Source organism: Pelobates fuscus, chromosome 6 (genome assembly GCF_036172605.1).
Source record: "Pelobates fuscus isolate aPelFus1 chromosome 6, aPelFus1.pri, whole genome shotgun sequence".
In the NCBI taxonomy this organism is placed as follows: Eukaryota; Metazoa; Chordata; class Amphibia; order Anura; family Pelobatidae; genus Pelobates; species Pelobates fuscus.
The window spans coordinates 196,549,322-196,693,500 of NC_086322.1; positions in this window are offsets into that span (position 1 = coordinate 196,549,322).

The window sequence follows — 144,179 nt, forward strand, 5'->3', positions numbered from 1 at the left end:
GTGAGACTAGAGACAGGTTTTACTGAACAGGTAGAGCACAGTATCAAACCAGTGTCCCTAATGTCTGGTGTTGGTGGTTGTGATGAATCTGATTATGATTTTGCTCTTTACCCCACCACTGCAGAAAATATACTCAGTATATCTCTGGCCCTGGATGAACAACATTATGAGCAGGAGGAATATCCTGAGATGTATATCATACAAAAGAACAATCACTTTTTGCCCTTAAAACAAAAAGATGAATATACAACACTTATCTTAGTAGACAGAGGTGACAGCTTCCTCCAGGGATATCCCAGCAATAATCCCTCCAATATAGAATAAATATATGCAAAATGAGGATACAGTTGTAGATCTACAAAGAATAAAATAAAACAATAGTGAAACACTGTATGATAAACTATGAGTGCGATAGAATTCTATAAACTATGAGTAGAATAGAACTCACAAGACTGATGAATGGTTTGCGCCCAAGGGTGCCTCCCCTGATATCATTGGGGGGCGTAAACACTGCTCCTGCTCCAAGGAAGGTGAAGTAAGACTCAGGAAATGGAGTAAGAAAGTATTTCTTCTTTATTTAAAAGTATTAAAAGTATAAGTATACAAAATAAGCTGTTATAGTACCAGGTCCTACGTGTTTCGTCCAAATGGACTTCCTCAGTGACCTCCTGGTATATAGGTAGGTAACAGCAATAAAACAAATACAAATGAACAAATGGGTTCATGGTGAGCAATGGAGTAGCCAAAATGGTAAAGGTGGTTATTTTATCAGTGTGAGCTGTTCTGCACACATCTTACATTTAGTGGTGAAGGGTGCAATTCCAGAAGGTAACAACAAGGTGGCAATTGTACTGGATCGTTGCAGGAGGATTGCTGGCCATTTCCACCATAGCGTAAGATCTAGCGAAATCTTGAGACACGAGCAAGAAAAAAACAGGGTTACCGACACATCGTCTGTGACAGGATGTTAGCACAAGGTGGAACTCCACTCTAGAAATGCTAGATGTAACATTAGCCATTTTAATATTTATTTTTAACAAAGCCATTTTAACAAATTCTATAACAAAATGCCTAAAATTCCTGTCCCCTTTTTTCTTTTGCAAAAAAAATATATATATTCAGTAGTCAAAAAAATCTTCTAGTATGAGTGTTGTATGAGAGTGGAGAGTCTAGAAATATGACTGAATGGTGTGTGAATGTGTAGATTAGAAATATGAATGCATGATGTGTGAATGGACAGTAACCGGTTTGAAGCCTTGACATGGCGTTTCTGCTCACATGGGCTTGTGTATTTGTATGCGTCATGTATTTCAAATTATAACAACTTGTGTGCTAATTCAAACATATTGTATGATTGTACCTTGGCCTAGATTAGGAGGTATTAAAAGATCTACCTTCCTATTTAGGAGTAACTGACTTGTCACAAACACACAATTGCAGATTCAAAATAAAATAACTCATTGCTTAGTTTTTCTTTTAAATAAACTCTAATCATTCATTTTTACTGGAAATGTATTAACATAAGTATAGTACTAGACTAGTAGTATAACTCTCTCCCTAGAAGAAAAAAAAGGCCAGAACATTAGTCTCAAACTTTGTATACAAGTAAACAATAAATTAACCAGTGTAATATAACCACATCAAAGAGACACATCACAGGGAGACCATGTGGCAGCAATAAAGGAAAAGGCCGATATATTACATAATATTAATGTAAAAGTTAAAACAATATAAAAGGTCAGAGCAGAAAAAGCACCAAGGATAATGAAGACAAATAATAAAATAACACATTTATTAGTATAATTGTATTTACATATAAAAGTGAGACAACTGTCTCATTCAGTTATAATGCTACTGAATTAGACAGATGTCCTAAATTGATGGGGGAAGGATGAATATCCTTTTAACCTGTTCATTTTCTCCTGATTTCAATAGTTTCAACAACGACACAGATGTTAGTGGCTGTTTTTAACCCCTTAAGACCGCAGGACGTTCTATGCCGTCCTTATTTTGGTGGCTCTAAACGCCGCAGGACGGCATAGAACGTCCTGCGATCGTTTGTACTTAATCAGTCGCCGGCGATCCCATGCCGGCGATCGTGGTATGGGGGACTTACCTGGGATCCCAGGGAGTCCCCCTCTGTCCTCTTCGGCCCCGCAGGGCCATGTGATCGCGAGGTCCTTAAGAGGACTCCGCGATCACATGGACGGCATAGCCGTCCATGTCAATGCCAGCAGGGGGAGTGCCTGTAATGGAAAAAAAAAAAGTTAAAACAGTGTAAAAATAAGATTATATATATTTACTATATACATATGATCTATGTATATATATACAAATATACACATATACACATAAATATACATGCACTGTCTACGTGTATTTTAATATTAATATATACTTATATATATATATATATATATATATGAATATCAAAATACACGTACAATTATATTGATTAAATATATATATATATATATATAATTTTCATTATATATATATATATATATATAATAAAAAATAAATAAATATATAAATACGTTAAAAAATAAAATTAAAGAAATAATGAAAAATAGCTAAGAAATATATAAAAATCCGGAATTTCGTTCTTACTGTATTTTAAAATTAATATATATATATTGATATCAAAATACATGTAGAACGAAATAATATATATATATCTATATACATAAGTATATACGTATATATCACTATATATATACCTATATATAAATAAAAAAATATACACATATATATATATACACACATATATAATAATTCTACGTATATATTTAAGTAATAATTTTACATAATTAGGTCATTTTATTAATTACAATTTGCAGGACCTGCCTGACAACCCAGGCCGAAAGTTCAGGGAATTACATTTTCTAGCACTGTATTTAATCCTGTAACTTTCCAAGACACCATAATACCTGTACATGGGGGTACTGTTTTACTCTGAAGACTTCGCTGAACACAAATATTAGTGTTTCAAAACAGTAAAATATATTACAACGACGATATTGTCAGTGACATTTTTTGCATTTTTTCACACACAAATGGCACTTACACTGACGATATAATTGTTGTGATACCTTTTTACTGATTTGAAACACTAATATTTGTGTTCAGCGAAGTCTCCTGAGTATAACAGTACCCCTCATGTACAGGTTTTATGGTTATTTCAAAAGTTACAGAGTCAAATATAAGGTTTGCGTTTCAGTTTTTTCACATTACATTTATGGTAGCCCAGGAATGAAAATTATCCCCATGATGGCATACCATTTGCAATAGTAGACAACCCAGGGTATTGCAAATAGGGTATGTTTTTTTTTTAGTAGCCACTTAGTCACAAACACTGGCCAGAATATGCGTTCAAATTAGTTTTTTGCATTTTCAAATATTAACACTAACGTTGGCCAGTGTTTGTGACCAAGTGGCTACTAAAAAAGACTGGACATACTCCATTTGCAATACCTTGGATTGTCTACTTTTGCAAATGGTATGCCATCATGTGGCTAATTCTTATTCCTGGGCTACCATATGGTCTCAAAGGCAACGTAACCAATCTGGCGAATTTCAATGTGAAAAAACTGAAATATGTAACACACTATATTTGACCCTGTAACTTCCCAAAACACCATAAAACCTGTACATAGGGGGTACTGTTTTACACGTGAGACATCGCTGAATACAAATGTGTATTGTATTGCAGTAAAATCAAACAGTATTTTGACATTCACTGTTAAAATGTCATGTAGAACTAAAACAATTTTAACAATTCTTATTTTCTCCCATTTTTTTAATATTTTTTTCATATTAAATTATGTTCCATACCTAAATATTTGATGTTAAACGAAAGCCCTGTTTCCCCTGAATAAAATGTTATATAATAAGTGTGGGTGCATTTAATATGAAAGGTGAATTACGGTTGGACAGACATATAGCGCAAATGCCAGGTTTTGTTTACGTTTATTTTGGATCACAACTTGTACATTTGGCTGCGGTCTTAAGGGGTTAAAGACCCCCGTGAACATTTATAAATATTTTTCTTTTTAGCCATGAATGTCTGGAGATCTGCAGAGATAACAAACAAAAAAAAGCTGCTCAACTAGCATCAGCCTAGAGATAAGAAGGAGAAGCAAGTAATAGCAAGAAGACTGAGTCAGTTAATATTTCTTAAAGGAAGAAGAAAAAACTTTTTTCCCCTTTAGAATGAAGTTAATACAAATATAACAAAAACACTATGGGGTCAATAAGAAAGGTTTTTAACCCTCTCTATGCCCCTACCTGTCATGCGGCAGGTGGGGGCATTTCTAACAAGAAGTTAAACCTAGCAACTGGGCAGCCATTTCTGCCCAGTCGCCATTAAAGGCCCAATACCATGGGGATGGGGCCTGGTAAATAACAGGCAGGGGGGCATACACCCCCCCCACTGTGCCCCAACCATGCCCCAACCGGGTGGGGGAATAAAAAAAAATGCTGTAGGGGCCATTCTTAATTAAATGAAGGGGGGGCCTTAAATAATTACTGGGGGGGACCTAATGTCCCCCCCAGGTTCCCACCCATGAGCGGCAGATGGGGACCACACATAATAAAGTGACTACGGGTCCCCAAGCCCCTAGTCACTCCCTCCCCAATACAAATAACCTATCTACCCCACTTTCCCTAATAATAGTGAGGGGGCAATAAACTAACCCTGTAAAATAAAATGTCATACTTACCATTAGATGTATTTTATCTTCTTTCTTCTGTTCTTTTTTCAGCCCCAAAAAAGGCCAAATAAAAACCATAAATCCTGTTGCAACTGTTAAAAGTGAGCGAAAAAAAATAAATAAAAAAATCCTGACGCTAAAAAATTTATAAATCTTCACCCATGAAGGGCAACTCTCAGACTGAGCTCTGCAGGGCAGGGGAAGGCTTAGAAAGCCTTCCTACGCCTGTCAATTAGGCTTAGAGCACTCTGGTTGATTCCAAGCCAACCAAAGTGCTCAGACAGATTGGTTGCCTTGGAATCCAACAAATCAGAATGCTCTGAGTCATTTTACACAGCATGGGAAAGTTCTTTGGAATTTTCTAAAACATCATTGAATTGTTTCTTTACATCTCTCCCATTATATCCTTTTTCCTATAGTTGTTGTTGTTTTAAAAAAGAAGATTACTTATATAATGTGGTATATTCCAATTCAGTGTCCCATATATATTATCAATCAAATGCAGAGAGCTGTAGATTAATTTATTCACCAGAATAAAAAGATGTGAATTAAAAGATTGGACATGTTTAATACATTTTGTAGAGGAAGAATAGCGTACCCAGATATTGAGAAATATAATTAAATACAAACTTAACATGTTCACATGTATGTTCCTCTGTTTTTTTTATATACCTTAAATGATCTTCCCTAGGTTTTTCCCTAGGTTTTTTCTAAAATGATATTGAATTGTTTCTTTGAATCTCTCCCATTATATCCTTTTTCCTATAGTTGTTGTTGTTTTAAAAAAGGTGATTGTTCTAAAAATGTGTTATCGTCTGTGCAATTCAGTTTTAACCTAATAAACTGACTCTTTGGCATATTAGTAAGCCATGGAGAGAAATGACAGCCATTGGTGTTAATGTAGCTGTTCACATCTACTGTTTTAAAAAAGGTAAATTTTTTAAAATGTTATTTTCTATTAAAAAATGTAATCGAAAAAGTTAACTTGATCAATGCTAGCTTCCTGGGTGAGTTTACTACTAACAATGTATCTATTGAGCCATGGCCCCCTTTCCATATAAAAACAGATAAAACCTATGTATCTCTTATAGAGGACCAAGTTTGTCACCCAGTCATGACCAAAAAAAACCCAAAAAATCTCTCCCAGTAAGACATGAAGAGATTGGTTTAACTGGGTGTAAACTTGGTCCCCATAGCCGTGCCTCTAATTTGCAGATAAAAATTGCAATAGGAAACGGAACCTGGCAAGGATGTCCTCTGTCACCCTTACATTTCGTATTGGTTATTGAGCCCGTTTTGAATGCATTAAGAATTAATCCATTAATAAAAGGGTTTCAAGCAGTGGGAGTAGAGACGAAGGTCACTGCTTCTGCAGATGACATTCTTCTCTCCCTTACCAACCAGAGTAGATCTTTAATGGAGGCCACTTATGAAATAGAAAAATTCAGTTCAATTTTGAATTTTAAAATCAATATAGATAAATGTGAAATCTTAGGTCTTTCCATAACATCCAAATTGAAACAAGAGCTACAGCAACATTTTGGGTATAGGTAGGGCGAATGGGAAAATAAAATCTTTGGAAGTACAATTGACAGAGGAGATGGGTAATCTCTTTAAATCGAATTACTCCCCCTTATTAGAAGAAATCAAAACCTGATTTAAAAATTGGAATATACCATGTTTTTCATTTTTGGAAGGATAAACATCTTAAAAATGATGATTCTGCCAAAACTACTATTTATGTTTCAGGCGGTTCCCATATTAATTCCCAACAAATTATTTTATAAAGTTAAACATCTGTTCCTTTCCTTTACTTGGAGTAATAAGAAAGCATGCTTATCATACGATATAATGACGAATAGGGATATGGAGGAGTGGGTAAGCCACATATTTATAGATAATACATAGCGGTGTTGTTTAATAGAGTGCGAGTGAACAGATATTAAAAATATGAAATCATGGACAACGGTGGAACAGAAATTTGTTTACGTCCCGCTGCATACGTTGCCAATGCAAACATGTAAAATAAAAAAAAATACTGCCCAATCCTCATCCTTTGATTAGTAATATAGTAAAAAAATTAGCTACTATCTAAAAATATATGGGAACTATCAACTGGAATATCCCTTTTACATCCCTTGGAAGATAAGCCGGATTTACAGGGAGAGCTGGGAGCAGATATATTTTAAAATCTTTTAGATGACAGAACCCCTCCATAATAATAGGAAAAGATTTACCAACTGTAACAGGATTAATGGAGGCTAAAAAACGCCACTCAATTTTTAGACACTATCAGATGAGTACAATAAATAGGAGATTTGAAGAAAAATGTCATGCCGCAATTAGAATATAGAGATTTAACCCCTTCGAAAACATATGTGTTTAAAACAAAACAAAAAAACAGAAAAGAGGTTTTCGTTCTACTATATATTATTTCATTCAGAAAGTAAATGGAGGAGAAATAGCAACTTTTCAGTGGAAGTGGAAGAGTATGTTACATCTGCAATTATCAGAGAGAGATTGGTCAATCATTTTCTGTAAAGCAATGGAGGCCTCAATAAACTTGGCAAAAATAGAGACCTTCTATAAGCATATAACACTGTAAATATTAATACCTTTAAGCCATCCTATAATGATCAGTGTTGGAGATGTGGGGAGGAAAAGGGTGATATTGAACATATATGATGGTTTTGGAAGGAATACATTTTTGGGTTAGGAAGTTAGGAACTTAATTAAACTTAATTAAACAGATACTTCCTTTTAAGTTTTCATTAACTCCATCACAGGTGCTTCCTGAATGGCCCCTTTCCTTTACATGTATATATATAAAAAAAATAATAATAATCTAGCTACTATTAGGGGAAGCCAATGCACTAATCCCAATTTATTGGAAGCAAACTAATGTTCCTACAATAGATCATTGGATAGCTAAAGTTGAAATAACACAAGATATGGAAGATATACACTGGTCTATCCGGGGCAAGAGAGAGAAATATCTGGAAATATGGATTCCTTGGATTAAATACTGGAGAAATTATTAATTTATATAAAAGATAGGGAGAGGAGAAGATTGGATCGAACAGTTAATTTAATCTTCATTATCAATTATAAAAAATAGATCATTGAATGTTTATGAATTAAGGAATTTTCTTTCCACACATGGTAGAATACATTTAGTTTGGATCTAATATTAAATAGAACATATTTAAGATAAACAGGTTATCATAACATATAATATGTATTTCATTGCAGATTTATTTATTTTATTCTGTTATTTTATTTTTTCTTTGTTGCTGTTGATCTGCAAGATATGGGAAAATATAGGTATATATAACAATATGTAATGTACGTTAACAACTGATCATTATGTCCTGTTATGTAATTTTGAAAATATGAATAAAAATCTAATTTAAAAAAATAATAATAATTATCCTCAAACCAAACAAAATTTTGGTTTAACCTCTTAAGGACACATGACATGTGTGACATGTAATGATCCCCTTTTATTCCAGAAGTTTGGTCCTTAAGGGGTTAAAATCAATCGAATTACTTCCACAATAAAATTGATCTGCTCCTCACTGAATTGACTAAATAATTTTTAAAATAATTGAACTGCTTCACATCCCCTGTCATGTTCAATTATAGTATAAAAACTACTAACATCACATGTTAATAGTATGTAGTCTTTATTCCACATTAAATATTTAAAAAAATTTAGTAAATTTGTTGTATCCTTTAGGGATGAAGGATTAGATATAACAAGGGGCTGAAGTTGAAGATCTATATATTGGGATAGGGGAGATAAAAGAGAATCCACCCCGGCCACAGGAAGCCTACCAGGAGGGTGAATAGGATCATTATGTATTTTAGGTAAGATGTAAATAACTAGTATTTTAGAATGATCACAATTTAAAAACATATTATTTTTTAGTTAAAATGCCCTTTTTATATCCTTCATCTAAAAATTGGGTTCATTTATTTTTAATCTCTGGTTACAATCTCTAAAATACTTAAAAGATCCCATTCACCCTCCTGGAGGGTTAAACATAGACTTTGAGATACATAATTATATCTGATATCAGTATTAATGTCTATCTCCTTATTTCGCCTTTGTGCAATTCGAGTTATATTTCCTTATATAAGTGTTTATTTAATAATATAATTGTTTTTACATTTTCCATTATTTGAATTGTTTTATTTAGCAATTAATATAAGGTTTTATTATATATTACATGCTACTGTATAAGCACAGATCTGCTGTTATTTTCTCTTTTTTTCCCTTGGACTACTTGCTTGCCCTCACTGTATATATAAATATACCCTCTTCTAAAATGGCCGCTGGCGCATATCCAGCGGCACCGTTATACATAATGTACTATGTGACTGCCAACTCCAATTTGGCAGATTGAGTACTTTCGGCGGGACCGGAGTACTCGATCGGAGAAGGTATCTATTCCAGGTGTAGCAAGAGGGTTTCCAAGCCACATCTTCCGAACGAGTGGAAGTTATCATTGCAGTGCCGGAAATGACATGTTGCGTCTAAAGTGACTGAGTACAAGCCAATTTTCTTGCCAAATATTTTGTATTTATAACAGATATTAGAGATACCTGTATTATTCATCTTAGGAAGGCTGAATAGCTGAAACCTGTTGTGCTTGGAATCAGAAGGACCTGTTTCTGCATAAAGTGTTTTTATATGTAAGAATTTTTATGTCTTTTTGTGCAATAAATTTGTAGATTTACTTTAACTTGGTGCTTCTCTATTTTCATCTCTTCTTGTGAGGATATCAGATCAGGATGCTGACTATTGTAATCATCACATCCTCAGCATGCTGTATTACCTCAGCTAGAATTGCACAGGCTCATAAAAATGTGAGTGGGATGTGAATCAGTGTATGTGTATACAATATTATTTGTCACTGCTTTATGCTGTTATGTTGCACTATTTTGAGCATTATCTTTTCCAGAAACCTGGGATTACCATTATAGGGTATTTTTGTTTTTATTTGATTAAGAGTGTGTTCACTATTATTGGGTTTACACTGTATTACACAAGTGCTCTTTCCACCATTGTTTTTTGTGTGACTTGTATTATTGTGAAAATCAGTGATTGTTTTCATGGTGGAGTGTAGCATCACTGCTTGTTGTGTATACACAGCACCGTTCTACCAAACATTTGCTCTCTTATAATTAGTAAACTATCACAATGCTTCTCAAAACCAACAGAACAACATTTGATCATATCTAAACATATGATGAGGTACTTGAAACATACCACTAACTGTAAGTTATGCTACAAGACCGAGACCTGAAACCCAAAGCATACAGTGATGCGGATAGGACCTCTAATGTGAATGATAAGATGATGGAATGATAGTATGATCAGATACTTCTTAAGCCGAATACTCCACACTTACACTGACCTAAAACTTAATAGTTAAAGTAAAATCCTATAACTAGGAATAAACCTCTGATGTAGGGTTTGCAGGTCTGATATCTGCCAAATATGTGCCCGGTCTGCTAGAATTTGGTAATAATAGCAATAGCAACAATAGCAAATAGCAAATCTTATATAGGAACTCAAGAGAATGTGTGCTGCAATGACTCATTTCAATTCCCTTAGGACAGAGTGTGTCAGACTCCCCTCCTAAAATGGGTTCAACAGATGAGCTGTCTTAAAATAACTATACATTGTCAGGGTCTTCAGTAATAGCGAGGTTTATCTTTCATGGCTGGGCCTTTTCAAAATGGCCTGGTGAGCATAAAATAAAAATTGGCCTCATTTTTCTGCTGTGGAACTGCTGAGTGAGGAGGAGCTAACCTTTATGTATAAGCTGCTATGATAAGCCAGGAAAATTATTTATACTAGCATTACTAATGCACCAACATGGAAAAAAATTATATATTTACTGCGAGTGAATTTTGTTTGGAACATTTCCCTGGAGCATGTTTTGTCATTATATTTTTTGAATTCATTTATTGAGTCACCTAAGAAAAATTGTTTTAAAAAAAGACATCCTGTTTTTTTTCCAATGGCAATATCATAGGTTTCAATTCAATTTTAGATGATACATAATCAATGATAATTCATTATGTAGATAAGGACTGTGGAGCAGGTAGCTGATGTCTCACACCGTGACTCAGAAATTTAACCCTTACAGCAATCATGCAAAACAAAAATATTAACCAAACATTTTAAAAATGTTAATGCATTAATTTATTTTTTCATCTCTAATGAAATTATGTTCACTTATATTATTTTAAATTGCATAACTATATATTATTTACAAAAGGAAAGTTGCTGTGAGATATAAGAGTACACCTTGATTGAAATTAATAAAAACGAGTAACCTGCCTTATTTTCACAAAGATAGAAATGAATTTCTTTAGTACTTAGAATTTAGTTCATACCAATGCTCAGCTCGGATGAAGTTCAATAATTAAAAAGGTTTGTGAAGGCCATTAAAATAGCTAAAAAAGTAGAAAAAATGGTGCCTGTTACTGTGATGACATACAAAAATATATACAATATTGTCTGGCTTAATGGCTATGCAATACCAGCCATTTTTTACTAATTCTGAGTTATCCAGATGTGGATCCCGTGTTTACTGTGTCTAGAGAAATAATTATATCTTCAGTCAGTATGATATGCAAATTGTATAGGTTTAATCTATAATGGCAAAAGTGAGCAAAAAACTATTTTGAGACCAAAGTGGGGATTTTTCTTCAAGTCAAAATTAGAATATTATAAACCTGGATTTAAAAAACAAAAAATAGAGAACTTTATAAGCCTTCCCCCGCCCTGTAGAGCTCAGTCTGCGCAGAGCCCTCGCCGGGTGAACATGAATACGTGTTTTTTTTTTTTGTTTTTTTTTTTATTGCGTCGGTTATTATGGTTTTTTATTTGGCCTTTTTGGGGCTGAAAAAAGATTTTAGAAGAAAGAAAACATCGAATGGTAAGTTTTATTTTTTTCTTTACAGGTACTTAGTTAAAGGTCCCCCTCATTATTTTTAGGGTGAGGAGAGTAGGTAGGGGGTTAATTTTTTTTGGGGGGGAGGGGGTGACTAGGATTTTGGGGACCCATAGTCACCTGGGGGGACATTTTTTTAGGGCCCCCACCCGCCGCTCAGGGGTGGGGGCCGGTGGGGGAGGACATTAGGTTCCCCCCCTTTTTATTAATTAGGGCCCCCACCCGCCGTTCAGGGGTGGGGGCCAGGGGGGAGGACCTTAGGTCCCCCCCTTATTAGTATTTAGGGCCCCCACCCGCCGCTCAGGGGTGGGGGCCAAGTGGGAGGACCTTAGGTTACCCGCCTTTTTAGTATTTAGGGCCACCACCCGCCGCTCAGGGGGGAGGACCTTAGGTCCCCCCTCTTTTTAGTATTTAGGGCCCCCACCCGCCGTTCAGGGGTGGGGGCCAGGGGGGAGGACCTTAGGTCCCCCCCTTATTAGTATTTAGGGCCCCCACCCGCCGCTCAGGGGTGGGGGCCAAGGGGGAGGACCTTAGGTCCCCCCTTATTAATATTTAGGGCCGCCACCCACCGCTCAGGGGTGGGGGGCAGGGGGGAGAACATTAGGTCCCCCCATTGTGATTTATGGCCCCCACCCACCGCGCAGGGGTGGGGGCCGGGGGGAGGACAGTAGGTCCCCCCTCATTATTTTTATGGCCCCCACCCGCCGCGCAGGGGTGAGGGCGGGGTGAGGACAGTAGGTCCCCCCCCTATTATCTTTATGGCCCCCTCACGCCGCCCAGGGGTGGGGGCCGGGGGGGAGGACAGTAGGTCCTCCCCCCATTGTAATTTATGGCCCCCACTTCCACCCAGGGGTGGGGGCCGGGGGGTGGACAGTAGGTCCCCCCTCAATATCTTTATGGCCCCCACCCACCGCTCAAGGGTGGGGGCCAGGGGGAGGGCAGTAGGTCCCCTCCCCCATTGTAATTTTTGGCCCCCACCCGTCGCACAGGGGTGGGGGCCAATAGTTTTTTTAGGGGGGGGGTTTACAGTGAGCAGCCACTGGCTGCTCAATGCTTACTAGACATGCCCCTACTCGCGGTATAGCGAGTAGGGGCAGAATTTACTAATACTAAGTAATCTTTACTTAGTATTAGTAAATGTGGCTGAAAGACCAATTTAGGTCTCTCAGCCTTTTAGTAGATAGCTCCCTGATTCCGTTGGAGTTATCTACTGAGCAGCTGCAAGATGCAGCCACTGATCGGAGTTTGCATGCCACAGTCCAGGTGTTAGTCCCCTTGAAACAACTTGTGGGTTTTAAAATTCGCCTGCCTATTGAAGTCTGTGGCGGTTCGCCCGGTTTGCGGGTTCGCGAACATTTGCCGAAATTCGCGTTCGCCATTCACGAACCGAAAAATTTAAGTTCGCGACATCACTATTTATATGTTATGTGTGTATTAAATGTATATTATATAAATATATAAATTTAGATTTTGTACATGGCTCCTCCTTTTTTAACCTCTGTTTCCGACTTCTTACTTGATCAATTAATAAAATTTATATTTAGTGATAGTCCACTAGCCATCAATTATCTTTTTCTTTTTTTTAAACTGTGGATGAAAATTAGAATCATGAATCAAAAAAAGATATGCTCTGCTGTTGAGCATTTCATCTGGTTAATGAATCAGGTACTTATACAGTCAGAGAGTTCGGGAATTAAAAAAATCACTTGATTTGCACCAAATTTGGATGAATTGCCATCGAGACCAAAACAAATTTCCAAGTCTACACAATATAAAGCAAAGTGCTTGAAATAAGGAATTGTGCTCTTATTTGCAACTTCTTCTAACTGAAAAAAATAAAAATAAAATGCAATAATATGTTTTTAGAGCATTCAATACTTCTTAACTTAAACACTTAAATTCTACACATACATTTAGAACATATTGTAACACTAGGAAGCTTTGTCCTTTGATGAGCCATTTAAAAAACAACATTATTTCTAATCTAAAGGTTGAAACTGTTACTTTATTCTTTGAAATGACATTGCTACTATAATTGAATGTAGTTCTTTCTTCCCTTTTCTTACCAGTCATATTCAAGAAATACTTAACATTATGACAGATTACCTTAAAAAAGGATTTTTACACTAATGTTCGTATCTAAGTTATGGATATAACACAGCCCGCAACCTGCGGCACAAAAGGCAGTTGTGTCTCTTAAGTAAGACAGTTACTCTTGTATTAATACATATGAGAATGAAATCATGGCATTTTTATTGTACTTTTTTTTCATAGTCACTAAAGGACAATGTCACAGCCAATAAATTACAAAACAACCGATTGTACTTTCTTGTGACTAATGTACTACTTACAACAGAATGTTTGTTTTTAATGTTTTCCAAAACATCAGGTAACTTCTACAAAGCAGATAAATATTTGAAATAATTACATATTTATAAACAATTTTAAATGTCAAATTATTTATTGAATCCAGTAAAAAAAAAAAAAAATGGTCATTAGTAGAGTTGAGCGGACACCTGGATGTTCGGGTCCGGCGGGTTCGGCCGAGCTTGGAAAAAAAGTCTGGGTTTGGGCTCGAACTTGACCCAGAACCTGAACCCCATTGAAGTCAGTGGGGACCCAAACTTTTGGCCACAAAAATGCCTCTAAAAAAACTACTGGAAAGAGCTAGAGAGCTGCAAAAGCAAGTGAAATGGGGGAAGAGTAGGACAAGTGCCCTGCAAACAAATGTGGATAGGGAAATCACTTAAAATAACATAAAGACTTAACTGGAGAAGTGTGGGAAGCAAGGGGGCGTGTCTGACTTCCATCCATCTGTGTGAGGTCGGGTGCGGTCGCATGGAGTAGGAGCTTGCAATCCAGCTCCAACTCAGCGAGGCTGAGGTTGAAAAGAAGCAGGAACTTTGCACAGAAAACGGTACAGACGTGGAGCAGTGTGGAGATATGGAGATATAATAGTGGTATTAATCATCAAAGAGAGGCTTGAGTTGGAGCTTGTGAAGCCATGTAAAAAAACACTTGCATAATTGAGAACGGAGAAAAGTGAGCAGCAGACAGGAAGCACACTGAGCAGCAGTCGGGCTGTGAAGCTGAGCTGTGCACCTGTGTGTAACAGGCTGAGAGGAAGACGAGCGGTAGCTGTGAAAATCAAAAAACGTTTTCTGCAAGTTATATGTCAGAAGTTATATGCCTATATGCTTTAAGCTCTAAGAAAAGCTCTGAGAAAAACTTAAAAAAAAACGAACAGGAGCAGTGAGGCAGCAGCTTTCAATTGGAACAGTGAAATTGCGAGCAGTGCTGGATGGTGTCAGCAGCAGGTGAGGCATAATAAACCTCTGATATTCATTAAGCTTTTGATAAAGTCCTGTGCACTCAGTGTATTCAGCAAAAAACGGCAGTGTATCAGAAGGCATAACAGGAATGTTACAAACTGTGTTGTTACAAGTACTGATTGTTACAAGTTGTCACAAAGTGTATAACAGCATTTAACAGTGGGTAAAAGCAGTCATTGAAAAGTAACTGTTACAACTGTTACAAGTGTTCAGGCTGTACTGAGGCTGTTAAAAGTAATTAACCCAGTGAGATCTGGAAGGCAAGTTAAGCTGGTAAAGTTGGAAAAAATCTAAAATCTAAAAGCTGCATACCAGGAGGTATAAATGGCACCAGCTAAACAAATGAAATTAACAGATACTGTCAGACTAAGCAAGAGAGACCGTAATAAGCAGGACCAAGATGGTGCAACCGCCTGCTCACATGAGGAGGAAACTATAGAAGCAATTATAGTGGAAGAAGAGCTATTGGAACAACCGGTCTCTGAAAGGAAGCTACACAAGATGCTACAAAACTTAAGAATTACATTACAAGAAGATTTTAAAAAAATTATTTCAGACTTACATAAAGAAGTGGTGGAATTGGGTGAGCGCACAGGGCAATTGGAGGTTAAAACAGAAAATTTATGTACCTCTCATAATGCACTGATTGACAAAATACAAAACATGGAGGATGAACATAAGCAGTTAAAATATAAAATGGCTGTGATTGAAGATCAGTCACGTCGCAGCAATGTACGTTTAAGAGGAATAGCGGAGTCAGTCAGTGTGGAGGAACTGTCAGAATATATTAAAGGCCTATGTGGGAAAATTGTAAAAAACTGTGAGGAATCTGCATGGGAGCTGGATCGAGTGCATCGCCTACCAAGACCTCAGTTCCTTTCAGTAGATAAACCACGGGATGTAATAGCAAAATTCCATTATCCAAAATCTAAAGAGTTGCTGCTGCAGTCAGCAAGAAAGGAGCCTAGCCTCCCTGCTCCTTACAAAGATGTACTGATTTTTGCTGATTTGTCTGTATTAACTATAGCAAGGAGAAGATAATTTGCGGAGTTCACAAAAGTACTGCGAGACCAAAAAATATCATACCGTTGGGGCTACCCGACTAAACTGTTGATTTGGCGGAACGGTGCATTACATGCAATAAAAGAACCAGAAGAAGCGAGGAATAAATTAAAAGAATGGGGAATGTTAACAACACAGAATGGAAATTCAAATAAAGCAGAAAAGAAAATACAAGCAGAATGGACGGTTGCTGGCACACCTGGTTATAAAAGCTTAGATGTTGCAGAAACTGTAAAGTGAGGTTCAGGGCTTTAAAAAATTATTATTATTATTTTTTTTTAATAGATATCTATGTTCTCATGTTGCTTTAATTAAAGTTGACTATAGCAAATTAAGTAGTATGCCAACACCAGTTTAATGTGTATAAAATTAGTGGCCTTTTGCTCCTTTAAGTGGCGGTGGTGGGTCTTTAAGGGTTTCAACAAAATACTAGTGCTTGAAAAGAATAATAAGAAATAATAGTCTGCAATATATTATAGTACACGAATTAGGGTTGTGCTTAGCGTAAATGTAGTAGTCGGATGCCCAGGGTAAGAGGGATAGCACAATAACTATTCATGTTTTTGTTTTTTGTTTTTCTCTCTCCTTCCCGTCTTTTTTTTTTTCTTCTTTCTCTCCGTTATTAAGATTGATGTAAATAAATGTAACAGTTACAAATGTAGATTTATAGTAAACCTTGGGTAACCGTTACAAATACAAATCTAAAACAATAGCTTGGGTAAAACAAAATGGAAAAAATAAAAATTAGGTATATTTAGTAATAGATTAATTATAATTAAAAAAGTGAGAGAGGGAAGGGGGGGAGAGGGGAATGAGTATGATAGCTTGTTTTTGGTTTTGCCATTTGCTATTAGCTTGGCCTCGCATTGAGTGGGTCGTTTTACTCACGCCCCCTGGCCGTTACAGGAAATATGGGTATTCCTGAACAGGCCATTAATTTATCCTTTTCAATAAGGGTGTTGTAACGGACCGTTTCAGCATATGAGGGGTTAAAATCCGTTTAGGCGATAATCCCCTTTAGATGGACCAGCAGCTACCATAAGCACCAACTTCCCGAACTCCCAAACTGCACGAATTCACCAACTCTCGAACAGCAGACACACTAACCCTGGAAGCAGCCGAACAGGAAAAGCAATATGAACAGCTTACACTCCTGGCAGTCGGCATACAGTCCCCTTTCCCCCCAAGAAAGAGACACACTCCAGCTTCAGGGTTAAACAGCAACAACACTGATTTATTCACACACAGGCTTATATGAGATTCTCCCATGCAAGGGAGGGGTTTACAGTACACCAATCCAGTTTAAGGTACAACCCACACATCTCCTCCCTCCAACATATCTGTTAACACAATTAACAGGGACATAGTTTTACCCAAGTTTTGGATGTACCCTAAATACTTGGGGTACATCCACAAATCCAATATCTCCAGATAGCCGTAGTCTGGAGGAACAACATATGTTAAAATCAGCCCATTCGGATAAACGGTTCGGGAGTTATGGGACTTTAAAGTATTGACCGACCGCATGGGTAAAGTATCCGAAAACAGTTCCATGCATTTTGGCCCTGCGGTCGGTCACAAACAGGTGAATGAAACATACGAATTTCTGGTGTTATAGAGACTAAGGGGAGTTCGTATGAATCCCCTAGTTCGTACGTTTCTTTCTACCGAACGGCGGGCCGTTCGGTAGTTTCCCCACGAAATCCTGGAAGTCTGGAGGTCTCAGCGGTGTTTGCCTAGTCGAGTGTCCGATTTCAGTTCCAGACACTCGACGGCAAAACACCGCTGTTCGGTAGTTAAAGATGGCCGCCGCCACGTGTTAGTTTCCTGAATGGCGGCCACCCAGAGGACAAAGACCACACTGCACTGATTGCCAATTACCCGTTTGCAACATTGTTGCAAACGGTAATTGGAGGCACACTTAGTCCTGGGTGGTCTGGTTGTTCGGTAGTTTCCTCAATACAAGGAATGGAGTGATTCTACCGAACAATCAGATGAAGGCTGCATGTATATATAACCCAGGTTAACTGCATACATAAATACATATACAATATACAGGCAGTACAATAGAACATGCTTCACAGTCTTAAAGGGACAGTAGTCCCAAAAGTCCCAATCTGTTCCTAGATGCTTTTAAATGGCCGGTAGCAGCAATACACATTATTACATGCCCAAATATAGTTTGTACAGTACCATATGTACAGGGCCATAGTCAGCGGGCAGGAGGCTAGCAACCAGGCTTCTCCAGTTCACAGTGGCGAAGTTGGTTTCGCCACAGGTGTATATGTATTTGATGTTTTTTTTTTGGTGGTTTTTCTTTCTTGGTTGTGATTCTTTTTATTTTTTTATTTATTGTGTTTTATTTTTCATTTTTTTTTATTATTTGAAATTAGAGAGTATTGCTGGTTATTTTAGTTTTCTTTCTCTCAAACGGAAGCACAGCATAAATATTAGGAATACACAGGTAATTAATAGTGACTTAGGCCCAAATATGGCGACATTTTTAAGGGTTATAAAGATGTAATTGAAAAATAAAAACACATAAAAAGTAACTATGGATACAAGATTTAGAATATTTACCATGAATGTTAATGGATTAAATAGTCCACATAAGAGACGGTTGGTGCATCAGGAATTGAGGAAATCTAAGGCAGCTGTAATATGTTTACAGGAAACACACTTCAGATCTCAAGAGGCCTTTAGATTAAAAATAAGACAATACCCACAGGAATTTCATGCATATTCAGCCAATAAAACTAAAGGAGTAGCAATTTTAGTTCATGCAGATTGGGGTTTTCAAGTGAATATACAATATACAGATGAGGCGGGACGGTTATTAATATTAGTAGGCTCCTTGAACGGGATTGAAATTACATTGGTTTCTTTATATGCCCCAAATACTTTCCAGATAAAATTTATAAAGGCAGCACTAAAAAAAATTTTGGAGTTGCGTGTGGGCCATTTGATAATATGTGGCGATTATAACACAACCCTTGATCCAACACTGGATATCTCTAGAGCAGAAGAAAAAAGCCCTCATCCCTTGGCCGTTAGTAATAGTGAGAAATTAAGGAAATTGATCAATAATTACGACCTATATGACACCTGGCGATGTCTGTATCCATCGGGTAAAGATTATACGTTTTATTCTTCTGCACATATGACATACTCAAGGTTAGATATGTGCATAGTAGATAAACCTACTTTGAATAATATATTAGAAGTGCACATCGGCCTTAGAACTTGGTCAGACCATTCACCGGTTATAGTTACATTTCAAGCTAAATACCCGGGACGGGGAATGGGGTCGTGGAGAATGAATGAGGCAGTGTTGGACGATGAAAACATTTTTTTAGAAGCTAAGGAGGCTCTCATTAAATATTTTCAGGAAAATGACAAGGATGATATAGCAGCCTCCTCGTTATGGTTGGCACAAAAGGCTGTAATGAGGGGCTTTTTTATAAAATCAGGGGCTAGTAGTAAAAAGAAAATGGATGCTGAACGTTTAAGATTACTTCAGGTACTATCCAAATTGGAAGAGGAAAATAAAATTAAACCAAATAGATTGTATGGTAGTCAAATAGCTAAAGTAAGAAAGGAACTCGATGTACTGGCATTAGCAGAAACAGAAAAATATATGAGAGCATTAAAATTGAAATTTTATATTCATGGCAATAAAGCAGGAAAAATGTTAGCTAATATGCTAAAAACAAAGTATCTTCAAACAAAAATCCCCTATATGATCTCGACGAATAATTGTAAATTATTTAACCCAAAAGATATTGTAGCTGAATTAGCAGGTTATTATAGGAAACTGTATAATTTAACGGAAGACTCAAATATATTACAGCCTTCTGGCTCTGAAATAGAGAAATTTTTGGAGGAAATAGATCTTCCTAAAATTTCAGTGAGTCAACAACAGATGTTGGTGGAGCCATTTATAGAAGATGAAATAAGCAAAGCTATATTGGCTCTTCCCAAACATAAAGCACCAGGGCCAGATGGTTTTTCTAACTATTATTATATCAAAATGGAACCGATCTTGACACCATTTCTTACGAAGCTTTTTAATAGCTTTAAAACACCAAATGCGATACCGCCGGAAATGTTAGAGGCATTTATAGTAACCCTTCCTAAGCCTGGTAAACCACCAACAGAATGCGCCAACCTCAGGCCCATTTCACTCTTAAATGTAGATATAAAAATATATGCTAAAGTATTGGCATCTAGAATAAAACCGATCCTATTGGGGCTTATTTCAGAGGAGCAAGCTGGTTTTGTTTCAGGTAGACAAGTAGAGGACAATACAAGACATTATATTAATCTTATAGAATGGGCAAGTATTAATAATTATCAGGGGATTTTGCTTGCTTTGGACGCTGAAAAAGCGTTTGATCATTTGAATTGGGGTTATATGGAGCATGTCCTCCAGAAATACAATTTTCCACAATCCTTTGTGAACAATATTATGGCATTATACTCAAAACCATCAGCGAAGGTTATGAATACTGGCTTTATATCCTCTAAATTTGAGATCTCAAATGGAACACGCCAGGGGTGCCCACTTTCCCCAATAATTTTTATAATAACCTTAGAGCCCTTTATTAGACACATAAAACAACATGCTGGTATATGTGGGTTAAATACCCCGGTTGGGGAACAAAAATTAGCTCTTTTTGCTGATGATGCACTTTTATTTGTATCAAAACCTAAAGAATCATTACCGTATTTAGTTAAACTGTTGGAAAGATTTAGTATGATCTCCTATTATAAAAATAATGTTAAAAAAACCCAGGTGTTACCGTTGGGTGTACCTAAAACGGAGATAAATCAATTAGCAGGTACTTACTCGTTCGATTGGCGCAAAGATTTTCTAACATACCTGGGCATAAAACTTACTAAAACGAGCTCTCTTTTAATTAAGCATAATCATATTCCTGTATTACATAAATTAAAAGATCAGTTAGAAAATTGGGGGACTTTGGGGACATCTTGGTTAGGGCGTGTACACACAATTAAAATTATGGCCTTACCCCATATATTGTATCTTTTTCGAACTATTCCTATGGCTGTGCCAAAAAATGTATTAAAAAAATTTCAACTTATGTTTAACTCATACATATGGAAAAAAAAACCGCCAAGGGTGGCAGCTAGGCTTACAGAGCTTCCATATCTACAAGGCGGATTGGGTATTCCTAACATTATTAAATATTATCAGGCATCTATGTTGTCCTATGCTTTGGCAGTACTTTTCCGTTTAAATTCACCAGTATGGTTAAAACTGGAACAAGCTTGTGCTAAACCCTATTTAATAGAAAAGCTTTTATGGGAGACCTTAATGAATGGGTCAATAGGCAAAAACATGCTTTCTACGACAAAATTAATGCTCTATCATTGGTCAAAATGGACTCCTAAATTGCTAAAAGGTGTAAAGCTATTAGTCTTAGCACCATTATATGTAATAAAGTACTTTATACAAGATTTAAATTTGAATACTTGGGAAACTAATGGCATTAGTAAAGTGCATATGTTATATAATGAGGCAGGGCTCAAATCATATCCTAGTTTGCAGGCAGAGTTTGCCCTTCCGAATAAAGAGGTATTTTCGTATTTAAGGATCAAGAATTTTTTGTTAGAAAATAAGCTGTTAAAATTAGATATGGCCTTAGTGACTTGGTTGGGTAAATTCTGTTTGAACCCTAATATGGAGAGTAAACCTCTTTCAATATGCTACAAAAGCCTTTTATATGTAAATGGGGAAGAAAAGTTGCCTTATATGATATTATGGGAACGAGACCTATCAAAAACCTTTGATCTATCCCATTGGTATCAAACTATAAAAATTACTAAAAAAATATCTCACAGCCTTACATATTGGGAAGCTTATAGCAAAATATTAATGCGTTGGTACTTAGTTCCCGCAAAAGTGTCTCGAATGTATGAAGCTGCCTCTGACAGGTGCTGGAGGTGTCAAAGGGAGAAGGGAACTTTATTACATATTTTTTGGGGATGCTCTCGTCTTGTACAGTTTTGGAACGATGTTAAATTAGTAATTCAAATTTTAATGGATACAGTGATACCAAATTTCCCTGAGTTCTATCTTTTACATATATACCAAGAGTGGAGTCGAATAAAAAATAAGGTAGTTATTATTCATATATTAATCGCTGCAAAAATAAGCATTGCTCAAAATTGGAAAAAAACAATCCCACCATATATTTTGGAAGTGCAGGAAAGAGTAGACAAGACGTATGAATATGAGAGAATAGTAAATAAAATAGAAGGAAGAGAAGGTGGCCATGAAAAAGCATGGCAAGATTGGTTAGCATATAGGTGTAAGGTATAAATAGAGGTTATAGCAAAAGGAGGAATAGCCTAAAACAGATATGAGGTTAAAGCATGTACATTATTACATATTAATGAATAATTGATAGGGTATGACTGCAAAGCTGAAAGATTTAGGTAAAATAGTGTTAAAACTGTTAAAACAGGACGAATATGCTGAGCATTCCGCTTGTGAGTAAGAACTAATTGTCAATGTCAATTATTTTTACTTTGCATACTGGTATAAGTTGAATATAAGGATTATAAATTAAATCAATGTAATAGCAAAGAAAAGTAAAATTGAATTTATTTTGTTTATGTATTTTTATTTTTATTTTATTTAGTTTTATGTTATTGTGTTTTGTGTTGTTTATGGCTTGTGTTGTTTTTTCTGTGTGTGTAAGAAATAAAAAATTAACAATGAAAAAATAAAATAACATAAACATTAAAAATACAGATGAGCCATAAAATACCACTAGATGGAATCTTTGATTTTAGCTTTGGAAGAACATAAATTAAAATCTAAAGCATGGCTGTCAGGAGGATCAACAGAATTATCCATTTGAGAGACGGTTGGAGTGCAGGGTATTCTCTTCCATTGTTCAAACTAAGCTCAACTCCTGATGCATGGAGAAAAGACCTTCACAAGCCTCTGCTAATGTGTACCTAGTTTTTTACTAAGTGACCCATAGGTTGTGGAGGTGGTGACCGTGGCAGTGTAGGAGGAGGATGAGGTAGCCAACACTGTTTATATATATTAATTAATTGGGATAGCCCCCAAAATATTGGGACATATAAAAAAAGACAACTCTGTTCCGCAGAGTAACTGTTGACATTATAGTTGCGCAGGAACTTTGTTGACTCTAGAGAACCTCGTGCAAATCGCACATCCCTGTGGCGGCGACTTTTGCATGCGGATGTCATCCATATCAACTTTCAATGCCAGTTTCTGTGCCTACCATGGTGATTCTCGAGCTAATGCATGCCGACGAGCGCTAGGGGACGGCCGCTCCGCTTTTGCACCCTGCTACCTCTTATGCTGTGCTGGTGCCTCTTCCTCCAAACTGCACACGTCACTCGCATGACCTTTATTCCATGTGGGGTCTAGGACCTCATCATCCTCCACATCATCTTCCACCCACTCCTCAACCCTTCCCTCCTTGCCGGTAAGCACACTGCAGAAAGCCACAGCAGTTGGCACCTGTGTTTTTCCAGCATGTAAAGTAGGCAAAGGACATATGGAAATTGTTTTAGAATTGTATCCAGGCAACAGTTTTCCCTGTTAACTGACCTTTCAGTTTGACTTGTGAGGGTATTGCCCCAGAATTACAATATTGTTGAAGTACCTCTCAGCTATTGATCACTGGTTTAAATATAGTAGCTGGTTATCTGGTAGTTTCTAGTGTAGAAAATATCAATCTGTTTTCTATCACTTAGATCTGTGTAACAAGTGTTGTAGGTGTGAAACAATTTTACAAGTGACCGATGTAGTAAATTTGAATCAAAGTTACGCTTCGATTTGACTCTCAGATATGAAGTGAACACCCCAAATATACTATTTAGCGCCCCCCCAAAAAAACCTCCAATGTAAGCAGCAGATTAGCAGCAAAACAATTAGAATGTTTACCACTGCGCAGTAAGCGCACTATTTGACGCTTCTATTTGACTCTCAGATATGAAGAACAGGCCCCAAAATTGACTATTTAGCAGATTAGCAGCAAAACAATTAGAATGTTAACAAGTGTGCAGTAAGCACACTACTAGATGCTTCTATTTGACTCTCAGATATGAAGTGCACCCCACTAATGTACTAGTTTGCAGAATTCTTTCCTAAGCTGTCCCTATCAGCATGTGCGTGCAGCGCTACGTGACTTCAGCTTATATATAGAGGCTGGGTCACATGCTGCACTGGCTAAATCACAGCCTTGCCATTAGTAGGCATGGCTGTGATGGGCACACGAGTCAAACGCTTGTTGATTGGCTGCCCTGCAGCCTTTCAAAACGTGCCATTAAATCGCTGAACACCGAACTCCAAACCGAACATACAGTGATATGTCAGTGTTCGGGTCCGGGTCCAAAAAAACCTAATGTTCGGTACGAACCCAAACTCTTCAGTTCGGGCTCACTCAACTCTAGTCATTAGGAATGAATAGAATACTCTGTAAGTTTCATTTCATAATTTATCAGCTGTGAGAATATCCTTGAGTTTCCTTTGCAATCTTATTCTTCTGAGGAGGCTGCTTAATTTGAGAAAACAACTGGCCAAGACAAAAAGAGCTGTTCAGCATTTAGCAAATCACTTTTTTAAAATTATCTTTCAAGAGATCCTTATCATTAAAAAGAGTTGTACACTATTTTCACTGAAGAAAACTCATTGCTTAAATCAAAATATTTAGCGTACAGATACCCAAAACTTGAAGCAAAGTAGGGAATATATGTGAAGTTTGGGGGCTTCAAGGGCTTCAAGGGCTTCAAGGCCCCATGTCTGAAAATAGAGATGGAAAAAAAAAGTAATTTTCTTGTTTTGCTGATCATCGTCACTGGGTCTCAGGGACCCATTGACACCTATAAAGTGTCAAGTAGTTATTGGAATATATTCCAGGAAATTAAAATGAATCACAGACAGACATTGGCATACATTCACATTAAAAAAAAAAAAAAACAATATGTGCTGGCACTCAATTATGTGTTAGGTGCCGGTATTCGAGGTATAACCCCACAATAGACCTCCTAATCTATATCATAAACAAAATATGAATACCGCACTCAACCAATGGCAATAAATCTGATAGTTAAACCTGTGTTCAATTTCATAGTATTTATTGTGATGTTTTTAGAATAATTCATAAAGATAGTGGTATTTCATCAAAGTAACACAAAATTCATCCTATATACACCAGCTGTATACATATATCTAGACACAGAATCCTCCTTTGTTCGATGAACAGTTCAAAGTCTGTATATCTGTACACGTTAATTGGTGATCTTAAGCGCAAAGAAAATAGAAAAACAAATGAGGAAAAAATCATGTGGAAAAATAAAAAAGTAAAATAATGGAAAAATAAGAAAAAAATAGGAAAAAATAGGAAAAATGAAAAAATGAAAAAATGGAAACAATGCAAAGTACTACAGTCCTGATTAATTGCAGTCCAGTATATAGTGCACTATATCTACCCCACTATCTGTGGGTTGATCTCACCAATGTCGTCTATTTCTTTATGCTGTATCATGTAGGAAGATCCTGTAGTCTGTGAGAGATGGTGTGATTGGAGGGGATGAAAACAGTTCCTGATGATTGTAGAGATGATCACCACACTGTATCAGCAGGTAGCTGGTCAATCCTTGTGTAGTAAGAGAAGTCAATCCTAAGGCTCTCCTATAATTGGGCTGCGCGCTCGGGACATGTGTGTCCCTTCGATGGCCCCAGTATACTCCGTGCTGCCAAAAGAAAAACGTCAGGGTTTAAATATCCTAAATGTTGGCGTCTAATCCGTGATCCTACTTCCGCATTCCGACGTCAGCGTGCGTCATTACGTCATGCGTGTTTCACCAAACTTTATTGTTTATAGACATTCTGGTTACACACCGCTAGAGCTATTGAACTAGCGAGAAAGAACTTATTATAGTAACACTAATACACATGCAAATGAGAACCTGTGGTAGGAACATGGATGCAAATACAAGTGAAGATAAGATAAGCATGTAAATTAAATGTTAATGGTGGATTAGTATGCAATCAAACATTAGTACACAGGTACTGCATCAATTGATATATAGGAAACAGTCTTGCATAAACCTAAGTCTCAGAGTAGTGTACTGTACAGTTATCATAATGCTCACCTGTAACAGAAGATCAAGAGGAAAAAGAGAAGTCTTGATGTAAGAAAGCTAGTTGGGTAACCAGCTGTATAAAAAGGAGAGGACATATATTATCTTTAATTATATTCTACAAAAAAAGGGGGGGGGAAACAACGTATTAATAAAAATAAATATTACAAAAAAAGGGGAGAAAAAACTTTATCATGAGGAACAAGTGAAATTTTTGAAGGTGCAACTCACCTGTCTCACATGGCCCCATTGTGTCCCTGGGCCCTGTCTGTGAGGGACCCTGAACTGTCGACAGGTAGCGGACCCAGAGGGGTCAAAGTGTTGGCAGGAAAGAACCACGGACCAAAGTTGGTCACGGGGAGCCTCTGTAAGGAGCACAAAATCATAGAGCAGACAATGGTGAGGATACAGAAAAATATATATTGTAAAAAGTGTTTGAGATCATAGTCCTCATTAAGTCCTAGTGGTGACAGAGTCTCCAAGGTACTTATCCATTTTGTTTCTCTCTGGAGTAAGAGCTTCTGTCTATCTCCCCCCCTGCGTAGGGGTGGGATTCTGTCTAAGATTTTAAACCTCAGTTGGTTCACATTATGGCCATGTATTTTAAAATGCCTGGGTACCGGAGCTTCCACTTTATTGTGCAATAATGCCGCCCTAATGCTCCTTTTGTGCTCCCCTATCCGCTCTTTCACTGGCCTGATGGTCTCCCCCACATATAGGAGCCCACAGGGACACTTTAGAGCATACACGACAAAATCTGATACAGAAGGGGCTACATCCTCCTCCTCAGCCTCCTCATCCTCCGGAATGACTTTTTTAGAGAGAAGTACACGACAGGAAGAAACATCAGGCGGGGGGGTTACAACAAGAGGCACACGGGAGAAAAAACAAAACCGACTGCCCCAATCCAGAAGCAATCTCTGATACACAATATCTCAGGTAGGCCTTTAACTCCCACGGAGGAGGGGACCCTGAATAAGGGATTCTCTTTCATCCCTACACCTCATGTAGAGTGGCACCAATATGATGTCAGCCTGTATAAGTTCTTTCGCCAACTCAAGTTACGTGCGTTCTTTTCAACAGGTCAGCATACCGTGGACACAACAACCGCATTCACTGACAGTAATACTCAGACTACACAAGGAAATCGACATGAGGAAGGAAACAGGGAGGATGTGAGGGATACCGTTTCAGAATCTGGTCCATGTACCGTTCTTCCCTTAGACACAGGTTTGAAACCTAAAAGTTCCTTTACACCACAGAACACTAATGCATCTATTGATATATTCACCAATCTTGTGAAAAAAGATATTTACAAGCTTAGGAAAAAATACCAACATACATATAGCCACCATAGGCAAGATATCAATTTTACCAAACAAGACTGGTTAAATATCAATAATTTAAGGAAGGATAGTTCTATAATTATCAAACCGGCAGACAAGGGGGGAGCACTGGTAATCATGGACCGCACATACTACATAAAAGAAATAGAATCACAATTAACGGATAACACAAACTACCTACCTATAGGCCAAGATCCTACACATAACCTGAAACACACATTAGATAGACTTAACCAATGGGCCCTCTCTAAAAATATTATTTCACATGGAGAATACAAATACATGAATGTGAAATACCCAAGAATCCCAGTATTCTATACCTTGCCCAAGATTCACAAAAATCCTCTCTTCCCACCAGGCAGACCGATTGTTAGTGGTACTGGGTCCATATTTCAACATCCAGCAGAGATACTAGATAAATTTCTCATCAAATATGTCCCATCACAGAAATCGTACCTCAAGGACACAACCACGTTCCTTACGCTCTTAGCAGATATACAGATTCCATCAGGTGACTTCTGGTTAGTGACCATAGATGTTCAATCTTTATATACATCCATTGATCATGATAGAGGGATTGAGGCAGTAGACTGGACACTAGACAAAGACCCGCGATTGACCCAGCAAAGGGAGACAAGACAATATATCAGGGAACTACTGACCTTTATCCTAACAGAGAACTACTTTCTATTTGGCGACAGGTACTACAAGCAGATTAAAGGGAATGCCATGGGCTCGAATGTCGCTCCAACATATGCTAATATTTACATGAATCGTATGGAGGAAACATGTATTTATCCGCATCCTTTATTCTCTAAATGTCTAGTCTGGAAAAGATACATAGACGACGTATTCATATGTTGGAGCGGCACTAGGGCCCAACTACAGGAGATTTTTTACTCATTAAACACACTTGATGCTAACATTAAATTCACCATGTACTGTGATACTACGACTGTTCCCTTCTTAGATGTCCAGGTTCAGAGGGCACAAAATTGCCTCCATAGTGACCTGTATATAAAACCAACTGACCGCAATAATCTACTGACCTACTCCAGCTTCCATCCGACTCATTTAAAAAATGGGTTACCATATAGCCAACTGCTAAGGGTAAAAAGGATAGTCTCACAGGAGGATAAGGTGATCACAGGCTTAGACTTTATGGCCAAAAAATTCATAGAGAGGGGCTATCCCGCACATGTAGTTGACAACCAGCGACAGAAGGTTGATACCCTTTCCCGACAAGATACTCTCTCGGGAACTGGGACAACAGAGAAAGTAGAAAGGCTCACACTTGTGACACCCTATACCCCACTCAATAGGGACATAAGACAGGTTATATTAAAGCACTGGCATCTTTTTGAGGGAGATACCCAACTACCCCCGATATTTCAACAATCCCCGCTCTTTGCATATCAGAGGGCCTCTAATCTGAGGGACATGGTAGTGAAGTCTGATATTGGTAGCTCAAAGAAACAAACTAGGTTTTTCTCAGAACCCAAGAAAGGCACCTTTCCATGTCTTAATTGCTCACACTGTAACAGTGTGATCAAGGGGGAATATTTTGTTCATCCCAGATCAGGTAAAAAATTTTATGTTAAAGATTATTACACATGCAACTCAGATTTTGTCGTGTATGCTCTAAAGTGTCCCTGTGGGCTCCTATATGTGGGGGAGACCATCAGGCCAGTGAAAGAGCGGATAGGGGAGCACAAAAGGAGCATTAGGGCGGCATTATTGCACAATAAAGTGGAAGCTCCGGTACCCAGGCATTTTAAAATACATGGCCATAATGTGAACCAACTGAGGTTTCAAATCTTAGACAGAATCCCACCCCTACGCAGGGGGGGAGATAGACAGAAGCTCTTACTCCAGAGATAAACAAAATGGATAAGTACCTTGGAGACTCTGTCACCACTAGGACTTAATGAGGACTATGATCTCAAACACTTTTTATAATATATATTTTTCTGTATCCTCACCATTGTCTGCTCTATGATTTTGTGCTCCTTACAGAGGCTCCCCGTGACCAACTTTGGTCCGTGGTTCTTTCCTGCCAACACTTTGACCCCTCTGGGTCCGCTACCTGTCGACAGTTCAGGGTCCCTCACAGACAGGGCCCAGGGACACAATGGGGCCATGTGAGACAGGTGAGTTGCACCTTCAAAAATTTCACTTGTTCCTCATGATAAAGTTTTTTCTCCCTTTTTTTTGTAATATTTATTTTTATTAATACGTTGTTTCCCCCCCCCCCCTTTTTTGTAGAATATAATTAAAGATAATATATGTTCTCTCCTTTTTATACAGCTGGTTACCCAACTAGCTTTCTTACATCAAGACTTCTCTTTTTCCTCTTGATCTTCTGTTACAGGTGAGCATTATGATAACTGTACAGTACACTACTCTGAGACTTAGGTTTATGCAAGACTGTTTCCTATATATCAATTGATGCAGTACCTGTGTACTAATGTTTGATTGCATACTAATCCACCATTAACATTTAATTTACATGCTTATCTTATCTTCACTTGTATTTGCATCCATGTTCCTACCACAGGTTCTCATTTGCATGTGTATTAGTGTTACTACAATAAGTTCTTTCTCGCTAGTTCAATAGCTCTAGCGGTGTGTAACCAGAATGTCTATAAACAATAAAGTTTGGTGAAACACGCATGACGTAATGACGCACGCTGACGTCGGAATGCAGAAGTAGGATCACGGATTAGACGCGGCAGAGTTTAGCCGCCAACATTTAGGATATTTAAATCCTGACGTTTTTCTTTTGGCAGCACGGAGTATACTGGGGCCATCGAAGGGACACACATGTCCCGAGCGCGCAGCCCAATTATAGGAGAGCCTTAGGATTGACTTCTCTTACTACACAAGGATTGACCAGCTACCTGCTGATACAGTGTGGTGATCATCTCTACAGTCATCAGGAACTGTTTTCATCCCCTCCAATCACACCATCTCTCACAGACTACAGGATCTTCCTACATGATACAGCATAAAGAAATAGACGACATTGGTGAGATCAACCCACAGATAGTGGGGTAGATATAGTGCACTATATACTGGACTGCAATTAATCAGGACTGTAGTACTTTGCATTGTTTCCATTTTTTCATTTTTTCATTTTTCCTATTTTTTCCTATTTTTTTTCTTATTTTTCCATTATTTTACTTTTTTATTTTTCCACATGATTTTTTCCTCATTTGTTTTTCTATTTTCTTTGCGCTTAAGATCACCAATTAACGTGTACAGATATACAGACTTTGAACTGTTCATCGAACAAAGGAGGATTCTGTGTCTAGATATATGTATATAGCTGGTGTATATAGGATGAATTTTGTGTTACTTTGATGAAATACCACTATCTTTATGAATTATTCTAAAAACATCACAATAAATACTATGAAATTGAACACAGGTTTAACTATCAGATTTATTGCCATTGGTTGAGTGCGGTATTCATACATTCACATTAAGCTTTTTATTTTTGAGGTTTTAATTAATCTTATGCTGACATTACCACAGCAGAACAGCCAGTAATTAACCATGGTGACTTTTTCTGGCCATTGCTTCCTATAACATAGAGCTCTCAGTAATATGCAGCCACCAACAGCAAGTGGTCAATTGTGGCTCAAAAAAGAGATGTTTCTTTGAAAAAAAAAAGTGTCTGCAAGTTACTCACATATATCAACCTCTTTTTAGCACTTACTTGTGCCTTAGTTAAACATTAAGAACATCACTTGCTTTCTAATGCATTGCCAAATAAAGTTCAGTATGACACTATAAAAGTTTAACTCAGATAAAAGCAAGTTGCACCTCCCTCTTCTAAACAACAATCTCTACCTTAGAAGAATAGATACAAGGTGTATTAAATAACGAATATCAAGGGCTGGCAGCTACATACATTCACAAGCGTCTAAAATTGAGTGGTAGCTCAAAAGGATATAGAAAAGTATGTGCGCTCAGAAACAAATATATGGAAAAATATGATAGCTATATTTATTGAGATATAACTCCTATACATTAAATATACTTAAAATAAATCAAGACAAACACTAAATGAATAGAAATCACAATGTCTGCATGGACCCACTATAATAATTGATGTACCAATGAACTCTCTATTGCAGATACATAATATAAAGTGAAGTGTAGATAATTAATCAATTGACTCTATATTATAAATACAAAGTATCAAATAGAGTATCCAAACAGCTGCCCAAAGGGTAAAACTGTGTCACAAAACACAGTATTATAAACTATTAAAGATAGACAAATATGTAAAAATATATACACAATAATAAAAGTACCTGCCTCGGTGTGGGCCCCCCACCGAGGTAATCGAAGAAAAAAACAAAAAAAGGGGAGAGAGGGAGTTCTATGCGGCAAGCTTCCGACCCACTTCAAAGGGGATCCGTCGTGAAACGATGATATACACCGCGGTCGGAATCTTCAAAAAAGACCGCGGTGTAGTTGTAGCAAACCACTCACAGCTACAGCTGATTAATCACTCACGAGTTGGAAACATATACCGCGGTCGGTGTCTTCGCAAAAGACCGCGGTATAGTTAGATGAAATATACACGCAAGTCCTCAATTTCCCAGTGTCAGGAGTATATTGGCACAGCAACCCTCACTCACCACAAGTAAAGGATATGTAATAAAAGGTACAAAGCAATAGGGAAAAAAAAATATATAAACAATGAGTAAATAAACAATAAAAAGCAGCCGAAAAGGATCAAGTGGGACCAGCAACAAAATGCAGCCACGTCTACGCGTTTCATCTCGCCCACGGGACTTTCTCAAGACTAAGTAGCTGCAAAAAAGACCTGGTTTAAATACCTCCAAGGTAATGGAGCAATTAGACCTGTGAGGGAAAAAAACCCTACGCTAGAACAATTAATCCAGTAAACTTGACACAATAACACAAAATACTAATAACATAAGTGAGTGAGAGGTAGAAATACACTTTCCTCAGACACAGACTGATAATAAATAACAGTTAGGCTATAAAATATAAATAACTGCACAAGATATTGATCAAAACACACAAAATGTATACATGTGTATAAATGATCTAACATATCACCATTTAAAGGGACAGACTTAATTTTTAAAAAAAAAATATTTTAAAGGGATAGACTTAATTTTCCCCCCAAATTATATTTTGAAAACCGAAGTGAAATAGTAGCACCAATAAAGATGAAGCAGTTGGGCGTCTATTTCACCAAAAGATATCTCTAAATTTGAATATAGGTAAAAATAATTATGGGATATACCCTTTATTTAGCCGCTTACGGACAAAACAAATAAACAGTGTAACAATAGTGCAACACTCGTGTATAGTGAAAGTGAAATTAAAAGCTGGGTGGATGCAATTTGGATAGACCCCAATGGTGGTAGGGGTGTTAAAGAGAGATATCTGTGATAAAGTATTAAGTATAAAGTACGGTATATAGTATATTCTTTATTTTAGTCAGATATTTTTTTCTCTCTTTATTTTTAGACCTTTATAGATAAAGGGCTTGAGTATATATCCTGGCTATTAAACGTAGAGTTTTAGTTCCTAACTAGAGATTCTAGAAATAAATATATATAATCAGGACCAGACGTATATAGTGTCCCTGTATAATTATATAGTGTCCGTCAAAGGTTCAATTCGTTATCTAGAATCTATAGTGAGCTGAAAAGGAGTGTTCACTAAAAAGTGTCACTCTAAGTTCACAGCAAAGTGGTACAACGTGTGGAACTGCTCAATTGATAAGGGCTGAAGTCGATATCCATTAGTCTATAGGTATCTCTAATGGATAGGAGATAGAGACATATACACCAAATGTCACAAAGGCAGGCTTAATCCTAATATAGTGTGGAGGTAACCTGGTCCCAGGTAACCTTTGTACTTATTAAGGTCGGGATGCAGTTCTGAGGTCCTGCTGAACAGTTGATAGTGCAGGGTAGGTCTGTGGGATTTATATATAACGCACCTATATCGAGGTTCCCCCAAGGGGATCAACAGAAAGTATTGGGTAAATTATAAATTAAATACATGTGTATATATATATACACCTCAGTAGGGAGTGTGAAAGTCGGTTCTTATATACAGTTCTTATATACACTGAATTAAACTGCTGCTTCGAGGCAGCCTACCGCTAATTTGTGCACAAAACCAGTCCAACTGACCATAGTAGTACTCCCCCTCCCCTCCGATCTGCCTCATAGGCGAATTCAGTAGCATAAGGTCAACTACTGTTCTAAAGACGCCCTGCGTTCAAATACGTCCCACCAACTGTCTAGCTGACTAAAGAGGTAAAAGCTGCCTCAAAAAACAGTCTTATTCATAGTTCCTAATGGTTAACTGCAGAGCCTCCTATTTCTAAGAACTGCCTGGACTTGGTGTAACTGCGGCTGCTGTTAGAGAGATAGCTAAGCATATTCTGATCAAAGCGCCATCACCTAATCACCCAATCCATAACAATCCATAGCCAGAAACGACTTCCCCCCTCATAAAGTTAGCCAAAAAAGCATCCCCCAGTATTAAAAAGAAATCCGGCAAAACGCTCGACGCGCGTTTCGGCGTGCTCACACGCCTTTGTCAAGAGCTACTGGCACAGCTGAGAGGAGGTGAATATAAACCGAGGTGAGTCCCGCCCACCTCACGGTGTCCACCAATCAGTGTGGTTGTGGACTAGCCGGGGGCGGGGTCACACCTCGATATGCATATTCATTACTCATAGACTCCTTCCTTGGAGAATCACATGTCTCCAGCATATCGGTTCCATTAGCGGTCACCATGGTGATGTGACTAGCTTCATAGTGTGCGCGCGCAATATCATATAGCCGCACACAGTCCTAAAGTTTGCGACCACAGTCCCTATAGTAGTCGGTCACCATCCCATTTGTCATACATCAGGAAAAATAGTTGAACTACTTTTCAATCGTTATGGGAAAATAACCTCATAATGTCTACCACTCAGTGTGGCTGTAGACTAGCCGGGAACGGGGTCGCATCTTGATTTGCATATTCATTACTCATAGACTCCTTCATTGGAGAATCATATGTCTCCAGCATATCAGTTCCATTAGCGGTCACCATGGTGACGTGACTAACTTCGTAGTGTGCGCGCGCAATATCTCATAGCCGCACACAGACCTAAAGTTTACAATCACAGTCCCTATAATAGTCGATCTCCATTCTATTTGCCAAAAAACTATCTTTCAATCGTTATGGAAAATTTGGCCTCATAGTAGATCTCCTTATTTAGTAGGGGAATCTCAGCTGTAATTATCTCGAAATACAGTAAGAGGTCTGTTCTTAATAGGATTCATCAGAGAGCTTCCCCACGGGAAGTCATTCACTAGAGTGGATTACTGATATGTATAGTGTGTCTTGAAGCTATGGCTCACCTTTAATATTATGCCGACTGAGTTTCATTGAGTATAAAGTCCGAGATGACCTTACAAATTTTGACGTTTATTTACATGTGTAAACTAGTATAGTAGGTTGATACCCATACTTTTTCATTCGCCCAATTATTGGACTCAATTGTACATAAAGCTACCTACATGTTCTATAGTCATCATCTGGTATTTTGGACCTGTGCCAAGTATAGGGTATATATAATATACAGAATTATTATATGTGGATCAAAAAAATTATAATTGTAAAAAGACAATATATACAGGTAACAGTTTGTTCTAAACAGGATAGTGTCATACACTTATCTATTTGTATTGGTTAGGAGTTTGATATTTTACATGAGTGTGTTACACGGTCAGGGGGATATGGGTCGCAGAGGTAGGAGTGGGTCCTGGGCTACTACTTATATGTAGGGGGAGAACGAAAACCCTTCATTTAGGCCTTTTGGGCTCAGGGTCTTGAGTTTATATATCCACCTACACTCCTTTTGGCGTAGAAGCTTATCAAAATCCCCTCGTCTCTGATCACGTTTTACCCATTCCAACCCGCAGAACCTAATCTCACACGAGGCACTCTCATGGAAATTCTTCAGATGTCTGGAGATTGGGGTCTCCATACGATTTTTTGGGGACCTCACGTGCTCTTTGATCCGTTCCTTAAATGGTCTAAAGGTTTTACCCACATATAACATACTGCAGCTACAGACTAGAAGGTACACCAACCCAGCTGTGTTGCAGTTGAAAAATTGGGTAATCTCAAAACTTTGTTCTCCATCACTGTCTCTGACTCTCTTTGAGTCGCGTAGAATATACTTGCACGCGACACATCTGCCGCAACCGAAGGAGCCACATGGGGGGTTTCGTCCTAACCATGTCACTCTATTCTGTTTTTTTGAGAAGTGACTTGGTACTAGCATATCGCGTAGGTTTTTACCTCTACGAGCTGTGATGGTTGCTTTAGGGCTAAGGACGTCTTTCAGGTGGACATCCTTCAAGAGGATGGGCCAGAATTTCTCAATGGAGTGCCTCACTGTGTGCCATCCTGTGTCGAAAGTTCCAATCATACGGATGGACTTGTTTGATGGTATTTGTTTCGGTTGATCCAGGATTAGATCATCTCTATCAGTTTCTAAGGCTCGTCTATATGCCTTTTTCAGACATTTATTCGGGTAGCCTTTTTCCCGGAATTGTTGCCTTAGTAGGGCTGCTTTAATTTTAAAATCTGATAAATCTGTACAATTCCTGCGTACCCTTAGGTATTGTCCGACTGGTATACCTTGTTTCAGGGGCCTAGGGTGATAACTGTCCCATCTCAGGAGTGCATTGGATGCAGTTGGCTTCTTATAAAGGGTTGTTTCCAGGGAGCCATTTGTGTTAATGGAGATGGTTATGTCTAGAAAGTTCAGTGATTGTCCCCCAAATTCTGCTGTAAATTTTAGATTCTCTTCGTTAATGTTCAGAAGGGAGACAAACTCATTGAATTCATCATCTAGACCTAGCCAGACAATAAAGATGTCGTCTATATATCTGAGCCATGTGTGTATTTTCGGTATGAATGTTAGGAGGGTATCCGATTTCATAATTTGTGACTCCCACCAGCCAAGATGGAGATTGGCGTAGGAGGGTGCACATGCCGTGCCCATCGCTGTCCCCCTTATTTGATGAAAGAATTTGTCGTGAAACAAAAAATAATTGTGGGATAGGATGTACCCTAATAGTTTCAGTACAAAACTTGTATGGGGGGTATGGATAGGGCCTCTTTGGTCTAAGAAATACTTTGTGTGCTCAATACCCCGTTCATGGGGGATTGAAGAATACAATGCCTCAACATCAAGGCTGCATAATCTTGCTGAGCTAGGTAATTGCAGATTCGAGAGTAGTGACAGTGCCTGTTTTGTATCCCTAATGTACGACGGGAGCTGTTCCACTAAGGCAACAATTCCTAAGGCAAGCTGTTCCTACTAAGGCAACAATTCCGGGAAAAAGGCTACCCGAATAAATGTCTGAAAAAGGCATATAGACGAGCCTTAGAAACTGATAGAGATGATCTAATCCTGGATCAACCGAAACAAATACCATCAAACAAGTCCATCCGTATGATTGGAACTTTCGACACAGGATGGCACACAGTGAGGCACTCCATTGAGAAATTCTGGCCCATCCTCTTGAAGGATGTCCACCTGAAAGACGTCCTTAGCCCTAAAGCAACCATCACAGCTCGTAGAGGTAAAAACCTACGCGATATGCTAGTACCAAGTCACTTCTCAAAAAAACAGAATAGAGTGACATGGTTAGGACGAAACCCCCCATGTGGCTCCTTCGGTTGCGGCAGATGTGTCGCGTGCAAGTATATTCTACGCGACTCAAAGAGAGTCAGAGACAGTGATGGAGAACAAAGTTTTGAGATTACCCAATTTTTCAACTGCAACACAGCTGGGTTGGTGTACCTTCTAGTCTGTAGCTGCAGTATGTTATATGTGGGTAAAACCTTTAGACCATTTAAGGAACGGATCAAAGAGCACGTGAGGTCCCCAAAAAATCGTATGGAGACCCCAATCTCCAGACATCTGAAGAATTTCCATGAGAGTGCCTCGTGTGAGATTAGGTTCTGCGGGTTGGAATGGGTAAAACGTGATCAGAGACGAGGGGATTTTGATAAGCTTCTACGCCAAAAGGAGTGTAGGTGGATATATAAACTCAAGACCCTGAGCCCAAAAGGCCTAAATGAAGGGTTTTCGTTCTCCCCCTACATATAAGTAGTAGCCCAGGACCCACTCCTACCTCTGCGACCCATATCCCCCTGACCGTGTAACACACTCATGTAAAATATCAAACTCCTAACCAATACAAATAGATAAGTGTATGACACTATCCTGTTTAGAACAAACTGTTACCTGTATATATTGTCTTTTTACAATTATAATTTTTTTGATCCACATATAATAATTCTGTATATTATATATACCCTATACTTGGCACAGGTCCAAAATACCAGATGATGACTATAGAACATGTAGGTAGCTTTATGTACAATTGAGTCCAATAATTGGGCGAATGAAAAAGTATGGGTATCAACCTACTATACTAGTTTACACATGTAAATAAACGTCAAAATTTGTAAGGTCATCTCGGACTTTATACTCAATGAAACTCAGTCGGCATAATATTAAAGGTGAGCCATAGCTTCAAGACACACTATACATATCAGTAATCCACTCTAGTGAATGACTTCCCGTGGGGAAGCTCTCTGATGAATCCTATTAAGAACAGACCTCTTACTGTATTTCGAGATAATTACAGCTGAGATTCCCCTACTAAATAAGGAGATCTACTATGAGGCCAAATTTTCCATAACGATTGAAAGATAGTTTTTTGGCAAATAGAATGGAGATCGACTATTATAGGGACTGTGATTGTAAACTTTAGGTCTGTGTGCGGCTATGAGATATTGCGCGCGCACACTACGAAGTTAGTCACGTCACCATGGTGACCGCTAATGGAACTGATATGCTGGAGACATATGATTCTCCAATGAAGGAGTCTATGAGTAATGAATATGCAAATCAAGATGCGACCCCGTTCCCGGCTAGTCTACAGCCACACTGAGTGGTAGACATTATGAGGTTATTTTCCCATAACGATTGAAAAGTAGTTCAACTATTTTTCCTGATGTATGACAAATGGGATGGTGACCGACTACTATAGGGACTGTGGTCGCAAACTTTAGGACTGTGTGCGGCTATATGATATTGCGCGCGCACACTATGAAGCTAGTCACATCACCATGGTGACCGCTAATGGAACCGATATGCTGGAGACATGTGATTCTCCAAGGAAGGAGTCTATGAGTAATGAATATGCATATCGAGGTGTGACCCCGCCCCCGGCTAGTCCACAACCACACTGATTGGTGGACACCGTGAGGTGGGCGGGACTCACCTCGGTTTATATTCACCTCCTCTCAGCTGTGCCAGTAGCTCTTGACAAAGGCGTGTGAGCACGCCGAAACGCGCGTCGAGCGTTTTGCCGGATTTCTTTTTAATACTGGGGGATGCTTTTTTGGCTAACTTTATGAGGGGGGAAGTCGTTTCTGGCTATGGATTGTTATGGATTGGGTGATTAGGTGATGGCGCTTTGATCAGAATATGCTTAGCTATCTCTCTAACAGCAGCCGCAGTTACACCAAGTCCAGGCAGTTCTTAGAAATAGGAGGCTCTGCAGTTAACCATTAGGAACTATGAATAAGACTGTTTTTTGAGGCAGCTTTTACCTCTTTAGTCAGCTAGACAGTTGGTGGGACGTATTTGAACGCAGGGCGTCTTTAGAACAGTAGTTGACCTTATGCTACTGAATTCGCCTATGAGGCAGATCGGAGGGGAGGGGGAGTACTACTATGGTCAGTTGGACTGGTTTTGTGCACAAATTAGCGGTAGGCTGCCTCGAAGCAGCAGTTTAATTCAGTGTATATAAGAACTGTATATAAGAACCGACTTTCACACTCCCTACTGAGGTGTATATATATATACACATGTATTTAATTTATAATTTACCCAATACTTTCTGTTGATCCCCTTGGGGGAACCTCGATATAGGTGCGTTATATATAAATCCCACAGACCTACCCTGCACTATCAACTGTTCAGCAGGACCTCAGAACTGCATCCCGACCTTAATAAGTACAAAGGTTACCTGGGACCAGGTTACCTCCACACTATATTAGGATTAAGCCTGCCTTTGTGACATTTGGTGTATATGTCTCTATCTCCTATCCATTAGAGATACCTATAGACTAATGGATATCGACTTCAGCCCTTATCAATTGAGCAGTTCCACACGTTGTACCACTTTGCTGTGAACTTAGAGTGACACTTTTTAGTGAACACTCCTTTTCAGCTCACTATAGATTCTAGATAACGAATTGAACCTTTGACGGACACTATATAATTATACAGGGACACTATATACGTCTGGTCCTGATTATATATATTTATTTCTAGAATCTCTAGTTAGGAACTAAAACTCTACGTTTAATAGCCAGGATATATACTCAAGCCCTTTATCTATAAAGGTCTAAAAATAAAGAGAGAAAAAAATATCTGACTAAAATAAAGAATATACTATATACCGTACTTTATACTTAATACTTTATCACAGATATCTCTCTTTAACACCCCTACCACCATTGGGGTCTATCCAAATTGCATCCACCCAGCTTTTAATTTCACTTTCACTATACACGAGTGTTGCACTATTGTTACACTGTTTATTTGTTTTGTCCGTAAGCGGCTAAATAAAGGGTATATCCCATAATTATTTTTACCTATATTCAAATTTAGAGATATCTTTTGGTGAAATAGACGCCCAACTGCTTCATCTTTATTGGTGCTACTATTTCACTTCAGTCTTTTTCCTTTACAAATACCTGGGGTTCATGCCCCTTGATATCTCTGTAACCCTCCAGGAATCTAGGTTTGGACTTGATCCACTCCATAGTGTTCCTTTCTTTTTTTGTATATTGACTTTTAGGTTTTAGTACCTGGGTTACAAATCAAATCAAAAAATTCTATTTTGACAATGACAGGTTTCCTGTCGAATAAACAGGACTTTAACATTTGGTGTAAGGACGCGGATAATGTGTTCTCTAACGAAAATTTAGAAAAAGGCCAGACATCGACTGATATCTATTATTCATTTAATTCAGTTACCAAGTTATATAAACAACAAATAAAAACTTGCTGGGAGATTTCTTCACTCGATAACTATATAAAAAAGGAAATGATCCCTAGGGGTCTAAGAGTACGTAATATTCCGACAACTTATAATGAGAATCCTGAGTTTACTAAACAGTGGGAACTAGCAGCCGGAACGTGCTCTATGAAGTTTATGGAGATAATCTGTACTTTCGAAAAAGAAAAATTAGGTAACGTGAACCAAAAACTAGACGAGGAAATTGATAAACTCAATCAGTTTAAAAGCGAATCAAATTTCGTAGTTCTAGAAAGTAAACTTAAGAATAATCTTGATAGATATCAAGAATCCATCAAAACTAGAAAACACCACAAATTTATGAGGGATCTTAAGGACTATCAGTTGGGTAACGTGTATAGATTTCCAAATCGACGTTTGAGAACCAACTCTGAAAATAATCTCACGTCAGACTACGACTCTTCGGACACAGACTCTAGTACACAACAGGCGTCTATAGATTCACAACAAACCCCTTCAACCTCCAACCCCAATAACCCTCGAGGTATCCTTAAAAAAGGCGTTAATTTTTTAGAGTTGGGTCAACAAGAGGATATCCCCAACTATCAAACACGCTACCAATTCAGGAACCAGAGCAGGGGAGGAGGAGGGAGGGGAAGAGGGAGGACACGCAGGAGACGCTACTAACCAAAGATATGAAGACCCCACCAACCCCACTTCAAAAACAACATGTGGTTAATCTGTCCACATATGAGCTGAATGTACACCATATTAGAGTTCTGGAGAGAGGACTGTCTTTCGTACCAACGCCCGTTTTTGACAAGTTCACTTGGATCAAGGATCTACATTTATTTGTACGAAAACTGGCTTTACATAAATATCATACCATTAATGAAGAGAAAAGAGCAAGAGCCCACGGCCTGTCCTGCAAAGATTTAGCACTGGTAAATACACTCGTATCCCTCTTAGATGAGAATGATGTCCAGCTACATACTGACTATACCAAACTGAAACCTAAGAGCCGATTCACTCCAAATTTCTCTAGCTTCAGGAACCTGGATCTATTCCTAGAAGCAGTTAAAAGTGAAATCGAGGGTATAGATAGCGGTACGTTTGAATCTTTTCCTAATGACAATCTCTCCAGAACTGAACAAACAGCTTTGAAGTCATTGAAAGAGAATGACCAACTGGTTATTAAACCAGCCGACAAGGGGGGTAATGTGGTGGTCATGAACACATCTGATTATGAAACCATGGTACAAAGGGTACTGGGAAACGATGACACATATAGCCTATTGAAAACTGATCCCACAAATCTCTTTCTATCAAAATACAAAGAGATATTGGATGAGGGCCGCAGTGGGGGGTTGCTATCCGGGGACGAATACGAATTCATTTTGAATCGTTGTCCCAGGATAGCAACCTTCTACTGCCTGCCCAAAATCCATAAAGACACTCAACATCCACCGGGCCGCCCCATTGTCTCTGGGGTTGATAACCTAACACAAAATGGAAGCCTTTACATTGAGAAAATACTGAGACCTTTTGTGGAACAGCTCCCGTCGTACATTAGGGATACAAAACAGGCACTGTCACTACTCTCGAATCTGCAATTACCTAGCTCAGCAAGATTATGCAGCCTTGATGTTGAGGCATTGTATTCTTCAATCCCCCATGAACGGGGTATTGAGCACACAAAGTATTTCTTAGACCAAAGAGGCCCTATCCATACCCCCCATACAAGTTTTGTACTGAAACTATTAGGGTACATCCTATCCCACAATTATTTTTTGTTTCACGACAAATTCTTTCATCAAATAAGGGGGACAGCGATGGGCACGGCATGTGCACCCTCCTACGCCAATCTCCATCTTGGCTGGTGGGAGTCACAAATTATGAAATCGGATACCCTCCTAACATTCATACCGAAAATACACACATGGCTCAGATATATAGACGACATCTTTATTGTCTGGCTAGGTCTAGATGATGAATTCAATGAGTTTGTCTCCCTTCTGAACATTAACGAAGAGAATCTAAAATTTACAGCAGAATTTGGGGGACAATCACTGAACTTTCTAGACATAACCATCTCCATTAACACAAATGGCTCCCTGGAAACAACCCTTTATAAGAAGCCAACTGCATCCAATGCACTCCTGAGATGGGACAGTTATCACCCTAGGCCCCTGAAACAAGGTATACCAGTCGGACAATACCTAAGGGTACGCAGGAATTGTACAGATTTATCAGATTTTAAAATTAAAGCAGCCCTACTAAGGCAACAATTCCGGGAAAAAGGCTACCCGAATAAATGTCTGAAAAAGGCATATAGACGAGCCTTAGAAACTGATAGAGATGATCTAATCCTGGATCAACCGAAACAAATACCATCAAACAAGTCCATCCGTATGATTGGAACTTTCGACACAGGATGGCACACAGTGAGGCACTCCATTGAGAAATTCTGGCCCATCCTCTTGAAGGATGTCCACCTGAAAGACGTCCTTAGCCCTAAAGCAACCATCACAGCTCGTAGAGGTAAAAACCTACGCGATATGCTAGTACCAAGTCACTTCTCAAAAAAACAGAATAGAGTGACATGGTTAGGACGAAACCCCCCATGTGGCTCCTTCGGTTGCGGCAGATGTGTCGCGTGCAAGTATATTCTACGCGACTCAAAGAGAGTCAGAGACAGTGATGGAGAACAAAGTTTTGAGATTACCCAATTTTTCAACTGCAACACAGCTGGGTTGGTGTACCTTCTAGTCTGTAGCTGCAGTATGTTATATGTGGGTAAAACCTTTAGACCATTTAAGGAACGGATCAAAGAGCACGTGAGGTCGCCAAAAAATCGTATGGAGACCCCAATCTCCAGACATCTGAAGAATTTCCATGAGAGTGCCTCGTGTGAGATTAGGTTCTGCGGGTTGGAATGGGTAAAACGTGATCAGAGACGAGGGGATTTTGATAAGCTTCTACGCCAAAAGGAGTGTAGGTGGATATATAAACTCAAGACCCTGAGCCCAAAAGGCCTAAATGAAGGGTTTTCGTTCTCCCCCTACATATAAGTAGTAGCCCAGGACCCACTCCTACCTCTGCGACCCATATCCCCCTGACCGTGTAACACACTCATGTAAAATATCAAACTCCTAACCAATACAAATAGATAAGTGTATGACACTATCCTGTTTAGAACAAACTGTTACCTGTATATATTGTCTTTTTACAATTATAATTTTTTTGATCCACATATAATAATTCTGTATATTATATATACCCTATACTTGGCACAGGTCCAAAATACCAGATGATGACTATAGAACATGTAGGTAGCTTTATGTACAATTGAGTCCAATAATTGGGCGAATGAAAAAGTATGGGTATCAACCTACTATACTAGTTTACACATGTAAATAAACGTCAAAATTTGTAAGGTCATCTCGGACTTTATACTCAATGAAACTCAGTCGGCATAATATTAAAGGTGAGCCATAGCTTCAAGACACACTATACATATCAGTAATCCACTCTAGTGAATGACTTCCCGTGGGGAAGCTCTCTGATGAATCCTATTAAGAACAGACCTCTTACTGTATTTCGAGATAATTACAGCTGAGATTCCCCTACTAAATAAGGAGATCTACTATGAGGCCAAATTTTCCATAACGATTGAAAGATAGTTTTTTGGCAAATAGAATGGAGATCGACTATTATAGGGACTGTGATTGTAAACTTTAGGTCTGTGTGCGGCTATGAGATATTGCGCGCGCACACTACGAAGTTAGTCACGTCACCATGGTGACCGCTAATGGAACTGATATGCTGGAGACATATGATTCTCCAATGAAGGAGTCTATGAGTAATGAATATGCAAATCAAGATGCGACCCCGTTCCCGGCTAGTCTACAGCCACACTGAGTGGTAGACATTATGAGGTTATTTTCCCATAACGATTGAAAAGTAGTTCAACTATTTTTCCTGATGTATGACAAATGGGATGGTGACCGACTACTATAGGGACTGTGGTCGCAAACTTTAGGACTGTGTGCGGCTATATGATATTGCGCGCGCACACTATGAAGCTAGTCACATCACCATGGTGACCGCTAATGGAACCGATATGCTGGAGACATGTGATTCTCCAAGGAAGGAGTCTATGAGTAATGAATATGCATATCGAGGTGTGACCCCGCCCCCGGCTAGTCCACAACCACACTGATTGGTGGACACCGTGAGGTGGGCGGGACTCACCTCGGTTTATATTCACCTCCTCTCAGCTGTGCCAGTAGCTCTTGACAAAGGCGTGTGAGCACGCCGAAACGCGCGTCGAGCGTTTTGCCGGATTTCTTTTTAATACTGGGGGATGCTTTTTTGGCTAACTTTATGAGGGGGGAAGTCGTTTCTGGCTATGGATTGTTATGGATTGGGTGATTAGGTGATGGCGCTTTGATCAGAATATGCTTAGCTATCTCTCTAACAGCAGCCGCAGTTACACCAAGTCCAGGCAGTTCTTAGAAATAGGAGGCTCTGCAGTTAACCATTAGGAACTATGAATAAGACTGTTTTTTGAGGCAGCTTTTACCTCTTTAGTCAGCTAGACAGTTGGTGGGACGTATTTGAACGCAGGGCGTCTTTAGAACAGTAGTTGACCTTATGCTACTGAATTCGCCTATGAGGCAGATCGGAGGGGAGGGGGAGTACTACTATGGTCAGTTGGACTGGTTTTGTGCACAAATTAGCGGTAGGCTGCCTCGAAGCAGCAGTTTAATTCAGTGTATATAAGAACTGTATATAAGAACCGACTTTCACACTCCCTACTGAGGTGTATATATATATACACATGTATTTAATTTATAATTTACCCAATACTTTCTGTTGATCCCCTTGGGGGAACCTCGATATAGGTGCGTTATATATAAATCCCACAGACCTACCCTGCACTATCAACTGTTCAGCAGGACCTCAGAACTGCATCCCGACCTTAATAAGTACAAAGGTTACCTGGGACCAGGTTACCTCCACACTATATTAGGATTAAGCCTGCCTTTGTGACATTTGGTGTATATGTCTCTATCTCCTATCCATTAGAGATACCTATAGACTAATGGATATCGACTTCAGCCCTTATCAATTGAGCAGTTCCACACGTTGTACCACTTTGCTGTGAACTTAGAGTGACACTTTTTAGTGAACACTCCTTTTCAGCTCACTATAGATTCTAGATAACGAATTGAACCTTTGACGGACACTATATAATTATACAGGGACACTATATACGTCTGGTCCTGATTATATATATTTATTTCTAGAATCTCTAGTTAGGAACTAAAACTCTACGTTTAATAGCCAGGATATATACTCAAGCCCTTTATCTATAAAGGTCTAAAAATAAAGAGAGAAAAAAATATCTGACTAAAATAAAGAATATACTATATACCGTACTTTATACTTAATACTTTATCACAGATATCTCTCTTTAACACCCCTACCACCATTGGGGTCTATCCAAATTGCATCCACCCAGCTTTTAATTTCACTTTCACTATACACGAGTGTTGCACTATTGTTACACTGTTTATTTGTTTTGTCCGTAAGCGGCTAAATAAAGGGTATATCCCATAATTATTTTTACCTATATTCAAATTTAGAGATATCTTTTGGTGAAATAGACGCCCAACTGCTTCATCTTTATTGGTGCTACTATTTCACTTCAGTCTTTTTCCTTTACAAATACCTGGGGTTCATGCCCCTTGATATCTCTGTAACCCTCCAGGAATCTAGGTTTGGACTTGATCCACTCCATAGTGTTCCTTTCTTTTTTTGTATATTTTGAAAACCTTTAATATAGATATTAATCAAAACACATAAAATTTAAACACACAAAATGTATACGAGTGCATAGGTGATCGAACACAACACCATTTCAGGGGACAGACTTAATATTTCCAAATTATGATTTAAACCCTTGATGGAACTTGGGGGGACACTGCCAGTGACCCAAGAACGATACATACATTGGTATTATAAGTAAAGGGATAACTATACCCCCTCTAGGTATAAATATGCGCACAACTCAAGATAAAACGGGGTATTACATCCCCCTAAAACGAAAAAATAATAAAGGAAAAGAGCACAGGTGATCTTAAAGCGTCACTGCCAATGAGCAAAAAAAAACCATATATCCACATTGATGAACTAGACGAGAATATGATTAGCTCCACAAAACTTAAATCTGAAGGGAACCCAAAATGAATAAGGGTACAACTCACCCATGAGGCAAAAGAGAAAAGTGAACCTGGAGGTTTCAGAAGAGCTCCAGCTCTTCATTCAAACCATTGGGTGTCATGGTGTTGAGCTTGAAAATCCAAACTGACTCGGACTTAATCAATTCTCTTTTCCTTCTTGCCTCATCTTGGTAAGGGGGAATATGGGCTATCCCCATGAGCTGTATACCCGATGGATTATTTTCATGGAAGATAGAAAAATGACGGGCTACTGAAGACCTGGTGTCATTACGAAGGATGGCTGTTCTATGCTCACGAAATCTACATTTTAGGGTTCTTGTGGTTTGACCTACATATTGACGCCCACACGGGCAAGTGAGTAAATACACCACGAACGAGGTGTTACAAGTGATTTCAGATCGAATTGAAAAACTTACATCAGAGTAGTTAAAGGGGCTAAAAGTGGAGCTCTGATGGCAGATGAAATTACATGTAAGACATATAGTACGACCACAGCACTTATTCGGTACCCCCTCTTTATAGGCCGCTCTATTTGTCTCCTTGGTATAGTGTGACCCATCTTTCTGAACCCCTTTACATTTTTCACTGGGATGTTGTAACTTAGAGGGGGCTAAGATATTCTTTAAATTTGGGGTCTTTCTGAATGTGACCTTCGGGACTTCAGAGATGCAAAAAGATAACCATGGGTCCTTGGTTAGAATAGGCCAGTACGTGTAGAAAATGTTTATGATATCATCGAAACCTTTGTTGAACGTGGTAGAAAAAATTGGTGTAGAATCTTTTCCCACCTCTTTGGTACTGATATTGTACTTGGCTCTTTTTAATGTGGAGGCATGGGATTTTCCCAATAATTCAAGGATTATATAGTGCTCATTTGTGTGAACTATATGTTCGGGAGGGCTTGTAACTTGAGACCTAGGCCCAAATCTATGATTGGAACTGAGCCCTTTCATATAGGCCTTCAAAATCTTGTTTGGTGAATAAGATTTTTCTATAAAACGCTGGCAAAGCTTCAGAGACTCTCTCTCATAATCAGACGCATATGTACAATTTTGCTTGATTCTGGTGAACTGCCCCAAAGGATTGTTCTGGATCCACGTAGGGTCATGGCCACTGTTGGCATGTAGGTAACCATTCACATCTACACTCTTTAGGTATGTTGTGGTAGTGATACGCCCTTCAGACCCCGTAAGGGACAAATCCAGAAAGTCTATAGTAGACATATGTTTCTTATATGTGAAAGAGAGGCCCCAACGGTTATTATTAATGTAGGACATGAACTCTTCCACCTCATTCCAATCACCCCTCCAGACAATGAGGATATCGTCAATAAACCTACGATAGAGGGTGAGTCGCTCCATCCAATACGGATCACTGAGTATCATCGACTGTTCCCAGTGACCCATGAACAAGTTGGCATAGGATGGAGCAAAACTCGCCCCCCATCGCGCTGCCTCTGGTTTGGACAAAAAACTTGCCATTAAACTCGAAATAATTATGTGTTAACATAAATTCGGTAAATCTGATGATATATTCAGACTGATTGACTGGAAGTAGGGGGTCTGATCTTAAGTATGATGAAATGGCTTTTAGACCCAAAGTGTGGTCAATATTGGAATAGAGTGCTGCCACGTCAATAGTTAGCCAGCAATAGTGTTCTTGCCATTCAATTTCCTTGAAGGCAAATGTGGAACGTATCTTTGCAGGTGGAAGTCTACCCATTTGGAAATGGGTGATATCAGTGAGCCCAAGCCCGATATAATGGGGCGCCCCGGTGGGTTAGTGAGAGATTTGTGCACCTTGGGGAGATAATAAAAAATAGGAATCTCCTCTTTGGCCGAGATGAAGTAACTCCTCTCCTTTTTATCAATAGCCCCGTTCAAATATGCCTGTTCTATAAGTTCTCTCAAATCTTTCTTATAGCATGGGGTGGGATCACCTGTTAAAACCTCATAGTAGTCTGTGTTGCCTAGGATCCGATCCGCTTCCTCTAGATAATCCACTTTATCCAACAGGACAATGCCCCCTCCCTTGTCCGCTTCTTTAATGATTAGGTTTTCATTATTTTTCAAGGTGGACATAGCTATTAATTCCGATTTCTCCAAATTATTACAAACTTTTGACTTTTTCCTATTGAAATTATTGCAGAGAACTCTCAACTCTTTTAAGACCGTAGAACATTTGGATGTATGGACCTTTGTCCGCCTGGGGGTAGAAAGCGGAAGGTGGTTTCAATCTAACAATCTCTACCTTTATATACAAAAAACAGGTTCAACAATAAGTCTTTCGGAACAATGCTTTTAATGTTTAGACAGTCTAACATCCAGGTCAGTCTATATGTTGCTATTTTGAAATCCATCTGATACAGTCTTGGAACATTTCTATTCTGGTTCTTTTAGAATGTATTTCTTAAAATGATCCTTTGATCATGTTTTTGAGTCATGTTAGATCTTGGTTTCACTTTTCTTGTTCATGTTATTTGACCTGTATTGACCTTGCAGTTGTCCTTGTCTCCAATATGCAATTTAGGTAGAGGTTTAGCCCTTGCGTCAAAGTATACCTTCTGTCCCTCATTCTGATTGTCACTAAAGGGACACACAGACCACTTCATGAAGTAATCTGGGTGCAATGTCCCTGTCTGTTTAACCCTGCATATGAAAAAAGTGTTGTTTTGCAGGAATGGCAATGTTTTAATTGCAAGTTTAACATACCTCTATTGGCTGTCACTTCCTGATCTATAACGGAGTTAAACTTGGTCATATTTTAAATGACTCTCATTGAGATACATAGGACTAGGAAACATCATGTTTCAAAACGCTTGGCAGAGAGTAAAGTGGGTTATAGTTGACAAGTTCTTTAACCCCTTAAGGACCAAACTTCTGGAATAAAAGGGAATCATGACATGTCATGTGTCCTTAAGGGGTTAAGATGGTTATCAGTCACCACTAGCTGTAAACACTCCGTGTAACTATGACATTAATTCTACTCTTATTAAAAAAAGCCTACAAAACATTAAATTAGCTATTACACTCCCTATTATTATGGTAAATATAAATTATTACTAGACTTGTGTAAAGCAAAAAAATACAGTTTTTATGGAACCTTTAATAACAAAGAAATATTCAATAAGGCCATTTGGACAGCCAGAACAGCAGGAAACATTAAGTTATGACTGTTCTCAAATGCAGAAATTGCTATATTTCCAGATCTAATGGATACTCACTATTACCTATTGTTGCAATGCCAAATCTGAGTTGACAACATTAAATGTATATTATATATCTGCATAAAAAATATGAAATAACTTTTAGAATGATTGGTTGGAATCTTTTTCCTTTTTATCAAAAAATTAAAGGAACAAGTCTGTAGTGGTTATGATGCTTGGACTTCAAAACCCATCACTTAATAATAGCCTATGCCACCCTCATCAATTTGCTACTTCCCAAGATTTTGCTTGGTTGCTATACTGCTCTTTCCATTGTGTTTTTATATACCACCTTATCTAAACTGTGAGCTCTTTTGAGCAGGGTCCTCATCAACCTATTGCTCCTGTAGCATTTTATAATTGTTTCTTCCTTCTTCCACAAGGAAAATTGTTTAATACTTACCGTAATTTTCTTTTCCTGATAATTATTCATGGCAGCATTTACTCATGGTTAGCTCCTCCCCTTACAGCAGAAAGGACAGGAAATAGAACTTTGAAACTGGTATAAATAGATCCTCCCCCTTCCCATCAGGCAGTCTTTGTAACTAGCTTCATCACTCCTACGGTATATGGGTGGGAACGTAATGCTGCCATGAATAATTATCAGGAAAATAAAATTACGATAAGTATGAAACAATTTTCCTTTTTCCTGACCATTATTCATGGCAGCATTTACTCATGGGGAATACCCAAGCAGTATATATAGAGGGACAGAGTTCAAAAAACAGCTAATAGCTATAAAACCATTTTTGAGCTGCATAAATCTTAGAAGACTTTACAAAGTCAAACAAGAATCAATAGGATATTGTCATAAAATCTGCTCAGACAAGTTAATTTTCCTTAGAGGCTGCAAGGTCAGCAACCTCCTGGTCTTCAAATATCTGAAATATCCTGATAGATATAGAGTCATATAGGAATTAAGGCCATGATAGCATACGCTAGAGAAGGATAATGACATTCTGGTATAAAATTTAAAACCAAATTGATGATATCATACATCAGAACCTTGAGAAAGGCATAACTTCCAGAGATCATACTGGAACAAGCAGATAATGTTGGATGAGAACTGACACACCATGCTACTAAACACAGGAAGAATTACACTGAAATTCCTACTACTTACTGGATGTATTTATTAAATACGATTCACACTGCTTCCTCTTGCCTAGTAAACTACTTACCTGAAGATGGAGGAACAAATCAATACCTGCCTGTCAGAAAGAGGCAGAGCCTAGTAGAGAAATGAGAGTCTTATTAAAACACTGCAACAATGACCCTATATTGCAAAAATCGGACTCACAACAATACCTCACACCGTGGATGAATTGATACAGTAATGATCAGTCACAGGAGAGGAATAAACCAATAACATTACTAGTCAAAGGCAAGAAGAATCATATACAGATTAGTTGAGGAAAAATTAAGCATAGGTATGAACCGTAGACTTTGCGGCAACTACTAAATTATAAGGAGGCCAACCACGTCAGTACCTACCTTTGTAAAAGTACATATTATGCCAAACAGTATAATCAAAATTATAAGAGACTGTTTGGGCAACATAAGTAAGAGATATGTAATAGGCAGTATACTGATGGGAAGGTGGTAACCAGAGGCACATTATACATTGTGGCAATAGACACATAATAAGCAGGATAGTAGAAGATATTCGGTTATCCTTATGAGAGCAACAACCGCATACTTACTCTTACCTTATCTTCAGATAGTGATGAAATACTTATGGCAGAGCCTATGGTGATAATAAGCAGTCTGTTCCATCTGCAAGATATCAACACCAAACCAAGCATATAATCCACAAGAATTAAATCAATGCAATGTTAGGAGTGACCATAATTTATACAGATCTAGGTACAGAGACCATGTAAAATAGATCAGACAAATGTTTATCATCAACCAGCTGCATTACATTATATTATGCAGGATGAATCAACCATTTAAAGCCACACATTGATTGCAAATTCCAGATATAAGGACCCCTAGAAGAATCCCCATGAATATCAGAAGAGAGGTCCGTAATGTAACTACCTGTTCAGGTATTTCCTCTATTGTTCTGGTAGCAGGAGATTTTTACCTGAAATAGTAAACCTAGTAGAATGGTGTGGGGACTGGAAAGACCTTAAATTACTTGCAATACACAGCATCAAGGTTACCTGGAGCATATGAGCCTAAAAGAATACATTTATTGCAGAAAGGAAATTATAATGTTCCCCTTCACAACAGAGGAATCTGTCAGAAGTTCTAATCATTAACTCCTTAAGAACCAAAAGCATGCCACCCCTGACATATACTAGAGGAATTGCCAAACTTTCAGGTCCCCAAGGGACAAAAGAGAATACTGAATATCAAAATTATAAAGATTATGCTTTAAGTAGATGTACTCAGCTCCAAAGAATAAGTTAAACCAATTCCAGAGAATTAAGCTAAAACCTTAGTAAAAAGTTATGACCAGAATAAATAAAAAGAATGCCGGAGGCGGCGGGGTGATGACGTGACACGTGATTGCGCACGCTCCCGCAGCTGAGAGACTCTGGTGTGAGGAGGAGAAGCTGCGTCCAGCACATAAGAGCAGCAAAATGCCGAGATTTAATGCTGCAGTATGATGAAGACGCAAGCGGTATGTAAATATTTGTTCTATTTTAGCACTGTTTATACACATTTTGTCACTTATTATCCTTACTGATCCTTATTTATTTTCTCCCTAAGTGGGATTACTAAAAATTTATTATTTTTCTTATATTTCATGTTAGTTCTATACGGGCATTTTTTTTGCCATTCTACTATGAACAAGTGTCTCTTTGGGGTATAGGGACTGTGAATTGGGAGGATTCCACTCTAATCCCTATCCAGTCTCTTTCTCTTTTCATATTCATATTTTTTAGGGTTATGCCCTCATACCCTGCAACCGAACCAACTCTAGTGAAAGGTCCCTTGGCCCCTCACTGGATGTTGAGTCTCTTTTGGTATGCCGTCTGTTGTTGCTGTTTGTTGAACACTGATTGCCGAACTGCCTACGGTTTAATGTATAGGGGAGCTCTTAAACGATACATTTGTGCTGCAAATATTTCAAAAGCCATAAAGACTTTGGACTATTGGGGACATTTTTGTCTAATGTTTAAATGCTGCAAATGGAGTTCTGATTGCAGAGGGGATACTAATTGAGAGGACTGCTGGAAATTGGGACGAAAATATAGCAAGAGAGTTGGAGGAAGGAAACTGTCTGCAATTAAATAGCAAAGATTTTGATATTGTATATTATATGCTGAACTTAGCATCCTGTTGCTGTGAGAGAGCCTCAATTCTAACTGTTCTCAATAGTGAGACAGATTGATACAAATTTTGTGAGAGAGCCATAATTGCAACAGTTTCAATGGTGAGACAGATCGACAGATTGATTTAAATTGCTTTATTTATTTTTTTATTATTTTTTTTATTTTATTTTTTTGGGAAGGCAGAAATTTATATCTAAATAAGGCTCCATTTATCTGAGGGGTTTGAAATTGGGATAGTAATCAAACACTCTCTGGGCGCTGCCTTAAAGGAGAACAGGATTGCAATTAAATACTCTCGCTAGTCAAAACTGCTGTCACTATTATTTACCTCTAGGCGTTGCCTTAAAGGAAAACAGAAGGGAAAGAAAAGCAGTAATGTCTCCCAAAAGAGATAAAGATAAAGTAACAACGGCTAATATGGAGAAAAATAAAAATATAAATTCTTTCTATTCACCTAAATCTCAAGAGCGATCACTAACCAAAAGATCATCTCTGGGAGATCGCAGAGAATCAGCTCCATTAATCCCAGATTCCTTTTCGGCAAATCTCCAATATACCACACAGCAAACATTTAATGAAGCTTTGGAAGCTCTATATTTGAAATTAAAACAAGATCTGGAATATAATTCAAATGTGTTAAGGCTGGAAATAGCTAATATATCCTCTATATTGCAAAATCAGGCAGACACCCTCCAGGAAATTCAAAAATCTAATGAAGATTTAACTTTAAAGTATAATCAACTGGATGAGAAGATTAAAGCACTAGAGACAAAGGTTACCGATTTGGAAGACAGATCTCGTAGGAATAATATAAAATTGAGAGGAGTTTCTGAAACTACTAATTACGATCGTTTAGACCAATTTTTAAAATCCTTTTTTCAAAAACTAATTCCTGATCTGCCACTTGGAGAATTCCCATTTGAACGACACTACAGACTACATAGACCAAAGAATTTGTCGGCAGATATACCTAGGGACACCATTGTCTGTTTTTCTAACAACTATATTAAGAATTTAATCATACAGTCGGCACAAAAAAATGTCATAACAGATCCCCAATATAAACATATTAAGTTATATTCAGATCTATCTTTGGCGACCCGGCTGGCAAGGAAAAAATTTGCCGCTCAGACGAGCATTTTGAGGAAACATGGAATTAAATATAGATGGAGTTTCCCTACAGCATTATCAGTATATTTTCAAAATCAACTATTTCTTTTTGAAGCAGCCTCGGCGGCCCAAGAAAAAATTCAATTTTGGAATCTACAATAATTATCTTCTTAAATCGACCAATTAATGACCACCTACCTGGAACAAAATAATGACTTTCTACTAAGTTGTCCAAGTTATTGATCACCCACCTGGAACAAGACAATGACTATTTACTAAGTTGATCAAATAATGATCACCTATCTGGAACAAGATAAGGACTTTTTTTTTTTCTTTTTTTTTTTTCTTGCCTCTGAAGCCTACAATAATTAATTGTGAAGACAGTGAGCAGAGTTATGTCTAAAGATAAGAATGCTATATATATGGATAAGGGTATCTGGTAATATTTGCAACTTAAATAATCTAGATGTCATAAAGTTGTTAGTTATGTAAATACGCTACAATATACAGCCATTTATATTATTTTTTGTTAAGATGCCTTTTTTCTCCCCTATTTTCCTCCATTCCTGATATATTTAATTATATAGGAGATCGGTAAATTCCATACTATATCTATGTTGGGTATTTGAAGGTGGTATACTGATTATATATAAGAATGACACAAAGCACATTTAATGGATTTACATATATTTCTTTTTTTTCTCACTTAGTTTGTATTAAAACTGTTTTGATCACAATAAGTATAGCGTGATATCATCAGTACACTTCTCCAACTATGGAGTTCGACACAGAGGAATTTTTCAAGAGATTTTATATTTGTATCTTGTGGTAACACAAGTTTTGATTATAATAGTTATGATTTAATATTATTAGTATTAATAAGAACGGAAGTAAGTTATCCATACACGAGTGACAATAAGCACAGTTCCATAGTAAGGGTTTATTCACTTATGACAAACTATGATTAGTCAGAGATTATGGCTACTACGTGGGCATCAATGGGGTGGATGAGGTTAGAGATTCTGGCAATAGTAAGATAATACACAAGAGGTAAAATTAAATTTTGATCGCAATAGGTAGGGGGAGTCGGGCTCTGGGTACATTAGGGAAACAAGGAGATAGAATGATCAAGGGAGTGGAAGGAGAGGGAGGACTTGCACTATCATACTTTAGAGTTAGAGAGGCATGTTGAACAAATCTAGAATAACAATTTAATGTAACATGGTCTTTTAGATTAATGTGATCCAATATCCTAGACAAAACTAACTGACTTATTGATTGTTATAGCGATTAATATAGGCCGGATATTTGGAATATTGTTGTTTTTTTATGAGGTTTGGAGATTCTCCCCTCTTCTCAGTGTTCCCAGTTTGGTCATTATAGGTAGGCTTTGTTCAGGAGGCTATAAATACATAGGTCCCCTCATTTTGCCTCTTTCTTGGAATATGTTCCACCCTTTTACAGTATATTTTGGAACCATAATGACTGAGGGAGGAGAGAAGAGAGTGAGATTTGCAATATTATTATTGATAGTTGTAACATATATTAAGTAGAGTTAGATCAGTAACTTGAGGTGATAAGGCCTTAGGGGCTAGTGTGGTTATATATTCTAGACAATGTCGATAGCTTTATGGATTGATATGATGGACTTTAGGTTGGATACTCAGAATGCCGCTTTGTTTCTGGAGAGTTTGGAGGCCTTCCTCCTCTCGCTAGGGTCTCTATTCCTGCAACCATAGGCAGGTCTTGTTCAGGGGGTCATATATATATATATATATATATATATATATATATATATATTTACATATATGTATATGTCTCGCCACTGGATTACCAAGAGCGGGTCTGTTCCCCATCTTGGAATACTTTTTATGTTTTATGTATTTTATAATGTAAATGTTTACTATTTTTTCTTTGTTTTTTTCTTTTTAATTTCTTTGAGACTCGACCTGTAGGAAACTTCTGCCTTAAGCATAGAATATGACATACATGGGCACCATCCCTTGGGGGCCTATTCCACTAGAACCAGGCCAACATATATTATACATAATGTGATTGGTCCATGTTTATACGAAAATCAAACAGATTTTTTAGCCTATCTTCCTACCAGAGGAACAATCTAGTGGGTAGCAGAATATAACATAATTATGCCGCAGCCCCATTAACATCGAGCTACAACTAAATACAGGCACCCATCAGGATGTCTGCCCCATGTACTGGTAATTCCAGCATATTCACCACTGTTAGAATCCCATGTTCCTAGCATCTAATTCAGCGCTGAAGGGGTTAAGCGATTCCGCGAATAAGCCCCGCCCACTCACTCCGTCACTAATGACAGAATGAGAATTCACCTATCAGATGATGGTCCTTTTCACCCAATAGGAATCCTTACCTCCAGATTTAAACCAGACGCAGTGTACCGGCCGGTTCCCCTCTGACGAGCCAGGTCGGGCAAAACGCGCGCGTCAGGGTGTCCTTCAGTGCTTCTCCTATGATTTAGTGTTAAGCACTGCAACCAGCGACCACGCTACTCTCTAACTATATTGAATTTCTCCTATATTCGAAGGCTTGTGTGCCCATTCGAGCCATCAGGCAGCGCACTACTAGTTAGAAGTTCTTATCAGATCCTCGCCACACTGAGGATAGACATCTCTTCCAGGGGTGTTAGCATTTAGGTGCCCTCGAAGGCACAGCTATCCAGGGCGATGGCAGAATAACTTGACTACACAGGCAGACCAGCCTTCTCACCTAGCAATAATGACTTTTGAAATTAATTATCTACTTTGATTAACTAAGACAATCTTAAACGACTTAGTGGGATTACTGTTAGGTGCCCATGAAGGCACGGGGACTAGCAAATTTCTCTCCTCATAAGACGATTGACCAAACTCTGCTCTAGTAACTATACTAAGCTAATTTATATACTCAGTCTACTTTGCTTGTTCGAGCGGGTTGGGTGTTAGGGGCCCTCGAAGGCACGGGGAGTGGCGGTTCTTTTCATTAGACCGCTTATTGATTGTGCTTGGTCTCCGCACTTAGTCATTATACCTTTGGATATTCTGTCTGTCAAGTGACTGTATCGCCGATTGTTTGTGTAGGCACGGGAAGGAAGCTTTCCTCTTCCTTATAATCACTGTACCGTGTTCAGCACCTTACTAGTGTTCATGCGAGGAGTCCGTTAATTATAATAACAGCCAACAATCGATGTAATATTTGACTATCAAAGTCTTTAGGCTGCAGATTCCATATGGACACTCCTACGGCCACTAAGTATCTCATAACGAGATCGCTAATAAATTACTAATTTAGCTACACAGCAGTGTGTATACAAATTGTGACCGCAACTATTTGTTCGCGGGCAAGGTGCAAAAGTGCCTGTTCCCTCGGTCTATCTTTACCTATATAGTCCCAATTCAGGACGAAACCTTATTATATGGACCTACAATATAAGTGTTGCCCGGGAGCTACCGCAAGTAGGGTTTGAGGTATTTTTCACACCTACCCAGTGGCCTGGAATAAACTCAATAAGTCCTGAGATTCCTCACTATATATGAATAAGATAGAGGTCCTGGAAGAGATTGTTCTCTCTTTTAATATTTTTTCACTTACTACACCTATGTTGGGTTTTTGGTTAACACTAACTTAGGTTTACAGTTTTGTACACTAGCACGTTGTGGTTTTATATTTATTAATAAAATTTATTTATTTTTCTTTTTCTTTTTTCTTTTTCTGCTGAGCATCGTACCTAAGGTAGACGTTGTCCCACAGTTGAATACTCTGTGTATAGCTCACCTTAGCTCTCTCCGCATTAACGTATTTTTGAGCAATCACTCAATATACATAGGTACACTTTTGCCTTTCCTTGTCGCTATGTTACCTTTGGGGTTACCCCCCGTTCTCTAAAAAGTGTACTTCCCCTTTGGCTCTTTCTCACTCCCTGCTGTCCTTTTAGAGATGTTTTCGAAGGTATCCGCAGATACCCCCTTCCCCAATGAGATGTTGTTGGCTTAAATTATTTCTATACATAAAGTAGGGAAAGATCTAACACGTATTACTAATTATAGACCCACATCTCTTATTAATTTAGATATGAAAATATTCTCTCAAATATTGTCCAATCGCTTTAGAGAGGTAATTGGAGAACTGATTGATGTTGATCAGTCTGGATTTGTGAGAGGGAGAGGTACTACTGATAACACACATAGGATATTTAACTTAATACACAGAATAAATGAGCATAAATAGGGATCCGTCATTATGGCCCTCGATGCTGAGAAGGCCTTTGACAGAGTCAATTCCTATTTTCTATCAGAGGCTCAGAAAGATCTTCTGACTGCACATTTCCAACTTTTATGGGCAAAAGATACTATTGGCTACTTAGGGATCAAAATATCCTTTGATATAGAGACGATGATACAAACAAACTATGATAATCTATTAAAAGATTTGCAACAACAGGCAGATAAATGGAGGAAGATTGAGTCCTCATGGATAGGAAGATTATACATGATCAAGGCATTTTTGTTACCTAAATTTATATATTATCTCAGGGCGATTCCTTATAGATTGGGGAAAAGTACTCTTGTCACGGTTCTCGCCGTGATATCCAGTCTGCCAGACGTGGTTGCTCCAGAAGTGCCCGATATGGGATTTGAACTGTGGTTCTTCTGGACCGTATCCTGCTGTTTTTCCTCTGAGCCATTTCAGGACTTTGGATAACTCCCTGTTTATTCTTGTATTGCCTGCAGCACTAGGGGGCTGGACTTCACAAAAGGCTCAGATCTGTCAGTAACTCTCCAGCTGAATCTGATACCTAATTAACAAGATATAAAAGCCTGCCTCACCCTGGGAGGGGAGTCAGTTAATTGACTTTGCAAGGGTGAGTGTATAACTCTGCGAGCTGGACTACCTATCAGGTAAGTCTTCTTACAACTCTTAACCACTTTCAAATCCTGATTTCCAAATGTATTTGGGCAAATAAACCACCTAGGATAGCGTTTGATACTCTTCGAAGAAGCTACCAGAAGGGAGGAATAGCATTTCCAGATGTTGATAAAATTCATGAAGCATGTATGGCGACTCACCTTTTACAGTGGTTAGATAAGGACCAGGGAAATAAATCATGGCTTACTCTAGAACAGGAGGATAGCCCCAGACACAAATTGTCTGTTCTTTTTTTGGATGGGTATGTTAAATTTAGGTGAATTGGATACCAAACATATTTCAAATAGAATTTTGATGGATATGATTAATACCTCAAAATGCCTAAATAAAAAGTTGAAGTTGGAAGACAAATTATTATATAGAGTTCCATTAGTGGTCCTACAACATGCAATGGACAATATAAATGTTCAGTCTTGGATACCCCTAGGCATATTGAAGATCTGATTTATGGGATGGATTTAAACCCATCCCATTTACACAAATGCAAGAAAAATATAATCTTTCCCCTAGAGATCTTTTTCAATATTTAAGGATTAATTTTTTTTTACTATCTCGGACTATACTTAAAGATCACAATGTTAATCCTCTTATTGTATTATATAAAAAGAAGGGGGGATTTCTAGATTTATTAAATTGTTGGAATCAATGGAACAAGATTTTCATGTTACCTCCTTTATGAAATGGGAACAAGATATGTGGGAATCCTTTTCACTTTTGGAATGGACTAAAGCTACACTCCTAGAGAAGCGTTGTATACACAGCATCTCTCTCTATGAAACACATCTAAAGATAATATATAGATGGTATATGGTACCGGCTAGACTCTATAAAATATCATATGTATATTCTAGAAATTGTTGTAGGTGTGGAACTGAGGAGGGCACTATTTACCATATATGGTGGGAGTGTCAGGGTCTTAACAACATAAAAACCCAAATGCTTGGTCTCGTTAACTCTATTTTCAAGGAGATAAAAGAAATTAGCCCCCAACTTTTCCTCTTCAATATTGGTTTTCCTTCACAAAATAAATATCAAAAATACCTTTTGACCCACATATTTTTTGCCATTAAAATATGTATAGCTAGGGCTTGGAAATCCTCAATCCCATTAATATGGCATAATATTATGGAGCACATAGAATATCAGTATAGGATGGAATCAAACCCCTTCTTTGGTACTAGACATATGGTTACCCTGGACAAATAGACAGTATACATGACAATAAAGACTGTGATCCCTTTTGAAGCCCCATGTCGAGTCTCAGAAATGTAATCTATTTTTATTATAATTCTTTTTCTGTGTTTTTTTTTTTTTTTCTCCTTTCTCTCGTGATTATGTCTATCAATGTAACATCTATAATTTGGGAATCCTTGGCATGAATTATTTTGATAGCGGCTAGCATTAGATGAATATAGCGTGATTGAAGGACACACCGCGTGTAGGATGTTTTTTACTATACAAGAGTTTCCACATAGAGTGTTGTACTCTATGTGGAAACTCTTGGTGTTTAACGCTATACAATGCCTATATTAGAATATATTGCCAGTACGCTTTTGCTTAAAGTAGTTATATTGATGTGTATTTCTTTTTTTTCCCCTCTTCGGTATATATTATTTATTTATTTAATTTATTTATTTATTTATGTTTTCCTTCTGATATAAATTGGAAAAATGTGTATGTTCTAACTTGTGTTTAATGGTTTCAACATGTTGAAGAATTGCCTTTGGGGTATCTCACACATGAATGTTACAAATTTCCACATAATAAAACAAATATAAAAAAAAAAGTTATGACCAGGTGAAAGAAAAAAGCCAATATTAACAGCTTTTAAATCAAGAATGGCTTCAGAGTTTTCTACTTATGAGATCAATTAATACCCCAATCTGTGCTCCTGCAACCAGCACAATCTGCTAAACTGTATATCAGTAAACAGCATATATCTGAAGGTTAAACCCTGCCAGCAAATTTAAAAAAAACATTACCATGCTCCATTTTGGAAAATCAGGTCTCCTATCTTGGGAGAGGCACTCAGACAGGTTCAGCAACAGCTGCAATCTATCTGAAGTGGTAAAATGTGTTAATTGCTTATCCTAAAACACTTGTGGGAGAAGGAATTGAATGCAAAGCCAAAGCTGTATGTTTCCTTATCTACTTCATTCCAAAACTGAAATAGAAATTCCACAGTAGGCAATAGTTACTTACCCAGTACAACAGTGCCTTTGTTTTTGAATTGGGCTGTATTACATTTCAGCGCAAAACAGACTCTGAGAGGCGGGTGGGGGCCCTAAAAAAATGTCCCCCAAGGTGAATAGGGGTCCCCAAACACCTAGTCACCCCCTCCCCCCCAAAAAAAACAAATAACCCCCTACCTACCCCCTCACCCTAAAAAGTAAGTAACCAATCAGAGAGTTATGAGTCAAATTACACAGCGTGGAAAAATTCCAAAGAACTTTCCCACGCTGTGTAAAATGACACAGAGCACTCTGATTGGTGGAGTGCTGTGACAGGTAAATGTAAAGACTTACCTGTCAGTCTCTTCATTTACCTGTCAGAGCACTCTGATTGGATGGCTTAAACCCACCAATCAGAGTGTTCTGAGCCTAATTGCAGGGCGGGGCAAGGCTTTATAAGCCTTCCCCCGCCCTGCAGAGCTCAGTCTGCGCGGAGCCCTCGCCGGGTGAACATGGATTATTTTTTTTGCGCTCATTTTTTTTTTATTGCGTCGGTTATTATGGTTTTTTATTTGGCCTTTTTTGGGGCTGAAAAAAAGATTTAGAAGAAAGAAAACATTGAATGGTAAGTTTTATTTTTTTTTACAGGTACTTAGTTAAAGGTCCCCCCCTTTTTAGTATTTAGGGCCCCCACCCGCTGCTCAGGGGTGGGGGCCAGGGAGGAGGACCTTAGGTCCCCCACCTTTTTAGTATTTAGGGCCCCCACCCGCTGCTCAGGGGTGGGGGCCAGGGGGGTGGACCTTAGGTCCCCCCCTTTTTAGTATTTATGGCCCCCACCTGCCGCTCAGTGGTGGGGGCCAGGGGGAGGACCTTAGGAACCCCCCCTTCTTAGTATTTAGGGCCCCCACCCACCACTCAGAGGTGGGGGCCAGGGGGAGGACCTTAGGTCCCCCCCTTCTTAGTATTTAGGGCCCCCACCCACCACTCAGGGGTGGGGGCTGGGGGGGACAGAAGTTCCCCCCTATTGTTTTTTTAGGGCCCCCGCAGACCGCTCAGGGGTGGGGACCGGGGGGAGGACAGTTGGTCCCCCCCCATATCATTGAGTGAACTTTGACAACCCGAGCGGCGGTTGGGGGGTTGTCAAAGTTTACTCAATGATATGGAATAGGGGGCGGACCGAACATCGCATATGTTCGCCCGCTGTGGCGAATGCGAACAAGTGATGTTTGCCAGGAACTATTCGCCAGCGAACTGTTCGGGACATCTCTACAGCTCAATTTAATGATTGTAGTTTCAGACTAAAACAAGAGTAAAACAAGAGTAAAACAAGTGGGCACAGTCACTGCTTAACAGTTTGAGGCTAACTACGTTATTGTCAGCTTAATATGAATAAAAATAGCATCAAGGCTTGCCCTGCCGTAACGGCTGTATGCAACCACTCGTGTTAAGGGAGATAACCTAACCTACATGTTGTTCATTAGACCTACAATTAAGAATTGTTGACTTGCATAAAGCTGGAAAGGGTTATAAAAGTTTTCAAAAGCCTTGCTGTTCATCAGTCCATGGTAAGACAAATTGTCTATAAATGGAGAAAGTTCAGCACTGCTGCTACTCTCCCAAGAAGTGGCCGTCCTGTAAAGATGACTGCAAGAGCACAGCGCAGACTGCTCAAAGAGGTGAAGAAGAATCCTAGAGTGTAAGTCACTGGCAAATGCTAACATCCCTGTCAGCGAATCTACAATACATAAAACACTAAACAAGAATGGATTTAATGGGAGGATACCACAGAGGAAGCCACTGCTGTCCAAACAAAACATTGCTGCACGTTTAAAGTTTGCACAAGAGCACCTGGATGTTCCACAGCAGTACTGGCAAAATATTCTGTGGACAGATGAAACAAAAGTTGAGCTGTTTGGAAGAAACACACAACACTATAAAAAGAGGCACAGCACACCAACATCAAAACCTCATCCCAACTGTGAAGTATGATGGTGGGGCCATCATGGTTTGGGGCTGCTTTGCTGCATCAGGGCCTGGATGGATTGCTATCATCGAAGGAAAAATTAATTCCCAAGTTTATCAAGACATTTTGCAGGAGAACTTAAGGCCATCTGTCTACCAGTTGAAGCTCAACAGAAGATGGGTGTTGCAACAGGACAATGACCCAAAGTATAGAAGTAAATCAACAACAGAATGGCTTAAACAGAAGAAAATATGCCTTCTGAAGTGGCCCAGTCAGAGTCCTGACCTCAACCCGATTGAGATGCTGTGGCATGACCTCAAGAAAGTGATTCGCACCAGACATCCCAAGAATATTGCTGAACTGAAACAGTTCTGTAAAGAGGAATGGTCAAGAATTACTCCTGACTGTTGTGCACGTCTGATCTGCAACTACAGGAAATGTTTGGTTGAAGTTATTGCTGCCAAAGGAGGTTCAACCAGTTATTAAATCCAAGGGTTCACATACTTTTTCTACCTGCACTGTGAATGTTTACATGGTGTATTCAATAAAAACATGGCAACATTTCGAGGGGGCGTGGCCTGACAGCTCAACTGAACGGTCGCATGAGCTGTTAGCTCCTCCGTGATCCGACCCTCAACAGCGATTAAACTAGCAAGTCTGCATCATACTCACCGCAAAATACCATATGAGACCGGTACTACAGACATGGCATCAAAATCCGCCAAGAAACCTAGGCATAAACAAACTCTGCTGCATGTCCAGGAGCTCTCCTCGCCGCACCTACAGGCGCAAGATGGCACCGGAACGCCGAGATCCCCAGCAGCATGCTCGGACAACAGCGACCTCACCTCGGTCTCTGAGCCGGCGGCTGCCCCAGCCACGGATCTCTCGATACACAAAATGTTGCAGGCCATGCAGGCCTCCCTGCAAGCCGAAATGTCCAAAATGGCGCGGGAGATTAGATCAGACATCCATGCCCTGGGGGACAGAACGTCCCGCCTAGAAGAAAAGTCAGAAGAAATTATATCTGCCCACAACACCCTGGCTGATGCGTACACTGCAATGAAAGAGCAGCTACACCACCTGACAGAGAAGGTAGCGGATCATGAGGATAGGGACAGGCGCAGCAACATACGCCTCCGCGGCATTCCGGAGGAAATCTTACCTCAAGATCTCCAGGCCTACGCCAAGAGTCTCTTTCAACACCTAGTCCCAGACCTTACACAGAGGGACTTCCTCATTGACCGCATCCACAGGCTGCCTAAGCCGAAATCTCTGCCAGCAGCAATCCCGAGGGACACTATTGCAAAGCTGCACTATTATACGACCAAAGACAGCATTATGAAAGCTTCCAGGCACACACAAGACCTACCTGAGAAATTCACGGCAATCCAGCTCTTCACGGACCTCTCCGCATCCACGCTATCCAAACGAAGGGAGCTCACCACTATCACCAGGGCCCTGCGAGACGCAAACATCATATACCGGTGGGGATTCCCGGCACGCTTAATTGTCCGTCGCAATGGTGTGGACCGCCATATCACTAGCACTGCAGAGGGGGAGAGGTCCCTAGCGGAATGGGGAGTTGCACTACCATCTCAACCTGACAGAAGCACCCCACCCAACCGCCGGCGGCCCACATGGAAGGTGCCGCACGACTGGAACGCAGCAGCTTCAGCTAAGTGACTTTACCACGGACATACACGCTGCTTCCTCTTTTCTATGCAAGGGCACACCGGCCCGACACCGGTACCAACAGGAGACTTTACTTGTTATATCTTATTTTGCTTTTCTGTACCTTCTCCGCCACTGTTTTCTCTGTTTTTCCTTCTCTTTTACTTTTCTTAAGGGCAACCAACGGCTTACTGCAGAGCTTTCTCTATCTGGGACTCTAGCTTGGTTGTCGAGCAGAGAATAGATGACAGTTAGACCTGTTCATCGGGCCTCGCAGCTATGGCGGGACCCTGTATATCGGGTCCCCCCATGGCGGCGATGCCAGAGGTCTGGAACGTGTCCCACACCACGCACCTAAAGCTGCTCATGCAGGAAGCCCCACGCTGCAGGGAATATTAGCCTGCTGGTACCGCAGACATAGCAAGACCCTGCAGCGCCAAACCACCTGCTCAAAGACCAAAGCTCAGGGAACCAATACCTCAGAGCAGACACAAACTCACGATAACTCAGAGGGCTGACCACTGTATGGTTAACCATATTTCCCCCCCCCCCCGGCTCCAAAGAGCCATGCTCCTACCGTCCCAGCCGCAAGGCGCTCTCTCTGACGTTTTTTTGTACAAAATTTTTAACACCCAGTTACTCTACCGAAAGGGGGCCTTACCCCCCATGTCCCCTACCCCACTATTGTACCAACTATGGCGCACAACACCCAACGACAAGCTACTAAAGACCTATTGCACGGGCCGCACAAACCTGACATCCACCAATTCACCGTTACCACAGGAGCTTAACCTCCCATTGCATCACCCCTATGACCCACATAGCGATACACCACCGACAACCACGCGACAAACAACACATTGCAACCACTGCACCGCTTCTATCCCCTCAAACTCTGCAGAAAAATTGCTACATACTGAACTCACCACAGCTGTCCTCCTCCGTACGCACAAATGACACTCACGATACTGTCTTTAAATGCTAAAGGCCTAAACTCACCTCACAAAAGACGACTAGCACTGGAAGAGGCAAAAAAACATAAAGCCCAAATAGCGTTCTTCCAAGAAACACATTTCAAATGGGGCCATCGCCCCAAATTCGGTTCCAAATTGTTCCCCCATGACTACCACTCATGCTTCAAGAAAAAAAAGAGAGGGGTATCTATACTGATAAGTAAATCGGTAGCATTTTCCTTAATTAAAAAAATAAGCAACAGACAGAGACGATACCTCATGCTCCAGTGCCTCATTAATAATGAGCCGTATACGTTTTTAAATATATACGGCCCCCACACGAACCAGACAGAATTTCTGGACACAGTGTTCGCCTTGACAAACTTGCACAAATTCGGGGAACTTATCATAGGGGGAGACACCAATTTTCTCCTAGACTGGACACAACCTCAGCCCATAAACTTACCACACCATCTGCACGTAGACTCAATAAAACTACCTCCTCACACTGCCACCAAATTCTAAACAATAACTTCCTAGATCCGTGGAGAATTCTCCATCCCTCAGAAAGAGACTACACGTTCCACTCTCCTGTGCACAACACCTATACGAGGATAGACAGGTTCCTCATTCCTTCTACGACAATACATAAAGTAGTAAAGACCCACATAGGCCTGATCACTTGGTCAGACCATTCCCCTATAACACTGACCATGGCGGAACAGTTCCCTGCAGCGGGCAAAGGGTCCTGGAGACTGAACGACTCCCTATTAATGGACACAACGCTCACAGAATAGACATAGCCTCCTATTTCCACACGAATTAGACCCCCGACATAGACATAACCACCATATTGCAAGCACACAAGGCAGTCATACGCGGACTCCTAATTAGAGCAGGTAGTTACGCCAAGAAACAACGCCTTAAAGACTACACTACACTAATTTCGGAGATCACGGACCTCACGCACAAAAATAAACTGGCCCCCACACAACCCCTACGACTCCAACTTTTAACGTTGCAATCTAAACTTCGAGACATCAAACTAAAGAAAACGACCCATATGCTTAAGCGCTTTAAATATAATTTCTTTGCGCAAGGTAACAAAGCAGGGGCGTTGCTGGCAGCAAAGCTCAAAGCCCGCACCGCCAACTCAAATATAGCCTATATCACAGATGACTCGAAACGAAAACTCACGAACCCACAGAACATAGTGGATGCGTTCGCATCATACTATGGCAGGCTTTATAACCTTAAGGATAACTCCGAAACTACGCCACCCCCTGCATCTGCCATCGAAGATTTCTTGGCTAAGACAAACCTTCCCAAACTGACACCTGATGATATAACCGCCCTATCGGAACCATTTACTGTAGAGGAGATAATAAAAACAATTAGGCAACTACCTAAACACAAATCACCCGGCCCTGACGGCTACACTAATTTCTACTATCAAACTTTTGCATTCACCCTAGCCCCCCACCTATCCACGCTATTCAACCACTGCTTTGACAAAGGCTCACTACCCCCTGAGATGCTGAAGGCCCACATTTCCACCCTCCCGAAACCAGGGAAACCCCCAACACAATGCCCCAACTTCAGGCCCATCTCCTTACTCGATGGAGACGTCAAATTATATGCTAAGCTCCTAGCAAACCGCCTAGCCACAGTACTCCCAAAGCTCACGCATAATGACCAATCTGGCTTTGTGAAAACAAGACAAGGCTCGGACAACACCAGGAAAATCCTTAATATCCTTGCACACATACATACCACTCATGGAGAGGGCCTCCTCTTAGCGCTAGACGCGGAGAAGGCCTTCGACCGACTTAATTGGGATTATATGAGAGGGGTCCTCCGGGCCTTCGGCTTTACCCCACCATTGCTTTCTGGAATTATGGCCTTATACAACAAACCCTCGGCGCAAGTGGGGAATGCTGGTTTCCTGTCTACCCCCTTTAATATCACCAATGGGAGCAGGCAAGGTTGCCCCCTCTCACCACTGTTATTTGTTCTCTGCTTGGAACCACTGGCATATGTCATCAGACACCACGCCAACATTAAAGGTATGTCAATAGGCCCATATGAGTAAAAACTATCTATGTTCGCTGATGACATCTTCCTGACGTTAAGCGACGCAGAAACATCCCTGCCAACCCTATTGAAACTGTTAAATGAGTATGGTAAATTGTCATACTATAAATTAAACCAAGCCAAAACCCAGGCCCTACCTGTAGGCCTACAGCGAACCACAACCGCAGGCCTTGTTAAGGAATATAGATTCGACTGGAGAAAAGACCACATCACATATTTAGGGGTTAAGATAGCACCCACAGCAGACCAATTATTTCACTATAACTATAAACCACTAATCCAACTATGCAAATTGGAATGTCACAGATTGAAACCAGTGCAATTGTCCTGGTTAGGCAGGATCAACACCATCAAAATGGTCCTACTCCCAAAGCTATTGTACACATTCCGCCTACTACACATACAAGCCCCGCCTTCCTTCTTTAAAACGCTCCAACAGATAATATCCCAATATATTTGGGACTCCAGAAAACCCAGGCTATCACATCGCACTCTACAACAAGCCACAGCACAAGGCGGAGTCGGTCTACCAGACGTACACGCATACTATAAAGCAGCTATACTAGAGGCAGCGGTAAAACTACACAATCACAAAGGGACGTACCAATGGGTAGACATGGAGGTAACCCACTCTGGCCCGACGCCCCTGCTTGATCTCCTGTGGACCCCCAAAATCTATCGGCCCAAGGACAAATCCCTCTTACCGACCACATTACTGACTTTACACCACTGGGACAATCTACGTCACAAATACAACCATAACCACAAATTTCATCCCCGCACGCCATTGACAGCACTGAAAGCAATCTCGCCCTGGCTCTCACTACACTAATGGGTCAAACTGGGAATTGCCCACATAGAACAAGTTATGCAAGGTGACCTCATTAAACCCTTCCCAGACCTACAGAAGGAATTCAAACTCACCAATTCTTCAGTGTTTCCCTATCTACAACTCAAGAGCATAATCCCATTACATGTAACACATGACCATGAGTCCCCCGACCCAGGCTCAAAGGCCGTAACAACACTGTATGACAGATGCTGGCAAACCCCCTGTTATCAGTTGACCCTGGGAGCCACACCCATAGGCACTCCAAAATTTGTGACCCAATGGCTTACAGAGGGCGCTGGCTCGATAGGTGAAAATGAAGTGCTGGCAGCACCGCGGGCCCTCACAGGTATCACACAGTGCTACTCCCATGTAGAGGCCCACAAAAAGCTGGTATATAGGTGGTACCTAACACCCCACAGACTCCACTCGATGTACAAGACAGCACTACCACACTGCTGGAGGTGCGGGACCGAACGAGGCACAATGCTCCACATTTGGTGGACGTGCCAATGAATACGACCTCTATGGGCAGAGGCACAGACCATCTTGCAGTCCCTGGGCATCCCATCGCCACCCTTAGATATCCACACAGGTTTATTCCTCTCATATCCGCGTTCAACCCCAAAATACGTGAGACGTATAATGGCCATTGTTATCCTTGCAACACGTAATCTGATAGCAATCCAGTGGAAACAACCCCTTTGTCCCTCCCGAACCCAACTACTAGATACAATCCATCAGTATTACATGTATGAGAGCGTGTCCAACACGACTGTCGCTCAACAAAAAGTGTTAGACTGGGCATCATGGGTGGCTCTAAGAGACAAAACGACCAATGGTAACAATATTCTATGCCAATAAGGCTCTAAACAGGAGAGAGGATAGTGTTACCCCATGGCTCGCTAACCTCCCCCACCACACGCAATAATCTCCAGAATTCTATTCACCAGCACTAACTCAAAGAGCCGGATTGACCTATTCATAGACATTAGCATGGCCAAGTCGCAAACCCCAGAACGCCCTATGGCCCATATATGGTGGTCTCCATTCGCCATGGTTATGTGTTGTCGTGCACCACGTTGTGCTGCGCTATACATCTCCCCCCTCCTCCCCACCCCAATCTCCTCCTCCCCTTTGTTTCTTCCCAGTTGGAAGATCCTATAGGTCCGAGCATATCATACAACCCATTTAGGCACTAGGGGTAGGTGGTGTCAGGGTACCTGGAGTCTCTACCTCAGAGGAGGTTAGACATTCAGACGGCCGTCCTCTCAGGGGGGCTGACTCACCCGATCCTCGCAGCTCTCCCGGCCGTTTACACGCCGGCCGCGATAGCTCCGCCTCCTTTTATGACGCGGCGCTCTGTAGCCGACGTCATGACGGCAATCACGTCCCGACCTGTCAATCAAATCCCGAGCAATGAATCAGGGCTCGTCAGGGGCGGAGTCATCAAGTAAAGAGCCAAGGTATAAAATAGGGTTGTGTGTAATGGTTCATTGCCCTGTCGTGGTTCTAGCTAGTCTGGTCACTCAGTGCTCTTATTTCTGTTTGTCTTTTTGGTTCTGACTCTGCTTTGTGTTTTCGACCCTGCTTACCTCTCTTATCCTTTGACCTCGGCTTGTCTCTTGCTTACCTGCTCTCTCGTTCCCTCGACCTCGGCTTGTCTCTGACCATTCTTTGCTTACTCCTTACGTTAGTCCGGACATTCTAAGGTCCGGTATACGTACTTAGCTCCTGTTTGTATTCTGCGTGTTGGATCCCTGTCCCGATCCTGACAGGTGGTCACCGAATCAAGACAGCAGATAGAACACTTAGGTGTGATAAACGAATCCTTGCCATGCTATATGAAATAACTATAAGCGCACATACGCGACGCAACCAAGAGAGCTTCTGAAGTCACCCTCTTGCCTCCTGCTACTCAGACCCCAAGATGAGACCACAAAACATGACCCCCATGGTACATTGTGATAGTATTGCTTGTTACGTAAACTGTGATCCCCCCTTTTCTTTCTGTACCCCATTTACCATATGAAAATAAAAATTGTCAATTGAAAAAAAAAACACTTTAAGATAATTTTTTTAATAAACTGGTTAAGATCAATAAAAAAATCAAATGTATTAAAAACAAAACAAAAAAAAAACATGGCAACATTTCATTCTTTGTGTGTTATTAGTTTAAGCAGACTGTGATTGTCTATTGTTGTGACTTAGATGATGATCAGATCACATTTTATGACCAATTTGTCCATATCATTCCAAAGGGTTCACATACTTTTTCTTGCAACTGTACATAGCCTACATCTGGTATATACAGTGACACTATGCCTGCACACATATTAAGATCATACGAGTGAGATAAATTGAGGCTGTGTCTTAACAGAACTTTATGCACATATTATACCATTCACATATACTGAGGCTGTGACTAACAACCCACCCATAAAACCTGTATTCGATTGGACTCATAGAGGATGTGTCATATATCATTCACATGTATTGTGTTTCCATTAACACATCAAGCATATAGTGAGCAGATACACTGAAGCAATGTCTCCACACCAACTCACATAAAGAGCATGTAGAGGACATATACTGAGGCTGTGTACCCACAACAACTCAGAGCATATAAAGAACACATACTGAGGCTGTCTTCGGATCACCTGATACATAGACAATATCTCCTCAGGGAGATACATATACTGAGGCTGTGTCCTCCTAATAATCCATACACAGATTATATAGTGCATACATATACTGAGACAGCGTCTTCATTGTAACTCAGACATGGAGCCTATAGTGGATACATGTACTGAGGCTGTGCCCTCATTGTAACTCATACATATAGCCTATAGTGGATGTCACGGCAAGGGTACATAATTTATTATTACACTATGAAATATTATCCTTTAATGTAATTTGTGTAGAAAATGGCACAAATTACAGAGATGCTATTGCTGAGGTCAACAGGGGTTATATCTTTTGCAGCTGGAACCCCCACAGAGGTCAGATGACAGAAGGGGTAGTATGAATGGCATAGGAATGTGAAAAGGATTTTACTATATGGATGGGAAGTAATCAAGGCTCTGCAAGGTGTGAGGTTCTACACTTGGAAAAAAGTCTGAATGTCTCTTCATCCATTTGGCATGTACCTTGTAAAGGATAATTCAATCATTTGATATGGTAATGGGATTAGTTTCATGAAGATCCTTGTGTTCCAGTATTTTATCCAAGAGAAACATTAATACTTACCCACAGTTTAATAATTATGCCTAATTTTTTATTATATTTGGAATGGGACAAGCCCAATCTCTTAATTAAGCCTAAACATGAGTTGCACAACTTAAACTGTGTGTCAGGAATTGTGATGTCTGTCCTATTGGATCGTGGGCGGGGCCTGCAACATGTCTATGGAATGGAAAAACAATAACAAATTCATAGAGGCAATTATTATTTCTATGGCAAGTACAGTAGTAGAGAGAAATCCAAAAGTTTATATTTGGCTTGTTTTCTGGAACAAAGGAGGTGGTCACTTAGTATCTCTATAGGTACTCCTTGGCTCCACCCCTGGGTGAGGTGTGATAATTCACAGGGTATATCTCCTGTGATCCTGAAGGGTGCTAGTGTACTTGCTTGAGGCCAAGATCTAATTTTGAGTGAGTCACCATCTGTCCTTGCCAGAGACCCCCTGGACAGAAGTTGTACTTTGAAAACCTAAGTGAGTAATTAGGACTTCTGTATTTTATCCCTTTTGTTTGTATCTGTTGTTGGTGTAAATAATTTGTTTATCATATATTGTTATATTCACTGTGATTAATTTTTGCTCATAATAAACATTCATTTATTAAGTTCTGCCTTTGTCTGGTTAAGAGTCAAGTTACCTGATGAGACTAGTTAGTATTTTTATAATTCCTTAAATATTGTACTAAGTAATATTTGGTGGGTTTTATTATTGATTTACCTGGGGGACCAAGGCACCCCATTTATAAATTGTCTTGGTGGTGGCAGCGTTAAAATAGTAATATTTATATTGTTATGTTTAAGTGTGGGTGGTGTTAAAAGGGGGATTTTGTCATTATTTCCGGTCTAGTGCAGACAAATAGTGAACTTTAACCCTTTCACCACCACAACTAGGTCACGCACACTCTTGGAGTAGGGTGCGTTCGTGACAGTGGATACATATATTAAGGCTGTATCCTCATAGTAATTCATACATAGAGCATATAGTGCATACATATACTGAAACTATATCCCCATAGTAACTCATACTTAGAGCATATAGTGGATACATGCATAATGCATAGATAACAGCAATGAATGCCACATCTCTTGATAGAAACAAGTGTGTGTGTGGACTTAGAGTTAGGTTTTTAAAACCCGTCAAATTCATGTGTGTTCTTCAATCAGACATCCTAGAAAGTTCTCTTACCTTGGATATTATTCTGTCTTCAGGCTGTGGAATTCCAGCAGACTTTATACAGCCAGGATATCCATTATTAGCACTCTTTCACAATACCTTATTGCATTATCAGCACTCCTTGCACAATGCCTCATTGCATAATCAGCAGTCTTTTGCACAATGCCTCCTTGCATTATCAGCACTCTTTTTGCATTATCAGCACTACTTTGTCCAATGCATACTTGTATTATCAGCACTCTTTTGCACCAAACATCCTTGTATAAACTTATGCTCACCACACAAACCTCCTAAATGTGACCTATTTGTTAGAAGGAAGCCTAATGTAAGCAACTGGGAGGGACTGAAAGAACAGAGACCCAGGTGCCTATACTAGTTTTAAACTAAATTACTAATGCACTTACCTGAACTGTTGCAGGTCTGTGTTTCAGCGGCAAAATGGGGATTTGAACAACTGACAGCCCTTGACTGTTTAAACTATAGGCTTCTATCTGTACCCCATATGCCATTCATCATCACCAGTGGGAGAAGGTGTAAACCAAACCCCATGCAAAGCGGAATACATAGAATGGGTATACCCAGGTAGTCACCTTATGGAAGTGCTGTTTACTGGGTCTATAAGGATAAAGGCATAAGCAGACTCCTTCCAAACTGCTGTGAAGGACAGTAAAAAAGACTGCCTGTCCTTTCTGCTGTAAGGGGAGGAGCTAACCATGAGTAAATGCTGCCATTAATAATGGTCAGGAAATATATATATATATATATATATATATATATATATATATTTACAAAAAAAGCGCGCTAAATTAATCTGCAAATATAAAAAACACAGATAATAGTGCAGACTATCTGGATACACTCTTATACACTTAGATAAATCTTAGGGAAAAAACTCACATGTCGCAGAGCCCTATCACCTCTGGCTCTGGGTTTGTAAGGCTATTTTGGAGAGGGGATATCCCCACACTGCTGAATTCTCCAAAGGATATGTTCACTGCTGATCCTTGTTGTGCTGTGTGTAAAAACAGAAGGGGAGGACCTCCAATTGAATAGTATCACAGGTAAGTTTATTACATAAAAGTTAAAAGTTAAAACAAGAAATGAGGTGGGTGTTCAAATTAAAATCGTTGTTCCCTAGGGGTTTGAATGGGGAATTTGAAGTTTGTCATTTTTTATGAAGTAATTATTCTTGATAAATTGATCTCTGTATTTCCCCCTTTAATCTGCTTTGCAATCTTTCTCCTTTTTTGAGCAGGTTTCTCAGATAAATATGTATTTAATAAAATCTATACTGTCCGCTTTTGAGATTATCGTAACAGTGAACGTAGTAAATGTTATCCCTTTATGTCTAGGAGTAACTAACTTTATTTAATCTTATACTCATTCTGTATGGGGGTTAATTAAAATCATTGTCCCCTAGAGGTCAAAAGGGGGAATTTGAAGTCTGTCTTTCCTTGTGAGGTAACCATCTTTTATGAATTGATCTCTGTATCTCTCCCTTTAAATTACTTTGTAATCCTTCTCCTTTTTTAAGCAGGTTTCAAAGATAGATGTGTGCTCAATAAAAACTAAAAGATCTATATTGGCTGTTTTGGATATTACTGTAATAGCAAATGAAGAGGATGCTATTCTTTTTCTGTTTAGGAGTAATTGTCCTTATGTAAATGTTTATTTAATTTTGATTAATCCCATATGATGCTTACTGTATATAGGAGCATAAAGATATAACATGATAAGACCCTCTTTTCAAAACCACACTTCCTGAGAAGTTATAAATACATACTAACAGTGAGGAGTCTTTCTAAATTACTATTTGTAAATTGATGAATAATAGCAATGCATTTCAAAAATTAGATGTTGTTTCTGACTGTGTGTTTAAACATAATCAACCTCTTTTCGGTTGATAAAAGGAGTTCAGCTCGTTAGAATCATTTTTAAGTCCACATATGTAAGATTGATTGCCCAGTGAACACGACCGAAAATCACGCCCCCCGGCCAATGGGAGGAGAAGGGGGAGGCTCTATGGACTTAAAAGACTGTCTGGAACTCTCTGACGTCGTCGGAGGAAGCCTGTGGAGGCGGGCGAAACGCGTCACACGAACGTCACTGGAGGGGCGGACCCGGAAGCGGTCACGTGATCGGACTGCAATCAGGAAGCGTTTTTGATAATACTTGTTCATGCTTTTATGTGGGTGACTCTGCGAGTCTATACCCACCACATCCCAAGTAAGGGTTTTAACTTTTTTATGTAATAAACTTACCTGTGATACTATTCAATTGGAGGTCCTCCCCTTCTGTTTTTACACACAGCACAACAAGGATCAGCAGTGAATATATCCTTTGGAGAATTCAGCAGTGTGGGGATATCCCCTCTCCAAAAGAGCCTTACAAACCCAGAGCCAGGGGTGATAGGGCTCTGGGACATGTGAGTTTTTTTCCCTAAGATTTATCTAAGTGTATAAGAGTGTATCCAGATAGTCTGCACTATTATCTGTGTTTTTATAATTGCAGATTAATTTAGCGCGCTTTTTTGGTAACTATTGTCTTTCTTTGCACATTTTTTTGTGTATTGTAATTTTAAGTGCTGCCATATTATCTGTATGGGTTTTTTATAGCGCTCACATATTGGTTTGATATATATATATATATATATATATATATATATATATTTTTTTTTTATTATCCAGGTGTTAACAGGAACACAGTATACAGTTGTTAACATTTGCTATATAATTATTGCACATTCAAAGTATGAAACATACAAAGCAACCAGATTATAAACTGACAATTCTAATCATTGTATCATGTAGACAAATTCAAAAAGACAAACAAACTGAGACTAACATGGGACAAACGAGACACAAGATGGCCATATCTAATCTTCAAATGCCCTTTTATGGTATTGTTTCCCCTTTTACAATATTGTAAAGCTCTGAGGAATATGTTGGCACTATATAAATCATGATGATGATAATAATAAGTATCAAACAAACTAAAATTACAGTGTTATTAAAGTTTTAACTTAAATACATGTATGGGCTTTCTAATTTCATGGATTAAATAGTGTCCTGTTAGATGCACCTCCGACACAGTTGTACAAAACCAGGAGATGTCTAGATTCCAATATTATGGGCCTTAAAGCTTCTTTTCTTACCTCCTTACATGGACATCACAGAAATATGCCGAGCATATATAATGCAAATTGATCATCTACATTCTTTACTATGCTACACTCTACATTCTGGTCTGTCTTTTCAGTAACACCACTCTAAACTCTGTGAACTAGTAACTTACAAACACACAAGGTGGTGTTACTGTAACTAAATTACCTGGATTTTTATACAAATTTTTGATTGTCAGGTATAAAAAGTTGTTTTTGTTTATTTAATTGTTGATGTATTGATCTTATTGCTTCACCTCATTTCAATAGCAACAATAATTTAAGAAAAATAATAATCTAAAATAATTAAAATTTTCTGCACTCTTACTTGAGGAAATTACACTGACAAATCCTTGTGACATGAATTAAATTGAATAATTTAAATATGCCAAAAAAACAATAATAATAACCAACACAATTTTAACACTTCTATAGATTGCCTTGTGTGACTTCCGGAACAGCATTGCTTCACACGCTAGTTTACCTTACCATTAAATATTGCAGAGCAATAGTGTGTTCTCCAAATGAAAGCTTTTTTAAAAGAAGTAATTAAAGGATTTAGAACTGCAGCTAATCCCTTTTAAGAATAAAACTGTACTTTCCCCCAGTCTAATTTGTTTTCAAGCCAGTAAATGAAACAGTATCATGCTATTCACTTTAGCAGATTTACAATAGAGTAAATGTGTTAACTTGAACTAAAAATGCAAATTTTCCATAAACAACTTAAATAAAACAGCAACTTAAAGGGCAAACTTCGTAGTTTTTTTCAGCACCTGATTTTTCAAAGGATTGTAAAAAGTAAATTTTCCTTATACTTATGTCTAAACATATGCAGAGTGAAACATGTATATTCTTCCAAAACACTTCTCCAGAGAAAAAAAAAAAAAATTGGGTAGGCAAAATTTTGCTTGACTAAGCCAGGTAAAATCAATACAATTAAAAATTGTATTTGTTATAGAGATATTTCAGTAAAATGATCCAAACAAAGATAATAGAATTAAACAAATAGATACATAATACACTCTTTTAGCAAGGAGGGAGTGTACTGTTCATTACTGAGAACAAAGGTCAGAGGGTACGCTTAGACATTGCTAAGAGCTGAAAAACACAGGACTGAGGGTTCCAAATAATTAAGGACTGATCTGGTATTTTTGAATGAACTTTGAGGTGATTTAATATTGTAGAAAATGTTTTTTTTCAAGACGTTTTTATGTTTTTGATGTTAGAATATGAGTGCATTGGGAAGAGTATATCAGGGTATATTGAATGATTTGGGATTATTACATTAAGTAATGGAGATTATCAAATCAAGATTTAAGTTTAGTTATTTTGGAAACTGTCCCCCTGTGGATAATTGACTTAGACTGTAATTTCACTTGCTCAAGGAAGTGTTTTAGTAACTCATCTTGTCCAATCAAATGTTTATGTAGAGTGAATGCCTCTCTCATCAGTATAAAAGTCAGTGTAAAAGTGTTCTAAGGGGAACTAAGAACTATCAGATGTTAACCCCTTCTAAAGGTTTTGTAATAGACAAATTACCTGAAATACAAACAAAGTTGAAAGAAGTTAATTTAAAGGTTTAACTTTGGGTTTTGATTAGATTTTCTGCATAGGTAATTAATTAATAATGATACATTTATCCTTTAGTAATTGTCATATATTTATGATTGTGTTTGTATGTTGTAGAGACCATTTTGGAGTATTTGTGCCATTTCTGCTCACCAATCTCCTCTGGCTAAACTCTACAGACTATTTTGCAATGGTGTCTGTTCGGCCACAATTCATGCGGGCCGAAGAAACCGAGTTGCTGACCTATGAGGACATAAACTGTGCACACAAGTACCTGGAAATTCCTGAAAGTAAAGTTATCTAAAGCCGCAAGCTCATGGAATAACCTTCTTGACAATTGGGAGTGTTGTACAGAGTATTGTGGTGAAAATTCAGCAACAAAAGGAAGTACTAATGATGAAAAATCGGACATTGTTCGTCTTGCTACTATCAACCACTTTATGGAACATCACCAATGGTGTATAAACTTATTTTTCTAATGTTTTTGAAAAACTTATTTTTGTTTTCTCTGGACTATGTTGAAGTATTTTATGACAATATTTTTTCTTTTTATAGAGTTAGCCGGAGAGAGGAAATTTTAGCAAACCCAGAAACAGGTGTATGATTAGGTGAATGATGTGTTGATGAATGTTAAACTTGTCAAGTCTAGATTCCATTGATATCATAACTGGTAGGAAACACCTTGTATAGAGTAGTGAGATATATTACTTATCCCTGACTGTACAAGAAATTATTTTTAAAAAGCAACCTTGATGATGCGTAAACTTAAATCCCCTGATATTTCCCACAGATAATTTTTTGTTAATTTGATCATTTTGATTGGACATATAGATTTGGAGGTTAGTTGGTGTGGCAAAAATAACTTCGCCACTGGGGTTTGGAGGCACCTGTTTGACAGCCTTTTGGCCCAGGATAATGGGTCCTGCAAAAAGACAGGCTAAAAAAATGACTTCCATGGGAAAATATGCCTCTTCCCCTTCCCCCTTTTCCTGTCCTATTTTTTTCCAGCAGGGCGCTGTCCCAGGGACACTGCCAGATCAGTTGAAACTGGCTCCTTTGTCCCTCCTCAATCTCTCATTAGCCCTTTCTATTGTTTAACCCCATGGCGATCCAACTGTATTCGTGAGATCTGAGCGCTTCTCGGACATATTGAGCGTTTAGATCCAAGCTATCTGGGGATATGTTGGACATATAGGTAAAAACATTGTATTATAAAAGTTGTTTTTTTTTTTCATGTGGTTTTTGTAACAGTTTTTGACTTAGAGATATTTCCTGTACCTGGAGATAATTAAGTTACCACAGCCACTTAAGCCAATTATCTCCAGACTAGAGGAGGAGATAGACTGGCCTCACAGCCTAAATCTGTGGAACTATTTTTGCCATGAAAGCCATGCTTGCGGTCGGTCAAATATGCCTTCCAGGAATTTCCTGAACCCCTGCTCTGATCTGGGTGATTTTTGGATATGTTGTTCACCCAGATCAGGGCTATTGAGGGATGTAATTTATGGGGATATGTGGTGTTTCTGTGTTTTGTGAAAAATTTGTATTTTCTGCCTGTGGGTAATTGAGTTAGTCCATTGTGTTTGTTAATTGTATCACAAGCAGAGGGGAGGGGTTGTGTACATTATCTGGGAGAGCCTATCTGTACAAACCTGTTTTGATAGGCTTTGTAACTTTGTATCCTGTGTTCCACAAGCATTGTAACCTTGTGGGGAAAACCTGTAGATAAGAGATAATAAACCCTCAGACTGCTGAGTTCCTGTTTTACCCTCATCTCATGTGTGGGGGAAAAGGCTACACTGGGGATTGCTATACGATGTATACTCCCCCGGCTATAATCATTATGCTCTTTTAGGAGCTTGTTCCTGCTTTGCTCTCTGAAGGAAGAGAGGTTCACCCACTGGAGCCTGGAGCCTTGTCGTAGGTCTAGGGTGGGTAGGAGACGGCGAGACCCCAACCAAGCTTTGGTGGTTCGTGGTGTCTGCAGTGCTTATGGAGCCCTCGGAAAGCACTAGGAGCATCCATCAACGGAGGTACCCAGTCAGGGGGCCAGGTTATCTGTTACAGTTGGGTAAATGGGAAAGCAACAAATTTTAGGCCTTATGGTAATAGTATCATTTATTCATGTTTATATATTGAGTACCTCTGAAATGCATTGTGAATCCGACCACTAAACAGATGTCTAAAATTGGTTCCTCCACAGTAAACAGTGTCTCACCCATATCACACACAGAGGTGAAGGTGATTGACTGAAAGCATGCAGCCCGAGATGTTTTCTTTTCGCATGCTCATTTTTTGTCATCATTTTGTGCTCACAGGTGGGTTATTGGAGTCAAATTTTATTGCTTAGGCTTGATGTATTAAACTATATATTGATTACAGACTTCTTAGCTGTCTCAGAATTTTTTTTTTAAATGATTAGTAGGGGCCTCTCCCTGGCCTACAAAGCACATACCAAACAGCACCCAGAGTTGTGCTGATCAGGCTCGTTTATCTACCCCTAAAATACAGAATTGTACGTGATGTTAGAACTGCCTGATTTGCAAAGTATACTGTGCCAACTACAATTGGCTGAATAATGTGTATCCCCCTAGACTGAAAAAAATAAAAATAAATTAAAGGAATTAAATTAAAGGATTGATTGAAATACATTGCATTGTCCTGTGTGTTATTTCTAATGGGCCTTTTCCCAGATCTGAGTGTAAGAGACTTGAGGTATATCTAGCCTTACATTTACTAAAGTGAGAATTAAAAGTGAATTTTAAATTTAAAGTCAGAATAACTGAACTGAAATTATAGCTGACATGGAGAATGTTCCACTTCAGCTATTTTGATCTTTGAATTAAAAATTCCTTTTGAATTCACATTGAATTCTGATTTTAGCAAGTATCCCTGTAAATTACAAAATGATAACATCATACAGAACCATACTGTTTTATATCGAATTTTAAATGACAGTGAGCAGCCACTGGCTGCTCGCTGCCCCTACTCGCGGCATGGGTTAATGGGCCGAATAAGCGAACATTGCTGCTCAAACTAGTGCAGCGTGTGAATGCCAAATGGGCAGGAGAGCCCCCCGGCCACCTTACACTCACTTTGTGAGCGCTCCGTGCCGCAAGGGCTCCCCAAAGTGACGAGCGTAGCCACAGAAGACGGTGAATATATCCAGATGGATTAAAACCGTTGGTGTATTCCCTGAACAGTGCGAGAGAAGGAACAGAGGGGGAGAAAAAAAAAGCAAGAAAAAAAGTTTATGGAGAAACCTAGCCCAAAAGTGCAGCCCAAGCATTAAAGGATGCAGATAACCCCTAAATTCCCTACAAAAAGAAAATAAACATATATATTAAAATAGTAATAATGACAAGACAAGCCTGTGAAAAAATGTGACACAAACAATATTCTGACCTGACTTGTGATAGAGTAGCAAAGAAAGAGGGAGTGCCTCAGTGGGAGGCGCTTAATATATACTTGTCACATCCTGCCCTGTTCTGTGGAGATGTCTGGCCTTGGCTTCTGGTACCCAGTACTCTTTTTACAATTCTTGTTTAGTTTTTCTTGTTTTCTATTTTTATGTCTGGTTTTCTTTATGCTGGGTTTTCTGGGTTCATTCTTGTATTCCGTTCCTGGAATTCCCAGTCTCTTGGATTCCTTTAAATGTTTGTTTTATGTTGCCATACCCTTTCCTTTTGCATTAATCCTTTTGTTTCAGTTGGTTCATGCAAGCAGTTGTTTCAAGTCCTCTGCCCCTTTCTTGAAGGTAAGTGCTGTGTGTGTTTTATTATTGTTTATTTAGTCATGCATATCTAGGCAGATAGGAACCCACTGTAATTGGAGTACTTTTCCACAGTGGTGGGCTGCATACATGTTGGCCAGTTATGTATGTCTAAATCTCCAATGTTTTACATATATAGCACTTAGTTATGTCTCCTCTTGTTTTTCATTGCATCTCTGGTCCTTGTTTTATTTTGTCTTGTATTCCCAGTTCATGTACAGTCCTGTCCTGAAGGTAAAGGTGATGCCAAGCATGTCTCCAGACCTAAATCCTATTAAGCATCTGTGGGGCATCCTCAAATGGAAGGTGGGGGAGTGCAATGTCATCATGGTGGAGTGGAAGAGGACTCCAGCGGCAACCTGTGAAGCTCTGGTGAACTCCATGCCCATGAGGGTTAAGGCAGTGCTGTAAAATAATGTTGACCACCCAACATATTGACACTTTAGGCCCAATTTGGATATTTCCACTTAGGGGAGTACTCACTTTTGTTGCCAACGGTTTAGACATCAATGGCTGTGTGTTAAGTTATTTTGAGGGGACAGAACATTTACACTGTTATACAGGCTGTTCACTTACTGCTTTACATTGTAGCAGAGTGTCATTCCTTCAGTGTTGCCACATGAAAATATATAATTAAATATTTACAAAAATGTGAGGGGTGTAATCACTTTTGTAAGATACTGTATGTTCCTCTCCATCCCTCCCTGTAATGCAAGTAATAAATTCCCCCTGTCTCCCAGCTATGTGAACCAGCCAACCTTACTACCCAGTGTTAATTCCTCGCCTGTCAGTCCCTTACAGCCAACCACACCACCAAGTGTTAATCCCCTCCCTGCCGGTCTCTATCAACCAACCTCACTACCCAGTGTTAACCCCTCCCTTGCCCGTCCCTTTCAGCTAACCTCACTATCAGATGTTAACCCCTTCCCCGAGCCCCTGTTAAAAAAAGATAGATAGATAGATAACTACCTGATATATAATGTTGTGAAGAAATGTGTGTATGTGATGTGGTTTGTAAGTTCTAGTGTCTGACTACTGAGGACTTAGAGGAGGCTTGAGCAGGCATTTTGGGCATGTGCTGAGCTAAACTCAGGCATGCCCACTAAGACGTGTCATTACTGATTCGTATTGAAAAGGACCATTGGTGGACAGTCTGGCTGAAATACAGGAAGGAAGCAAGGAGAAAGCAAAAGGGGATATGACATGAAATAAGAGGAGGAGCAGAAAATCTGATCATGGTGATGGCTAGAAAGCTGGGTCAGAGGATCTGCAAAATGGCAAGTCTTATGGGGTGTTCCCAGTATGCAGTGGTAAGTAAGAAAGTTCTCTGTGCAATATAAGGTGCTTAAATTATGTTGTTAATAATTGTGTAATATAGCAGCTTCAACACAAGTGCAAGTACCCTCTAACTTGAAACACATACATAAAGTGAAAAATAAGGTAAACAGAGTGGTGAAAAGCCACTCGCATAAACCTGGTGGAGCACTAAATATACACTTACCCTTATATCAAAAAAGTTAAAGGTATAACTCAAAAGGGATGCACTAGGAAAAGGAGAATACAGAAATAGTGTAATAAACGCAAAACCAGAAAATATTGGTGGTACAGAGATGGGCACTAGGTTTGCTCGCAGTTATGCCAACTTGTTCTTTTCTCTGTGGGAACAGAGATTTATTTTTGAGGAATACAAAAGGGATGTGAGCCTAGTGACCTATCATTACATAGACAATATATATTTGTTATTTAGAGAAGCAATGAAGTATCTCTTACCTTCTTTTTAAACTCTTTTTTTAATCTTAATGAACATTATTTGGGCATTAGACTTACTAATAGTTACAGTAAAATATTGTTAAGCTTTATGGATTTAAATATTTATATAGAAGACAATAAAATAAAAAACTAGTATGTTTTTAAAAAAGATCACTATGAATAGCTACATTGAATAAAGTAGCTGTCACTACTCCCCATGGCTATTACATGCCACTAAAGCTCAATTGTTATGTATTAAGTGTAATTGCACAGACAATGTTAAATTCCAGTAACAAGTAAAAAAATATATATTTAACGATTTTAGGGAAAAAGGCTATAATGGCAAACTTTAAAGTAAGGTATTCCAAGAGGTAACATTCAAAAATAAAGGCACACTCATTAGATATAAAGACAAACATTTTTTGGAAGAATGTAATCAATTACATTTTAATTGTCAAAACTACCTCCTGAAAAAAATACTATATGTAAATATTGGCCAATTTTAAAAAACAACGAAGGCTGTATATTTAATAAGTGCTAAACCAGCTTTATGTTGTTTTTCACCACTCAGTATACCATATTTTTCACTTTATGCAGTTGTTAGTATGTACCAAAAGTGGTCCAAGGAAAGACAGCTAGTGAACTTGCATCAAGGTCATGGGCACCCAATGCTCTATAATGCACATAGGGAGCAAAGGTTAACCGCCTGGTCCGATTACACAGAAGAGCTACTGTAGCTTAAATTGCTGAAAAACATAATGCTTGCACAGTGCCTCACATATGCTACGTATGTGGCTGCATAGCCGCAGACCTGTCAGAGTGCTCGTAAGACATGTGCAATTCGTTTTGTTCAGAATTCGGATGAATTTCGTGCAATTCAGACATTCGGATGTCCGAAGTTCGAATCGTTGAATTTCTGAATTGCTGAAGTGCTGAAGTTCCGAAGTGCTTCAGATTTCTGAAAAGTTGAAAAACAAGTGGTTAGGGATTAGGGTTGGGGTTAGGTGTTGGGGATAGGGACAGGGACAAAACAAGTGGCTAGGGCTAGGGGTTAGGGTTTAGGGTTTAAAGTTATGGTCCAAATTGCAGAAGTTCCGAATTGCAGAAGTTCCGAATTGCAGAAGTTCTGAAACAAATGCCGTTGGTCCGAATTGCAGAAGCAGACACATATTTTTTTTTACTTACCCCAATTTCCGAACCGAACCAATTTTTTTTGCCCATGCACATCCCTAGTGCTCATGATGATCCCGATTCACCAACAAAAGCACCTACAATGGGGACATGATCGTCAGAACTGGATTATGGAGCAATGAAAGAAGGTTGCCTTGTCTGATGAATCATGTTTTCTTTTAGATTAGGTGGATGACTAGGTTTTGTTTAAATAGGTAAGAGATGGCAGAAGGATGCATTATGGGAAGAAGGCAGACTGGCAGAGACAGTGTAAAGTTCTGGGCAATGGTCTGCTAAGAAACCTTGGATTAAAGTGAAGTTTACTTTGACATGTACCATCTAGCTAGAGATTGTTGCAGATTACGTACACCAGTTCATGGCAGTGGTGTTCCTTGTTGGGAGTGGTCTCTTTCAGGATGATAAATGCACACTACCACACTGCAAAAATTGTTTCAGGAATGGTTTGAGAAACATGACAAAGAGTTCACTGTGTTGCCTTGTCCTCCAAATTCCACAGATCTGAGTGTTAGTGCTCATCTGTGGGATGAGCTGGAACAACAAATCCAATCCATGGATTCCCCACCTCACGATTTGCAAAACTTAAGCAATCTGCTGCTATGGTTTTGGTGCCAAATACCACAGGGCACTGATGTGGTCATGGTGGCTGGAGTAGCTTTTAAGGGGATGATAATAATAATAGTAATGTTTTCAAAAGCAAAATTGAAGATGAAAGAATAATCTAAAGTGGCCACAAAATATATGATAGAGGTATATGATCTGTGTTTAACAATGTATTGACTATCCACTGACTTCAAGTGGAAGGGGTTTTCAATCACAATTTTCCCCACCATAATTTTTTTGGTTTCTGCTCCACAAGTAAAGCCAAGCCTCAATAGCAAGCTAGTAACCAACCTCATGATGAGTTGCATTAACAATGAAACAGCTGTCCATGAGTGTTTCACTGGCTTTGTATCTCTTCCTGAGTTGTGTTTTAAAGTTGTTGTATACAGCAGACAAACTCCAAGGAATCCATGTTTAAAATGGAAGAAGGCAAAAATGTGATTATTTGTTAAACTAATCTGCATATGCCAACCCAGAATCCCTTGCAGTACTAACATCACTGCACATTTGAGATTCCTGTGGGAAAAGCAAGTCATATGGCTTGACTGGTGTGCAGATCTGGGTTTAACAATGTATTGACTATGTATCAATGTCAAAGATGGGGTACATTGATGTTATGGCAGGCTTATACAATGTATGACCATATACTGTAACTACCCTGCCCCCATTATATTTGCCTAGATTAAGTGTTTTTTAAACTTTAAAAAGGCACATTTTTGCCTTATAATTCCACTTTATACATGGATTCCTTGCAGTATGTGTCTGCTGTATACAACAGCTCTGAAACACATCTCAGGAAGAGGAGCAAAGCCAATGAACCACTCATGGACAGCGTTGTGTAAGTAAAAACTATCTACTTACTTCAGGTGTTTTCATCCACACTTTTCCCCCCACCACAACTCTTTTGGTGTGTGTATATATATATATATATATATATATATATATATACACACATATACATATATATACATACATACACACACATGTACATATACACATATATACATATATAGTAAGCAACCGAGCTCGTCACTCCAGTGGGCCTGGCTTCCCTGTCTACCCCTGCGACTGGGGTGCACGCCAGCATTATGGTGTGGCACTGACCATGTGGAAAATATGCCGGGGGCCGCATTTAAGGAGCGGGAGCCCATCGAGTGGACCATGCTCTTAGGGCCACCCGATGACAATGCATTTCCTGGAGTCCTTACAGCATTGCGGCACTTTAAGAGCATGACCAGGCCTCAGTGATGATGTTAGAGCTGGGAGGAGAGGAGGGAATCAGAGTGGGAGCTCTGACTCCCATCAGCATGAGGCAGCCACTGGACTCCCGGTAAGTCATTAAATTTTTTGGGTGTGTGTGTGATAGAGAATGTCTCTATCAGTATATCTGGGTGTATGTCTGTCTGTATGTATGTGTATGTGTGTCTGTCTGTGTGTGTGTCTGTATGTATGTGTATCTGTATGTATGTGTGTCTCTGCCAGTGTGTCTGTATGGATGTATGGATGTGTTTGTGTGTCTGTGTGTCTGCAAGTGTGTGGAGGGGATGTGTGGGGGCAGAGATATGGGGGCGGGTTATATATGTATGGGGCAGGGACGTATGGGGTGGGAGACAGACATATGGGGGGGGGTGCAATTATTGCACTAGGGCCCCGTGGTTTCTAGTTACGCCTCTGATCCCAGTGTAACCCCCATTTAACCAAACCGGTGTGGTAAAAAACAACTTTTATGTTACTTGTCTATCTTCTATGATCAGGTAAAGGGCACTGTGATCAACTCTAATATGGTGCCCTTGTATGCTAACATTTTCATGAAGGAATTTTTAGAGAATTTACTTTATGAAAACAAGACATTTCAAATGCATGTCCCTATTTTGCTCAGGTACATTGCTGATTGTTTCATGATCTGGAAAGCCTCACACAATGAAATTGATGCTTTTCAATTGCATCTAAAATCAGTTTCATTTAGACATTATGCTTACAATGAATACCAACACTGACACAGTTACTGTTTTGGATGGTGTGGTTGGGAAGCCTAAAAAACACTTCAGTATTGACTTATTAATAAACCTACTGCATGCATGTAGCTTTCATCAATCTAAACAAGCCAATTCTATCTCATACAGACAGTTCTTAAGAGTACAAAGGATTGTAAGTGATTACACATTGGTTGAAACTTATCTTTCACATATGTCTCACAAGTTCTTGGAGAAAGGATATAATCACTGCCTACTACAGTAAACTAACAGAGTGAAAACTATGAACCACAAGCCCAAATCCAAAAGACTTCCATTCGTAAGTACCTTTTCTACCCTTTCCAATCACATTCAAGCTATAATATCTAACAACTGTCATATTTTGCAACTAGATAAACAAGTTGGACAGTTCTTTAACCCCTTAAGGACAGAGCTTCGGAAGCTTGTCTTTCACTTTATGACAACGGCATTTTTTGAATTTTTTGCTGTTTGCGTTCCACTGCAATTTGCATTTGACTAATTTATTGCACCGACGCATATTATATACCGTTTTTTAAAGGACAGAAAGGGCTTTCATTTGATGTAACATATATATATATATATATATATATATATATATATATATATATATATATATATACATGCTTATTTATTATAAAAAAATACAGAAAAATGCAAAAAAATAAGACAATTTTTGATTTTTTTTACAGTTTTTGCAATAATAATGTGTGCCTAATTAGTGCAGGTTAAGGAAAGTAATTAAAAATAAATTCATTTAGTTGTTCTAATTTACAGAATATATGTGTCTGGGATTTTCAGCTTTTTTTGGTAGTTACAGGTCACAAAGCACAAGGAGTAAAATAAACTTTTAATATGGAGCGATTTTAGAATTTGGTATGTTTGTCTTGTAACCTTTATAGCCATAAAAGAAAACAAAATTGCCACACAAAAGTATATATTTATATAAAGTAGACACCACAGGCTATTTATCTAAGGTTGTTTTGACACTTTCTACGTAGCCATTTTACCGCCAACCTCTGCTAAATATTGGAGTAAAATTGTGTTTTTTGGGGGTTTTCGCACACAAACTTATAACAAAGAACTTCTCATGTGTATTTTGTAAAGTTGGTGTGTGCTATTCCTGTACAAAGTTTTATTATGTGTTCAGTTCCTTCTGCTGAGTACAACGGTACCCCCATTGTATGTCTTTGGCACTATTTCGTGAAGCTACTGTGCCATATAGGAGACCTGTCCTTTTCAGTATTCACTGTAGAATTTTGAGAGACGGATTTAATGAGCCTATGCTTCCATTTGGGGTATTATAACAGTTTGACTGTTCAGAAAAAACCCACAAAGGCCTACCATTTGTAAAAGTAGACACTCCAGGGTATCTCATAAGGTGCATATTGTGCCTTAACATGCCCCCATTTTTTTTACCATTACATGCCAAAGTATGTGATAAAAAATAATTGTGTGCATTTTTTACATACGGATTGCATTTTTGCTGGGCATTTTGTATATTTCATATGTGCCACTAAGTTCAAACCCCCCAAATTATGCTCAGCTAAGTCTTCTGAGTAAAAGGACACCCCCATTGTATGTCTATGGCACTATTTCGTGAAGCTACAGTGCCATATAGGAGACCAAGCCATATCAGTTTTTACCGAACTTTGAATTTTGACGCTGGGCCTAAGTGCAATTTCCAAGCATCTGCGAGTATACTGGCCTTCTAGTGAGGCATTGGCATGAAAACATTGCACATTAGCATTTTAAAAAATTATAGACAGGCGTAAACTTTCCTACATGCCACCTAGGTAAGAAAGTAGGTGCTTCTCAATCTAACACAAAGTGTAGACCAGCTTAGTAGTTATGGTGAACATGGCTGAGTGATAGGTAATTCTGGTCACTGGAGGGCCTAAGCATATAATATAACAAGCTTTTATATTGAACAGGCTTATTTGGATCCCGCCCGTAGTTGCTTTAACCAGGGTTGAAAAGCATAGTATGTACCTACTGAATGAGTTATAGCAGGGTAGTGTACAATAGGCTATGTGCGTAACTCAAGACGTGGGGCTATAGTCTTAGGATAACTACTAGGTAGTATATTTATATGTTTGGTTTGTAGCAAGCCTTTTGCAATAAGCGGTAGGTTGCAACATCGCAGGTTTTAAATTCAAACTACCCCACAAAGGCCTACCATTTCTTAAAGTAGACACCCCAGGGTATTTCAAAAGGCATATTTTGAACCTTAGCGTGGGATCATTTTTCCGCTAGCGTGTGCCAGGTGTAGTGGTAATAAGCGTTTTTTTCTGCCTTTTTGACACACAAAGTGAGTTTGCACAGTATATTTTGCAAACCATATGTGTACTACCACTGTATAATACTTTATATGTTGCTCAGCTATGTCTGCTGAGTACAAAAATACCCCCGTATGTACCTTTGCTAGGTATATGTGGACATCGGAGGGGCACATTTGGGACACAGCCATTCCATTTTTTTTTTCCAACTTTAAATTTTTACGCTGTGCCCATGTCCCATTTTAGAGTATTTTACCAGGCTATATAATCCAAATACCCCATAAAACCATACCATTTCTTAAAGAAGACATCCCAGGGTATTTCAAAAGGCATATTTTGAACCTTAGCGTGGGATCATTTTTCCACTAGCTTGTACCAGGTGTAGTGGTAATGAGCGTTATTAAATGTATTTTTTTACTTTTTAAAACTTTTTTACTTTTTAAAACAATTTTTTAAACTTTTGTTTTGCTTATTAATTTTTTTAAAGTTTCCTAAACTTTCGTAAAACTTTTTTTTACAGATTTAACATTTTTCTAAGCTTTTTTTTTTACGTTAACCCCTAACTAGCAGTAAGCAGCACTAACAGTAAATTCCCAATTTTCCCATAACTCCCACCCACCCCAGCTAGCAAAATATTTAATTATACAATATTTAAATTAGTTAATTAAATAAATTTAACCCCTGAGGGTTAAAAAATAAATAAAAGTTCATCATCAGGGGTTAAAAAAAAATTAGATCACAGTATAATACTGTGATCTGTATTTTGATCACTGTAGGCAGTGATCGACTGGCAGGGAAGGGGTTAATTTTTATTTGGACTGGGTAAAGGGTTTATTTTTTTTATTTTTTACTTAAACGTTATTAAAACTTTTTTTGAACTTAATTTTTTAACTTTTTAAAGCTTATTTTTAAACTTATTTAACGTTAACCCCTAGTTAGCCTAGCACCAAAACCCCCAATTCCCCACTAACTTCCACCCTCCCCAGCTAGCTAAATTTATAATTTTAAAATATTTAAATTAATTAATAAAATAAATTTAACCCCTGAGGGTTAAAAAAATAATAATTAACCCTCAGGGGGTTAAAAAAAAATCAGATCATAGTAAAATGTAATCCCTGCCAATTGATCACTGTAGTCAGTGATCAATTGGCAGGGAAGGGGTTAATTTTTTATTAAAATGGGTAAAGGGGGGTAAAGGGGGGGTGGGATTTTAAATAAACTTTATTTTTTTTAACACCAGGGGGCAGGATCAACACTGATCCGTCTCCCTGCACTTCACACTGAACCCGGAAGTGCAGGGAGGCGGAGGTGAGTATACAGAGCACATGTGCCCGCTCAGACATGCTGTCAGAGGCAGACCAGAGCACCATTAACCCCACGATCGCCGCGATTGCGGCGATCTGGGGTTAATTTTAACGGGTGACGGACGAGGTCCGTCACTCGTCATTAACGCAGTCCCCTGAGTGACGGACCTCGTCCGTCACTCGTCGTTAAGGGGTTAAGGACCCTCCACTATTTGCGAATAGTAAAAAAAAAAAAACATGATGTAAACAGCTCTAATAAACAACAGTTCCTGTCAAAACCAGTACATGGTACATACCTGTTTGAGCTGCAATTGTTGCAGTGGGATAATCAAAGGTCAAATATGCACACATCCTAGGAGAGGCCAACAAATTAAGCTTAAGGTTTCTTTATTTGCCCAACTGACTTTGTTGTCTATCTCCTGAAGTGTCCGTGTGGCTTGGGCTATGGAGGAAAAACTATCTGTAATTTGAATTCAGTTATACCAGTTGCCATCAATTTCAGGGAGATAAAATGTCTCACAGCTAAAATGCCAGAGCCTGGAAAAACTTCCTCCTCTTACTAGTAACAGGGAGAAAATTGTCCTGCAGACGCTAGCTCACTGGATGTACCGTTTGGATACCATGTCACCTCATAGTATCAATGAGAAGCTTGAGTGGCACTGGTTCCTCTAGGCACGACAGCATATACCCACTGGATGGTGAGTCTTGCTATTGCTTATTATATTTATTATATATTCCTTATTATTTTTTATTTCCACTTATCCTATTTATGCCCAATTTTCATCTGTCCTTTTCTCTCTAAAGGCAGCTCTGTGTGCTCAACCATAACACATTCTATGAGTGTAACCACTTTTTCCATTCACCTATGTGCAAGAACTGTTTATTATATACACCATTTATGTTTATTGGTATTACTTTCCTGATGGTTTATCCCCTCTAGCAGGATATTTCTTGCCATCTCAGGTTTGTTTTTGAAGACTTTGCCTTTACTTTAATTGTGTTCTCCTGATGCTTCAATACCTAATTTAATTGCTTCTTATGCCTATGACCATTTTGTACCATTAGCACAATTTGCAAATTGTAATGTGTTTTGTTTTCATATTAGTTTGTTACTTTTAGGCTTCCATACCCTACACCCTTGCTCACGTTGTTGAAAGAGCATTTGTTTATTTGTTACCTAGTAACAAAGCTGTATGTGGTGCAATTCCATGCATGTCACATGTGACGTCATCATACATTGCATAGCCACAGTGAACACCTGCGGAGTCCGAGGAATGGCAGGTAATCACCTGAAGGATGCCACACCTGTATGGTAAATTGGGAATTTGCTGGGATCTATTATTGCACTTTATTTTCTGTATATATCTTGGTGGGTGTCTCAGAGCACTGCAAGGACAAGACGCATTAAGGAAACGTTTTGTTGCATTAAGCTGTGTTTTGGACTGTTGTTCAATAAAACTCTGTAGCACCAGTTGTGCACTTAGCATTCTGTAGTGCTGCCCTTATTTTTTTCTTTTTCTGTAAATACTTCACAATTGGAGTGATGTTCCATAACTTGATTCCTAATTAAAAGAATTTTGAAAGCTATAATTTAATTTCTTCTCCTTATAAAAACAAGGCATTGTTCATAATGTGCCTGTATACTGTTAATTTTAACAATGGAAAGCTTTAATTATATTTAAGAAATAATTCTGCATCTGGACACCATCCCGCAAAATTGTCAAAGGCAAAAAACAGGTACAAGAATCACACCAATTCAAACACTCAAAAGGCATATTCTTTCCAACTGCAGCTCTTAAAAATATAACTATATATGACATGACTATTAAAGATCATCATCTAAAACTGGTCTCTACATGTTTGTTTCTTGGGTATCCCAGTTAAAGGGATCCTATAGTGCCAGGAAAACAAACCATTTTTCCTGGCACTCTAGGTCCATACAGTGCCCCCCTCCCTTGCGATTCCCCTCCCACAGGGCTGAAGGTGTTAAAACCCCTTCAGCCACTTACCTGAATCGAGCGCCAATGTCCCTTGGCATTGGGTCAGGCTCTGCCCACACTCCTCCCCCACCGATGTCAGCCGGCGGGGGAGACCTAATGTTTATGCGCGGCAATGGCCACGTATACATTCTTCCACTTTGAAACATCTCTTTAGTTGTTCCTCTATCTCCAAAACCATTATCATCACCTAACATTTCTATATCAGTGAAAACATAACACTTAAGTATCTTAAGAACAACATTATATATGAGATCTTTTGATGATTTAATCGACAGATTCCTCTGTATTTTTTTCTGGGTAGTGTTTATAAAAAAAGCTCAGGCAGCTCAGGCCTATCACTTTTCTCATTAACCCCTTCAGGACACAACGTCTGGAATAAAAGGGAATCATGACGGAATATTTCCGTCATGTGTCCTTAAGGGGTTAATGTTGATAGTGTTGCAAATTGCAAATAGTAAGTTAGACCCTTTTTGTTGCTTCAGCTGTATGATATTTTCAGGAGCATAAAAGTTGGTAACACGTGTATACTTTGTTGCTGTTTAGTTCAGGTAAATCTTAAAATCTGTAAAACTCCGACCAAGCATAGTTAATATTGGTAGTTTATGATTTTTTTTTTCTTCACGCAAATGCTATATGCAATGGCAGCATATAATTTCTCTTACTTCATGTTTATATATCCATTTGTAATAATGTTATAATATTTTACATAAAATTAAGGATGTGTCTGTAAAAAATGCCAACATATAACGTAAAAAAATACATTTGAACACTAAACTCTCTCAGTATGCTTGATGGCAGGAGTTCCTGTTCGAATAACTTATTTTTTCTTTTATCTTGCTTTCTTGCTCTATGAAAGTAAATTTGAGTTAATGTGTGCCAGAAAGCACAAGTGAAACTATTTGGACTGACCCTGATAAAAATTCTGACTATTACATGTTAATGCATTTTATGTAGTTCAGCGAATTCCAAAGAGAGTTTATGGTGAAGATGATAAAACTCTCAAGGAGTTTATTCATTAAAAAGTGGATTCTAAGGTAATCAAATTGGAGTTGCAAAATGCAGGCATCAATAGCTGACTTTAAAAATTATCCAATTGATGTGCAATCAGTACTTGGCAATGCTAGTCTAAATAAAGCAATTTGGTTTTACAGTTATGTAAAATTTACTATTCAGTGACTAAACCTTTCAGAGGTATTCACTAAGCTGCTAATTGTTGTGAATTTACAAAGGTATAACAACTGTTAGGCTAAAATAGTCTAATTGGAAACATTTTCCAATTCAGTTATTTTTCCAGGTCAGCTATTTTGCCCTTAATTTTAAATTCCCTGATAAATTGCATACAACTTGTAATTTAGTGAATAATCTTGTCAGAGTAATATGCTAGGCACAGTCCAGGCACATTTTGGGCACAAAAACAAAATAAGTACAATTTAAAAATTATGGCCTCATTGTCATGCTGTATTTTTCTTCAGATTAATTTTTCTTCATGTTTAACTTTTGCTAAAAAAGGGCTGCTTATTGAAATATAACCGCACCTTTAAAGCCTAACAAAAGCTCTTCTAGATAGAGATTCACTCCTTCACTACCAAGAAGTTTACAAGAAAACCACCCTCAAAAGTCAAGTATTTTGGGAGTCCTGGAATGTGATGTTAAAATTAATCTTTTAGTTTCAGAATGCATAGATTGTGTGTGACACATAGACTATATGTGAGGGGTAAGTGGAGTGAATGTGACATGGTACCTTTGTTTGAGGGGTAAATATGGGGGGTAATGTTACTGTATGTGTGTGTTTAGGAGAGGGGGTGATTGAAAGTGTGAGCGGGGGAAGATTATGTGTGTCGAGGCTGTATTTTCCCCACCATATGTTGCTGTTAATTTATTTTTATTTGTTTATTTTTTATTAAACTGAACCACCCTGTTTATTTTATTAAGTGTTCTTGCATAGCAAGACCACTTAATATTATCTCACATATATATTTTTATTACTGATGTCGTGAACATAAAAGTTTCGGTTTGCGAATGGCGAACGCGAACTTCCGCAAATGTTCGCGAACGGGCGAACCGGGCGAACCGCCATAGACTTCAATGGGCAGACGAATTTTAAAACCCACAGGGACTCTTTCTGGCCACAATAGTGATGGGAAAGTTGTTTCAAGGGGACTAACACCTGGACTGTGGCATGCCCGAGGGGGATCCATGGCAAAACTCCCATGGAAAATTACATAGTTAATGCAGAGTCTGGTTTTAATCCATAAAGGGCATAAATCACCTAACATTCCTAAATAGTTTGGAATATCCTGCTTTAAAACATCAGGTATGATGCTGTATCGATCAGGTAGCGTAAGGGTTACGCCCACTTCACAGTGACAGACCAAACACCCCATTTAACGCACCACAAACAACCGCAAACAGTCCATTTGCACAACCGCAAACTCCCCATTTGCACAAGGTTGGATACCAAGCTAGCCATGTCCCGTTCCTTGTCCTCACTGATGTCATTGAAGGTCTCTTCCTCCACCCAGCCACGTACAACACCAAGGGTCCCCAAAAGATGACAAAAAGCCCCCTGGGACGCCCGCTGTGTTTGGTCTTCCACTTCCTCAAAGCCACCTTCCTCTTCTGACTCCTCTTCTTCAGACTCCTCTCTCTGCATTGCCTCTCTCTGCGTTATTATAAGGTGTGTTAAGTAGTACTATTCCTATCAGTTTAATCCCTGTTACGTCCCCTATCAGGGGACGTGTATATAAGGCATCAATTTAAGAAAGCGGGAGATCAAAAAAGATGCTTGGTCGGTCCTCCTACTTCAAATTTGGGTCACTGCGCGTGCAATCTAATATGCCACCAGATAGGAGTGGTGTGTTAAGTAGTACTTTTCTTAACAGTTTAATCCCTGTTACGTCGCCTATCAGGGGACGTGTATATAAGGCATCGATTTTAGGAAGCGGGAGATGGAAAAACATGCTTGGTCGGTCCTCCTACCTCAAATTTGGGGCACTACACGTGCAATCTAATGTGCCACCAGATAGGAGTGGTGTGTTAAGTATTCCCCCTCATCAGGCCTTTTTTAGTCAAATGTATCGCCCACTGTCAGTCCCTTCGGGATCCATCCCTCATTCATCTTAATAAAGGTGAGGTAATCTAGACTTTTTTGATCTAGGCGACTTCTCTTCTCAGTGACAATACTTCCTGCTGCACTGAAGGTCCTTTCTGACAGGACACTTGAAGCGGGGCAGGACAGAAGTTCTATCGCAAATTGGGATAGCTCAGGCCACAGGTCAAGCCTGCACACCCAGTAGTCAAGGGGTTCATCGCTCCTCAGAGTGTCGATATCTGCAGTTAAGGTGAGGTAGTCTGCTACCTGTCGGTTGAGTCGTTCTCTGAGGGTGGACCCCGAAGGGCTGTGGCGATGCGTAGGACTTGAAAAGCTCTGCATGTCCTCCATCAACAACACGTCTGTAAAGCGTCCTGTCCTTGCCGGCGTGGTCGGATTACTTTCACCTCTTCCCCTGTTAGATTCCTGTTGTGCTGTGACATCACCCTTATATGCTGTGTAAAGCATACTTTTTAATTGATTTTGGAACTGCTGCATCCTTTCCGACTTGCCGTAATTTGGTAACATTTCAGGCACTTAGCGCTTATACTGGGGGTCTAGTAGCGTGGACACCCAATACAGGTCGTTCTCCTTCAGCCTTTTTATACGAGGGTCCCTCAACAGGCACGACAGCATGAAAGACCCCATTTGCACAAGGTTGGATGCCGAGCTACTTATGTCCTGTTCCTCATCCTCAGTGATCTCTCTGAGGTATGTTCTTCCCCCGAGCCACGTACAACACCACGGGTACCAGATAGGTGACAACGAGCACCCTGGGATGCCTGTTGTGGTTGGTCTTCCTCTTCCTCCTCAAAGCCACATTCCTCCTCTGACTCCTCTTCCTCACAATCCTCTTCCAGCGTTGCCGCAGGTCCAGCAAGCAATGCTGATAAGGCTGTTTCTGGTGGTGATGGTGACCACAACTATTCCTCTTCACGCTCATCTACGGCCTGATCCAGCACTCTTCGCAGGGCACGCTCCAGGAAGAAAACAAATGGTATGATGTCACTGATGGTGCCTTCGGTGCGACTGACTAGGTTTGTCACCTCCTCAAAAGGACGCATGAGCCTACAGGCATTGCGCATGAGCGTCCAGTAACGTGGCAAAAAAAATTCCAGCTCCGCAGAGGCTGTCCTAGCACCCCGGTCATACAAATACTCGTTAACGGCTTTTTCTTGTTGGAGCAGGCGGTCGAACATTAGGAGTGTTGAATTCCAATGTGTCGAGCTGTCGCAAATCAAGCGCCTCACTGGCATGTTGTTTCGCCGCTGGATATCGGAAAAGTGCACCATGGCCGTGTAGGAACGCCTGAAATGGCCACACACCTTCCTGGACTGCTTAAGGACGTCCTGTAAGCCTGGGTACTTATGCACAAAGCATTGTACGATCAGATTACACACATGTGCCATGCACGGCACATGTGTCAACTTGCCCAAATGCAATGCCGCCAACAAATTTGTTCCGCTGTCACAAACCACTTTGCCGATCTCCAGTTGGTGCGGAGTCAGCCACTGATCCACCTGTGCGTTCAGGGCGGACAGGAGTGCTGGTCTGGTGTGACTCTCTGCTTTCAAGCAAGTCAAACCCAAAACGGCATGACACTGCCGTATCCGGGATGTGGAATAGTACCTGGGGAGCTGGGGGGGTGCCGTTGATGTGGAGCAAGACGAAGCAGCAGAAGAGGACTCAGCCGAGGAGGTTAAGGAAGAGGATGGAGTAGGAGGAGTAGAGGAGGTGGCAGCAGGCCTGCCTGCAAGTCGTGGTGGTGTCACCAACTCCTCTGCAGAGCCACGCATTCCATGCTTGGCAGCCGTCAGCAGGTTTACCCAATGCGCAGTGTAGGTGATATACCTGCCCTGACCATGTTTTGCAGACCAGGTATCAGTGGTCAGATGGACCCTTACCCCAACACTGTGTGCCAGACAGGCCATTACTTCCTTTTGCACAATCGAGTACAGGTTGGGGATTGCCTTTTGTGAAAAGAAATTTCGGCCGGGTACCTTCCACTTCGGTGTCCCAATAGCTACACATTTTTGGAACTCCTCAGACTCCACCAGCTTGTATGGTAAAAGCTGGTGGGCTAAGAGTTCAGTCAAGCCAGCTGTCAGACGCCGGGCACGGGGGTGACTTTGTGACTTTGGCTTCTTACGCTCAAACATGTCCTTGACGGACACCTGACTGTGGGCAGATGAGCAGGAACTGCTCAAGGCGAGAGACGGAGGGGCGGATGGTTGAGAGGGGGCAAGGAGGACAGCAGTGGTTAACGTGGCTGAATATGCTGGACCAGGAGGAGGATGGCGGCTTTGAGTTTGTGTGCTGCTTGTACTCATGTGTTGATCCCATAGGCGTTTGTGATGTGCGATCATGTGCCTTCGCAAAGCAGTTGTTCCTAGGTGGGTGTTGGACTTCCCACGTTTCTTTTGGCACAAGTTGCAAATGGCTTCGCTGTTGTCAGAGGCAGACACACACAAAAAATGCCACACTGCTGAGCTCTGCAATGACGGCATTCTGGTGGTGGCAACAGCATGCTCTGATTGGCGTGCTGTCTGGCTGACCACAGGTGCCGATGCATGCTGCCTGACTGTGCCACTAGCTCCTTGCGACGACCTCCCCCTGCTTCCAACTCGTCTCCTCCTGCTCCTCTCTGTCTCCCAATCTGTCTTTCCCCCTGTTCTTCTTCTCTTCTAGCGGGCGCCCACGTGACATCCACGGACGCATCGTCATCATCAACCGCTTCACTTGTATCTGACAACTCAGCAAAGGAAGCAGCAGTGGGTACAACATCATCATCATCACACCGTACGTGTGTAATGCTGCCTGACATATCCCTGTTATCTACATCCTCTGGCAATAATGGTTGCGCATCACTCATATTTTCCAACTGATGTGTAAATAACTTCTCTGACATACCAAGTGAAGCGGCTGTGGTGTTAGTGTTGGTGGTGGCGGCAGGCGGGCGAGTGGTAACTTGAGAGGTTCCCAAAGCTAAGCGGGAGGAGGATGGTGCATTGAGGTTCAAAAATGTACACTACTGTTACACCAGATATGAGTTGCACTGTTGTGACACTGTGCCCTGGCAGACCCTGAAACGCACACTAGTGAAGGAAACTGACTGCTTTTATATTACAGTCCAAAAAGGTTTTTTTTTGTTAAATGCAAGCTATTGTGACACCAGTGAGTGAGTGGTGGCACTGGGAAAGTGGGCACAGTATATGCTGTGAGCCTGACACACAGGCTGGCTGGCAGGCAGGCAGGCAACTGCAATTACATTACACAGAAAAAAAAAAGCAGACTGATGTTCTAGCCCTAAAAAGGGCTTTTTGGGGTGCTGTCCTTACAGCAGAGATCAGATGAGTCCTTCAGGACTGTAGTGGACACTGAATACACTAGCCGAGCTATCAATTTCCCTATCAAATCAGCAGCAGCTACACTGTCCCTACTCCTACTAAGAATGCATCTTCACAATGAATGTAAAATGGATGCTGTCCAGGAGGTGGGAGGGTCTTGGAGGGAGGGTCTGCTGCTGAATGGCTGGAATGTGTCTGCTGACTGTGAGGTACAGGCCAGTGTCAAAGTTTACTCAATGATGACGAATAGGGGGCAGACCGAACAGCGCATGTGTTCTCCGTCCGTGGCGAACGCAAACAAGCGATGTTCGCCAGGAACTATTCGCTGGCGAACAGTTTGGGACATCACTATTTATTATTATTCTTATTATAGCCAAATATGCCACCCTAATTCCTCCCACAGTTTTTACACTTCATAGACAGTAATATACCAAAACGTGCTGATTGTTCCCGATTGGGTTGCTATTACTTTGTGCAACGATTCGCTGAATGGTTCACGGAATATCGTCGTTCTTGTGGCAAAATTGGTCCCATAGGAATGAATGGCAAAATGTTCAAAACTAGAGTGGGAGCTGGCAAAAGCAGAAAAATCAGGACATGATTTCTAAACTGCCACTACTCCCTCATTTTCAAGCCCACCTACACAAATCTTATATCAAAACGTTCAGCTATCCCTGCTGTCACTAAAAATGTCCGAATAGTTTTCACAATATGACCATTTGTTTGCAACTCATGCCGTCCATTGACATTCATTGAAACTCCACTCTAGCCAGGTCAAACTTGAAGGGCAATTTCTAAACTGCAACTGTGCCTTCATGTTTAATACTTCAGAGACATACTATGCATCAAAATGTAGGTCTGGGTCTTGTGATTCTCACAATATAAAGCTCTTCGATGTAGGATTTATAGTTTTTAAAATATGACCATTTGAAGATGGCAACCGCCAAAATACTCTGACCTGTGCCAGGCTGGAGCAGCAAGTGATGTCAGACAGGGCCTTTTGTACACCTGCTAATGTTTTTTATAAATGTATGTTTTAATGTAACTGTGAAGCACTTTGGGCAACAACGTTGCAATTAAATGTGCTATATAAATAAATAATAGTTACTCCGCCCACTCCAGTTGTAGACTACTGGTGGAGGCAAGAACACTTCACACAATTTCCCCAGAAATTGTAGCTTTTCTAGTTTTTCTTATTCTTATTATGGCCAAATTTACCATCCTAACTCCTCCCAAAGTTTTTACACTACATAGACCATAATATACCAAAACGTATATCAGCTATCCCTGCTGCCACTAAACATGTCCACGGCTAAGCCATAGTCCTGATAGGTTTCACAATATGACCATTTGTTTGCAACTCACGCCGTTCATTGACATTCATTGAAACTCGACTCTGCCAAGCTCAAATTTGAAGGGCAATTTCTAAACTGCAACTGTGCCTTCATTGTTAATACTTCAGAGACATATGCATCAAAATGTAGGTCTGGGTCTTGTGATTCTCACAATATAAAGCTCTTCACTGTAGGATGTATAATAGGACCGTTTGAAGATGGCAACCGCAAAAATACTCTGACCTGTGCCAGGCTGGAGCAGCAAGTGATGTAATAGTCAGGGCCTTTTGTACACGTGCTAATGTTTTTATAAATGTATGTTTTAATGTACCTGTGAAGCACTTTGGGCAACAATGTTGCAATTAAATGTGCTATATAAATAAATAAAAGTTGAAATGCATTTCTCACTTTATCAAGCTTTCTCAAAACAACAGCACATGGAGAGACAAAACAATATAAGAACAGCCAGGTGCAAACCATATAAGCGCTCCCTCAGGTGCTTTAAATATTCAAATGTATATAGAATACAGAATGCACACCATAACAATCTCAAAAAAATATTACAATTTTATTATGTACAAAAAAGTACCAGAATGAAAACATATAAGACAAAATGAATATAAACAAAGTAACAGAAGTAAAGGCAGATACAATAAAATAATAGTAATAAATTACCACAAAAAATCCTTCTAAGCCTCAGACAGAAACACGAGTCACCAACCCCCCCCCCCCCAACGTTTCGGCACCAACTGGCTGCCTTTATCAAGGGTACCTGTATACATGTTCAAATGTGTCTGCTTATAAAGCCCTCTTACAGCTAATGACCATCAGCATACGATTGTTACCAGCACAGGAAGTGACACCATCACCTCAAGTGCTGGCACAATATCCTGATAATAGCATAGCAATCTCAAATGAAACTGATTTAAATATTTTTTTGAGATTGTTATGGTGTGCATTCTATATTCTATATTCACTCTATCAAGCTTGCCATGTGCACTTTTTAAATTTGATCAATCAATTGGTTAGTGTAATGATTACTATCTTTACACACTCCACACAGTTACTCTGCCCAGTCCAACCTTTCCACAGTTACTCCAGCCACTCCAACCACACAACAGTTACTCAAGTCACTCCACCCAGTTACTCCGCCCACTCCAGTTGTAGACTACTGGTGGAGGCAAGAACACTTCACACAATTTCCCCAGAAATTGTAGCTTTTCTAGTTTCTATCTTTAAACACTCTTTCTTGCATTCATCATCTATTGGATTATATCTCCAGAACACCAAAATAATATTCTACTAAGAAAAAAGAAGGCATCAAATGGTAAGTTTATATTTTTAGGGTGAGGGGGGGGTAGGTTTTGGTTAAATCATTTTTTGGGGAGGGGGTGACTAGGGGTTTGGGGACCCCTAGTCACTTGAGGGGAGTTATATTTTTTGTTTTAGGGGCCCCACCCGCCGCTCGGGGGTGGGGGCCAGAGGGGAGGACAATAGATTCCCCCCCCTTATTCTAACTTTGGGCCCCCACCCGCCGCTCAGGGGTGGGGGCCAGGGAGGAGGACAATAGTTCCCCCCCTTATTCAAATTTAGGGCCCCCACCCGCCGTTCATGAGTGGGGACTGTGGGGGGAGGACAATAGGTCCCCCCATTATTTTATTTTAGGGCCCCACCTGCCGCTCATGGGTGGGGGCTGTGGGGGAGGACAATAGGTTCCCCCCTTATTCTAATTTAGGGCCCCCACCCACCACTCATGGAAAAATTGTAGGGCTACTATCTGGACTTCAGATTCTACTTCACACGGAATTACTCCCTAGACATTCCCAAGGATAGAGGTTCTAAGTCTTGGCCCACTCTTCTATCCTCCATATCCTCTTAATAATGCTTCAGATACACCTAATCTTTGAAGTACACTTATGTCTCCTTCCCCTCTCGACTTGGGGATTCCAATTAGTGATACTGCCATGTAAGCCAGGAAATAGGGAAATTTTTACCCATACCAGAATTTTGTTTTCATGGTAGCATCAACTTAACATCCTTCAGTGTAGGCTTTATAATAAGACTGAGGCTTCTACAAAAGGTGGTGGATTTATTAAAATGTGTTTATTGATATTTTCTGTCCTGACTGCTAAGTGGAGATATAACCCATTAGTGTTGTTGTTATGAAAATGGCCAGGAAAAGAAAATTCTGGTAAGTATGGGTAAGAATTTCCCTATTTGTTGTGCATCTCCTGGCTCATAATTACTCTGTTCTCTATGCTCAACTTTAAGTCATCTTTGGTCACAAATACCAATTTTCCAACCAAAACCTTGACCTGTCCACAAACCGAATTCTGTTGTGACTAATCAAGTTTGCTAATGTCAATTTTTTGCGTTATCATTGTTAAATTTTGCACTGTCTCAGAATAGGCCATTATAAAGGGAGCACTCTGGCCCTTTGCAGGTTTGTAGACTTTTATGTGCTGTTTGTTTGGCTTAGAGTTTAGTTTTTCATGTGTTTCTGATTTTTCTTATTTTCACCCAGCTTGTTCTAGACCATTACTGCTTACTAAATTTATAAAACTCTGTGTGTACAAAAGGCACTTAGACACATATATAGTTTTAGTATGTTAAGTGCTTCTACTACAGTCCAGTAGGTATCTCCCTTTCCAAATTAACAACAGGAAAACAGGTGAAACAGCATTAGGTTAAAGAAACAACCTTCAGCCTTTCCGCGTGGAGCGCTGTATTTAAAAATAGAATATTCACTTACCCCTACATAGATGAAATCTTTTACTGTAATTTATACATAAAGAGAAAAAAACTGAAAGAAAAGTATGGTGTGTATTGTTGAGCACTCTTATGAGTAAGATGTAGTAATGGTCACACTCACACTCAAGTGAAACTGGTTTGTATGATTCAAATATTCCGAGAAATATGAAAACATCTCTGTTTTGTTATTTAAAAGAGTAAGATAATAAACGGGCTGTTTTTTTTAGTGCCAGGAACAGAAGAAGATAACAACATAATAAAAGCAACTAAAAGCATAAAAAGTGTAATAAAAGGACAAACACAACTAGTAATGAATGCTGAATATACTATAATGCTTTAAAAACAAAGTTTAACTTTTGTTTTTAAAGCATTAAAGTATATTTGGCATTAACCTTTGTTTTAAAGAATTAATGTATATTTGGAATACACTTCTAATTGTGTTTGTTCACTTATTATGCTTTTTATGCTTCTAGTTGCTTTTATTATGTTTTTATCTTCTTTTGTTCCTGGCACTAAAAAAAACATATCTAATAAGGAAACTTTGGATTCTACTCCTTGGAGAATTTACTTAACACTATATCCCTGGTGGTGATTATTCCACCAAAGCTCTACCATCTGAGCAAGATCTACTGCTCTACTACATGTGAGTAGAATATTCTTACATTTACAACCATTTTTATATTGATTACAGTGAGCTATTGTTTGCCGTTTTAATCTTTTATATATCAAACCATACATTGAGGGACCAGCCTCAAATGGGGATTGTACAGCTGCATGCTGCTAAACTCAGAGCTGATCTTATAGCTCTCTCAAATGTGAGTGATATACCATATACATTATTGTTGTATGCCCTGCACCTTGTTCCATACACTCTGCACCATCACTGGTTGTTTTCTGCTTTTAATTTATATACTCCCACCATTAGTAATCTGGGTGGTTTGCAGTTGAGAACAGACTTCAGAAATGGTGGACTAATTGGACTTGATATTGGTACAACCTATATTTTGTATATATTTCTCCTAAGGAAGACTCCTTTGAGTTGAAATGCGTTGTGCTATTTTATATTCTATATTGTTTTATAGATACTGTTATTAATAAAAGTTGTAACTTTTAAAATGTATTGTTTTGGGGGCGGGGCCTGACTGCCAAGATGGCCGGACGTGCTCAGTGAGGGCTCCCTTGCCAGCAAGCACAAATCGAGATACCCAGAGAGATCTGACCATGTTAACGGCTCAAAATGCCCAGAACCAGGTGCAGGACCTCACGGGGCACACAGCGATACCTGTCCCACGTCGACAAGCCACGGGAGCACCTTTACCGGCCATGCGGCCTACACTGGAGCGGAGCCTGGGGCGAGGGAGATACAGGTCCAGCTCACACATCCCACTCGGAGGTTACCCCGCTGCCCCCCCCTCTGGACCGGCGGGGGATATCCCGGTCCTCGCTGGGGACGGTAACCCCCACAATGCGAATCCACAAAGCGATGAAACTCCCGCAAGCACGGGAACACAGAGGCGCAGACAAGATGGCGGCGAGAAGAAACGCTCTCCCCACACCGCCCAAATGCACCCTAACATTCTTCTACCGACTCCGCAACAACCTCTGGCTCCACACAAAAGGCCGACACCTTAAACGAGTACTGCAGAGTGTAATGGCGTGGATCCGCCCGGCTACCCGGCGCCTACTGAGTAGTGGCCCGTTCAGAGCCCCCAGACGACGCCTTCCCCAGAGCCCCTCACAGCGGGAAAAGCTAACAGGCCTCACAAGCACCGGCCGTCGCCCTCCTGAGCACCAGGATGGGACCAAGCCTGCACACCTAACCTGCCACTCGGCTACGCCGGATTCCTCTGGCCAAAGAGACAAAACCCAGCACTCAAGCCTTCGAGAGAAAGACCGAGAGGCTTACCAGAAGGCATCTCAGCTTCCAACTGGCGACGGACCCGGGCGGGATACAGCGAGACAACACCCAGGGAGACGAAACCAGCGGAGAGCTCCTTCACGACCCACTGGGGACAAGAGTGGACCCCCATGTGTGCTCGAGACCCAGAAGAACTGCCTGACAGAGCGCCAGCGTTTCCCAGTATCAGGGGTCGGCTGAACTTTAACTGGACTTACCCGTTCGTGCCAGAATTTTGCAAACAGATATGTACTTATACCTATGGTTTACCCTGATTTATTACATGCTCTGAAGCCCTTGCTAGTAATCTTTAACTTGAATTTTATGTCAATCTACAAAATGTCTATCTATGTTTGTCCATGCATAACTTATCAGGCAAGCAACAACACTGCAAAAGTATCTTGCTAGTTAAAAATCTACTACTTAACTACTTAAAACAATCTCACCGAAGCCTAACGACTTCTTAACTACAAATCTTAGCATACTTAATACTCACTACGAGTGTCCTACTCATTACCTTACTAGTAGCATTTACCTAGATGAACGGCTAGCAAAGGCTTGTGTATCTTAAAAGGTCTCAAGGACCCACTGTTTAGCAATGTCTGACAATCCTGATGCATAACTTAACCTATCTTTCTAATTCTATTGTTATTTTGTTTCACGCATTAAACATTCCTCTAAGCTACAGCGCATGCAGTTGACCTCTCATGTTAATATACTAAAAATGTGCAAAGTACCTAAATACCCCAATGCTATTAATGTCATTAAAACGTGTGTGGAATGCCGTCGGGGTACCACACACTCACTGTTATACCTTCATGCACTACAAAAATAAAGAATTTAACCCCTTCAGGACCGGCCTGTTTTTGCGATGTTTGTACGTTAAGGACCAGAGCAGTTTTAACACTTTTGTGGTGTTTGTGTTTAGCTGTAATTTTCCGCTCTCTCATTTACGGTTCCCATACAAGTTATATATTGTTTTTTTCACGACAAGAAGGGCTTTCTTTACATACCAGTATTTATATTATGTCATATATTGTATTTAAAAAAAATAATGAAATATGGTGAAAAAAAAAAAAATAAAAACATGTTTTTGGACTTTTACTTGAAAAATCTTTTACTTATCTACAAAAGCTAATGAAAAAAACTGCTAAATAGATTCAAAATTTTGTCCCGAGTTTAAAAACACCCAGTGTTTACATGCTTTATTGTTTTTTTTTGCAAGTTATAGGCCTATAAATACAAGTAGGAAATTGCTGTTTCAATATATATATATTTTAAATGTATCAATAGTGACATTGTTACACCGTTATCTGTCATAAATCCCCGAAACACACCTAACATGTACATATTTTTTAAAGTAGACAACCCAGGGTATTTAAAATGGGGTATGTCCAGTCTTTTTTAGTAGCCACCTAGTCACAAACACTGGCCAAAGTTAGCATTTATATTTGTTTGTGTGTTAAAAATGCAAAAACCGCTAACTTTGGCCGGTGTTTGTGACTAAGTGGCTACTAAAAAAGGCTGAACATACCCCATTTGCAATACCTTGGGTTGTCTTCTTTTGTAAATGGTATGCCATCATGGGGCTAATTCTCATTCCTTGGCTACCATACGCTGTCAAAGGCAACCTAACCAATCTGACAAATTTCAATAAAAAAAAAAAAAAGTAAAATCAAGCCTTATATTTGACCCTGTAACTTTCACAAACACTATAAAACCTCTACATGTGGGGTACTGTTATACTCAGGAGACTTCGCTGAACACAAATATTAGTGTATCAGAACAGTAAAATATATCACAGCAATAATATCCTCAGTGAAAGAGCTGTTTGTGTGTGAAAAATGCAAAAAACTTCAATTTCACTGACAATATCATCGCTGTGATATGTTTTACTGTTTTGAAACACTAATATTTGTGTTCAGTGAAGTCTCCCGAGTAAAACAGTACCCCCATGTACAGGATTTAGGGTGTCATAGAAAGTTACAGGGTTAAGCACAGTGCTAGCAAATTAAATTATCTGGACTTTTGGCCTGGGTTGGCAGGCAGGTCCCTCAAATTGCAATCATTAAAATTACTTAATTAGGTAAAAATATTACATAAATATGCACGTAGAATTTTAATATATATACATATTTATATATTTGACGTCTACGTGTATATTTATGAAATTATTAATGTAATTATGTATGAGGACATATGTATATTTCGTATTATTTTTATTTATTTAGTTATACATAGATATATATATCATTACATTCTAAGTGTATTTTGATATAAATATATATATATATCAATATCAAAATACTGTTAGAATAAAATTGAATATATATATATAATTTTTTTTTAATTATTAAAAATTATTTTTATTTTTTGTTATTTATTTTTATTAACATATTATTTGTATTTTATAATAATATATATATACCATATATATAGTTATTATATATATTGTATATATTCGTGTGTAATTTAAATATAAGTGTATTTTTATATTAATATACGTATATATAAATATATAAATACACTTAGTGTGACATTATATATATGATACATATACATATATTATATATATAGATATAATACATGTATATATATCATATATATATACACATATTATAATTTTTTTTACACTGATTGTTTTTTTTTTTTACTTTATTTTATGATTTTACACTTGCAGGGAGACTGCCTGTCAGCACAGACAGTCCCCCTGCAGGCAGATACAAAGACCCCTATTGCGGTCATGTGATCGAGTGATCACATGGCCGTGGGGTCCTGATCTGCCGAGGGGGGACTGCCCGGGCAGACAGGCAGTCCCCCTGGACCGGGAGGAGCACTGATCGCCGCCGTGGGACCGACGGCGATCAGGTAAGTAGCCCAAAACCGTTATGACGGTTCAGGACCGTCAGCGGTCCAAACGCACGTTTTACCGCTGACGGTCCTGAACCGTCAGCGGTCCTGAAGGGGTTAAAAAAAAATGTATTGTTTTGTTTGCTGACTTTCCTGGATAGTTTCAATACTCCTATGCTCCAGAGAACCTACTACAGTATCCAGGAATCTTCTATATGGATGAAATGCACCTATAGTTAAGAGTCAATCTTTAAAATAGCTCAGTAATGTGTGAGTGTTCCAGTCTACTTCTTTATCTCAATTTATCTCAAGATTACACTATGGTATATTTTGTTGTGATGTAAACAAAACATTGAATGTGCGCTATATATCTGTTCATCCGTAATTCATCTGGCAAATTAAATGCACCCACACTTATTATATATAATTTTGTTCAGGAGAAACAGGGCTTTCATGTCACATCAAATATTTATATGTTAAATATTATTAATATGAATAAAATATACAAAAATGAGAAATTAAGATATTTTGTTATTTTTTTAGTTCTGCATGGCATTTTAATTGTGATCCAGATGGGGAATGACGGTATATAAACTTTTCACGTCACAGGTGAGTAGCATAATAGGTTCAAGAGGTAATTCGATGTCTGAAATTCGTTGTAAAAATGTAGGTGTGTCTTTCAAACATGTGGGCAAGTTAACCACTGTATCTTTCATTTGGAAGTCCAACCACTGAGCAATCGGTTCAAGAATTCCTTGTTTAGCCGACACTATAGGTCGTCCTGGTGTTTTTTCAGTATTTTTGAGTACCTTGGGTAAGGTATACAAGATGGGGGTTCTTGTATCCGTAAACCAAGGCAATTCACAATTGACAAGACCTCGGGGGAGTCAAACTCTGAATCAGACACCAATTCAGCAAGGAACTCAGGTGTGAAAGACACACCTACATTTTTACAACGAATTTCAGACATCGAATTACCTCTTGAACCTATTATGCTACTCACCTGTGACGTGAAAAGTTTATATACCGTCATTCCCCATCTGGAAGGTATAGCTGCAACAAGACAGGTACTGGCTGAATCAATCTACTATCAAGGCCCTCCTATTGAATTTACAGTAGAACTTCTTGAAGCAGTATTAACTTGCAATTACTTCCGATTTGAGCAGAATTGATATCGCCAATTGGCAGGGACATCGATGGGGGCGGCGATGGCCCCCATGTACGCGAACTGTTATATGTACAGGTTTGGGATAGAACACATTTTGAAACCATTTAACTCCAGATTTCTGATGTACAGGAGATACATCGATGATTTGTTCTTTATCATCAAGGGTGACCTGGACATAGCTACAGATATGGTGGCAACGATCAACAGGGCAAGTCCTAACATCGAGCTAACAATGATAGCTAGTCCTACGACTGTGGACTTCCTGGACGTGAGGGTGAGCATTGAAAACAATAAGATAACGTATACCCTGTTCACAAAACCCACTGATCGGAATACACTCCTTCATGCCATGAGCTTCCACCCCAATTCGTTAAAGGCATCATTGCCTTATACGCAATTTTTAAGGGTCTACAGGAACAACTCGAACCCGAACAGAGCTCAAGAGCAAATCCAGATCATGTGGAACAAATTTCTTGAACGGGGATATAAGACAACAACTTTAAACAGTGCTCTACAGAGATGTAGCTTGATTGAAAACACCTCAAAGACTAAAAGCCAACGTCTGGTTTTTCCTACCATATATAATACAGCTTCCTCAGCACTTAGGAGATCAATTAACGCCAACTGGCGGACAGTAAGCAACGATACCTCTCTTCCCAGTATATTCTCAGTTCCACCAATGATGAGTTACAAGAGAAATAAGAGCCTAAGAGACCTCTTAGTTAGAACAGATCCCCGCCATTGCTACGAGACCAAAACAGCGACTAGCAACCTGGGGTGTTACCGCTGTTTGGGATGTGTTACGTGTGGACACATGGTCCCAGGCCGCACCTTTTCACACCCTCTTACTGGTAGGCAGTATACCATCAAACACCGCCTTACATGTACCACCGATTTTGTCATATATAAATTGACATGTCTTGTGGGTTGGCCTACGTAGGCAAAACGGATCTGCCATTGAGGGAACGCATTCGAAACCATCGGTCAAGCATTAGGGTAGCATATCGGAACAATAGCTCTGAATTACCTGTGGCAAGACATTTCTTAGATGCTGGACATGCCCTTCCAACTCTTAAACTGATAGCAATTGACCAGATTCCACCTCCAAGACGTGGAGGGGACAGGAAGAAAATGCTCCTGCAGAGAGAAATCTATTGGATTAGGACTTTGGAAACTATTACACCTAAAGGACTCAACGAGAAATACTCTTTAGCAGTCTTTCTTTAATTGCCCTATTGTGATCCAGACATTCTTACGTTGACTCCAGATAAGCTGGAATTTACCCTGTTGTTTATTAGTTGTTTATTTGTTGTAATAAATAATGGCACTACAATTTAGCAATAATAAATATATAATATCAGACTCATACATTCATTTTTCATTCTATTGTGCATAAATCTTTATATCTATGCTGTAAGTTAAAGTATAGCATGTTGCAATAGAAATTTCAAATATATTGACACTAACATATGATACAAAATGCTAGACAAATAATTAAAATATGAGTTAATTATTTTACGTGAGAATATTTAGTGCTATTAATTGAATAAAAATTATTTAATATTTTGTTTTTTTGGAGACAGGTAACTTTGAAAATTGTATAATCATCACAAAATCATCCATACCAAAAGTCAATAGAACAGGATTACTTATATTGATGTTGCTATATCTAGATAAATCATGATTTGCTGACAACCTGTGTAGGGCACAAAGTACTTTATCCCTCAAAAAAAAAAAAAAAAAATTTAATTTCACTATTTTTTATCTGTAAAACAAATGTAATGTGCTATAATATGTGTGAGAGCGTATTTATAAATTACTGATGAGAAATATGTCACTGAAGTCATTCATACATATAAAAAACATTGAATCAGACATGACCTTGAAAATATTTCTGAGACAAGATATTATGCAGGTCAATCATGAAAGCAGCACAACTGAGTGGCAATTAATTTTAAGCCATCAACAGTTGAATGAAGGTGTACACATTGTTACTTTACATAGGAGTAAAAAAATAAATAAAGTGCATGTGCTTTAAAATGCTAAATACAATTTTACCACATGACAGGAGGCTTCATATTTTGCATAAACTCTCTTTACTAACTCACACAGCAGTAAAGAAAAGTGAAAACATTAACCAATCAAAAAGTAGCAGGAGGCATAGTATTCACAGAGATGAGGCTCCTCCCCCTCTTTCTTTACTGCTCCATCAGCAGACAGGTCAGAGTTTCAGGCTCTTCCCTTTATTTATATTGTATTCCTGTTATATATGTATATTTTCTTTTCTTACATTACTGTTTTTCCTCTGGGGGACTTCCCCCTCCTATCCTGGGGGGTTTACCCCTTTATTACATGTTTATCTCATGTTCTATTTTCTTCATGTGATATTTCGATATATTTTGTTTCCTCCCCTTTTTTTCACCTGCCCTCAGGGATCCCTCCGTTTTCCCCTCCGTTTTCGCTGGCCTCCCAGCTTATTTCTCCCTCAGGGTAACGCTCACCCTGTCTCTAGTACTCCCCTGCGGCTCCCCAGCCGTATTCTGTATTGCCGACACGCAGGGAAACCTCTTCCCCGGCTTCCCGGCGGCCATCTTGGATCTCACGTCTCGCGAGATTCTCGGCCGCCATTTTGGGAGTTCCGCGATCTAGTGCAGGCTTCCGACCGCATAACGCTCGCTCTCCTCATATCCCAGCCATCTGGGATACAAGATTTGTTCCGAAAACGCTACTTATCGCTCTGGCAGGGGTCACTATTGTCCTGTAAGGACTCAGAGGCTGCTGTCCCTACTCAGTGGTGAGTCCACTGTCATTTTTGTTCCCTACTTATTTACTGGGTGGATTTCGTGCCACCCTTAATTCTACAGGGTGAAGCCCTTATTGCACTGCTGCCTTCAGGTGGATTTCGTGCCACCTATATATGTATATGTTAAAAGGGGCATTCCAACCCCATATTGGTATCAGATTAGGTGGATTTCGTGCCACCCTCACAGATATATATGTATACATTCCTGGGTGCAGCCCAGTAAGACAAAAACCCAATTTACCCTGCTGGGGTTGTTTTTCCTGGTACTACTACTTGTACCTATACTGCTACACATCCTGCTGGGGTGTTGTTATTGCTAACTTTATTGTTACTGAGTGCATACCTAATTACTTGACCCCTAGCCCATCTACCCTGTGCCAACATAATCACGATGGAAGCATCCCAAACCCCTGCAGACTTCCAGTCTATGATTGCTGAAGCCATCTCCGCCTCTATGGAAAAAGCACTGTCCAGAGTTATGTCGGCATCTACCGACAAATCCAAAAAAGCCACGCTGACTCAACCTCAGGACGAGGACTCTGAGGCTTCGGAGTCACACGTACTGGTGGACCCACGCCCCACCAAGCGTCACTGGAAAGGTGAGAAAGCGGGGGACGCACCGGGCAAGGGTAAGGCGCCTAAACGCCATAGGCCAGCCCCACCTACACCTGCCCACTACTCCTCGGATGAGGGGGAAGAACACACACGCTCTATGGTCGTGTTGGACGAGTGGCAAGTCGCGGACTCTGATCCGCAAGATGACAACTGGGACTGGGACTCCGGCTCCCATACGGGCCTCTTACGAGGCACCTTCCTAGATGACAGTCAGTAACCAGACGACCTCACACCTGCTCAGGAAGAGGATGCCATCCTAGACCCCACAGGGCAACGTCTTTTTGACCCTTGCAATATCCGCCACCCACGCTCTGGGGACTGGACACCCCCCGACCACCTCTCCCAATTTATGCACCGCTGGCTTTGCAAACCACTTGATAAAACGGTGCGCAACCGTCTACGCTCGGAATGCCCGCGCCCCTCGCTTCCCGACCAAGTAACTCAAACCCCGGAGTTTGACCAGGTGATGAACACCTTTATGTCCCGGGGTGGCCGCGACCCTCGACGGGGCGTGGAGAAGGGATTCCACGGGGTCCAAGACAAGCTGCTGCACGCTATCGGCCCACTCTCACGCATATTATACCTGGCAGATGATGCTTTCACTAGAGCCGATCAATTTGACTCTAGCATGGTCAAGGAATGGGCACACGACATCAGAGAATGGGCGCTTCTGTTTCGTTGGCAACACCAACGTAGCCCTCTCCTCTGAGAGGCGCAAGGCAGCTTTACTCCGTATTGACGGAAAACTGGTGGAATTGGGCACCAAGGAACTGGGACCGTTGGCACAGGGCAAACTATTTGGGGAACCCTTCTTAAAAAAGCTGAACAAGCATGTTAACATTTTAACGTCCCTGAATAAGGCTCAGACATCCATGAAGCGAGTCTTCAGAGGCTACCCCAGTCGGGGTGTTTTTGGACGGGCTGGCCGCTACAGGGTCCGTGCAGCCAGCCGATTCTGGCCTTCTGGCCCCCGGTCACACAGACCACAACCCTTCTACCCGGAAGTGGGCTTCAGACAACCCTTCTCCTATAACCGCGTAGCCGTGGCAGAGCACGCTTTCCCACAGGTAAGCAATATCACTCCTCTAGTTTCACTTACCCCTTATACCGCAGGCCGTATTGCTCTGTCTTTTCAGAACTGGATGACCATCTCCACAGACGCATGGATCCTCCAGACGGTTCGGGGCTACGTCATCGACTTCATAGAACCCCCCTACCAGCTCACTCACCCACACCCCATTCAATGCACCGAGGAGGACCGCCGCCTGATCAACGGCGAACTACGAGAGCTCGAAATGAAAGGGGCGATAGTGCCGGCCCCCGACGGACATGATTTCTTCAGCAACATTTTTCTAGTAAAAAAGAAATACGGAGAGTTCCGTCCGGTTATAAATCTGAAGGGGCTCAATGCTTTTGTAATGTACAGGCACTTCAAGATGGAAGGCATTCATCTTCTGAGAGATCTCCTCCAAGACAGGGACTGGTTTACGAGGCTAGACCTCAAGGACGCTTACCTGTCGGTCCCCATCCACGCATCTTGCCGTCAATTCCTCAGATTCCTATGGCGAAACCAACCCTGGCAGTTCACATGCCTCCCATTCGGCCTAAGCTCAGCGCCGTGGTGCTTCACCAAGCTTCTCAAACCAGTCGTATCACGACTACGAACTCAAGGAATTCGGTGCATTATCTACCTGGACGACCTGCTACTGTTCTCCTCAGACAGGTGCAGTCTAACGCAACACACACGATATACCATTCAACTCCTGACGTCCCTAGGCTTCGTGGTGAATTACCAAAAATCGGAACTATCCCCAACCCAGACGGTACAGTTCCTAGGTTTCGAGATCGACTCCAGGACCAGCACCCTATGACTCCCGATCTCAAAGATCACAGCCATCAAGAAGGAACTGCGCAGAGTCATCCACTGCCGCACCATTCCACTACGCAACCTAGCTCGGATCGTAGGACTTCTGTCCGCATCCATACAGGCAATCTTCCCGGGCCCACTACACTACAGGGCGATGCAACATCTGAAGGCCTGCTTCCTCCGCCAGAACCCGTCCTATGACCAGTCCATTCCAGTAACGGAAGAAGTCAAGGAAGAACTCGGATGGTGGTTGGACAGCATGGAAGCCTGGAATGGCCGAGCCATCTTCGGGAATACGCCCGACATCGTTCTGGAATCGGACGCCAGCCTTTGGGGCTGGGGCGCCACAGGCGAGAGCGGATCGACAGGAGGCACTTGGACTTCTCAGGAAACCAACCTCCACATAAACTGCTTGGAACTCCTGGCGGGGTCATTCGCGATCCGCAGCCTAGCGAGGGACCGGACGGACTGCTGCATCCTCCTCCGGGTTGGACAACATCTCGGCGGTCCGCTACATCAATCGCCTGGGGGGAGCCCGATCCAGGCTCCTTTCAAAGATCACCAAGGACATCTTCGAATTTTGTCTACCCCGAAGAATCTCCCTCATGGCAGAATACCTCCCGGGAGAAACGAACCTGACAGCGGACTGGTTCTCACGCCACTGGCGGGACCTCAGCGACTGGAGACTGTACCCAGCGATCTTCCAACGTCTTTCGGCCAGGAGGGGTCCCCTGCACCTCGACCTTTTTGCTTCCCGCAACAACAGACAGACAGACGAGTACTTCAGCTGGCTCCCGGATCCAGAGAGCAAGGCAGTAGATGCATTTCTCCAACCTTGGCCTCCCTTGGGAGCGTATGCCTTTCCCCCATTCGCCATGGTGGCAAGGACGATGCAATATCTGAAGGCCCAACGCGGCTCCCTGCTCCTCATCTCGCCCCTATGGCCGGGTCAGCCATGGTTTCTGGACCTCCTAACCGCATCCTACAAGGATCCTCTCCTCATACCGTCTTATCCGACGCTCCTTACGGACCCGAAAGGGAACCAACATCCGCTCATCCTGGAAGACCGTCTCACGCTGGTGGCTTGGACGCTTTCAGGGGAGCCTGGCAAACCAAAGATTTATCGCAAACGTCTCGAGACCTCCTATGGCCAGGAACCAGACGATGTTACTTATCAGCATGGAACTCCTGGTCTACTTGGTGCAGTGTGCGGAATTTCGATCCTTTTACGGCACCTATAACAGCCATCTTGAATTTCCTCTCCCACCTCTTCTCCACGAGCCGATCTTATCGGTCCCTCAACGTAGTACGCTCTGCAATTTCGGCAGCCCACGTACCGGCCCGGGGGATTCCCGTTGGAAAAGACCCATTGGTATGCCGTCTTCTCAGGGGCATCAGACTACAGAGGCCTCCAAGACCTAAATATTCCCGACTATGGGACGTCGAGATCGTCCTACAATTCAACAACAGACTCTCGCTCCGACAGCTATCAGCTAAACTGACACTTCTACTTTGTTTGGTCTCGTTCCGCAGAGTCTCGGACGTACGAGCATTCGACATCGATGCTTTCTCGGTCTCCCCGGAGGGAGTTACCTTCCAAATTTCACGCCGTACGAAATCCGAATCCGCATCAGTTTTCTACCCTTTTTTTCCCTACAGAACCATTTCTCTGCGTTGTGTCCACCCTGCATCGGTACGTGGAAGTCACATCCCGATTGCGGGTCTCACCTTCGGGCCAACTCTTGGTGTCCTACGTTAGACCCCATATACCAGTCTCTACCACCACCCTGGCCAGATGGGTAAGATGGATTCTATCTCTGGCGGGCGTAGAGGAGACCTTCGGAGCCCACTCCGTCCGGGGTGCGGCGTCCTCATCAGCTTTCGCCGCAGGAGCATCTCTGGCAGACATCCTACGAGCCGCAGATTGGTCACAAGAATCAACCTTTCGGACCTTCTACTTCCGCCCGAACTCGGGGGCAGCCACGTCTCTCCTGTTTCAGCGTTAAAAAATGCAAAATATGAAGCCTCCTGTCATGTGGTAAAATTGAAGATTATGCTAGCGCTAGTGTACTTATAATCTTAATTTTAATAATGACAGGAGGCGAGTATTTTCCCACCCTCTGCACCCTCGAGGGATGAGATCTCATGTAAGTATACCTATACTCTGAGTATTCCTTCCTTTCTCTATTTCCATTCTCACCTTGTATAGTCGGACTTGTACCTTGTTTAGCTACAACCTTGTTACCGTTCAATGTCTTACCTAGACTAATTATATCTCGGTGGAGTTTGTGTTGGGTTTATTACAATACTGCAAACAGTTGCCAGACCGGTTCCTAACCTTTCCCACGCTCTTTTTCAGCTTAACTTCAAGACATTACAGTTTACGCTCAGGATGGACATGTTTGGACCTTCCTTCAGCCACCAAGACTTCGTAACTTGGAAAATCAACCGTTGGTACACGTTCGGACCATCCTCCAACCTCTAGGACTCCGTACTTTGGATAATCACCCATTGGTGCATGTTTCAAGACTTTATCCGTTTTCTTAATATGTTCTCTTGTATTTGATGTCGCTTTCGAAAGAGGGGGAGGAGCCTCATCTCTGTGAATACTATGCCTCCTACTACTTTTTGATTGGTTAATGTTTTCACTTTTCTTTACTGCTGTGTGAGTTAGTAAAGAGAGTTTATGCAAAATACTTGCCTCCTGTCATTATTAAAATTAAGATTATAAGTACACTAGCGCTAGCATAATCTTCAATTGTCAGTCCTTTTTTAACTCCACATTTACAATTTTGGATTTACAATTTTGGATTTAGGATGTGCTGAAAATTAAATTAATGTCAATGTTTTCTACTTGACAAATATATTAAGACCGTTTGGGATATATGTGTGATTGTGTATCACTAAATTGGTCACTGTTACAATATTTGAGCAAGTAACCTTAAAGTGTTGTGTTTATTTTATAGACCCAAAAGTAAATTTTAAACATTTGTAAAAAAATTTAAAACCTCCTAATTTTTCAGGTTAGGATAGACTGTTTGATTGTGCAGTAGTCTATAAGATAATATTACTTAAATATGGTATTTTACTAATTTAAAACTAAGAAATGTAAATTGAACAATTCTTAGCTAGTGAATGAACCATGGGTTTCAACTAACTCTGGTCCTTGAAATTAAAAAAAAAAAATGATGCAGCAAGAGTATGTTTTGAGAATTGCTGAACATATTTACTTTTTTTTTTAGCAGACCTTGGGGCTGAGCATTGCCCATAAAAATGTATACCTTTATTGTTGTATCTTGTTCACAGAAAGTGGAAGAAGATTAGAAAATATCTCTGTTTTGAAACTAGGGGGAAAAAGGGGAAAAAGGGGAAAAAAACAATAAACACCTTAATTTAATTGAAAATCCTTTATGGGCCATTTATTACTTATATTATCTATCTTTTGAATGCTCTGCACTTTTCTCATTTGAAAAATGAAAGCGTTGGTATTTGAAAAGCAAGGTACATATGTATGGTTAGACTTGTTGAATTTTATAATTGCTTTTTATTTTGTAATGAGAATTTCTTACTTATGCTTTGGACTCACTTTTTAAAATATTTTTGTGTATTATATATTAGAATGTCAATGTAATGTCTGTTTTTTGGTATGCATGGCAAGTGATATATTAAATTACTTTCCAATGGAAGATTTGACTAAAACCATTCAATATGCATAAACAATGTATTAAGCGATTTGCAACAACAAGTAACAATGTCATCATCTATACTTACTTGCTTCTCTGCAAAGGACCTCCAATCAGCTGGTGGCTCAAGATAATAATCACATTACTTCAAGGTTTCACAGGCTTGTTGAGATATATATATATATATATATATATATATATACAAAAAATAGAAAATTCCATGCACTCTTGCTTGAAGTTAATAAATTGTTAAATGATACTTGCCGGGTGCCAAGTCCCATGGGGTTGTAGATAGAACAAAGACAGCAGTAACTGGGCTGCACTCACGGTCTTGTGTAGAAAAAGTATAAATTTATTCCAATTAAATTTTAAATCTATTTTGCTACCACTTATGGAATAAATGTATACTTTTTCTACACAAGACCGCGAGTGCAGCCCAGTTACTGCTGTCTTTGTTCTATATATATATATATATATATATATATATATATATGCCTTTCCATCATAGACAAACAAAGCCACTTACCCCTACTCACAATTTCTGATAAACCCCTCACGACGGCAAAATTCATATATTACGTAAGGGCGTTATCGGTCAGACTAGGTCATGACCCCATGTCCATCTCAGGACATTCATTTAGGATTGGCGCCGCTTCAGCCGCTTCCAGCAATAACATACCTGTACACATCATTAAAAAACTAGGTAGGTGGAAATCAGCAGCTTACGGAAAATACATTCCACAACCAGAAAAAGAACTTAGGAAAGCATTTAAGGAATTGCTCATGTAAATGTATAAAACATTAAAGTGTTCTGTTTAAAACCTTTTGCCCTCATTATTTCAGGCCTACCCGGTCGTCGGTTCAGGCACAGCACAACCGACTAGCTATCATCAACTACTGCTCCAAGATACGGCTTATTATCCCCGATTACAAATATATATATATATATACAGAAAAGCAAAATATATAGTGCTCACTGATGTTACTGTACATTAATAAAAATAAGGAACGGTGCTCACAGATATTGAGCAAAACTGTAATTTTGCTCTATATCTGTGAGTACCTTTCCTTATTTTTATCAGTGTACAGTAAAAAAAACAAAAAAAAAAAATAGTGAGCACTATATATCATGATAGAGCTACCATAGCTCTACAAAGTAACACTCTTACCTTAAGAAGGATGTTAAGATGCTATTATCTTTTCCTTTTACTCAAAATGCTATTTATTTTCTTTTTGCATGTTTTAACTTATAAAATAAACTCAGCATGTATATTCTGTGCTTTGTAATAGTGTTCATTATCGAAAATTTATTTTTCCAATAATGGACAAAAAAAAGACATAGCTCTCTGGAGCATTGTACTATAACATTATATAATCAAATAAAAACTATAAATGGTATAATTAATTAAATATGTTAAACTGTGGAAAAAAACTGAAGTAGCCATTTGCAGTTAACAACAGCTCTGTGCAATAAACAATACAAAATAAATTGGATATAATAAACACCAGTTGGTATATATTCATTTCATAATAGACAAGATGACAGGAAAGTCATGATATAATTACATTTTTCTAACCCCTTGCTATGCAAGGCATAGGGAAATGTTGTGTTTTAACAAGATAAATAACTCAACAAGCTCCTTATGAACCAACATCAGATTTTTAGAAGAAGGTAATATCTAAATGGTTGGTATCAGCTTTGCCTGATCAACAATTATTCAAACATATAATAGGGCAATTTATACATAAAATACCTTCTAGAACGAGAATTATTGGCTGAAGTATGTAATAATAAAACCATGTATTCTTGACTCTTCAGGTGGGAAAACATCATTAACTAACCTTTCTCGAGCATTGTGAGGGTCTCCTCATGGCTGGCTCAACCCATGCTCTGCATCCTTGGCCGAGATCATCAATTTTAATGATCTCAGCAAAACTAATGCTTTCCCATGGGAAACGCACATGTGCAGCAAAACACTGCTCTGTGCTATTCAGCATCTCCACATAGAGATGGATTGAATCAATGCATCTCTAAGAGGAGATGCTTAACTACGGTGCTGCACATTGTGCAGTACTGACTCAGGAAGCACCTCTGGTGGCCATCTGAGTGACTGCCACTTGAGGTTCCTAGGCAGCAATGTAAACATTGCCTTTTACATTACAATACCTCCAGACTACACACCAGAACAACTATATTAAGTTTCAGTTATTATGGTGACGATAGTGTATCTTTAAATTAAAGGAAGCACTTAACCCCTTACGGACACTGGACGGAAATGTTCTGTCATTGCAGCACTCCCCTTAAGGATGCAGGACGAAAAATTTCCGTCCAAAATGAAAATTAACCCCTGATTGCCACAATTGCGACAATCGTGGGGTTAATCTTCCTGTAGTGTGTCTCCATATCGGAGGCACACTACCATGGGCAGTTTTACTATTTCAGCCCATGTGATTGCTCTGACCGGGAGTCAGAGCGATCACACGTGCTGCAGTGAAACCCAATCTGTTTCCCTGCAGCTCCGTGTGAGCTGTGAACTGCAGAGAGACAGATCGGTGCTGTAAAAAAAAAAAACAGTTAGTTACAAAATCCCCCCTCCCCCACACCTCTTTCAAAAAAAATTTAACCCCTTCCCAGCCCTTTGATCACTGCCTGCAATGATCTGATTTTTTTTTTTTAACCCCTGAGGGTTAACTTTTATTTTTTGTAATCCTCAAGGGTTAAATGTATTTAATTAATTCATTTAAATATTTTAAAATATTTATTTATTTAACTAGGGTGGGTAGAAGTTAGTGGGTAAATTGGGGGATTTACGGTTAGACTAGTTAGGGGTTAAAAGTGAAAAAAAACTTTTGAAGAGTTTAAACAAAGTTGTAAAATAGTAAAATAAGTTGTTAAAAGCTAAAAAAAAAACTTTTTAAAAGTAAAATAAACTTTTAAAAAGTAAAAAAAAAAATGTTTTAAAAAGGGGGAAAATGCGTATTACCTCTACACTTGGTACGGTCTAGCGAAAAAAATAATACCACGCTAAGGTTTAAAATATGCCTTTTGAAACACCCTGGTGTGTCTTCTTTAGGAAATAGTATGCATTTGTGAAGTAATTGGAAAACACAATCTATTAAAAAAATTCCAAAGTGGAGCATGGACCCAGCGTAAAAATAAATGGGTGTGTCTCAAATGTGCCCCCTCAACGTGGTCATATACCTGGTAAAGGTACATATGGGGGTATTGCTGTACTCAGATGACATAGCGGAGCAACATATGATGTATTATACTGCTGTAGCACATATAAGGTTTGCAAAATATACAGTATAAACTCACTATGTGTGTCAAAAAAGCAGAAAAAAATGCTTATTACCTCTACACTTGGTACAAGATAGTGGAAAAATTATTTCACGCTAAGGTTCAAAATATGTCTTTTGAAATACCCTAGGGTGTCTTCTTTAATAAATGGTATGCCTTTATGGGGTAGCTGGAATAATTAACCTACAAAAAAACCTCCAAAATGGGGTATGGACACAGCGTAAAAATGTAAAGTTTGAAAAAACTTAAATGGCTTTGGACTCTGGAGTGTCTGCTTTCTCAAATGGAAGGCCTTTGTGAGGTTTTTTGAACAGTCAAATGGCTATAATGCCCCAAAATCAGACATATGACCATCTATGAAAATTCCAACTATAGAAACTGAAATAGCATGGTCTCCAGAATAGGGGCAAAGGTATACAATGGGGGTATTGTTTTACTCAGCAGATGTAGCTGAACACAATATGGGGTTCTGTACAGGGATAGCACACACTAGGTTTACGAAATACACATTACAAAAACCTTGTAATATGTGTATATCCCAAAATAGAGAAAAAAAAAAATTTGACTCCAATATTTAGCAGAGATTGGCGGTGAAATGGCTACGCAAAAAGTGTCAAACTAACCTTAGGTAAATAGCCTGTGATGTCTACTTCATATAAATATATACTTTTGTGTGGCAATTTTGTTTCCTGTAATGGGTATTAAACTTCCAAGACAAACATACCAACTTCTAAAATTGTTTCACATTGAAATTTTATTTTAGATCGTGTAGTTTGTGACCTGTAACTTTTAAAATAAACTGAAATCCTACACATATTATGCACTTTGTAAATCAAGACACATAAATGAATTTATTTTGAATTACGTTACCTAAGATGGACATATTATACACACATTATTATTGCCAAAACTTGGGGAAAAAAGCATTTTTTTTTTCACATAATTTTGCATTTTTTTGGTAATAAATTAGAATTTATATATGTATATGTCACATCAAAATAAAGCCCTTTTTGTTGTCTAAAAAAACGGTATATAATATGTGTTGGTACAATAAATGAGAGAGATGCAAATTGCATTTAAACACAAACAGCAAAAAATGTGAAAATTGCTTGTGTCCTTAAGGGTATGTCTAACTTCTGAAGCTGTGTCCTAAAGGGGTTAAGAACATTGATAGTAAACAAAACAAAAACTATTGTATTTACATAAATATTTCCTGCACTTATGTTCCAGTCCTATTTGTGTCCTTTTACAAGACTCAGTTTCATTACTATAGTTTACAAATGTTTTCTAAGAAGAGATGTTCTCTATTAGACCAGTGTGTTCTAGAAAGATATTGCATGATGACCGTTAAATGTATGTGGACTCAATCCCCAATAAGGATCTTCAGAAGGATCAGATGGTTATGCCAGAGGTGAAAGACTGATGACCACAACCAATATATGTAGTCTCTGAAAGTAATCTTGAAAAATATTTATAAATTATTACACTTGACTACCCCTTGGATCAATAAAAGTAATAAATGTAGATTGTATACTTGGTTTCAGTTTTAAGACATTCAACCAGGTGACAAGGTGCTACTTACATTACTAAAAAGGATAATATAAAATAAAGTGTGCATCTATTAAAAGTAAATAAAAAAACAAAAGATAATGCGTGCACCATTTCTTTGAAATTTCACCAATTTTAAACATTTAAACCAATTTAGTAATATAGCTGATGATTTTATAGAAGCTGAACCAGTATCATTATCTTGGGACTCGCAAAAAAGCAGTGAGCTGGCATGATTTAACATGCACGACAAGGTATTTAATACTTATTAACAATTTTATTTAAGCACACTTCTACATAGTAAAAGCAGTATGACCAGCAGTAAATGCCTTTAAAATTACTTGGTCAAGTAATTTAGTGGCCATTTACTGCTGGTTGAATATAACCTTTCCTTCCATACAGCTTTAACTATGCAGAAGTGAATTTAAACTAAATTTCTCATAAAAGTTAAGCTTTAAGTACCCTGCCTTACTGGAAGACAATTAATACAGTGTCTGGGGAGTTTGAGCTAATTTGTTGCAATGTTGTGCTTCTTTTGGGTTTGGGAAATTAAATAAAATAAAATATATTTATATATATATATATATATATATATATATATATATATATATATATATATATATATATTATCAATAGAAATATATGTAAGCCCTTATTATATAGCTTTGAGCAACATTCAAAATGAATACTTCTGGGGTAGATTTAACACCAGAACTTTATTTGCTTAAGATGTTCCCTGACAGTTTTACTAAGGTGGAAAAGGTTATGGTGGGACATGTCTTAATTGCGGCCACCACTGTTGTTCCATGCTACTGGAAATTAAATATACCAAAGATACCAAAGAGGTTTTGACATTGACATTATAGTGCTATGAGTTAAAGGTTAACATTAAACATAACTGAATAATTGATGTCAATGTCAAAACCTAATTGGAATGTATGGGAGGAAAATATTAAACATTAACACTCCTTTATAATGGACTTCAACTTGGAAGGAGTACTTACGCTCCTTTTCCTTCTCTTGTCTTGGTTACTTGTGCAACATGTACTAGTTGCCACCAATAAATGTAAAGTGAAATATTTTCTCTTTTTTTATTGTATCTTGATTATTGTTTATTTATTATTATTATTATTATTGATTATTTGACTTTATACACTGTACTTCATAATGTATGTGATGTCAGCTTAAAAATGGATGGATGTTTTGTTATCCCTTTTTGTAATTGTCTATTTCTATTATGTTTTGCTATTATGTATTCACTTGAATATGTTTACTTGAGTTTAGGTTTTTGTTTAAGTTTATTATTGTAACCATTGAAAATCCTTCAATAAAAAAAGAAATTATAAAAAATGCATGCACAGAAGAGCTGGAAACAAGCCCCCACTTGACTGGAACAGACATTATTTACAATGTGTCTATTTTGGCCTATATTTCAATTGTTATCTGTGTATAATTCATTGTTTAATAAATTAAGTCATTTTGTGCTTTATCACTATCCAAAAATAATCAGATTAACATGTACAGTAAGCAGATACATTCCAAAATAAGTGTATATATTTATTTTACAGATCACTGCAAAATGAGAAGAATGTGATTTAAAAAGCCATCTCAACATAACAATCTAGTTTCACACCCTAAACCAAAAATGCCTTATGTATAGCTCAGTTTCATTAATAAAACATATCTCATTACACTGAAAATTATTTAGTAATACAGGAAACATTTTTTTTCAAAATAAATTGAGATAGAAATATTAATTTACAGTGTAGAATTCCATGAAAGCTTGCTGACATAAGCTAAAATCTGATTAAATAGAAAACATTAAAATCATTCTTCTATTGAGGTGCTTTCGCTCAAACCTCTAAAATATGCAAACAATTGATTTTAAAGTCAAGGATAAAATATTCCATAAAATATACTTTTCAGAAAATTAAATGCCAAAACGTTCAACTACTACTGTTCTGTTTAAAGAAAAGGTGACTATTATATAATGTGACTTACATATTGTATTGTAAAGGAATGTAATACATAATTTTATCTATAAACTCTCCTTGCCATACAATTTTCCCTAGTGTTGGTCTTCACTTTGCTGAGAAACAAATGTCTTTGCCATCTTACAATCTGTGCTACAGCCGAGGAACTGTAAATAGCAGACCCTCTTACATCATGGTACAGCAAACATTATTTTTCATGCCGCAAGAGGGAAAGAGGGCTCTCTGAAAACTAGAAACACAATAATTCTTTGCAGGGTATAAAATATTGTTTAGAGGTCATGTGACTTATGCATATTAACTTATTGTATGTGTGTTTCTGCCTATATTAACTCAATATTTTTACATATTTTCAAGTTTCATTCCCATAAATATTATAATGTCCCATGGTTTACAGAGTACTCCAGAGTGGATCATAACATCTACAAATAAATTTGTTGATTTGTTATTATTATTATTATGATTATGATTATTATTTATATAAAACTGCCTTCACCTTAGATCTGCAACAGCAGTACAAATCTGTGTCCGATTTATGAAGAAAAAGAGAAGATGGTCTTCATCAGTGAAGTGCTCACAGCCATGAAGCACCATCTGCTTAGACATTAGAAGAATCAATAGGGGACATGGTTCTTTAATGTGACCTTATTCCAGCACTAACCTTTCATTTCATCCTTGTTCCTTTACTTCTTTTATAAGCCCTCTTCTAAAATGCTGTATGTGTTGGTGTTGTTTGTATTTAAGGATTTAAGGCCAGCTCCATCAAAATCAAAGCACACTACAAATTACTTTTCTTTTTATATGTCTTCAGCCATTGAAAATGTTCTGTTAAAAATGCATAGCTTGTATCAGAAAAGTGCAATATGTAAGAGATTAAATCTCCTCTGAGCTTTATGTGTTTCTGTGAATATGGTGCCAATAAGTAAGACTTTGTACACATGAAATACTAAAACTAAAGGTTGTTTATTAGAATCCTTTGTTAGTCCAAGCAAGGGTTCTGCACTAGGGTCAACAGAGATATCCTCCGATAAGTAGAAAGATTCTTCATCTCCCTTTGCTATCTTGTCCTATGCAGACCTCTTCTTTCTGTTATTTTGTTTTTCTGCCCCATGGTACCTTACTCCAGCATATAATGTAATTTTTGCACAGTGTTTAAATAGCTAGGCACGGAGCCCAATATAGTATGTCTGCTCAACTCCTCTTTTAGCTCTGCCTCCTCAACCATTCATGTCTACCTGTAGTTCCCATACTCGGTTATGCTTGATTCTTCTTTTGCATCATTCTACAGTGGACCTTCTTATTATTTCATATTTAGTTCTTTAACTATATCCTCATTTATGTTCCTCTACCTTTCTGCATGTTCTCTTATCATTAAAATGTTTTCTTCTATCTACCAACCTCAGAAACTATTATCTGCATTGCTCTATCATTATGACTTTCTCTGCATACCCCATTCTAAATGTAGTTTTTATTTCATCCTTCTTCATAATTTCTACCTTCATAATCAATTATAATAAAGGATGGGAACTAACATAAACGTGTTCTATATTTGTCTCTCCGTTTTGTCTTGGCAGCTGGATAAGTACACACTCTTCTTTATTCCTATTGTGTATTATATTGATCATTGATCATAATTACTTAAATCTTCAAAAAAGCATGCATTTAACTACATGCCAGTTAATCAAAGCATGTCAAGGCTTCTATTTGTTAAATCTATTCATTAATGTTTTTTCAATAAATTTGGTTATTGTGTGTTTGTCTAATTACAACTGCATAGGGCATGTGATGGATATCACACTCTCAAATAAAGCTATAAGAGCACAATGATTGGATTAGAGGTTTTTCTTTTGGCCATTTCCAGGTCTCACTGCAAAATATGCAAATCCTGGGAATTTCCAGCAAATATGAGAATTTGGTCAGTACCATTTTAATTTTTATTGCCAATTTTAATTATATCAATAATTGTTTTGCACTTTAGATGCATTATATTTGGAAACACACTAAGAGGGAGCAGAAGGTAAATTCTGAACTGGAATGTGGAGTTTTAAATGTATTGCAAATAAACATTGGTAAAAACTGCATAGGTTGTGTAGTCAAACTTCAATAGTTTACTTTTTAAATTTTCTAAAAGTCAATTCTCTATTTATTTCTTGGATATTTCTACTACACCAATTAAGAGCTACATTTTGCTGCTACAATGAAATTGGTTTAACCTGCCCTTATGTTTCGAGTCGCTTGCAGCTATACTAACTATACAGATAGCTATTCTTCATTCCCTAGGGACATTTCCAATAGTCGGCTTGGATAAAACATCCAATGTTATTGATATGAATGTTCAAGTGCAACTACATCGTACTCTATGGGACCTTTGTATATATGGCCCAATTTGTTGTTAATCATAAATGTAGTAACTAAGATTTTGCTTTCTACACTCATTAATTGCTTATAAATGTAACAAATGATTGCATATTTAATGAATAACTCAATAAAATCATTCTCTAGAACTCTGTAACAAGTGTTATTATTCTAGAAATCACTATACTTTGTTTAAGAACCATGGTGAAGTTTATAAACAAGCATGTTTCTAAAAAGATAGGATTTGAAATAGAATGATATATAGCTTTTTCACTACATTACTGACACTATCTTATGTAAATAAAAAGCTTATTTTCATCCCTAATCAATGCAGAGACTAAAATACACCTCATAAAATTAGTTTATACTGTACTTCCAGCATTATCCTTTGCTTGTAATCATGCATAATGATGCAGTAGCTTCCGTTTATACATGCTTGGGCCTTTGCCATTTTTATAGTGCAAATTTATCTAGGAACCTAAAGAGCATCTTGTTACTTCCTCTCTTTCCTTGGAAATTAATTGCAATTTTTAACAGCAAGTTCCCATAATTGTAATAATGTTTCTTTTTTTGTGAGCAACTTTTATGTCCAGCACTACATTATGTTATTTGAAACCAGTGCTGTAAATGTGAGATGACATTTATCCTAAAGCACAAATAGTGATCTTTAAATTATAACATAATAGACATTATTCATGAATGGGTTAAAATATATTCATTAATAGAGAGACACTTTGAAATGATTATTGTAATTTATACATCTTACCACTATATGTTCTTACATTTTTTATTTGGTGGTTTAATTGATAATGACACAAAAATATAAACAGTAGGACATTTATGCTAAAGCTCAACAAGAATTTTGTAGCTAATGATTTTTTAAAACTAATGAATGAGAATAAAATACCAAATGAGGTAGAAAGTATTAGCTAGCTTTTAATTTGTTTGCATAGCTTGTACTCATTAGTGAGATTTTATGAACTGTAAACCCAGTGGCTAAAATGTGTCCTGTTACGGTGCTTAAATATATTTTAAATATGGCTAATTCTGAAGACAGCTCCTACAGTGCATTAAGGATTACAATTTAAATACATTTTTTAACAAAAGTCATAAAATAAAACTTGATGTACAGTGAAATATAAATTTAAAGGGACACTTCAAGCACTATCACAATTAATGCTCCATGCATATATCATGGTGCAAGGAGATCATCCATTCCTGCCTCACTACATATAATTTCTTTAAATGCAGCAATTTGTAAAGACTATTGCAGTCTTAAGTGTGTCCCTTCAGTTCCAGACATTGGAAGGGTAGCCTTTACTTTTTTCTCTATGCCTCCAAATACTTTTATGGAGTACACATGCACCTGTGCATGCAACACAAATTCCCATCTTCCCTAAAACGCTTCTGTTAATGAGGCTAATGCTAAATCTTGCACATGTACAGTCATGAAATGACAGCTGACAACTCCATTCACAAATATATTAGAAGAAATATCAGTTAGACCGATGCAGTGTATCCACAATCAATTTAGTTATGAATTCTATTAATTTCATGAAATTACTATAATTGCTACACGCCGCTTGACTGCATATCCTGTAATGGCAAATGGGTTTCAGGCACAACTTCAAATTCCACTGAATAGTATAAAAACCTCACGATTGGCTGCTTCACCTTCGGAGGTCGCTGTAAAAGCTTTAAACTCAACAAATACAGGAACTTTAAAAGTACCATTTTCATTTTAAAATAATTCCAATGTTTTATACAGTATTTTTGTAATCTATAAAATGTATTCATTATCCTGACTAGTGAAAATCTATTTAATCCCTTAAGGACACATGAAATGTGTGACATGTCATGATTCCCTTTTATTCTAGAAGTTTGGTCCTAAAGGGGTTAAAGAGAATTGTCTGTCTCAACTGATTCTCTCTGTTTTGGAATGCGTATCTATACTTTTTAATTCAAATTTGTTTATAAAATTGTCTTTATGGTAATTGGATCTAATATCCTAAGCATATTTCCTGTTATTTTATTTATTGTGTGTCATATCCCATTCTTCTTCTTATTCTTCTTATTACAGTGAGGGAAAAAAATATTCGACCCCAGCTGATTTTGAACATTTGTCCACTGACAAAGAAATGATCTGTCTATAATTTTAATGGTAGGTGTAATTTAGCAGTGAGAGACAGAACAAAAAAAGAAAATCCAGTAAAACGCATGTCAAAAGACTAATGCCTTCCTCAAGAGCTACAAAGAGATTCTGGATGGGGGGCGCAGTAGAGGTTTGCTGTCCGACGAGGAATATCGCTTTATCCTTAACCCTTGCCCCAGAACTCGTTCTACTGCCTCCCCAAAATCCACAAGAATCTCCAGAGCCCCCCTGGCCGCCCCATAGTGTCGGGGATCGACAATCTAACCCTGAATGGGAGCCTCTATATTGACCGTATTCTTAGGCCATTTGTAGAAGGTCTCCCGTCGTATATCAGAGATACCAAGCCGGCCCTACACCTCCTTGCTGACCTACACATCCTACCTACGTCCAAACTATGCAGCCTCGACGTTGAGGCTCTTTACTCATCCATCCCACATCAAAGGGGTTTGTAACACAGCAGATACTTCTTAACCAAAAGGGGTGTTGAACACCAGGCACACACTGACTTTACTACCAGTCTCCTTGAATTCATCCTAACACATCATTTTTTTCTTTTCAACAAGAAGTTCTACCACCAGGTGAGAGGTACAGCGATGGGCACGGCTTGTGCCCCATCCTACGCCAACCTCCACCTGGGCTGGTGGGAAGAACAAATCAGGACTAGTAGTACACTATTACCTTTTATGTCCAAAATCACATCATGGTACAGGTACATTGATGATGTCCTGATCATCTGGCAAGGCGGTGTGGATGAATTCAACCAATTTGTGGCCCTCCTCAACACCAACGAAGACAACCTCAGATTTACCTCCGAATTCGGGGGCGCCTCCCTGAATTTTCTGGACATCAATTTCGATCTGCGGGGATGGCTCCGTAAAAACAACCCTCTTTAGGAAACCATCCGCATCAAACTCCCTTCTCAAATGGGATAGCCATCACCCGAGGTCCCTCAAACAGGGCATTCCAACGGGCCAGTACCTTAGACTCCGACGGAATTGCTCAGACGTAGGGGACTTCCAAACCAAAGCCAAGGTCTTACGGCAACAATTTAAGGAAAAGGGTTACCCAAACAAGTGCTTAAAAAGAGCCTACAAAAGGGCTCTATTGACAGACAGGGTAGAACTCCTGTCGGATTCGTCAAATGCCAATCAAAGTACAAACAAAACTATCAGGATGATTGGCACATTTGACATGGGATGGAATAGTATAAATGAGTCTCTTCAGAAATTCTGGCCCATCCTCTTGAAAGATCAGCATTTGAAAGAAGTATTGGGTCCACGAGTCACCATTACCGCTAGGAGGGGCAAAAACCTTCGGGATATGCTATCCCCCAGTCACTTCACTGATAAACAGAACCCTCAGACTTCATGGCTGGGTCGCCAAATATCAGTGGGCACCTTCCAATGTGGAAGGTGCGTAGCATGAAAATTAATTCTAAGGGACTCCAAGAAAGTCTGGGACAGTGAGAAAAAGCAATCTTTTCAGATCGCACATTTTTTTCAATTGTAACTCAGCAGGGGTGGTATACCTCCTCATGTGCAGTTGCAAGTTGATGTACGTGGGTAAGACATTCAGGCCCTTTAAGGAGCGCATAAAAGAACATGCGAGATGCACCAAAAACCGTGTGGAGACTCCTATCTCGAGACACCCCATTCTCGATGATCCCCCGCACCCTCATCCAAACCAGCGGGCCGAACTAGTCCTCGTCACCCCTTTCTGGGGGACGCAATCATGGTTCCCACAGCTATTGGAGATGGCGGTGGATCTCCCCAGATTGCTGCCAACCTTCCAGGACCTTCTCAGGAACCCGTCAGGGGATTGTCACCCCCTCCTGGTGAATGCCTCTCTCAGCCTACTGGCCTGGCGCATTTCAGGGGACCCTGGGAAATCAGAGGTGTTTCGGACTCTATTCGACGATTCTTGGCGGATGCATGGGCTCCGGGCACTCGACGAGCATATGGGTCAGCCTGGAGAAATTGGGCTAGCTGGTGCATGGCTAGGATCGTGGATCCCGTTTCAGCCCCTGTGACATTCATTCTGGATTTCCTCACATCCCTCTTCGAGGAAGGGGAGGCATACCGAACTATCAATTTATACAGATTGGCTATTTCCTCGACACATCAAGGCTTGGACGGAAACCCAGCCGGTCAACACCCACTAGTGTGCAGACTCCAAAGGGGCTCCAGACTTTCCCGACAACCAAGGCTACTCCTCCACTTGGGATGTTTCCACTGTTTTGTCCTTCCTCCTCGCCTGGCCTCTGAATCTGGAGCTCTCCCTACGCCAATTATCGGCCAAACTACTTTGTCTCCTTTGCCTTATATCTTGCAAGAGAGTATCGGACGTCCGGGCCTTGGACCTCAACGCTAGATCATACACCTCTGACGGGGTAACGTTCACCATCAATAGACAAACCAAAACATCGATTAGATCGGTTTCATACCCGGCTTTCCCATCTACACCAGTACGGTGCCCGGTGGCATGTTTAAGAGAATACGAGGATCGCACTCATACTAACCGGGTGGCGACTACACCCCAGCTCTTCCTCTCACTCCGTCCACCTTTTAAACCGGTGGTAAGCACTACCCTATCCCGTTGGTTGAAGTGGCTATTCGGCTCAGCAGGTATCGATACCTCCATCTCCGGGGCTCATTCAGTAAGGAGCGCCTCGGCATCCGCAGTTATCACATCTGGGGCACGCCTAGAGGACCTTATGAGGATGGCTGATTGGTCTAGAGAGTCGACATTCCGAGAATATTACTTTCGCCCGACTACTCACCTGTTTACGGCAGTGGTGGACCAGCTTTAAACTTGCAAATACAAGCCTCCGTGTCTTGTAATAAAATGACATGATTTTGCTATTGCATGATGAAAAGTCATGATTTTAATAAAGACACGGAGGCGATTATTGTCCCACCCAACTTGAGTAAGTATGTGAGGATTGTATTCTGCAAATTTTCCCACCCACATCGCCTGAATACGGACAACTACGGACAGGTGGTAAGTGGGACATTTTCTTGCACTTATGTATGTGGTTCTTTGTCTTATAGATGCAATTGCACTAGCATGACGCTCAGGTGAGATTATGTATATTCGGCCTCTTCCGGCCTTGATATAGGTACACAGATCCGATTTAACCTTTGGGTTCCTGTCGCTTATGTTTTCACAGTCTGACCTGGACCTGCACGAGTCAGCCGGAGACACACTGCCACGCCCGGATGAAACGACCCTTCTCATCCAGTGGAAATGGCTCATCATCACCTGTTTATAAACTTGCTTCCATGGGACTCACAGTTATGCGGGTTACAGAAAGCCCGAAGTTTTGTTGACAGTTACCTACATGCTATATTCTTATGTTTGTTAAATTTTTCGTGTAGCACCTTCAGAAAGAGGGAAATGGGAAGGCGGACTAGGGTGTTATACTGGACATAAGGGGGCGTGCCCTGTGTGTGAGTCATGTACTACCTTTTCTTTTCAATTCTGTTAATGTTCTTTGCTGCTATTCTGGACAGTAAAGAAAGGGATATGCAAATACTCGCCTCCGTGTCTTTATTAAAATCATGACTTTTCGTCATGCAATAGCAAAATCATGTAATTTGATCCCCTATCAATTAGCAAGATTTTTGGCTCCCAGGTGTCTTTTGTAAAGGTAACGAGCTGAGATTAGGAGCACTCTCCTAAAGGGAGTGCTCCTAATATCAGCTCATTACCTATATAAAAGACACCTGTCCACAGAAGCAATCAATCAATCTGATTCTAAACTCTCCACCAAGACCAAAGAGCTGTCCAAGGATGTCAGGGACAAGATTGTAGACTTAAACAAGACTGGAACGGGCTACAAGACCATCGCCAAGCAGCTTGGTGAGAAGGTGACAACAGTTGGTGGGATTATTCACAAATGGGAGAAACACAAAATAACTGTCAGTCTCCCACGGGCTGCTGCTCCATGCAAGATCTCACCTGGTGAAGTTTCTATGATCATGAAAATGGTGAGGAATCAGCCCATAACTACACGGGAGGATCTTGTTAATGATTTCAAGGCAGCTGGGACCATAGTCACCAAGAAAACAATTGGTAACACACTATGCCGTAAAGGACTGAAATCCTGCAGCGCCCGCAAAGTCTCCCTGCTCAAGAAAGCACATGTTCAGTCCCATCTGAAGTTTGCCAATAAACATCTGAATGATTCAGAGGAGAACAGGATGAAAGTGTTGGGGTCACATGAGACCAAAATCGAGCTCTTTGGCATCAACTCAATTTGCCGTGTTTGAAGGAAGCGAATGCTGCCTATGACCCCAGGAAGACCATCCCCACCATCAAACATGGAGGTGGAAACATTATGATTTGGGGATGTTTTACTGCTAAGGGGACAGGACAGCTGCACTGCATCAAAGGGACGATGGCCATGCACCATCAAATCTTGGGTGAGAACCTCCTTCCCTCAGCTAGGGCATTGAAAATAGGCCATGGATGGGTATTCCAGCATGACAATGACCCAAAACACACAGCCAAGGCAACAAAGGAGTGACTCAAGAAGAAGCACATTAAGGTCCTGAAGTGACCTAGCCAGTCTCCAGACCTTAATCCCATAGAAAATCTGTAGAGGGAGCTGAAGGTTCAAGTTGCCAAAAGTCAGCCTTGAAACCGTAATGACTTGGAGAGGATCTGCAAAGAGTTGTGGGACAAAATCCCTCCTGAGATGTGTACAAACCTGGTGACCAACTACAAGAAACGTCTGACCTCTGTGATTAGCAACAATGGTTTTACCACCAAGTACTAAGTCAAAGGGGTCAGATACTTATTTCACTCATTGACATGCAAATCAATTTATAACTTTTTTGACATGCATTTTTTTCTGGATTTTTTGTTGTTGTTGTACTGTCTCTCACTGTTAAAATATACCTACCATTAAACGTATAGACTGATCATTTCTTTATCAGTGGACAAATATTAAAAATCAGCAGGGTATCAAATACTTTTTCCCTCACTGTAACAGTCACCTGGGGACTTCTGTAACAGTTTACCAGGAGTTGGAGCCCAGTTGCAGGAGATGGCACAGGAAAGAGGCAAAACCAAAAGTGCAGTACAGATTAAGGGGAAATCCAAAGGCAGGGTCAGACAAGAAGCAGAAGTCAGGGCTGGCAGCAGAGTAATGTAGTTGGTAAAGCAGGCAGAGGTTCAGAGTCCAGGAAATCAGTCAGTAGCAAAGCAGAGATCCGGCAGGAAACACCAAACAGGCAAAATGACCAGATACTAGGTTTCAGTCAGTGCTGGCTTTTGCAGCCTGCTAATTAGATGCAGCTGACCATAATTGGAAAAGGGCTACAGGTGGATCAGCACTGTTTAATCCAGGCAAAGGGTCAGGAAGCAGAATAAGGCAGACAGATACTGAAGTCCCCTGGTGGATATCATGGCAGAGAACCTGACTGGGATGCTGGAGCCAGGTCTCCAGGTCTCTTAAAGGGGCAGCCACGCCTTGCTGTCTGCAGGACTCGTGCTGTGCAATGACACTCACTGTATTTATTTCTCTAATTCTAACACATGGGTGATTACTGTGGTCTCTATTAAAGCTCTTTTTTGACGTTTCTGTGTTGTTCATGTGCTACTGTATTTTGAGTGGATATATGAGTACGTGTTTCTAATCAAACTGTTATGATTAACAGTGTTTATTTAAATAAAAAAACATGTTATTTTAATTTCTTTTACATCCCTCTTGATTTTTTTTCAGTTTTTGCATTGTTTGTCCCAATAACAATTGGCCGTCTTACTATTGCTGTAACAAAGTTACATCAAAATTCTATTAACTTCTTTGTGCCATTGACTAGTTGGCATATCTCTGTGTAACTAGTTGGTGTATCATATTATGTAAATTGCTGTTTAGGCATACATAATTCTGTCTACTATTTCTTGTACAGCATAATATAGGTGAAAAACTAAAATATATGCAACACAGTCATTATTATCTTCTTCTACCAACATTTTTTGAAATACAGATTTAAAAATGCTATCCAGATGAAAACATAATGTAAATAGATTTGACTGGCTAAAATCAAATATAAGTATTCTGTAAGGAATTCCAGACTGCCATTGCTGCACCTATGTCCTGCCATGTGCCCCTTCTCCTCCCCAGATGCTATTATACATCATCTTATTATACCTTTCAAGCTTATATATACTAAGGGTCCAGGTGCGCATCATTTCCAATCCCTCTAAAACATTATCAATCATAAAAAACAACATTGAAGCCATCTTCATTAAATGTTTAGAAAATACCTGACAACTATTTGAAATAATTCATAGAATTGCACTTAAGCGAAAAGTTAATTCTTTGATTTCTTTGGAAGAAAAATGTAAAATTATTTCAGTGTTTTTTCTTTTCTTTCTTTACTTAATCAATAGAATGGATGAACTAGATGACCTTGGGCCTTTTTCCAATTACATTATAAATGTAGCTATTTGATAAGGGATAACATTATTACTACTAAAGAAATTAAATATGGATTTATACTTAAACATTGAGATGTCTTTCAACAATATTGTAAAGGAAAAAAAACAACATGGCCAATAAAAATATTTAAAAAAAAAAATGTTCTCATGTTTTATCTAGCTAAAAATGGATGGATCTGATTACTAAAAATTACAGACAAATCTTTTTAGCACGTTCATAAAATATCGCCTGAGACTGGATAAGCTGGACTTAGACTGGCTGTATTATTTAGCAGATGTCATTGCAAATGTATAACATATGGAGAAAACAATCTTAAATGCCAGCATATATAACAGATTGTTTCTGTCACATGACCACATCTAAAGAGACTAATAAAATTGCATGGCTATATACTGAACATAATGCAATCCTTGAAAACATGCATTTTAATTAACTCTTTGATTTGTAAATTGTTTAACCTTATGTGTGGTCATGGTACTGCTTGTGCTTGTATACATTTTATGATAAATTATTTTAATATGCTGTATTGTGCAAGCTGAAGGTAGAAATGGAATAAAAACAATTGTGTAGCAGAGTTTGTGCTTCCTTTCTTTTGCTAAAGGGAATTTACATGTATGTTTTAATATTTAAAAAATGATGCTGACTGTCAAACAATACATGTATTATAGGTGTTATTAGTATTAGAGTTTTGGACTTTTGTTTATGATTGTTTAATTTACATTTAGGTAGGTAGATAAGTGTTAAAATGTCTGCAGAATTCAGAAGAATTGTACAGGCCATAGATAATTATCATGAACAAGTACTCTTGAAATTACTATCCGTAGATCATATGTTGCTGTAGTTACCACATATATAATCATGGTTTTATATTATTAATATAATACAGTTACATTTTAACATAGTTTAAGTGCATTCTAAGGCCCTCAAAATTAATGTTTTCCTAAATCCGATGTTTTTTTTTATGTTTTCCCATGGTTCAGTTTAAAGGCACTTTTAAATAATAATGACAATAATAGAGGAAGAAAGAAGCATAAACTATCAAAGCATTAGTCTGAATTTAATTAAATATTAGACTTGCTCACGGTGAAAAAAGTTTGTACAGGTCATACATCTTGTATTTTGGCTTGTTTGAATTACTTCCATGCTAAGATTCAGGAAAATAATTCAGATTAACCAAAAAGAAGTTAAAATAGGCCAATCAGTTTACTGGAAAATATATTCATAATATAAATATTATGTGCATATTTTCAGTACAGACGCATAATCCCGCCATTTAGCCTAGAAGTCAAGTAAAAAGGAGTAACCAACAAAGGTAAAAAAGAAAGAACAGTAAATGTATATATTTATGCATTCAATAGACTTAGAAACATAGAAACATAGAATGTGACGGCAGATAAGAACCATTCGGCCCATTTTTTTTAAATGCTTTCATTAGTATCTTATAGTTAGGATAGCCTTATGCCTATCCCACACATGCTTAAACTCCTTCACTGTGTTAACCTCTACCACTTCAGCTGGAAGCCTATTCCATGCATCCACTATCCTCTCAGTAAAATAATACTTCCATATATTATTTTAAACCTTTGACCATCTATTTTAAGACTATGTACTCTTGTTGTGGTAGATTTTCTTCTTTTAAATATAGTCTCCTCCTTTACTTTGTTGATTCCCTTTATGTATTTAAATGTTTCTATCATATACCCCCTGTCTCGTCTTTCCTCCAAGCTATGCATGTTAAGATCCTTTAACCTTTCCTTGTAAGTTTTATCCTGCAATCCATGAACCAGTTTAGTAGCCCTTATCTGAACTCTCTCTAAAGTAACAATATCCCTCTGGAGATACGGTCTCCAGTACTGCGTACAATACTCCAAGTGAGGTCTAACCAGTGTTATGTACAATGGCATTAGCACTTCCCTCTTTCTACTGCTAATACTAATACTACAGCATTTCCTGCTGCTCTACTACATTGTCTACCTATCTTTAAGTCATCAGAAATAATCACCCCTAAATCCCTTTCCTCAGATGTTGAGGTTAGGACTCTATCAAATATTCTGTACTCTGCCCTTGGGTTTTTACATCCAAGATGCATTATCTTGCACTTATCCACATTAAATGTCAGTTGCCACAACTCTGACCATCAAGACCTTGCAATATCACTAATAAAAACATTAAAGAGAATGGGTCCAAGTACAGATCCCTGAGGTACCCCACTGGTGACAAGCCTCTGTTGCCTGTCACTCAGCCACTGCCTTACCCATTCAACAATATTGGAATCCAAACTTAAAGATTGCAGTTTATTGATAAGCCTTCTATGTGCAACAGTGTCAAAAGCCTTACTGAAATCTAGGTAAGCAATGTCTACTGCACCACCCTGATCTATAATTTTAGTTACCCAATCAAAAAAATCAATAAGATTAGTTTGGCATGATCTCCCTGAAGTAAACCCATGTTGTCTCTGATCTTGAAATCCATGTGTTTTTAGATGTTCAACAATACTATCCTTTAACATGGTTTCCACTACTTTCCCCACTACTGAAGTAAGGCTTACTGGCCTATAGTTGCCCGATTCCTCCCTACTACCTTTCTTGTGAATGGGCACAACATTTGCTAACTTCCAATCTTCTGGGACTGCTCCTGTTAACAATGATTGGTTAAATAAATCTGTTAATGGTTTTGCTAGTACACCACTAAGCTCTTTTAATAACTTTGGGTGTATCCCATCAGGTCCCATTGACTTATTTGTCTTTACTTTTGACAGTTGAAATAGAACCTCTTCTTCTGTAAACTCACATGTAACAAATGACTCATTTGTCCTTTTTCCTAACTGAGGCCCCTTTCCTTCATTTTCATCTCTAAATTATGAACAAAAATATTCATTGAGGCAGTCAGCTAGACCTTTATCCTCTTCTACATACCTTCCTTCTTTTGTTTTTAATCTAACTAATCCTTGTTTTACTTTCCTTTTCTCATTTATGTATCTAAAAAAAATGTGACCCCTTTTTTAACTGTCTGTGCTATTTTCTCTTCTATGTATGATTTGGAAGCTATTATAACTTGCTTAGCCTCTTTCTGCCTAATCTTATAGATCATTCTGTCTTCCTCATCATTACTAAATGCTAACTTTTTGATTTTCACTATTTTGGCCACATCTGCGGAGTACCACAGTGGTTTCTTGAATTTTTTGCTTTTACTGACCAGCCTAATGCAATTTTCTGTTGCCTTCAGCACTGCAACTTTTAAATAATCCAGTTTCTCTTGGACTCCATTTCAATTGCTCCAGTCTGATAGTGACTCCTTTACACATATTCTAATTTTAGAAATGTCTGTTTTTCTAAAGTCAAAAGATTTTGTTTTTGTGTGGTTTGACTCAGTTACTGTTCCTATATTAAATCACACTGATGATAACTGGATCTTAAACTTTCACCTACAGTAATATCTGATACCAAATCTCCATTTGTTAACACTAAATCTAGTATGGCCTCCTTACGAGTTGGCTCCTCAATGACTTGTTTTAGAGACAATCCAAGTAGGGAGTTTAGAATATGTGTGCTCCTGGCACAAGCAGCTATTTTGGTTTTCCAATTAACATCAGGAAGATTAAAGTCACCCATGATGATAACGTCCCCCTTCATTGTCATTTTAGCTATTTCCTCAACTAGTAGATTATCTAACTCTTCTATTTGTCCTGGCGGCCTATAAATCACACCTACACGAGTTACTGTGTGATTATCAAATTCTAATGTAACCCAAACGGACTCTATGTTCGCCTCACTAACTTTTATTATACTAGATTTTATGCTATCCTTCACATACAGGGCCGCCCCTCCTCATTTCTTGCCTTCCCTGTCTTTTCTATATAAAGAGTACCCTGGTATTGCTATGTCCCAGTCATTTTTCTCATTATACCATGTCTCAGTAACAGCGACTAAATCTACATTATCAGTTGCCATTACTGCCACAAGTTCATGGATCTTATTCCCTAAACTGGAAGCATTTTGTCGACATGACTCTAAGCGTATCATGTTTTAACACACTTGCTACAGGCACCTTCTGTCCTTGTTTTGGGGGCAATTGGATTGATGTTTTATCACCCTTTTGCCCCCTCTGTCTCCTAGTCTAAATACATTTTAGTAAAACCTCTGAACTGCTCACTGAGAACATTTGTTCCCTTTTGAGAAAAATGCAAACCATATTTTTTTGTACAGTTTATTTCCATTGCAAACAGAGCTACCATGAGAAATAAAGCCAAATCCTTGCTCCCGACACCATTCACCAAGCCACAAGTTAAAGTCTCTAATATGCATCCGCCTATCGTTCTGTGTGTTATGAACTGGCAAAACGTCAGAGAATGACAGTGTGGAAGCAACCTGCCGTATATCATTGGCAAAAACACTAAAAACTTCCTTTACCTCTGACACCTCATTGCAAGCCAAATCATTTGTTCCTAGATGGACAAGTATATCTAATTCCCCTTCCTGCTTTGCTTGCTTAACAATATTGCAAATACGTCTCCTGTCTCTGTGAGTAGTAGCTCCGGGAAGACAACTCACAAGATCACCATTGTCCAGCTCCCCATCTCTTATGATAGAATCCCCCAACAACTGCTTTCTATTAGGCCTCACCATATTCTCCAAGCCAGTTTCCACAACATCACTACATTTGGTGCCTGAGCCTGTCTCCACAACACCACTGCACTTGGTTCCTGAGCCTGTTTCCACAACACCACTACTTATATTTATTTAATATGTAATATATAGATTGCTTTACGTTTTTTCCTTTTTTTCTTCTGTTGGTCACTTCTCGCTTAAACTATGAATAAAATCAGTACATAAATGCTGCCACTTAACCATGTATCTCCCCCACCCATAATTTATCTTGTTGTTTTTTGGGGGGGTTTACAGACAGAATTCTGAAATCAGATAATTCATTTTTTTTTAAGGTAGTATGTGACTCCAAAAGGGAACAACATGCACATTTAACTAGTAAGGGAGCACCTCCACCTCATGCGCTATATAGGAGCACCGGGTGTCACGTGACTACCAGGCGCTCAGTCTGAAACAGCATGCTGGTGCAGATCACAGAGGAGCCCCCTCCCCAGCCATGATAGATAAAAGAGTAGGAAGGAAGGCAGTAATTTGTGTGCTCCATCATCCATGGGCTTTGCAGAGGGTTTCACTATTTTTTGGAAAAGATTTTAATGCTGTACTCTTCCCCCTAGTTCATTGCTCTGACATTCAGATGGGAGACTGCCCAATAGTAGGGACAATCTATTTGCCTCCTTTGTAAGGATGCTAAACTGCTGGATATTTGCAGAGCTCAATATTCCGCTGCTACCAGGCTTACTCCTTATTACTCCCCCTCTCACCAGGCTTACTCCTGACTAGACTGCTTTTAACTATCCCCAGGGGTTACCCTAGACAACCTTTTTACAGAAACTAATCCTATTACCTGGTTGGACTATGTCCCTATTATCTTGGAATTGATTTCTGCCCTTAGTAGGCCATGGTCCTAGAGACTAAATATTTTTCTCCTGCACAATCAAAAGCGGGTCCTGTACCTCCATCTTAACTCATTTCTGCCATCCTTGCACCATCCAGATCAGGTGGGTTTCACCCCAGGTAGACAGGCGTAAAAGAACACCAGATGCAACATTGACATGTCCTCACACGCATGCATTCTCTGCTCCTTTCCCTGATTGCATAGATGGTGTTTGACTGTATTTGCATTTCTATTTGGCCATTTTTATTGCATTACTAGAGCACCTTTAATTCCCTGCCAATTTTACCACTGCTGTAAAAGCTTTGAATCATTCACCTAGAGCTCAAATCTTTATCCCAGGTACATCCCCTTCTCCCTTCCTTATTTTTAATGCTGCCAGGCTGTGTTGACCATTATCACTTTTTCTTTTTTACTTTATCAATTGAATCTCTTCTTTCTCCCAATTGTCAGGCAGAGGGCATCAAGGGCCTTTTGGTCGTGGGCACAGAGTACAGGGTGTCTGCGTATCCATCACTCAGCCAGCCTCTACCCTCCATTCTGTTAATACAGGTCCAAAAGTCTGGCAAATTATCCAGGTTAGGCATAGCTGAAAGGTATGCTAATCTGAATCCAGGAAACAATGTGGAAGCAATGTATGTAAAATTATAAAATGTAGAGCTGGGCCTAGCTCCCCATACCCATGACAAGTAGATAGCATCATGCACCTGTTTTTTTTTTGTGCTGTTTGTGACCTGTATTCAAGTTGGTGAATCCTACATCACCACGAACTAAATTTACTTGTTTCATTCTCATGTACACAAATATATAATCCTGGGTACATAGGGAGATGTGCACCTATATCTGTATCATTTACTCAAAAGCTTCACTTTAAGTAACTTACTATCCAAGTAGTAATGCCATTGTCTGGAGTGTCCCCACTTCCTAGTCCCTCTGCAATCTCCAGGCAGGGTAAGGTGTGGCTGCACTCAGAGCCGTCTATAATATTTGCCCTGCGCAAATCATTTTCTTGGGCCCCCTGTACCATGCCCCCTCAGCCCCCACTCCCTGGCGGGTAATCACACATTTCACCATGACACAGTGCGGGAACTAAAGTAGAGAGGTACAAGACATACTTACACAAACATATACACTGACAGACATACTGATACATACACACAAACATAATGACATACATATATTCACTGACAGATATATTGACACACACATACTGACACACACAGACAGACATACGGACACACACACACATATAGTGACAGACATACTGACACACACACATACTGACATGCTGACATGACACACATACACACACACATACTGACAGACATGCTGAGACACACACTAACAGACATACTGACACATACACAGACACATAATTGACAGACATACTGACACACACACACACACACATACACTGACAAATACCAAAACACACACACACACACTGATTGACATAATGACAAACACAGACATACGGACACACTCATATACTGACAGACATACTGACACACACACTGACAGACATGCTGACACGACACACATACACACACACACATACTGACAAACATGCTGAGACACACAGTAACAGACATACTGACACATGCACAGACACATAATTGACAGACATACTGACACACACACACACATACACTGACAAATACCAAAACACACACACACACACTGATTGACATAATGACAAACACAGACATACGGACACACTCATATACTGACAGACATACTGACACACACACTGACAGACATGCTGACACGACACACACACACACATAATGACAAACACAGACATACGGACACACTCATATACTGACAGACATACTGACACACACACTGACAGACATGCTGACATGACACACACACACACCATCACTTCCGTCACTGGCCGTCACTTCCTCCCAGCACTGCCGAAAAGCATGGGGCTGGTCGCACTGTTAAAGGGATACAGCATGCGAGTGGGCTCCTGCTTACAAAGCCCCACTGGGTGGCCATTGTTGAGAAGTTATTGAGAAAGCACCAGGGGGTGTGAAACGCATCCAGGGTACTCACTCTTACCTTTATATGGGTGGCAGTGTAGGTGGTCTTCCTCACGTCTAGCAGCAGCAGGTATCACAACTACCTATTATTTCATTCCCTAAGTGTTCCTATTTTTTTGCAAGTGTGTTGTCCTTGCTTGGATATCTGTATATTTATCTTGTGATTATTATATGCTGTTTGCAATACTCAATATTCCTACTGCTATATTAAGCTTTATG